At 44.4% G+C, this 144,179-nt stretch overlaps 4 protein-coding genes across 6 annotated transcripts in view; 2 read left to right on the forward strand and 2 right to left on the reverse strand.

The window, feature by feature from the left end:
- Positions 1-5,902, forward strand: part of DIP2B (disco interacting protein 2 homolog B) — a 213,420-nt gene extending 207,518 nt beyond the window's left edge. For all 3 annotated transcript variants that reach the window (XM_040425899.1, XM_040425901.1, XM_040425902.1), the window contains 4 exons: positions 255-329; positions 1,658-1,832; positions 1,935-2,058; positions 3,909-5,902. In XM_040425899.1, coding sequence (XP_040281833.1) covers positions 255-329; positions 1,658-1,832; positions 1,935-2,058; positions 3,909-4,161 — 627 coding nt within the window. In that variant the 3' untranslated portion in view covers positions 4,162-5,902. The remainder of the gene's footprint in view (positions 1-254; positions 330-1,657; positions 1,833-1,934; positions 2,059-3,908) is intronic.
- A 37,658-nt stretch (positions 5,903-43,560) lies between these two features.
- Positions 43,561-67,484, forward strand: ATF1 (activating transcription factor 1). The gene is made up of 8 exons (XM_040425903.1): positions 43,561-43,853; positions 56,608-56,709; positions 58,883-59,005; positions 59,139-59,239; positions 62,632-62,741; positions 62,894-63,070; positions 63,159-63,318; positions 66,523-67,484. The coding sequence occupies exons 2-8, from the start codon at positions 56,614-56,616 to the stop codon at positions 66,665-66,667; spliced, it is 912 nt and encodes a 303-aa protein (XP_040281837.1). The 5' UTR covers positions 43,561-43,853; positions 56,608-56,613; the 3' UTR covers positions 66,668-67,484.
- Positions 67,365-115,989, reverse strand: LOC120993939 (transmembrane protease serine 12-like). The gene is made up of 6 exons (XM_040422400.1): positions 115,890-115,989; positions 114,969-115,164; positions 108,932-109,197; positions 103,832-103,974; positions 70,794-70,937; positions 67,365-67,391 (listed from the first exon to the last, which is right to left on the reverse strand). Exons 1-6 carry the CDS (start codon positions 115,987-115,989, stop codon positions 67,365-67,367), a joined length of 876 nt encoding a protein of 291 aa, XP_040278334.1.
- Positions 115,990-129,180: 13,191 nt separating this feature from the next.
- LOC120993839 (methyltransferase-like protein 7A) lies at positions 129,181-137,363 on the reverse strand. Its single transcript, XM_040422307.1, has 2 exons — positions 136,844-137,363; positions 129,181-129,515 (listed from the first exon to the last, which is right to left on the reverse strand). The coding sequence occupies exons 1-2, from the start codon at positions 137,339-137,341 to the stop codon at positions 129,279-129,281; spliced, it is 735 nt and encodes a 244-aa protein (XP_040278241.1). The 5' UTR covers positions 137,342-137,363; the 3' UTR covers positions 129,181-129,278.
- Positions 137,364-144,179: the final 6,816 nt, after the last annotated feature.

Consider the following 144,179-nt stretch of genomic DNA (forward strand, 5'->3'; position numbering starts at 1 on the left):
CACCACTGATGGATTGCAGGGTGGTATGTAACCATGGAAACGAGCAGTGTATAATGTGATAGAAAAATGAATCCAGCCAGCAAAGGAAGCAATATGGATAATCACAGTACATTAGTACGTGGCTTGTATTAACTTTCTCTACATGATAAATGCCACTTACTGAAGTGAGATGACCCCTTGAATCTGCCTTCACACTTTCTATGTTAGTTCAGTATTTATGACATTGGACATTCAATATTTTTCATTTTTTTTAGATTTTACCTGGAGTCACAGTGATTATTGTTAATCCTGAGACCAAAGGACCCCTGGGAGATTCTCATCTTGGTGAGGTAGGTGCACTCTGTAAAATTGGGTGACATTTTGGGGAGAATTATTCATATAAGGTATTTCATCATATACAGTTTTTACTATTGTATTTAACTATAGTATTTTATTACTGATTAGTGATCAATGTACGTGGAAATTCTTCAACTTCTGAGTACACTTTGTTCAGTTCTTCACCATTTTCAAAATATGTGTTTGCTGTCGGTGAATGTGAACACTCCTGTTTACATTCAGAGCCTGCAAACCTGTACATAACTAGTCCTGCTCTCGGAGTAGAAGTGACGACTGACATGTCCAGCTCACAGAGCATTGCCTAGTCTGTGCAATTGTATCCACACCTCAGGTGAGAGCAGGACTAGATCTGAATGTACAGTGGGTGATGGGGAGTAATGTAGTAAGATGGGAGAAGGATTTGGGGACCAATATCCCAGATGAAGAGGTTAGAAGTAGTTAATAAAAGGTAAGATTACTTAGATCTGTTTTTTTCCGGACTGCAAATTGCAGATCTGCAAAACACGTACACTGGCCATGTGCAGTCCACATTTTGCAGATCAGAATGTCCTCTCCGTGGTAGAAATGCTTATTCTTGTCTGCAAATACGGACAAGAATAGGACATGTCCTACCTTTTTTGCCGTTCCACGGAACGGATATGCGTGTGCTGTTCGCATGTTTTGTGGCCCCATTGAAATGAATGGGTCCACATGCGATCTGCAGACTTGAGGAACGGATGCAGACGGAAAAATACAGTCGTGTCAATGGGCCCTAAATGGGGGGAGATACAACAATAGATGCGTAGAGTTTATGGCATACAATCTGAGGTTATACACAGGAATGTCCTGTTACAGAGGCCGGTAACGAGCGCTGATCAATGATTTACAAGTCAAATGATGCTGGTTTAAAGTACCTTTCACGCAGGCTAACGCCTAATGAACCGGGGATGAATGATCATTACTATGATCGTTCATCCCCTATTCAGTGTGTATTTTGACAGCAGCACATCTGTTTAAACAGGGAGATGTGCTGCCAACAAGCAACGATTTTAGGTGCCGCATGAAAGGTGTCACCATCCAACAAACAATCATTTGATTGGTCTTGATCTGCAGCTCCTTTACACGCGCCTGTTATCAGGATTGCTGATAATTGGCTCAATCCCCAACCCATGTAGAAGGGCCCTAAGTTCACAGGGTGAATGCCATACATTATGTCTGGAAATGTAGCTTTTGGAGTAAAATGCAAGAGCTATTAGTCCAGTTGAGAATGCCGGGCAATCTACTATTATGTGACTGCAATGTGATATTTCCGACTACTGAGTGTACATTCTTCTCGTCATAGATATGGGTGAATAGTCCACACACGGCCAGTGGATACTACACTATATATGACAGTGAAACTCTGCAGGCTGATCACTTTAACACCAAACTCAGCTTTGGAGACACCCAGACACTTTGGGCAAAAACTGGATACCTTGGCTTTGTCCGTAGAACAGAACTGACGGATGCGAGTGGAGGTACGGCATGTGACAGTAGTCTTGTGTCAGCAGTCTTCATTTTGTTTTTCTTGTACTATAATTTCTAGTTTTGCTCATTCTTCTGGTCCGTCTTGGTTTTAGAACGGCATGATGCCTTATTTGTTGTTGGAGCACTGGATGAAACACTGGAGCTGCGGGGACTGCGCTACCATCCTATTGACATTGAGACCTCAGTGTCACGCACGCACCGAAGCATTGCTGAGTGGTACGTATGATGTAGATGGATTGCTATAGGACATAAGGAGGCAGATACGAATAGTACAGAAACTTTATAAAGGAAGATGATAAACTATGCAAATGGCATTTATAGAGCTCCTGAGTTACATCCTATATTGTATTTGGCCTTCTGTTATTGACTACAGAAACTAGTAGGTATCAGCTATGTTCCTTAGGTGTTTTGTACATGAGATTAGTGTATAGTTCTTCGTGTAACTTTGCACTTCTAAAACGGACACAGCAAGGTTTATGCATCATTTGCATAGGAAGAGCACAGCACTCCAGTGTTAGGTGCAGAGGTGGACTAGGAACTTAAAGTGGCCCTGAAAAAATCTAAAAGTGCCCCTATGTTGTAGGTGAGTTAAAAATAATAAAATTCAGAGGAACACAAGTAGGCAGCGGCTGCACAAAACACTGTCCCAGAAACTGTTCCCTCTGTGGTGTCCATAAACAGCGGCGACATTCTGCCCTCCTTCTCCTCCAGTTGTCTCTAACTAAGATATTGAGCAGATTGCTAAGGAGGTGAGTTGCGGGCCACAACACCAAGCCAGCCCTACCTTCAGCTTGCTTCCTGGGTTTACCCTAGTAATAACCCCTATATTGCCCCCAGTACTATGCTGGCCAAGAAAAGGAAAAAGTCCTGTTCCAAGTCGCCGTCTCTGGTGCAGGCTAGTAGCCTTTTCCAGCTTTTGTCCCTGCCTCACATGGTGATCTGCGGCCTATGAGGGTGAACAGCAGGGCAGGAAGCCATGGGTTTCCATACCTCGTGGCAGTATTCAACTGTATTACCTTCCTGAGGACAGCCATAGAATTGAATTCAGTAGGGCAGAGGTTGTAATGTCTGGGTCCCAACACAGACCTTCCTGGGACACTCAGATTGCAAGGTGGGATCAACAAAAATGTGGCCATAAGGAAAGTGTATGGTGCTATAGGTTTGCAACGTCCGTCACTTTAGGAAAGCCCTTATGGACACATTTCTATTGATCTCACCTTGCAATCCAGTTCTGAGGAAGGTCTGTGGATTGTGTATAATCAATCACTTCTCTGGAGCATAGCTTTGTACAGACACTAAATAAGCAAGGGGTGTTGGGAAATCTCAGCTACTTTTTAGAAATCTGATATGCAGCTCTGCATGACTATGTACTAACCTACTTGGGTTGTGATTAAAGGGAACCTGTTACCGGGATTTTGTGTATAGAGCGGAGGACATGGGTTGCTAGATGGCCGCTAGCACATCCGCAATACCCAGTCCCCATAGCTCTGTGTGCTTTTATTGTGTAAAAAAACGATTTGATACATATGCAAATTAACCTGAGATGAGTCCTGTCCCTGAGATGAGTCCAGCGTGAAGGAGCCCAGCACCGTCCCGCATCCTCAGAATCTCCTCCTTGCTCCCTGACGCCAGAAAGCTAGAGCGCAGTAATCTCGCGTTGTGCGAGCTAGCGCATGCGCAGTTCCTTCCCTGAGGCTGATGCCAGCACAGGGAAGGAACACTATGATGACACGCACATCGCGAGATTACTGCGCTCTAGCTTTCTGACGTTGGGGAGCAAGGAGGAGATTCTGAGGATGCGGGGCGGTGCTGGGCTCCTTCACGCTGGACTCATCTCAGGGACAGGACTCATATCAGGTTAATTTGCATATGTATCAAATCGGTTTTTTTACACAATAAAAGCACATAGAGCTATGAGGACTGGGTATTGCGGATGTGCTAGCGGCCATCTAGCAACCCATGTCCTCAGCTCTATACACAAAATCCCAGTGACGGGTTCCCTTTAAGTAGTTAATTTACAAAGTTGCTAAACATTTCTTCTTTGATGTTTTTTCCTCTGAAAACAGTGCTGTGTTCACATGGACCAACCTGTTGGTGGTGGTTGTTGAGCTCTGTGGTTCTGAACAAGAAGCTCTGGACCTTGTTCCTCTTGTGACCAACGTTGTGCTGGAAGAACATTACTTGATTGTGGGAGTGGTGGTGGTGGTAGATCCTGGAGTTATTCCCATCAACTCTCGAGGGGAGAAACAACGGATGCATCTACGGGACAGTTTCTTAGCGGATCATCTAGATCCGATCTATGTTGCATACAACATGTAAAGACTTTACCTTAACCACTCAAGACGTTCCACCGGGTTATTATTTTTGTCAAAATTTCATGTAAAAATTCCAGTGCTTGATAATAGTTTTAAAACGTGTGTTATCTTTTTAGCATAACCTCTAGTAGATCAGGGCCTGCATTATATTACGAAAGGGAACACTGTGCTACGGTAGTATTAAAAAGCGAGTCACTGGACGTTAACTGTATCTTAGCTACAGAACTGTTGGTGCGGGTACGGCATTTGTGGTGCCAGCACATAGTGGGCACCCTGCATGTAGTACGTTTACCTAGTTCTTCAGTGGAGAGTTATTTAATTTTGAAAGGATTTTTTTTTTAAATCCTTCCTATTTGCAGCGGTAGCTTTGTTTTGTCTTAACTAAATTAAAATTCGGTAGTAAAACTGCTTCTTCATAATGGTGCCATGAGTGCCCTGCTTCAGTAGCACAGAGCTGACAGTCTGCTGAGCCTAGATGCCACCAGAGTGGGGCACTCAAAAAAAAATAAAAAGAGACTGTGTAGGATTTAGATTTTCCATTTAGGTAGGTCTTAAATGTAAAATATTCTGCCTATATTTTAAATATGTAAATATTAATATAACAATTCTCAACATTCAGATCCGCTTGTGGTAAATATGGAGGTGATGTTGAATTGTTCTGTTGCAGTCGCAGAGGGTTTAGCATTTTTAATAGTTTTTTAGAGCGCAGGGGGCATGCCAGCTGTAGCTTACCAGCCGAACGACCAGGCTAGCCCTTGTTCACACGCTGCAGTGAAGCTCACGTTTGCCCGTTTCTGTTATAGACAATGCAAGTGATAGAACGATTGTCCTGATCCATACAGAAGTATTTTGTTGCCTACAAATATGTCGTTAATTATATGCTGAATGTTTTAATGAATTTGTCTTTAGGAAATTTGCTAACTTACTCAACTGTATTGCCAGCAGGTAGAAAACAGAACTTAATATCGATGCACTTTTACATTACTGCCTTCTTTCCATTGCGGCAAGAGAGTATTCTCTTCAATGGCTGAATAACGTCTGTGATCTGGAGTGAATTCGTTCATACCCAGCTTCTCATATACTCCACAGTCATATACGCGCTCTGCTCCCAAGACCATTCTCAGTGGTGAAACGTCATTTAGCTTGGAACTGTCTGTCGCCTTGACTGCACATCATGCTGGCGACTAGAACAGTAGTTTTTTTCTAGTTATGCTGTGGTGACTACTGCTTGTAAAGTTATTGTCTGCTGTCATCAATGGTTACACATGTATTTCGTATTCTACTCACTTGCCAGAAAGCAGTATCCAAGCTTAGGAGTAGCACCTAGCACGTTCAAGTGATTCCAAGTCTAACAGTACAGTAGATCTACTGGGCCACATGGCGCATCGACCTACGTGATCGGCAGCAAGGCATGCAGCCTCTGAGCAGGGTATGTCGTGAGGACTTCCCCTTGGCACCTTAACCTGGGCATATATGTAATCATTGACCACACATGTTGTTAGCACACTGTAAAGCATTACTCCATACAGCAGTATGTTCTCCCATACAAATGTCTGTGACTTGGTCATATTTACTAGGTTATAACTAATGTCCTGGTCCCCAACAAGGGTGTCACATTTCTCCAGTAAGCGTAAGGCCAACATTTTACTGCGCATGCTCTGTCTCTCTGATCATTAGGTATTTTCTTTTATATGATTATTACATACAGTTACGTTTTTGGATGTGATTAGTGAATTGGGCCACAAAAAAAAAGCTGTGAATCATAAACCATACTACATATGTAAAGAAGTCCTGTCATGTTTGAACATGGGGTTGTCTAGGATTTGAGAAACATGGCTGCTCTCTTCCAGAAATAGCACCACAACTGCCTAGGAGTTGTATCTTGGCTTTTCCCTAGTGTATGGGGCTGAGCTGTAATACCAGAGGCAACCTAAGGACAAGTATAGAGCTATCTTAAGGAGAAAACAGCCATGTTTTTTCTAATTCTGAGTACCCCTTTAAACCATACCTATAGTTATATTGTAGAAAAGGGGAGAATATATGAAACTTTGTCATCTTATTAGGGGATCCTCATCACCTTCCAGCAGTCTGCAGATCCCCTTTCCCTGCCGGCAAGATCTCTCACTCACCAAAAGCTGGTCTTCAGTAAGTGATATGTATGGGGGGTCTCTAGACAGATGCCAGGGAAAACAAAGATACGGCATTTGAAATCAAATAGCTCAGGAGATCCAGGGTGATCTCACAGGATTGATAGAAGCCATTAGATTTGGTTTTCTTGAACATGACAGACCTTCCTTATCTCTCCAAAGATGAGAGCACCTGGTTTTATTCTGATGCATGATTGCGAGCAATAACCCATGTATTAGTCTCCATACTCGAGTCATGCATTCCAATGGCGAATATTTTTTTTATATTGTGAGAGTCATTCCACTCATTAGGTATAAACCAAAGTCTTAACGAATCACTGTGGTGTTCGATCATTGGTGATCAGGTAGATGATCAAGGCTGCCCACAGATATTAGATTTTTGTCAGATCCTAGCTGCAATCTAATTATTAAGACTGGACCTTCCATTGACATTAGGGAAAAAGAAAACCACGCAGTGAATTGTTTTATCAGAGATAAGTGGCATCAATAGTGTCTGGCACCCGCTCGTCTTGCATGCACATTCATATGGGCCAGACATACACGTTAGGGGTGTCTTTTATGTCTATGGTCAGCTAAATGATAAAACATCACAAATGCATTGTTAGAATTTCACAGAGGCCACAACCCAAATGCCATTCATGCGAATGAAACCATTTGCTTTGCCAACATGGTAACGACACTGATCTACATTATAATCACACACACACACATGTGAAAGAGAGGAGGGGGCCTTGTTTGCACATAGCTAAGGACCTAAGGAGTGAATGTACATGAAAACTTGAGGACCACGTAAGGTGGAATGATTTGCACAAGCTCAAAGATTTTTATAAAATATATTTGAAAGTTCCACAGCTCATCTATTTTTCTTATCACCACATACTGTAATCTCTGGGGGGGTTGGTAGGGGAAGGAGTCCTATTTTAGGCAGCATTTAGGATGCAGGTTTTTAACAGTTGAACATATTACTTTTTCTGTACATCATGCCGAGGATACATTCTCCTCCTGACTGTTTTTAGGCACCAATAAATTCTCTGTTGTCTTTAGTAAATTATTGTATTTCACCGTCATACTATTGTAGCAGGTTCGTCAGCTCTGACATCATTGGATTTTCCTTTTTTGTGTTTTATAGTAAATTACAGATAAATACTCCAGTGGGTTACAGTGTTTCAAAACTACCTTGTAAATAAATGGAGCATAGCAATTATTTCGATTATTACAATATACACGGATGTGGTTTGATTCTTATCTCCTGTTTTATATGTTGTTGCTTACACGTACACACAGGTCTTTTTATATCCTGGATAGGTTATGACTGGACCAGACCTTACTGATATCTACATGTAGCAAAGAATGCAATTTAAAATTTTAGGACACCTTCGGGCAATGTTTTTTATTATTGTATTTTACTCATTTTGGATTTAAAAACATTTTTCAACTGGTCTTTATTAAAAATAAAATCTGCCATTTTTGAGATAGAGGGGTTAAAATCATGCTTGCAGTCTGTCTCCTCAGCTGACAGTTCATGTAAAGCCTTATCTCTGATCTCCTGACCTTTAGAAATACTCATTATAGCTAAACTCTTATCAAACTGATAAAAATATGTCTTAAGGTCCCTTTAGACGGACGATACAGCAGGTGATTATTGGGAAGGATGTGTTCCTTCCCAGCAATCGCCTGCTCGTCAGCTGAGGAGACCGATGCATTTACATGCAGCAATCTCCTCCACGGTTTTTGTATCCGCACAAATGATCTATTATCCGATGAACAAGGATTTTTCTCGTTCATCGGGTAATCTGCGGCACCTTTACACCGGAAATGAGTGTTCCTATGAACACTCGTTAGCAATTATCTGGCGCATTCTCCGTGTAAAGGGTTTATTAAGTCAAGAGATCAGAAATAAGGCTTCACATGAGCCATCAGCTGAAAGGACTGAGAAGTTTCTCTGTAAACAGACTGATTTTTAACCCCTGAATCTCAAACTGCTGAAAATATTTAACAAAGACCAATTGAAAAAATTATTTTTAGCCCAAAATGAGTCAAATACAATCATAAAAAAAAGAATAATAATCTGAATGTGCCTTTATCCATATGGATACAATTTAGCTTCTGTACAGTGTAAATTATCTAGCAATCTTTCTGCTACTTTGTCTCACTCCAGGCAAGCAACTGGTAGCCATACACATTAGCGAAATTTTGGTGGGACCACCTGACCAAGATACATGTATAAATGTTTGCCCACTGTTTGTTCTGCATGTCTGGGGAGAAAAAATGATCAGGCATGTTGAATTTCAATGTGCTCATTCCTTCCTTTTCAAGGGAGATACGCCGCCACCTGAGGTGTCTGATGGAGGCTTACTTCCCCTTTCCACATGCTCAGTAGTGATAAAGGAATTAATTTGCATGAATTGAATTTGTTCAAAATCAGCCTCATTGTGCAGCGACACGCTGGCCCTGATGCTCAAGAGACTTTCCGTGGATTGGCAGTGCCAGACATCTCGCTTAGCCCTGTCACTCCAGCGCCTGTGCCGTTGCTCCATGTAGAGGCGCAATCGCAGAGGTGATGATCAGGTAGAAGCACTAGAGCAGGGATCAGCAACCTCTGGCACTCCAGCTGTTCTTACAACTCCCAGAATCCTCTTTTTACTTCTATGGGACTTACAAGAACAGCCAAGAAAGTGTGCATGCTGAGTGTTGTAGTTTCCCAGCACCTGGAGTACAGAAAGTTGCTGAGAGCCTCTGCACTTGTGCTGCTACTCGGAGCAAGATTGACAGGACCAAGCAAGATGTCTGCCCCTGTCAATCCAGCCCCTCGAAGCCGATATTTGAACGAATTTGATTCATTCATCTCTAATGCTTAGCAAAACATGCAGGTATATGGGGAGTTGATTAGGAATAGTTGTCTCGTTCAGCCGATGGCTGGTTAAAGTGTATGGCCACCTGTAGTGCAGGCATTCAGACATATTTCAGTAATAGACGGCCTCCCAAGAGATTTGTTATCATAGGGTTTCATTGGCATGTTTATAGACGGGGACGTTTATTACAACTCATGCGTTCCGGAAACTGGTTTAATTGGGAAGTGCAGAGCATTAGTACATGTACACAACTCAACAATTCATTTCAACAGAGGGTGGCTGAGCACGTGCGGCCAACTCTCCACTGCAACCAGGAACCAGATTGGGGTGATATCTGGCGAAAGCAAAATCTTATAACGTCACGTGCAGTTTGGAATACATGCTAGCTTTATGAGGGGAGAGCACAAACATACTACAACAGATAGCAACCAGTCGAGGGAGAGTTAAGCAATATTCATCTCTGAGTCGCATAAAACCAGATATACAGTATGGTTATCTGGAAGTCTATATATGACTTAATTAGATCTGTACCAGATTGCCAGGGGCCACGTACAGGATAAACCACGGCTGCGATGTTGATATGTGGCCATGGCCAGCTTGAGAGGGAGCTCAGGGAAAAGAAGTAAACAACACAAAAATAACACTTCATTCCAGGCAACCCCTTTAACATGTCTGCAGCCAGCTATAGCCATATGTCTCTGATTGTTATGATTTGCCTGTGTAGTTCCTTGTATATTACAGAAGTCCATTTCTTGGATATTCCTGATTTTAGTCACTGACATATGTTTTTTTTAGTGTTTTTTTTTTTTTTTTTTTTTTAACTGTTACAATCACTATGAACCATATTTGGAGGGGTTGCTATTGGACATGCTATAATGTTACATTGTGTATGAACAGGGTCATCCATTCAATATTTTTTCATTAAATGTAACACTTGTTTACATATTAAAAAAAAGACAAGCAAACTTGAACCTTTTTGTATCCTTGCAATGTGTGCGCCGCATGGTTTTACCACTTGGAACATTTCCATTACTCTTTGCTTTAGCTTTATGGATGTCATATTGTCTTTATACAAATCCTGTGTAAATAAAACTAGTTTGTGCTTTATCTGATTTCACCGGATATCAAGCAAAGTTCTGTTATACTGTTTGTTCTGAGAGTTAGAAAGCTCTAAACCAAATAGACTTCCGTTTGGATTTAAACAGAAAAAGGTTCTGGTTACCATAATTGTTTAACATGTCTACAAAATATTGATATAAAATATGTAATTCTGTTCTACAAGTTTGTGAACCCTTAAGAATTTATTTTTTATATTCCTGCATAAATTTTATCTAAAACTACATTAGATTTTTACACAAGTCCTAAAAGTAGATAAAGGTAACCGAATAAAACATATGAGTCAAAAATATTAGAGAAAAATGTCTAAACTATCAAAAGTATGTGAACCTTTAGGATCGGCCAATAATTTGAAGGTGAATTTGGAGTCAGATGTTTTCAATCAATGAGATGACAATCGGGTGTCAGTGGGCGACCTGTTTTATTTGAAGGACAGGGATCTATTAATGACTGATCTTCACAACACGTTTGTGAAAGTGTATCATGGCATAAACAAAGAAGATTTCTGAAGACCTCAGAAGAAGATATATTGATGCACATCAGGCTGTAACAGGTTACAAAAATTTCTAAACCGTTTGGACACTAATCCTCAGTCATATTGTGTACAAATGGAGGAAATTCAAGACCATTGTTACCCTCCCCAGTAGGGGTTGACCAACAAAGATCACCCCAAGAGCATGGCGTGTAATAGTCTACTGTATCAGTGTTCCTCAACTCCAGTCCTCAGGGCACACCTACTGGACATGATTTGAGAATATCCTAAAGAACGAATACGTGTGGTAAGTCCTGATGCACCAACACTAATTATATCACCTGCTCAATACTAAGAAAATCCTGAAAACATGACCGGCAGATGGGCCCTGAGGACTGGAGTTGAGGGACCCTGCACTAGATCACAAAGGAATCTAAGGTACAGTAACCTCTAAGCTAATAAAGTCCCTACTTTCATTAGTTAATGTTCATGAGTCCACCCTCAGGAGGAGAGTGAACAACAATGGTGTGCATGGCAGGATTGCTCTCCAAAAAAAAAAAAAGAGCTGCCCATCAGCAGCTATTTTGTGCATGGATGAAATCAATATAAAACTTTTTAGTTTAAATGAAAAGCATTATATTTGGAGAATTCCAGTGTAAAAAAAAATCATCCCGCCTGTGAAACACGTGGTGGTAGCATCATGTCTTGCTGTATCTTGGACAGGATAGCTTTATTGATGGAACAATGAATTCTGAATACCTGCAAATAAGAAATGGACCAATGCAGTAAGACAATGATCCTAAGCACACAAAGAATGGTTAAAGAAGAATAAAGTTTTGGAATGCTGAAGGCAAAGGGGGACATTTATCAAGCTATTTACACCACTATTGTGGCCTTAAAAGTCACAATTTATGTTGCACACCATTTTTGCGATATAACCTTCGACTTTTCCTCCTCTGCACTTTTCTGAAGTGGCGATAAAAAGAGTGTGTGGTGAGATCGGGAAGGGTGTGGCCAGCACCTTTATCTTCATTCGCGTCAGTTTTTTGACGTGAATGAAGATAGAAATCTAAGGCAGCTAGGAGGCTGCCGTCTGTCGCACAGCCTAAAAGAGAATATGCCAAATCTATGCAGAGGCCTGTGCCACAGCATAACTTTGGCACATCCTCCGGCTGCACAGGGGAAATAGAGGCAGGTAATGAAAATATTTGTCTTGATAAATCGAGACCCCCAAAGTGAAATACATTGTCAGGACTGCGGTGCATGCGCACAGGAGTCCTCTCCATTATGTTAGAACAGCGTAGCAGTCTGGACTGTGAATTTCAGTGCAGCTTTGAGTGCTGACTGCGAGGGAACCATGAAAATAAAAACCATCAATCTGGACTCCTTATCTATAGTACTACTTGTGCATTACTGTAGATAATAGTCCAAAATCAGGGTGACATACTCCCTTTAAAGGGATTCTGTCATGAGATTTTAGCCCTATAAGCTAAACATATGCCCATGTCCGTACTAATAACATGAATCCTACACTGGCCTTATTAAACCTGCTTGTGGCTCTATTAGCCCAAAAAACTAGTTTTTATAACCGGTCAATCGCCTACCTAAGGTGCCCAAGGGGACGTCAGTTAATACAGGGTGCCCGGCCGTCTGGTGCCCAGCGCCGCCCTCCCTGTCTACAGTGACGCCTTCCTCACCGCCGCTAGATCCGGCGCTTGTGCACTATGCTCAGCCTGATGTGCCGCGGACTCCTGGCAGCGGCTTCGTTGAGCGAAGTGCGCATGCGCTTGGCCCGGGCCAAGCGCATGCGCACTTCGCTCAACGAAGCCGCTGCCAGGAGTCCACGGCGCATCAGGCTGAGCATACACTGCGTGCAGAATTATTAGGCAAATGAGTATTTTGACCACATCATCCTCTTTATGCATGTTGTCTTACTCCAAGCTGTATAGGCTCGAAAGCCTACTACCAATTAAGCATATTAGGTGATGTGCATCTCTGTAATGAGAAGGGGTGTGGTCTAATGACATCAACACCCTATATTAGGTGTGCATAATTATTAGGCAACTTCCTTTCCTTTGGCAAAAGGGGTCAAAAGAAGGACTTGACAGGCTCAGAAAAGTCAAAAATAGTGAGATATCTTGCAGAGGGATGCAGCACTCTTAAAATTGCAAAGCTTCTGAAGCGTGATCATCGAACAATCAAGCGTTTCATTCAAAATAGTCAACAGGGTCGCAAGAAGCGTGTGGAAAAACCAAGGCGCAAAATAACTGCCCATGAACTGAGAAAAGTCAAGCGTGCAGCTGCAAAGATGCCACTTGCCACCAGTTTGGCCATATTTCAGAGCTGCAACATCACTGGAGTGCCCAAAAGCACAAGGTGTGCAATACTCAGAGACATGGCCAAGGTAAGAAAGGCTGAAAGACGACCACCACTGAACAAGACACACAAGCTGAAACGTCAAGACTGGGCCAAGAAATATCTCAAGACTGATTTTTCTAAGGTTTTATGGACTGATGAAATGAGAGTGAGTCTTGATGGGCCAGATGGATGGGCCCGTGGCTGGATTGGTAAAGGGCAGAGAGCTCCAGTCCGACTCAGACGCCAGCAAGGTGGAGGTGGAGTACTGGTTTGGGCTGGTATCATCAAAGATGAGCTTGTGGGGCCTTTTCGGGTTGAGGATGGAGTCAAGCTCAACTCCCAGTCCTACTGCCAGTTTCTGGAAGACACCTTCTTCAAGCAGTGGTACAGGAAGAAGTCTGCATCCTTCAAGAAAAACATGATTTTCATGCAGGACAATGCTCCATCACACGCGTCCAAGTACTCCACAGCGTGGCTGGCAAGAAAGGGTATAAAAGAAGAAAATCTAATGACATGGCCTCCTTGTTCACCTGATCTGAACCCTATTGAGAACCTGTGGTCCATCATCAAATGTGAGATTTACAAGGAGGGAAAACAGTACACCTCTCTGAACAGTGTCTGGGAGGCTGTGGTTGCTTCTGCACGCAATGTTGATGGTGAACAGATCAAAACACTCACAGAATCCATGGATGGCAGGCTTTTGAGTGTCCTTGCAAAGAAAGGTGGCTATATTGGTCACTGATTTGTTTTTGTTTTGTTTTTGAATGTCAGAAATGTATATTTGTGAATGTTGAGATGTTATATTGGTTTCACTGGTAAAAATAAATAATTGAAATGGGTATATAGTTGTTTTTTGTTAAGTTGCCTAATAATTATGCACAGTAATAGTCACCTGCACACACAGATATCCCCCTAAAATAGCTAAAACTAAAAACAAACTAAAAACTACTTCCAAAAATATTCAGCTTTGATATTAATGAGTTTTTTGGGTTCATTGAGAACATGGTTGTTGTTCAATAATAAAATGAATCCTCAAAAAATACAACTTGCCTAATAATTCTGCACTCCCTGTAGTGCGCAGGCGCCGCTGTGGTGAGGAAGCCGTCACTGTAGACAGGGAGGGCGGCGCTGGGCACCAGACGGCCGGGCACCCTGTATTAACTGACGTCCCCTTGGGCACCTTAAGTAAGCGATTGACCGGTTATAAAAAACTGTTTTTTGGGCTAATAGAGCTTCTTTTCTCCTTCTTTGTTAATGGAGCCACAAGCAGGTTTAATAAGGCCAGTTTAGGATTCATGTTATTAGTACGGACATGGGCATATGTTTAGCTGATAGGGCTAAAATCTCATGACAGAATCCCTTTAAAGAAAAATTACTTTGATATGAAAACATTATAGTTACATATGATAGTGGTTACCGTATCATAAAGTTGCAATCTTCATTCCTTCACTCATTTTCAGACTCCCATATATTCAGTTTGCAGCCTAGTACCTCAGAACCAAAGCAGAGTTCGGTTTCAAGTTTTAAAGTGGTTTTCCACTTTAAAAATCAACTACCGAAGTTATTCAATGAAGTCACGTGCGACTTACTTCAGCTCATTGGAGCCCATACATTCTAATACTGTACGGAGACGAATCTCCGTACAGTATTATACTGAGGTTTTGAATGAAGTGACTTCGCTCAACACTAGTCATAACTATTGTAATCCCAGAAAACCTCTTATTCTACTGTGTTGTGACCAGTTCCATGAATCCTTGACATTGTGCTGTAGAATGTGATGCAGGAACGCAGAATTTGCGATATGCTTAGGAATGTGAACCATCCTGGTAATGTAACTCCCTGCGGTTGCAGATCACAAAACTCCTATTGTGTACAGGTAGGGAGAAGTGTGGGCATTGAGGAAGCTTCACTTTACAACAGGGCTCTTCTCTTAAATATAGCTTTTGTTTCTTCAGTGTATATTCCCCACACTATCTGCATTGTAAATCGCATTCTTTGGCTTTGCTTCCTAAACGGCAACATCTGAATTTGGACTAAGGTCTCTTTCACATGAGCGATATGTAATGTCTCAGGATCGGTTCAGGAAAAAGCTGATGTTTTTCACGCAAGTTGAATCAGTTTTGTCTGCGAATGGCGTCCAGTGCGTTTTTCCATCTGGATTGTATGTATTTTTCACGCTTGTGAAGAAAAGCTGAATAACAATCTACGTCTCCTAGCACCCATCAGTGAAAGACACATTGCATCTGGATGCCTTTCATATTTCACAAAAGCCCCATTCACTTCTATGGAGCCAGGACTGCATGACAAACGCAAAATATAGAACATGTGATTTTTTTATGAACGCAAAGATGATTAGTGAACCCATTGAAATGGATGGGTCAGGATGCTTTGTGTTCATTCATCGCATCCGGACGGAAAACTCGCTCCTGTGAAAGAAGCCTAAGGGTCGCTGTGTCAGTTCCTGCTTCCCTGAAATATAGTGTGTAAGGCATTGTTCACACATCAGTTATTTCCATCAGTTTTTGTGAGACAAAACCAGGAGTGGAGGCTACTCCGAGATAAGGCTACTTTCACACTCACGTTTTGGCTTTCTGTTTGTGAAATCCGTTCAGGGCTCTCACAAGCGATCCAAAATGGATCTGTTTTGCCCTAATGCATTCTGAATGGAAAAGGATCCGCTCAGAATGCCTCAGTTTGACTCCGATCAGTCTCCATTCAGCTCTGGCGGCAGACACCAAAACGCTGCTTGCAGCCTTTTGCTGTCCGCTTGACGAAACCGAGCCAAACGGATCCGTCCTCGCACACAATGTAAGTCAATGGGGACAGATCCGTTTTCTCTTGCACAATAGAAAACGAATCCGTCTCCCATTGACTTTCAATGGAGTTCATGACAGATCCGTCTTGCCTATGTTAGAGATAATACAAACGGATCCGTTCATGACGGATGCATGCGGTTCTATTGTTGTAACGGGTCCGTTTTTGCTGATCCATGACGGATCCGCCCAAAACACGAGTGTGAAAGTAGCCTAAGGTATAATGAAAAGATCTGTGCCTGTTCTGTGTTTTTGACCCGCACCTGGTTTTGGCGCACAATAACTGATGGAAATAACTGATAAAAAAACAGATGTGTGAACAAGGCCTTAAGTCCAGGACAAGCGAACTGTTTCAGTGGATGAGGCATGGTGATGTGTTTGGTCACATGCCATTTTATAGACCAGAGCACTATCTGGATGGGACATGAGAATGGCTGAACTAGAGGGGTTCAGTTTCAGTAATCAATAAAACTGAAACATGGACTTGTGAGCCACAGGCAAATAAATCCACCTTCCACTTGAATCTTTGGAGGGCTGCCTCTTCTCTTCTTTATGCCTTAGGGTAGGTTCACATGGAGTTTTTTTGGAGGAGGTTTTGAGGCAGATTTTCTTTTGAAGCTTTTCAGCTAAAGTCAGAAATGGATCCAGCAGGAAGTAGTAGTAGAGGTCCTTCTTTTATATTTCCAGTTCCCTTTGAATCCACTTCTGGCTTTGGCTAAAAAACCTGCAGGAAAATTTGCCTCAAAACGTCCTCCAAAAAAAACTACTATTACCCTGCCTGATTTTTGAGCCGATTATCGGGAACACTAATAACAACTGATCCAAATAATTGTGATTTTCAGTCAACAAATGGGTGAACGCTCGTTTGTCAGTGATTGTATCTTTCATGTAGAATAAAGGAAGCTTTAGGACTGGCAGCACCTCGCCCTGTGAAATGGAGATGTACAGCCCATAATCAATACAGCTGAATGGAGGAGGGGTGCCTGCCGCAGCAAATGTGCGCCAATCAATGCGTTTATCATGCTCATCCTTCCTAAATATCAGGCAGTGCTATACAGCCTTTAGCCACATGTCAGGACGTGTGAATAGGTTCTTCATATACCCAAAAAGGAGTGTCATGGGACACTGGAATGAGAATATATCTTTATTAAAAACATCATAAAAGTTTATGCAGAAATATTCAAAATATGCTGATTTGTAGGAAGAAATTTCTACACTGATGGGGTTATATTTACTCTGCTCCTTTTACCACTAAACAGCTCCAATTCAACAAGGCATGGACTTCACAAGACCTCTAAAAGTGTCCTGTGATATCTGGCCCCAAGATGTTAGCACATGGCATATTGATAGGCTACTATGACGTATGTCAGATAGCTGTGGGTCCCGCTCCTAGCTCCAGAAATGGGCCCTAAAATAAACTGAGAGATCTGGCTCTGCTATTTTTGGAGGTCACATGGTGTTGATGTGCTTGTGCTGCTTGCTCTCCATTCACGGTTATGTAACTTCAGAAAATCTCCAAGCGTGCTCGCTTCGCTATTTTCAGAAGTCCTTTAGCAGTTAGTAGACCGTACGCTGCACACACATGCTGTGCTCGCTGTTCACTTTGAGGCCCTGTGTATAGAGATAGGAGTGGGTTTCAGAGGTGGGATCGGCGTCCATCTGACATTTATGGCATATCCTATTGATCTGCCATAACATCCCAGATGGGGTTATCCCTTTAAGTCCTGTAAGTTGTGATGTGGGGTCTCCATACATTGAACTTTTCCAGCAGATCCTGAAGATGCTCAATCAAATAGAGAACTTAGGAATTTGGGGGCTAACACTTTGCACATATTGTTACGTTGCTCAAACCATTACTGAACATTTGTATAGTCCGGCAGGGGCCACTGTCATTAGGGAACACTGTTACCATGAATGGCTGTACTTGGTCTGTAGCAATGTATAAGTACATGTCAAAGTAATATCCACAGGAAGACCAGGGTATCCCTGAAGAACACTGCCCAGAGCATCACCCCCACCAGCTTATCTTCTTCCCATAGTGCATCCTGATGCAATCTCTTCCCCAGGTAAGTGACACACGCGTCTATATAATGTAAAAAAAAATAATTCATCAAACAAGGATAGGTCATCAGTGGGGGTCAGACACCCCCATTGATCAATTGCTACCAGGAGCTGTGGCCACCAGAGCGAACTCTTTGAAAGGCAAATGGATCACTTCTGGTCACCCTAATGTTCCTTTAACTTCAGGCTGACCCATACTATCTCCAGGTGTAGAGTAAACTATATACTATAAATCACATGGCCGATACACATATACAGTGCCTTGCAAAAGTATTCACCCCCTTCACTTTTTTCGTATTTTGGTGCCTCATTACCTGGAATTAATGTGGATTGTTTGATGATTTGCATCGTTTATTTTACAGAACATGCCCACAACTTTGAATATTTTTTTTTTTTTTTTTGTGAAGCAAACAACAAATAGGACAAAATAACTGAAAAAGTCAATGTGCATAACTATTCACCCCCCTAAAGTCAATACTTTGTAGAGCCACCTTTTTCGGCAATCACAACTCCAAGTCGCTTTGGATAAGTCTCTATGAGCTTGCCACATCTTACCACTGGGATTTTTGCCCATTCCTCCTTGCAAAACTGCTCCAGCTCCTTCAAGTTGAATGTTTGCGCTTGTGAACAGCAATCTTACTAGGCCATTCCAACACAGTTACATGTTTCCCCGTTAACCACTCAAGTGTTGCTTTAGCAGTGTGTTTGGGGTCATTGTCCTGCTGGAAGGGGAACCTCCGTCCGAGCCTCAAATCACGCACAGAATGGTACAGGTTTTGCTCAAGAATATCCCTGTATTTAGCACCATCCATCTTTCCCTCGACTCTGACCAATTTCCCAGTCTTGGCTGCTGAAAAACATCCCCACAGCATGATGCTGCCACCACCATGTTTCAATGTGGGGATGGTGTTCTTTGGGTGATGTGATGTGTTGGGTTTGCGCCAAACATAGCATTTTCTTTGATGGCCGAAAAGTAAAATTTTAGTCTCATCAGACCAGAGCACCTTCCTCCATACATTTTGGGAGTCTCCCACATGCCTTTTCGCAAACTCACAACATGCCTTTTTTTTAGCTGAAAGTAATGGCTTTCTTCTGGCCATTCTGCCATAAAGCCAAACTCTATGGAGCGTATGGCTTATTGTCATCCTATGTACAGATACTCCAGTCTCTGCTGTAGAACTCTGCAGATCCTAGAGGGTTACCTTAGGTCTCTGTGCTGCCTCTCTGATTAATGCCCTCCTTGCCGATCCGTGAGTTTTGGTGGGTGGCCGTCTCTTGGCAGGTTTACTGTTGTGCCATGTTCTTTCCATTTGGTTATGATAGATTTGATGATGCTCCTGGGGATCATCAAAGATTTGGATATTTTTTATAACCTAACCCTGACTTGTACTTCTCAACAACATTGTCCCTTACTTGTTTGGAGAGTTCCTTGGTCTTCATGGCAGTTTTTGGTTAGTGATGCCTCTTGCTTAGGTGTTGCAGCCTCTGGGGCCTTTCAAAAAAAGGTGTGTATATGTAATTACAGATCATGTGACACTTAGGTGCACACAGGTGGACTTCATTTAATTTAATTATGTGACTTCTGAAGGTAATTGGTTGCATCAGAGCTTTTTATGGGTTTCCTAAAACAAAGGAGCAGGCGCACATACCAATTTTCTCTTTTCTATTTTAAAACAATAGTTTTATTTATATATTTTTCTTATTTCACTTCACCAACTTAGATTATTGTGTTCTGATCCATTACATCAAATTCAGATTAACAAAAACATTGAACTTAAGTCTGTAATGTATTAAAATACGAAAAACCGGAATTAGACTTACCGGTAATTCAGTTTTCATGAATTCACCATGATGGCACACATGAGAGATTGACCCCTGACCTCTGTAGGGGCAGGAACAGAGAAAGGTTAAATTTACCCCTCCCACCACCACACACCAGTGAGTTCCAGATTACAGTGCTCCGACCACTATAAGTGTAACATGCATAAAAAAAATATTATATATATATATATATATATATATATATATATATACACTGCTCAAAAAAAAAAGGGAACACTTAAACAACACAATGTAACTCCAAGTCAATCACACTTCTGTGAAATCAAACTGTCCACTTAGGAAGCAACACTGAGTGACAATCAATTTCACATGCTGTTGTGCAAATGGGATAGACAACAGGTGGAAATTATAGGCAATTAGCAAGACACCCCCAATAAAGGAGTGGTTTTGCAGGTGGTGATCCCAGACCACTTCTCAGTTCCTATGCTTCCTGGCTGATGTTTTGGTCACTTTTGAATGCTGGCGGTGCTTTCACTCTAGTGGTAGCATGAGACGGAGTCTACAACCCACACAAGTGGCTCAGGTAGTGCAGCTTATCCAGGATGGCACATCAATGCGAGCTGTGGCAAGAAGGTTTGCTGTGTCTGTCAGCATAGTGTCCAGAGCATGGAAGCGCTACCAGGAGACAGGCCAGTACATCAGGAGATGTGGAGGAGGCCGTAGGAGGGCAACAACCCAGCAGCAGGACCGCTACCTCCGCCTTTGTGCAAGGAGGAACAGGAGGAGCACTGCCAGAGCCCTGCAAAATGATCTCCAGCAGTCCACAAATGTGCATGTCTCTGCTCAAACGGTCAGAAACAGACTCCATGAGGGTGATATGAGGGCCCGACGTCCACAGGTGGGGGTTGTGCTTACAGCCCAACACCGTGCAGGACGTTTGGCATTTGCCAGAGAACACCAAGATTGGCAAATTCGCCACTGGCGCCCTGTGCTCTTCACAGATGAAAGCAGGTTCACACTGAGCACATGTGACAGACGTGACAGAGTCTGGAGACGCCGTGGAAAACGTTCTGCTGCCTGCAACATCCTCCAGCATGACCGGTTTGGCATTGGGTCAGTAATGGTGTGGGGTGGCATTTCTTTGGAGGGCCCCACAGCCCTCCGTGTGCTCGCCAGAGGTAGCCTGACTGCCATTAGGTACGGAGATGAGATCCTCAGACTCCTTGTGAGACCATATGCTGGTGCGGTTGGCCCTGGGTTCCTCCTAATGCAAGACAATGCTAGACCTCATGTGGCTGGAGTGTGTCAGCAGTTCCTGCAAGACGAAGGCATTGATGCTATGGACTGGCCCGCCCGTTCCTCAGACCTGAATCCAATTGAGCACATCTGGGACATCATGTCTCGCTCTATCCACCAACGTCACGTTGCACCACAGACTGTCCAGGAGTTGGCAGATGCTTTAGTCCAGGTCTGGGAGGAGATGCCTCAGGAGACCGTCCGCCACCTCATCAGGAGCATGCACAGGCGTTGTAGGGAGGTCATATAGGCACGTGGAGGCCACACACACTACTGAGCCTCATTTTGACTTGTTTTAAGGACATTACATTAAAGTTGGATCAGCCTGTAGTGTGTTTTTCCACTTTAATTTTGAGTGTGACTCGAAATCCAGACCTCCATGGGTTAAAAAATTTGATTTCCATTTTTTTATTTTTGTGTGATTTTGTTGTCAGCACATTCAACTATGTAAAGAACAAAGTATTTCATAAGAATATTTAATTAACTCAGATCTAGGATGTGTTATTTTTGTGTTCCCTTTATTTTTTTGAGCAGTGTATATATATATATTTTTTATTTTTTTTTGTTTGTTTTTGTTTTTCCTCGTACCTAATTTTTTTTTTTGGGGGGGTGGGTTATTGTGCAGTCATGGTGGATTCATGGAAACTGAATTACCGGTAAGTCTAATTCCGGTTTTCCATTTCACCACCATGACGGCATACATGAGAGACTTACCAGATTACTAACATTAAGGGGGGGCTATGGCTTGTAAAACTTTACGCCCAAATGGAAGATCTGAGAATCTGGATAAGTCCAATCTATAGTGTCTTACAAAAGTATTCATACTAGACCAAGTGGCTGCTCTGCATATCTGTTCCAGAGAAGCCCCTGCTCTTTCTGCATATGAAGAAGAAATTGCCCTGGTAGAATGGGCTTTAATTCCTATGGGGCAACTAATACCCTGGATTTTGTAACAGTCTGAAATTGTCAGTTTGATCCACCTAGCGATGGTTGCTTTTGATACTGCTTTGCCCTTATTTTTCCCTCGGAATAGAACAAGTAAATTATCCACTTGGCGTAGATCCCTGCTGTTCTCTAGGTATTTGAGGACAGTTCTTCTGACATCCAGGGAGTGGAATTGCTCCCCCCCCCCCAGGATTTTTAGGGTTTGTACAGAAGGAAGGTAATACTATTTCTTGGTCTCTATGGAAATCGGTTACTACTTTGGGTAAAAACCCTGGATCTAGTCTGAGGGTTATCCTGTCTTCTTGTATAGTGAGGTATGGTTCACGAATTGAAAGGACCTGGATTTCGCTTAACCTCTTAGCTGATGATATGGCTATCAGAAAAAAATGTTTTCTGTGAAAGATTTTTAAAGCGCTATCCTCCAATGGTTCAAATGGAGCCCCTGTAAGTCCTTTGAGAACAGTATTCAAGTCCCAGGATGGCATCCGGGGTCTGAAGGACTTAGTCTAAATGTGGATCTAATAAATTTCCAGATACATCTATGACTGGCCAGTTCAATGTCAAAGAAGGCACTTAGGGCTGAAATCTGAACCTTCAGGGTAGACTGTCTGAGGCCCAGCTCTAGACCCCTTTGAAGAAAGTCTAGGATCTTCTGGATATTGGGCTCTGAATGATTAGATGTCTCCTCTCCAGTCCAGGTACAGAATTTTCTCCATATTGTGGAGGTAAATAGAAGCGGTTACTTTTTTTTCTACTTGCCTTGAGTGTAGATATTACCTTCTCAGAAAGGCCTTTGCGTCTTAGGATGTCGGATTCAGGATCCATGCCGTTAGCTTGAAGAGCTCCAGATGTGGATGTGAGATCGGGCCCTGGAACAAGGTATCCTTCCTGAGTGGAAGAATTAATAGTTCCTGTGGAGATAGTTTCATTAGTATGGAGAACCAACTTCTCTTGGGCCAAAACAGGGTTATTAAGATTAGCCTTGCCGACTCTTGCATGGCTTTCTGTAGAACCCCGGGTATTAGCTGGAATGGGGGAAAGGCATAAGGCTACTTTCACACTAGCGTTCGGGGCTCCGCTTGTGAGTTCCGTTTGAAGGCTCTCACAAGCGGCCCCGAACGGATCCGTCCAGTCCTAATGCATTCTGAGTGGAGGCGGATCCGCTCAGAATGCATCAGTCTGGCAGCGTTTGTCCTCCGCTCCGCTCAGCAGACGGACACCTGAACGCTGCTTGCAGCGTTCGGGTGTCCGCCTGGCCGTGCGGAGGCGAACGGATCCGTCCAGTCTTACAATGTAAGTCAATGGGGACGGATCCGTTTGAAGTTGACACAGTATGGCTCAATTTTCAAACGGATCCGTCCCCCATTGACTTTCAATGTAAAGTCTGAACGGATCCGTTTGCATTATCATGAACAAAAAAAAAAAAAAATTTTTTTTTTTTTTTTGTTCATGGTAATGCAAACGGATCCGTTCTGAACGGATCCAAGCGTTTGCATTATAGGTGCGGATCCGTCTGTGCAGACACCAGACGGATCCGCACCAAACGCAGGTGTGAAAGTAGCCTAAGCGAGGTCCTAATTCCAGTTTTGGGAAAACGCATCTATTGCCCAAGGATTGTCCCTTGGGTTCAGGGAGCAAAATAATGGGACTTTTGAGTTTAGTTTGGATGCGAATAAGTCTATAGATGGGTGACCCCACTTTTCTACCAACTGGTTGAATATCTTGATGTTTAAGGACCATTCTCCCTGATCTATGGTGGTCCTGCTCAGGAAATCTGTTATCAAGTTCTGTTCTCCTTTTAGGTGAATGGCTGAGAAAGATTTTACTTTCTTCACTGCCCAGGAGAATATTTTTGCTGATAGATTCTTTAGTTTTACTGATCTTGTACCACCCTAATGTTTTAGGTAGGATCCTGTTGTAACGTTGTCTGAGAAGATCTTTATGTGGTTGTTCTCTATTTCTGCCAAGGCTGATTTTCAATGTCTCCCATACTGCTCTGAGTTCTCGATAGTTTGAGGATCGCATTGCTATTTCTGTAGCCCAGATTCCCTGATAGAAGTTTGTGTTGACCTTTGCTCCCAATCCCGAGCCGCTTGCGTCAGTGTGGATAATTATTGCTGGTGTTTTCAGCCATTCTACACCTTTCCTTAGATTTTTTTTAATCCAACCACCAGAGTGTGGAGCTTTTCACATGTCCTGGGATCCGAATCCTTTGGTCTAGTGATGTTTGGTGCTTGTCCCACTTCTTCAGAAGCCAAGCTTGGAGGGTTCTGTAGTGGACCTGACACCATGGAACTGCATCAATACAGGCTGTCATCTGCCCTAAGAGACTCATTGTCTCCCTGATAGAAAAAAATCTCCTTTTAAAAAGAACTCTGACAGCTTTTTGTATAGTTCCTATCCTTTATACTGTAAGGAAGGAATTTTGTTTTGTGGAATCTGAAAGAACTCCCAGAAATTTTACCCTTGTTTTTGGTAATAGACAAGACTTGTTTAAGTTTATTATCCATCCTAGATTTTTTAAAAGATCGCAAAACCTGTCTCGATCTGTTTTTATCTGCTGTTCCAAGTCTGATATGATTAGGAAGTCGTCTAAATAGCGGACGATTGTAAGACCTTGAGTTTTTAAAAAGGCAATAATTTCTACTATTAACTTGGTAAATACCCTGGGGGCAGATGATATCCCGAAGGGGAGGGCGACAAATTGAAAATGGGCTAGGTTCCCCATGGGATCTTTTATGGCAAACCTTAGGTATTTTTGAGACTGGGTTCGGATCGGGACATGGTAGTACGCGTCCTTTAGGTCGATTGTACACATCAGGGCGTTTCTTTTTATTAGAAGGATGGTGGAGCTCAGGGATTCCATTTTGAATTTCCTGTAGATAACATACTTGTTTAGATCCCTTAAATTTATTATCATCCAATAAACACCCCCAGTTTGTTTGTTTTTACAAGGAACAGGTTTAAGTAGAGGCCCTGACCTTGTTGAGATGGGGAGACCAGAATTACTACTCCCAATTTTTGAAGGTCCTGAATCCCTTCCCAAATTTATTTTAACTGTGCCAGATGATGAGAGATTCTGAATCTTTCTGAAGGGGGGGGGGGGGGAGAAAACTCTATCCTGTAACCGTCCTTTATTATGTTTAAATCCCAAGGATTTGAAGTTACAGATTTCCACTGAGGGTAAAAGCTCTTTAGTCTTCCCTCTATCCTGACGTCATTGTCGCTGTTTTTGTTTTGGGGATTAAGGAGATATCCTCTACCCAGTCCCCCTTTTGCATAGCTCCAGCGGCCAGTTTTGCCTTTTTCCCGAAAGGGTTTTCCTTGGTTAAACTGGGGACGAAAGGGTAATTTCCTTTTAGTCTGCTTTTCTTAATGGAAACCTTTTTTCTTATCGGTAGCCTTTTCTAGGATCGTGTCCAGGACGGGGCCAAATACATACTCCCCAGAAAAGGCTATTAAACACAATTTCATTTTGGATGCTATATCTCCCGTCCAGGATTTCTTCAAAAGGGCTCTTCTAGCGTCCTTGGATAAAGCCGCGTCTTTAGCTGAAAACCTGGATAGTTTCTGCTGAGGCATCCGCTAAGAAGCCTGTAGCTGATTGCAATAAGGGAATTGAATCTAATATCTGTTCCCGAGATGTTTTATTAATTAGATGTTTCACTAGTTCATTCAACCAGAGGTACATCGACCTAGCCACCGAGGTTGCCGTGATATTCGTCTTAAGGCTATAAACTGCTGATTCCCAAGACTTTCTCAAAAGGCTATTCGCTTTCCTTTCCATGGTGTCTTTTAATTGGGAAGAGTCTTCAAAAGGTAGCGAGGTTTTTTTATTTACCTTTGCTACCTGGATGTCAATTCTAGGTATTTCATCAAATACTTTAGATTCGGTGGGATCGAATAATAACCTACTCTTAAATTCTCTAGAAATACCTAAATTCTTTTTTGGGGAAATCCCACTCATCCATAATCATCTCTTTAATGTGTTTGTTTATGGGAAACACTCTAAAGCGTTTAGTTTTTAATCCCCCCAAACATTTCCTCTTGAACTGAGTGAGGTTTTTGGACATCTTCTACTCCCATAGTGCCTCTAACCGCCTTTAAAAGATCATTCATTTCCGCCATGGAAAAAAAGAATATTTTCATGCAGCTTCTGCCAACACCTGCATACAGAGCATTGGTAAGGAGAGGAGAAAAAGGCCCCATTCCAGCTGCTGACTGTTTCAGGCGCACTGAGGCGCGGATCCTGCTGAACTCTATTAAAGAACAGCGAATCTGAGCTCAATAAACCCACAGTCGTCCATAGTGAGGTAACCACCAGCTGCATTACACACTTCATCCGGGTTAGGAGCAAGCCAGGGGACCTCCCCATAAGAGGTAACAACACGGCCACTTATAGGGTAGGAAGGATGAGGATAAACCCAACGATTGAACCCAGGCCAGCAGAGAACCCACCTATAGGCTTTTTTTTTTTTTGTGAGGTAACCACCAGCTGCATTACCCACTTCATCAGGGATAGGAGCAAGCCAGGGAACCTCCACATAAGAGGTACTGGCACAGCCACTTATAGGGTAGGAAGGATGAGGATGAACCCAACGATCGAACCCAGGCCATCAGAAAATCCACCTTTAGGGACTCCGCCAGGTGGGTTCCGGGCTGCTAAGGGACCTCTGCCCCGAGAGGTGTTAGCAAGGCTATTAGAGAACTGGAAGGAGAGGCCTGACACCCCCTGATCCGGGCCGGTAACAGCTTTCCCCGGCTGAAATCGGGTAATCTGTTACCTTGCGCTAATTGACCGAAGCCTCAAGCAGGCTTCAGAGTCAATTAGATGTATATATCAATACAGGCCACTAGGTGGCAGCCTTGTATTGATATAGTGCAAATGAAGTCTTCAATGATGGCTATTTAGCCATCACTGAATACTATGGGCAATCGATTGATTGCCAGTTATTGTCATCCAAGATGACTTAAAAAAAGTAACAAAAAGTTTACAAATATAAATAAAAAAAAAAGTTCAAATCACCCCCCTTTTCTTAAAATTAAAATACTTAACCAATAAAAAAAACAAACATCATGGGCATCACTGCGTGCGAAAATGCCCATACTATTAAAATATAATAATATTAATGGCATACGGCAAATGGCGTAGCGGGGAAAAAAAAGCCAATTTGCATTTTTTGTCACTTCAACTACCCAATAATTTTTTTATAAAAAGTGATCAAAAAGTCGCACACACTTACAATTGGTATCACTGAAAAGAACAGATCATCCCACAAAAAAATTAGCCCTCACACAGCCCCGTACACATAGCTACAAAAAAGTTATAGGGGTCAGAATATGGTTATGAAAAAAAAAAACATTTCCTCAAAGGTTTAAAAAAAAAAAAAAATTCTCAGTATTAAAACGCAAGAAAAATTACTCAAGTGTGGTATCGTTTAACCGCATAGTGTACAGTGTAAAAAAAAAAAAAACCTTTATCAGAATTGCATTTTTTCCCCAATTCTACCCCATTTGGATTTTTTTTTCCCGCTCCCTACTACATGGTATGCAACCGTAAATGGTGCCATTAGAAAGTACAACTTGTCCCGCAAAAAATAAGCCCTCATAAGGCTATGTGAATGGAAAAATAAAAAAGTTGGGACTATGGGAATGGGGGGAGTGAAAAATGAAAACGCAAAAATGGAAAATCCCAGGGTCCTTAAGGGGTTAAAAGGGAAAAAACTTGCTGTCTTAGTGCTAAGTCTCTTACAGAATTTGGAACCAGATTTGAAATTTTTAATCTTTCCGGTGGGGGAGAGATAAACTCTAGACGAAACCCTTCTTTTATAATACCAATAATCCAAAGGCTTGCCGGGATTTTTCCCAAGCCCGAGAAAAGAGAGAAAAGTCTTCCCCCATGGGACAGTAACTGTCATTGTTGACCAGCCTCGGGCCCTGAAGTGGACTGGGTATTAAAGAAGAATCCCTTATCCTTCCTACCTCTGTTTTCTTTCCAATTATTCAGCTTTTTTTCTGTTCTATTGAAAAGGTTTCTGCTTCTGCGAAAAAACTGTTGTCTTTTAGGGGGTCTGGAAACAGGAAAGCCTTTCTTGTTGTCAGAGGCCTTTTCTAAAAGGTCGTCCAAAACCAACCCAAAAAGGAAATCTCCCTGGCATGGAATAGAGCAAAGCTTATTTTTTGAACCCGTGTCACCAGACCACCCCTTAAGTCAAATGGCCCTCCTAGCAGAATTAGATAGAGCTGCTGATCTGGCATTTAATCTTGATGCATCCGCAGAAGCATCCGAAATAAGGTCCACCGCTTTAAAGATGGTAGGAAACACCCCTAGAAACTGGTCTCTGGAGGTTTTATTCTGGATATGGGATTCTAACTCTTGTAGCCATAACTTGAAATACCTGGCAGTAGAGGTAGTGGCAATATTTGGTTTAAATGCCTGCGTAAAGGCCTCCCATACTTTTTAAGGTATACTTCTGCCCGTCTATCCATCGGATCTTTCAAGGCATCGAGGTCCTGAAAAGGCAAAGCAGACCTTTTAGAAATCTTGGCGATTGGGGCGTCCAATTTAGGAGGCCTATCCCAGCAGGAAGACTCACCCTCATCAAAAGGATACTTTCTTTTAACATTTCTAGGGATAAAAACATTCTTGTCAGGTTTTTTCCACTCTTTCTGAATTAAATATTTTATTTATATTCCTCTGGATCAACTTGCAGGATAACAGGCCGAACTGGATGGACAAATGTCTTTTTTCGGCCTTATGTACTATGTTACTATATGTTACTATATTTTCGTTTAATGGAAAGACTCTTGATCTTTTGTGCCCCAGGTCACCAAACATTATATCTTGAATAGATTTTTGTTCCCTAGATTCATCCACCTTCATAGTGGCTCTAATAGCCTTTAGCAAAGAATCCGTATCCTCGGGGGGAAAATAAAGGTCTACCCGTGGTTTCTTCATCTGAGGAAGAGCTTGAATCTTCTAGGATTTCTCCTTGCTCATTCTCGTCTGAAGACTCGGAATCGGATACTATATTAGCGACCCTGCTTGCCCGAGGCTGAGGAAGGGAGGGACTTTTTAAACATTTTAATTGAATTGGAAACTTCAGATTTGACAATATCTTTGATACTCTGAAATAGTGATGGGGATTCCTCCTCTACCACCTTGTTCACACAATGCTGACATAACTTAGACCATGAGGGAGCGAGTTTTTTCTTGCATACAGCACTCTCTCTTCATTTAGATTTAGTGGTAGCTTTCCTAGGGCCCTCTTTGATATTCTAAAAAAAATAAGAGAATGAGCCCCTATTAGACACTGAAAGAAGAAATAAAAGGTGGGGATTGCCCCCCTTACCCCACCAGGAATACCGGTCTGGCGCCATGTTCCTCCTGGATATCAGTGCGCTGACTACCCTCTACCTCCATGGTACCAGACAGGGATAGAGAGTTTTCCATAAGTGGATCCACAGATGCTTGCAGGCTGGCTGAGATCCCTTCTGACTGCGTGCTGAAGGGTTTTAATTACCCTAGGTCGGGTCCCTGCCAGCGTTTCCCATGCAGCCCTTGCAGCAGAGGATGTCCCTTCCCTTACTTCCGGAACGCTCCTTCACTGTAGCACATGCGTTCACACGCAGAGCACGACGAGAACACTTTAAGCCCCACCTCCTGCCTCTGTAAGTTGCTCCAGGCCGGGAGGAAGGCAAAGGAAGGGCCCCGGACCTCCTGAACACCGCCAGGAAGATCCAGCATCACCTCATGGTGATGCTGGGACTGCCCAGGAACACCGGCCTGACAGAACACATCCAGGACCCAGAAGGATTGGCCCTGACTTAGCAGGCAGCTCTTAGTCGAGTCTTATGCCGCACGGGTAACCCCTATAAATGTTGCACCCTCAGGGGGCTCCTGCAGCCTGATCCTAGCTCTCCACATAGAAGTCCTATCCATAGGACAGGAAACAGGAACTGGTGGTATAGGCGCAGAGCCCCTCCTTAAGAGCTCTCCACGATAGTTCCTGTTTCCTGTCCTGGATGGAGGCGGTCTCTCAAGGGTGCTGTCATGGGCGGTAAGGGGAAAAGCGGGCGTGGCGGCGGCAGGCCAGTCTCATTTACTATTTTCTACGCCTGTTTTTATGACTCATTCACACCAGTGTTTTGGTCAGTGATTTTCTTCAGTGATTTTGGACCAAGACTAGAAGTGCAGATCTTTCCCTTACACCTCATTCTGTGTAGGCTTCACCCCTGAGTTTGGCTCACAATCACTGATGGAAATCACTGACCAAAACACTGATGTGTGAAAGAGGACTTTAGGCGTAGAAAATGGTCTAAATGTAAGACATTTACAAAGCTGTTTATATTTAGAATCTGCCCTAGGTGCCCAAAGTTATGTAGAGGCAGGTACCTCTTTATAACTTCGGCGGATCCACCGCCAGCACAGGGGCTTTTATTAAGACTTAATAAATTAGGTCTTAATAAAGTGTGCCCCAAAGTTTTCTCCCACAAGTCTGCACTAAATACTCCACAATGAGAATTTTAGAAACTCTTGCAAATTTATTAAAAAGGAAAAAACCACTTTTTTGCAAGGACATAAGTATTCAGACCCTTTACTTTGACACTTGAAAATTTAGCACAGTGGGTCACATAATTTTTAAATGGAACACGTTTGGAATAACTAGGACTCTTCTTAGAGTTGTCTGTCCCACCAAACTAAGTAATCTGGGGAGAAGAGCCTTATTAACCACCTCCGGACCGCTGTACGCACAGACGCGTCCTGGAGGTGGTTGTTTCATTCCGAGTGGACGCGCCGGCGTGTCCTCTCGCGAGACGCGAGATTTCGGTCACAGCCGGCCCGCGAATGCGCATCGCGGGCCGGCAAATGTTCGAGGAGAATTGCATCAGCAACCTGCCAGCCAATGATCGTCGCTGGCAGGTTGCTGATTTTTAAAAAATCGAATCACAAGCCATATAACAGATCATATTAGTAAATATGATCTGTTATATGGCTTGTCTGCTCCTGTGCTGGTTCTTTTCGTCGGTTGGATCCAGCACAGGAGCAGACTGAACTGTGAGTACACCAAACACTACACCTTAGCCCCAGATCACCCCCCTGCACCCCAACTAACCCTTTGATCACCCCTTTGATCGCCCCTGTCAATCACTAGTGAAAGGGAAAAAAGTGATCAGTGTAAACTGTCACTTTTTTTTTTTACTGGTATTGGCTGTTAGGTTTTAGGGATAGTTTAGGCCCCTTGGTTAGGTAGTTAGCGTCAGTTAGCGCCCCACCCCACCGCAGTCACTTTTATTCGCTGATTAGCGTATCGCTAATCAGCATTTGTACTTTTATAGTATCTGTAAGTGATCAAAACTGATCACGGTCAGATCTATAATAGTATTAGTGTCACTTTAGTTCGCCCTCCACCCAAAACGCAGTGTTTGCCCGATCAGGCCTGATCGGTCGCCCACACGTGCGTTCACCCACGCCGCCCCACCGCAGTGACAAAAAATTATTATTTTTTGATCACTGCACATTCACTTTACACGCCACTGCGGCGATAAAAAAATCAGTTTTGATATTTTTTTATCAACCGCAGCGGCCTCCGGTACTTCGCCTAGCCTCCCCTTTGTAAGACAGGTTTGCTTTTTTTTCTTGGGTAGTCTCAGGGAATACCCCTAAATTTAGTAGTCCAAAATGTCAAACGGGGTATTCTTCTGAAGAGGCCTACAGGATTCTGACCTAGTCGGATGAGGAGTGGGAACCCTCATCTGACGAATCTAGCGGGTCAGAATATGAACCTGTGGAAAGCAGTGGCTCTCTGACCCAAAGTTCGGACGAGGAGGTGGAGGTCCCTGGCAACACCAGGCGTACCCGGCCCTGTGTCGCTAGACCACAGGTTACGCAGGATCCGCTTCAAGAGCAGCAGAGTGGGGCTGTCGCTGCCGGATCACGTGGTGAGGCATACACCAGCAGCGCAGCCCTTCCTGGACCTAGTACCAGCACTGCCGTACAACCTGGTGAAGTAGCGAGCACCAGAAGGGCAGTTGAAGCTGGTACGGTGGCACGTGCAGTAGTTAGCCCGTCGCAGCCACCGCGCAGACAGGCCCGTAGAGCCCCTAGAATCCCTGAGGTGCTGGCAAACCCTGATTGGCAGTCACCAACTTCAGCCGCACCTGTAGTTCCCCCTTTCACCGCCCAGTCTGGAGTTCGGGTTGAGACGGCTCAAATCGGTTCGGCCCTGGGATTTTTTGAGCTGTTCTTGACTGCGGAGCTCTTGGACTTAGTCGTGGCAGAGGACAAACCGGTATGCCACACAATTTATAACCGCAAACCCGGAAAGCTATTATGCCCAGCCTTTCCGGTGGAAACCAGTCCAAGTTTCCGAACTTAAAATTTTTCTGGGCCTTCTCCTCAACATGGGCCTGACAAAAAAGCATGAATTGCGTTCATATTGGTCCACAAACCCAATTCATCACATGCCCATGTTCTCTGCTGCTATGTCCAGGACACGATTTGAGACCATCCTGCGTTTTCTGCATTTTAGCGACAACACCACCTCCCGTCCCAGAGGCCACCCAGCTTTTGACCGGCTCCACAAAATTCGGCCCCTCATAGACCATTTCAACCAGAAATTTGCAGATTTGTATACCCCTGAGCAAAACATCTGCGTAGACGAGTCCCTAATTCATTTTACCGGGCGCCTTGGCTTCAAACAATACATCCCAAGCAAGCGTGCCCGGTATGGGGTCAAATTGTATAAGCTCTGTGAAAGGGCCACAGGCTATACCCACAAATTTCGGATCTATGAGGGAAAAGATCAGACCCTGGAGCCGGTCGGTTGCCCTGACTACCTGGGGAGCAGTGGGAAGACAGTCTGGGACTTGGTGTCACCCTTATTCGGCAAGGGGTACCATCTTTATGTGGACAATTTTTACACAAGTGTGGCCCTCTTTAGGCATTTGTTTCTAGAACGGATTTGTGCCTGTGGCACCGCGCGAACTAGTCGCGTGGGCTTCCCCCAACGGCTTGTAACCACCCGTCTTGCAAGGGGGGAGAGGGCTGCCTTGTGTAACGAAGAACTGCTTGCGGTGAAATGGAGAGACAAGCGTGACGTTTACATGCTCTCCTCCATTCACGCAGACACGACAATCCAAATTGAAAGGGCAACCCGTGTCATTGAAAAGCCCCCTCTCAGTCCACGACTATAAATGCGCTCATGGGAGGGCGTGGACTTCAATGACCAGATGTTGGCTCCCTATTTAGTTTCCCGCAGAAACCAGACACTGGTATAAGAAGGTGTCTGTATATTTAATTCAATTGGCGCTGTATAATAGTTTTGTTCTCTACAGTAAGGCTGGGAGAACAGGATCCTTCCTCAAATTCCAGGAAGAGATCATCGCGAACCTCCTTTACCCAGGAGGTTCCGTGGCCCCATCCACCAGTGTAGTTAGCCGTCTACACGAGCGACATTTCCCCAGTGTCGTTGTGGTACCTCAACCCAACCGCCACCCCGAAAAAAATGTCGTGTCTGTAGCAGGAGTGGAATAAGGCGTGACACCCGCTATTTCTGTCCTGACTGCCCTGACCACCCTGCCCTATGCTTAGGTGAGTGTTTCCGGAAAGTACCACACACAGGTACACCTAGCATAGGGATTGCATCTCACAGGACAGGCACACAGGGCTATTAGGGCCCTTTACTCACAGCTGCTGCAAACCTCTCCTTTCACCTGGGATAAAGTGCATAACGTACTTCGCCACATCTTTGGGCGATTTGCGCTTTGCACATTGTCCCATGGGGAAGGAGAGGTTTGTTCTATAAAGGTAAAAAAAACGAAACAAAAAAAAAATTACCGGTAAGTAAAAAAAGTTTAAAAAAAGTTAATATGTTCTGTTCTAAAGTTAATAAAGTTATTGCGTTGCGGCCTGGCTTTTTCTTTTTTGTTTTGTTTTTTTTACCTTTCAGGTGGACCAACTGATCGACTAGCTGCAGCACTGATGTGCATTCTGACAGAAGCATTGCGCTGCTGTCAGATTACACGTAAGTCGGTGTATGCGGCGCTGCAAGACGAGATTTCTCCTCTGCAGTAAAAGATACGTTTGCCGAGGCATATGAGCTGAGGAGGTGGCGGTGTTCATATACTTTGGCAAACACTTTGTATATATAAAAAAAAAAATCCCGGCAATGATTTATTCATCCACATCGATTGATGTGAATGGAGAAATCGGGTTTGCCAGGGCATACGAGCTAAGTGGGTATGGATGTTGGGCGGAGCTCCTATGTCCTGGCAGACGCCTTTCCCCTCCTTTTTCTTTTTTGGCAGAGATTTTTTCATCCACATTGATCGATGCAAATGAAGAAATCTGTGCCGTTCATTTTTTTCTTTCAGCCCAGAGGCTGAACGGAAAAAAAAATATCTCATTACCTGTATGCTCAATATAAGGAGAATAGCAGAAACTCCTAATGCTGGGCATACATGTAATGATTGCGGAGACCCTCAAATGCCAGGGCAGTACAAACACCCCACAAATAACACCATTTTGGAAAGTAGACACCCCAAGGTATTCGCTGAGGGGCATATTGAGTCCATGAAAGATTGAAATTTTTGTCCCAAGTTAGCGGAAAGGGAGACTTTGTGAGAACAAAATCAAAAAAAATCAATTTCCGCTAACTTGTGCCAAAAAATTTTTTTTTCTATGAACTCGCCATGCCCCTCATTGAATACCTTGGGGTGTCTTCTTTCCAAAATGGGGTCACATGTGGGGTATTTATACTGCCCTGGCATTTTAGGGGCCCCAAAGTGTGAGAAGAAGTCTGGTATCCAAATGTCTAAAAATGCCCTCCTAAAAGGAATTTGGGCACCTTTGCCCACCTAGGCTGCAAAAAGTGTCACACATCTGGTATCTCTGTATTCAGGAGAAGTTGAGGAATGTGTTTTGGGGTGTCATTTTACATATACCCATGCTGGGTGAGAGAAATATCTTGGCAAAAGACAACTTTTCCCATTTTTTTATACAAAGTTGGCATTTGACCAAGATATTTATCTCACCCAGCATGGGTATATGTAAAAGACACCCCAAAACACATTCCTCAACTTCTCCCTGAATACAGAGATACCAGATGTGTGACACTTTTTTGCAGCCTAGGTGGGCAAAGGGGCCCATATTACAAAGAGCACCTTTCGGATTTCACAGGTCATTTTTTACAAAATTTGATTTCAAACTCCTTACCACACATTTGGGCCCCTAGAATGCCAGGGCAGTATAACTACCCCACAAGTGACCCCATTTTGGAAAGAAGACACCCCAAGGTATTCCGTGAGGGGCATGGCGAGTTCCTAGAATTTTTTATTTTTTGTCACAAGTTAGTGGAAAATTATGATTTTATTTTTTTTTTCATACAAAGTCTCATATTCCACTAACTTGTGACAAAAAATAAAAACTTCCATGAACTCACTATGCCCATCAGCGAATACCTTGGGGTCTCTTCTTTCCAAAATGGGGTCACTTGTGGGGTAGTTATACTGCCCTGGCATTCTAGGGGCCCAAATGTGTGGTAAGGAGTTTGAAATCAAATTCTGTAAAAAATGACCTGTGAAATCCGAAAGGTGCTCTTTGGAATATGGGCCCCTTTGCCCACCTAGGCTGCAAAAAAGTGTCACACATCTGGTATCTCTGTATTCAGGAGAAGTTGAGGAATGTGTTTTGGGGTGTCTTTTTACATATACCCATGCTGGGTGAGATAAATATCTTGGTCAAATGCCAACTTTGTATAAAAAAATGGGAAAAGTTGTCTTTTGCCAAGATATTTCTCTCACCCAGCATGGGTATATGTAAAAAGACACCCCAAAACACATTCCCCCCCTTCTCCTGAGTACGGAGATACCAGATGTGTGACACTTTTTTGCAGCCTAGGTGGGCAAAGGGGCCCATATTCCAAAGAGCACCTTTCGGATTTCACAGGTCATTTTTTACAGAATTTGATTTCAAACTCCTTACCACACATTTGGGCCCCTAGAATGCCAGGGCAGTATAACTACCCCACAAGTGACCCCATTTTGGAAAGAAGAGACCCCAAGGTATTTCGTGATGGGCATAGTGAGTTCATAGAACTTTTTATTTTTTGTCACAAGTTAGTGGAATATGAGACTTTGTAAGAAAAAAAAAAAAAATCATCATTTTCCGCTAGCTTGTGACAAAAAAATAAAAAGTTCTATGAACTCACTATGCCCATCAGCGAATACCTTAGGGTGTGTACTTTCAGAAATGGGTCATTTGTGGGGTGTTTGTACTGTCTGGGCATTGTAGAACCTCAGGAAACATGACAGGTGCTCAGAAAGTCAGAGCTGCTTCAAAAAGCGGAAATTCACATTTTTGTACCATAGTTTGTAAACGCTATAACTTTTACCCAAACCATTTTTTTTTTTACCCAAACATTTTTTTTTTATCAAAGACATGTAGAACAATAAATTTAGAGCAAAATTTATATATGGATGTCGTTTTTTTTTGCAAAATTTTACAACTGAAAGTGAAAAATGTCATTTTTTTGCAAAAAATCGTTAAATTTCGATTAATAACAAAAAAATGAAAAAATGTCAGCAGCAATGAAATACCACCAAATGAAAGCTCTATTAGTGAGAAGAAAAGGAGGTAGAATTCATTTGGGTGGTAAGTTGCATGACCGAGCAATAAACGGTGAAAGTAGTGTAGGTCAGAAGTGTAAAAAGTGGCCTGGTCTTTCAGGGTGTTTAAGCACTGGGGGCCTGAGGTGGTTAAAGAGGACCTTTCACCTGTATAAACTATGTGAACTGAGTATGCTGCCATATAGAGCGGCGCCCGGGATCCTCACTGCACTTACTATTATCCCCGGGCGCCGCTCCGTTCTCACGTTATAGGCTCCGGTACCTTTGCTCCTTAAGTTATAGTAGGCGGGTCTTCCCTTGTCCTCGTGTGGTGTCTCCTTCTCCTAGGCTGCAAGCGCTGGCCAATCGCAGCTCACAGCCTGGGAGAAAAAAACCTACCAGGCTGTGAGCTGTGCGCTGCGATTGGCCAGCGCTGCAGCCTAGGAGAAGGAGACGCCCACAGGACAAGGGAAGACCCGCCTACTATAACTTAAGGAGCAAAGGTACCGGAGCCTATAACGGGAGAACGGAGCGGCACCCAGGGATAATAGTAAGTGCAGTGAGATCCCCGGGCGCCGCTCTATATGGCAGCATACTCAGTTCACATAGTTTATACAAGTGAAAGGTCCTCTTTAAGAGAGGTGACCAAGAACCCAATGGTCACTATGGCTCCAAAGATCCCGTGTGAAGATGGAAGAAACTTCCAGAAGATCAACCATCACTGGAGCATTCTACCAATATGAGCTTTATGGCAAAATGACCAGAAAGAAGCCTCAACTCAGTAAAGACACATGAAAGCTATTATAAGACACATGAAAGCTATTATAGCTTGCTGCTTTTTTCAAGTGCTGATTTTTATAAGTGCATTGGAGATATTCAGGAGATAATCTGGAGGTGGATACAATCTAAACAAGTAAGATTTGTTTGTTTATAATCTTTCCCCTCTTTACAATGGCAGACCTGGTTCTGTGCAGGAATTGTTGTGCTTTTACTTCAGGTTCCACTCTTCAGAGGTTTGGATGCTGTCTGATCTGTAGACAGCTCTCCATAATGCAGCGGGACATTGCATTTTTGAAATCTGAGATTTGTAAATTAACCGTTAAACAAACTCAGGCTGAGAACGTTGCAATGCCACTGCCACAGAGGCCCCCTAGAAATGGAAGATGGGTTACTGCAGGTTCTGGTAGACTGAGAGTTGTTGATAGAAGACATGTCCCACAGTCTGTGGCTCTCCATAATTCATTTGCAGCACTTTCAGAGTGCAAGAGCAACATGGAGGATGGCTCAAGCACAGTGGGTGAGAAACAATCATCCCCCATGCCTAAAGTATGTAAGACTGCAGCCAAAGACAAAAAGGATAAGGTGAGGACTGATAGCAAGAAGCTGTTGGTGGGCTTTCTACCATAGGAGGTGTGAAGTTTGAGGAAAATGGTTTTGTGAGATGTCTCCCTGGTGCTACCGCTAGCAGGGATAGACGACAGATCCTTAATATTGTTAGGCAAGCAAAGCAGGAAAGGGAGGTGGATGTTATTGTCCATCTTGGGACAAATGATCTGGCTTGCAATGAGGTTTCAAAGGTAAAGGAAGCTTTTCACACACTTGGAAATGATATACGGGAGGTTGCATCAACTGTTTCATTCTCTGCCGTTTTGCCTGTGCATAATCTTCAGCATGACAGGAAGATGCACATTAAGGAATTCAATGTATGGCTTGGTGAATGGTGTCTGAACTAAGGGTTTGGCTTTGTGTCTCATGTTAGCTCTCGTTGGAATGGAAAAGAACTGTACAAGAAAGATGGTTTGCATCTTTCTCTCAAGGTAACAAATGTCCTCAGTGAACAGTTCCAAGTATTTGCTAAGGAGCATTTAAACTAGTAAAGGGGGGCAAAAGAGTGATAACCCAGCAGTCCGATTGCCTGCCCCCCCCCCCCGTAGCACAAAGGTTAAGAAATGACAAGCTCAGAGTCTTCTCTACAAATGCTCGCAGTTTAGGGAATAAGATCAATGAACTTGAGGCTATAATGGCATCTGAGAATATAGATGTAGTGGCTGTTACTGAGAAGTGGTTCAATGAGAGTAATAACTGGGATATAACAATACCAGGGTTCTCTCTATACAGGAAAGACAGAGAAGGCAAGAAGGGGGAGGGGTGGCCCTGTATGTGAAAGATAGTATGAAATCTAATTTGATACAAGTTAGTGAGACCAAATTAGAGTCAGTTTGGGTTACCGTGCAGCTTGATAATCATAAGGTAACTCGTGTAGGTGTGATATATAGACCACCTAGCCAAGTCAAAGAATTAGATGATCTACTAGTTGAGGAAATAGCTAAAATGACATTGAAGGGGGAAGTTATCATTATGGGAGACTTTAATCTTCCTGATGTAAACTGGAAAACCAAAATAGCTAGTTCTGCCAGGAGTACAGATATTCTAAATTCCCTACTGGGATTATCTCTACAGCAAGTAGTTGAGGAGCCAACCCGGAAGGAGGCCATTTTAGATTTAGTATTAACAAATGGGAATTTGGTATCTGATATTACTGTAGGGGAAAGCTTGGGATCTAGTGATCACCAGTCAGTGTGGTTTACTATAAGTACAGTGACTGAGTCACACCACACAAAAACAAAAGTTTTAGATTTTAGAAAAACTGGCTTTTCTAAAATTAGATTAGTGGTATAAGAGTCCCTATCAGATTGGAACAGTTTCAATGGAGTCCAGGAGAAATGGGACTACTTAAAAGTGGCACTATTGAAGGCAACAGATAATTGCATTAGGCTTGTCAGTAAAAGCAAAAAAAGGAAGAGACCACTGTGGTACTTAGCAGAAGTGGCCAAAATCATAAAAAACAAAAAGATAGCATTTAATAATTATTAGGGGTGCACCGAAAATATCGGCCGAAAATGTACCTAATCCATTTCGGCCGATATTGTTACATATCGGCCGAAAATATGGGGTGTGGGATTTGTCACCCACCATCTGCGGGCGGGCGGTTTACTGCATCTTTATTTTACCTTACAATCGTGACGCTCCAGTAAGAACTCTGCAGGCAGAGCGGAGGGCGGCGTAACGTCACTTACTCACGTGACGCGCCTGCTCCGCCTCCTTCATTCATAAAGTGGGCGGAGCAGGTGCGTCACGTGAGTAAGTGACGTTACGCCGCCCTCCGCTCTGCCTGCAGAGTTGTTACTGGAGCGTCACGATTGTAAGGTAAAATAAAGATGCAGTGAGTGATGCTGTGAGCAGCAGGGCCGGGGCTGTTATGGGTAGGGGGATCGGTCTATGGCACTGCTATGGGGAGGGGGGATCTGTGCACTGTTATGGGAAAAGGGATCTGTGCACTGTTATGCCCATAACAGTGCACATATCCCCCCCCTCCATAACAGCGCCACCCACAGATCCCCCTCTCCATAACAGCGCCACCCACAGATCCCCCTCTCCATAACAGCGCCACCCACAGATCCCCCTCTCCATAACAGAGCCACCCACAGATCCCCCTCTTCATAACAGAGCCACCCACAGATCCCCCTCTCCATAACAGCGCCACCCACAGATCCCCCTCTCCATAACAGCGCCACCCACAGATCCCCCTCTCCATAACAGCGCCACCCACAGATCCCCCTCTCCATAACAGCGCCACCCACAGATCCCCCTCTCCATAACAGCGCCACCCACAGATCCCCCTCTCCATAACAGCGCCACCCACAGATCCCCCTCTCCATAACAGAGCCACCCACAGATCCCCCTCTCCATAACAGAGCCACCCACAGATCCCCCTCTCCATAACAGCGCCACCCACAGATCCCCCCTCTCCATAACAGCGCCACCCCACAGATCCCCCTCTCCATAACAGCGCCACCCACAGATCCCCCTCTCCATAACAGCGCCACCCACAGATCCCCCTCTCCATAACAGAGCCACCCACAGATCCCCCTCTCCATAACAGCGCCACCCACAGATCCCCCTCTCCATAACAGCGCCAATCATTAAAATAAAAGTATTTTAAAAGTATTTGGGCAAAAAGGCAGTTTCGGTTTCGGTTTTCGGTCAAGGGCATCCTGAATTTTCGGTTTCGGACCAGAATTTTCATTTCGGTGCTCCCCTAATAATTATATATAAAAAAAACAAAACGAGGATAACAGGAAAATGTATAAGATTAGGCAGAGAGAGGCCAAACAAGTTATAAGAGCTTCTAAAGCACAGGCAGAAGAGAAATTATCTCAGTCAGGGAAAAAAGGCGATAAGACATTCTTCAGATACATAAATGAAAAAAGGAAACTAAAACAAGGAATTACAAAATTGAAAACAAAAGGAGGAAGGTATATGGAAGAAGATAAAGAACTAGCTGACTGCCTCAATGAATACTTCTGTTCAGTTTTTACAAAGGAAAATGAAGGAAAAGGACCTGTTAGGAAAGAAGACTAATGAATCTTTTGATGCATGTGTCTTTACAGAGGAAGAGGTTCTAAGTCAGCTGTCTAAAATTAATACAAATAAATCACAGGGGCCTGATGGGATACAGATGCTTAGTAGGTGGTCAATTGAGGGTTAAAAAATAATTAACTCACCTTCTCCTCTTGATCGCGTAGCTGCCGGTCTCTTCTTACTTCTTTAATCATGAGCTGCCGGCTAAAGGACCTGTGGTGACATCACAGCCGGCAGCTACGCGATCAAGAGGAGAAGGTGAGTTAATTATTTTTTTACCCTCAATTGACCATCTACTAAACATTCTGTATTAAAGAATGCTATTATTTTCCCTTATAACCATGTTATAAGGGAAAATAATACAGTGAATAGACTGTCATCTTAGCAACCATGCGTGAAAATCGCACTGCATCCGCACTTGATTGCGGATGCTTGCGATTTTCACTCAGCCCAATTCACTTCTATGGGGCCTGCGTTGCATGATAAACGCACAATATAGAGCATGCCGCGATTTTCACGCAACGCATAAGTGATGCGTGAAAATCACAGCTCATGTGAACAGTCCCATAGAAGTGAATGGGTCTGGATTCAGTGCGGGTGCAATGTGTTCACCTCACGCATTGCACCCGCGCGGAAATCTCGCCGTGTGAACTCATCCCTAAGGTCTTTCCGACTGTGAGAAACAAGATTCTCTGGTCTGATGAAACCAAGAATGACTTTTTTGGCCTCAATTCTAAGCATCATTTCTGGAGGAAACCAGGGACTGCTCATCGCCTGCCCAATATTATCCCTACAGTGAAGCATGGTGGGCGCAGCATCATGCTGTGGGGGTGTTTTCAGCGGCAGGAAAGGGACACTAGTCAGGGGTGAGGGGAAGCCATATTGTTAATAAAAACCTGATCCAGAGTGCTCAGGGCCTCAGGCTGGGCCGAATGTTCACCTTCCAACAAGATAATGAGGGACATTTATCAAGAGTGGGGTTCCCATATGCCAGTCTTGATCCCTGAGTGCCAGAGTGAGCTGCGCCTAGGGTTATCAAAGATTAAACTTTTTTAACAGACCTCTTCAGAGTGGCTGGACCCATGGTGGGGTTCATACTTACCTGGATTCCAGCTGCATCCCACCACAGCCGGCTCGGCAGGTCCTAGGTCTCTGGGAATGAACATCCCGACCACATAATCACGGTGAGGAGGGCTGTTAAAAGTTTAGTCTTAGATTACCCCTTTAAGAGGCATCTGTCGCATCTCTTGCAAACCATGCGCCAGAAAGTGAAGTCTACACCGCGTAGACTTCAGCTATAACTTACGCCACTTTCTAGCATGTTCTAGTAACTCAGGCGGGTCGTGTGAAGCCCCGGCCCTCTCACTAAGGCTCATCCTTTTTCTAATCACTTTAGAAAAGTGTTGAGAAGGTCAAAAAGTTGCAAAATATAGTGCAAATATAGTGTGCGCCATTATTTGCTATGTTTTTTACACCACAATAGTGGCATAAACACTTTAGTAAATGCCCCTCAATGACGTACACAGCCAAGAGAGGCCTGGGGACAACTCTGGGATTGTCCATGGGTGGTCCAGCCAGAGGTCTGAGTTGAATTCAATTGAACATCTCAATGGAGAGACCTGAAAATGGCTGTCCACCTACAGTCCCCATCTAACCTGACAGAGCTTGGGAGGATCTGCAGAGGAGATTGGCAGAAAATACCAAAATCCAGGTGTGCAAACCTTGTGGCATCATACCCAAGAAGTCTGGGGGCAACCAAGTCCGGAGTAAAGGATCTGAATACTTGTGTCAATGCGAGGTCTTAGTTTTACCTTTTCAATAAATTAACAAAGATTTCGGACTTTCTGTTATCACCTTCTATTTATGGGGGATCGGGTGCAGGATAGCACAAGACAGTAATAATAACATGAAAAAAGTGAAAGGGTCTGAAGACTTTCCAAATGTATTGTATAATCCGGCATGGAGAGCATTATAATGGCTGATACTACATATACTCCGGCATGCAGAGCATTATAATGGCTGATACTACATGTACTCATTATAGTGGCTGATACCACATATACTCCGGCATGCAGAGCATTATAGTGGCTGATACTACATGTACTCCGGCATGCAGAGTATTATAGTGACTGATACTACACATAATACTCCAGCATGCAGAGTATTATAGTGACTGATACTACACATGCTCCAGCAGGCAGAGTATTATAATGGCAGTACACCGGCGGGTCAGCTCTGCTCGGGCACGCTGTGAGTCACAATGACTCGGTGTCACGTAATGTGTTGTACACAGCGTGTGATGTCAGCCTGACTGGAAGAGGCAATCCCACAATGCTCGTCTGTCTGCAGCTCCCCCTCCCGCCAGAACAATGAGATCACCGCTGACTGAGAGCCATACCTGGGAACGTACCATAGTTACAATTAGGAGGGGGGAAACCTGCTCAGCGTACAGTAACAGACTACACAGCATCTACCCTCCACCCCCCTACAACCCATTCATCCGGGCTCCCAAGCGGAAGAGGAATTACCTCCCGCCTTCTCCTAGCAGCACGTCACCATGGCAGTGACGTCACTCCTTACGCTGACGTCAAGCAAAGGCCTACCGGACGTCGTACTAGGTGTACCCCCTGCGCGGATGAGGGCGCTCTGTCCCGCCTGGACTCGGCCCCGCTGGGTTTGGCAGTTTCTCGGTTCCGTGTGTGGGACTTTGTGAGGTTCTTCCTGTGACGGGATCCGAAGAGGAGGCGGCTCCCCTGGGGACCCGAGACGTTCACCCCGGTGATTGGCTGGAGCGGCTCCCTGAGCTGTGAGTTCAGAGGACGCAGGTAATTAAAGCAAAACAGCCGCCTGGACGGAGGAGGAGCGGAGAGCACCTGGCCGGGGGACGGGGAGCCGGCCGGAGGCTTCCTGGGGCTCGGCGCCCCCTCCGGAGCACTTCTCCGCCCGCTCTCCATGTGCTGGCGGTGCAGCAGAGCTGGCTTTGTGCTCACTGATCAGGGCCAGGTGTGCTGCAGGAGCCTTTAACCCTTTGGTGGCGGCAGGACCTGTGCAGCACTCCCTGCGGATAATAAAAAGTTCTTTGGCGTCCACTTTATTAATATTTTATTGCCCCTTTCCCCCCCATTGGTCAGTAGTGGTATTACCAGGTAGCGGGGTGTCCCACCAGTGCTGGACTATGGCCTTACTGCCTGATCAGCGGGGGTCTGACTGCCAGCCCCCTCCCCCTAAACTTCTGACCTGAACTCCATTCACTTGAGATCTCAGAGTTACTATCCTGGTGATATCAGAGTTCTGATCGTTATGGCAGAACTTCGCATCTTTGAATGGTTGATTTCAGTTTCCCTGAGGGCGGACGCTCCGTGTGTGCGGTGGAAAGGCCCCGTTCACATTCACAACAGCATCCGATCCACATTTTGTTGCAGATCTGATGCCGACCCATTCATTCCAATAGGGGCGCGAAAGATGCGCCGTCCACCGGCATGCCAAAAGGACGGAATATGCCATATTCACGTCCGTTTTGCAGATAAGGGTAGGGCATTTCTACAGGAGTAAAAAAATAAAATAAATGCGCCATGCTTGTGGACCGCAAAACACATTGGGGCGTTACATTGATCTCCAGAGAACGGAGGTGGGGACATCCAGGCTGAGGGATCACGTGTTCTAGGTACAGCGGGGGGCTAGGATATCCTCTCGTATGCCCCCACCGATACGGTCGTTAATAACTTGACATATTTGTTTTAGCCCCAGCTTTTCTTTCGGGGGACGGGTACACGGGCAGATCTCCCGCGTAGCACCCCTGATTATGTGCCGATTTGTCCTGATTCTTCGGCAGATTTCATCCTAGGCTTTGCAAAGGGTGACATCCGCGGAGGAAATCTGCGTTATTTAAAGGGGTCGTCCAGTTTCTTGATTTTATCTATCCGCAGGACAGGTCATCAGTATGAGATTGGTGGGGGTCTGCAGCCCCGCGATCAGCTGTTTGAAGAGGGGCACCCGCGCCGCAGAGTCCTTCCAGCTTTTCCTGCTCACTTGAATGGGATGAACGGCTGTAATTACCCTGCACAGCTACCCCTGTGTTGTGGATGGAGGTCTTGGGACGATCCCTTTAATCACTAGGCCTTCTGAGGGAATCGCCAGTATTTTAACAAGTGGCACTCTCCGTTTCTTTTATGTGGCTGTCGGCCGTGGCTTGCTCGCTCCCCACACATCCTCCAGGGTAGCTGTGCTTCTCTGTAACAGGCATTTCAGTTATTACATTTAAATTTTATGTCAATCTGAAGTTTAGAAGACATTGGCAATTGCATAAATAACAATACCCTGATATACGGGTACATTATAAGATAGTAAGTGGAGTCCGTGCGGCAGGAGCGAGGCCGGGATTTACAGCCATCTATGTTGATATTTTTATTTTTTTTTACAAGCAAGAATATAGACGTTTGGGAGTTGCGAGAGGACCGGTCACCTCTCCCGACATGCCATGTCAGGAGCTACTTGCATTCCCAATGAAATAACAATTGTGGGTCATCATTTCTTATATCTCTCTTGTGCTGCCTCTCTGTTATTCCTACTAGAAGTTTATGAGGGAATTGCCAGCAGTCTGCAGTGTAGGTCCAGATGGGTGTTACCATTCGGGGGTGTCCCTGCACAGTCTGACACTGATTGGACTTTATTGCAGACTGCTAGCAATTCATAAACTTCTAGAAGGAATAATAGAGGAATGGCACAACATAGCCATATAAATAGATGCTCATTGGGAGACCAGACAACGTGGAGCAAGACAAAAAAATACTTTTTTTACTTGTGATTTGTAGTGTCTTTTTTCGTGGGAAATCCAGTCATTGTGGGGAATTCCTGCCTATGAGTAGATTAGTCATCTATAGAAAGAGAAGAGACAACGATGGCATCTCCCGTCCCCACTGCCCCACGCTAGGAGACATCTGGTGGATTTTCCGTGGCGTTGCACTGGGGAGCTGTGAGTTTCTGCTGATGTAGCAGGAAAGTGATGATCTGACATTGTGGTCACATTGAGTCATCGTCTGACTGTACGGCATGCTGCCAGTGGAAGGTTCCTTGTAAGTCTTGTGAGCCCCAATCACACCACGGTGATGAACGGCGTCACACGGGCGTTTTTAGAAATAATTGAAGTCCATGGGGCTGTCAAAATAGGACGTGTTCTTAATTTTTTTTGGCCATACGGACCCCATTGAAATTAATAGGACAGTTTTTAAAGGGGTTTTCCAAGATATAACTGATGACCTATTCTCTGGATAGGTCATCAGTATCTGATCGGTGGGGATCTGACCCCCGGGACCCCTGCCCATCAGCTGTTTGAGAAGGCAGTGGAGGTCGCAGTAGGGCCATGGCCAGTGACGACACGTTCATCAGTCACATGGCCCAGGAGCAGCTTAGCCCCACAAAAGTGAATGAGGCTGAGCGTGACACCAAGTACAGCCGCTATACAATGTATGGCGCTATGCTCACAGGAGCGCCGGTGCCTTCTCAAACAGCTGATCGGCGGGGGTCCCGGGTATCAAATACTGATGACCTATCCAGAAGATAGCATGTCCCCAATATACCTGTCCTATAGGGCTGTGTCCTTTAATTGTGTTTAAAAAAGGATTTTATAGATATGTAAATCAGCCTGGTAAGGAGCCCAAGGGGCTGTACTAACCTTCTTGGAGCCCAGCCAAGCCCCCTTGTGAAGGAGCCCTGCGCCCGCCGAATCTCCTCCTCACAGTTAGATTGCCGTAATCTCGTGATGTGCAGTGCCGGTATAGTGTTCCTTCCCTGTGCTGGCATCAGCCTCGGGGAAGGAACTGCGGATCGCGAGATTACAGCAATCTAACTGTGAAGAAAGGAGGAGATTCGGAGGACGCAGGCGGTGCTGGGCTCCTTCACAGGGGGCGTGGCTGGGCTCCAAGAAGGTTAGTACAGCCCCTTGGGCTCCTTAGGCCTCTTTCACACTTGCGTTTTCCGGATCCGTCGTGTACTCCATTTGCCGGAGGTGCCCGTCGGATCCGTAACACCGCAAGTGAACTGAAAGCATTTGAAGACTGATCCGTCTTCAAAATGCGTTCAGTGTTACTATGGCAGCCAGGACGCTATTAAAGTCTTGGTTGCCATAGTAGTAGTGGGGAGCTGGGGAGCAGTATACTTACCGTCCATGCGCGTGGGGCGCCCTGACGTCACTCTGAAGCGCCCCGGGAGCCGCACGGATGGTAAGTATACTGCTCCCCCGCTCCTCACTACACTTTACCATGGTAAACAGGACCTTAGCGTCCCGGCAGCCATGGTAACCATTCAGAAAAAGCTAAACGTCGGATCCGGTAATGCGCCGAAACGACGTTTAGCTTAAGGCCGGATCCGGATTAATGCCTTTCAATAGGCATTAATATCGGATCCGGCCTTGCGGCAAGTGTTCAGAATTTTTGACTGGAGCAAAAAGCACAGCATGCTGCGGTATTTTCTCCGGCCAAAAAACGTTCGGTTCCGGAACTGAAGACATCCTGATGCATCCTGAACGGATTTCTCTCCATTCAGAATGCATGGGGATAATCCTGATCAGGATTCTTCCGGCATAGAGCCCCGACGACGGAACTCTATGCCGGAACACAACAACACAAGTGTGAAAGAGCCCAGGCTGATTTATATCTATAAAATCATTTTTTAAACACAATAAAAGGACACAGCTTTATGGGACAGGTATATTGCGGACATGCTAGCGGCGATCTAGCCGTGCATGTCCGCAGCTCTATAAGCTAAAACGAGGTGACAGAATCCCTTTAAAGTGATTAAGTAGTTAAAGGGGTTATCCAAGTAATGGGGGGGGGGGGGGACATTATAAAACTCATCAGGACTTACATATACATTAGTTAAGATTGATTTCTTTAAAAAAGAAAACTCCTACTTACACCTTTGCATGGTTCTGTTATTCTTGCTTTGTTTACAAGCTGTGGGGGCGTGTAACAACAATGACTGAGCTCTGCCTCATGAATATTTGTGGGCGTGAATAATCAGCCTTTCCCCGCCCCCTGCACTGCACAACCTTGCATACAAACAGTCACATGATCATCTTCTAGCTCACACAGGCATAAGATCTGCACTACATACATCACACCTCTTAGGTCCCATTCACACCAGCGCTATTTATTTCGTTCTTCTCATCTAATGGAGCAGAATAAGGGAAGTGCTGGATCAGGCACGTAAGGCTGGGTTTTGTCATATGCTCAACATACACAACAGATGCCATACTGTGACATCCATCACCATGGAGCTCCATTGTGTAAAAAAAAAAAAAGTACTCTTTTTGAGGACTCTGCAGGATGTGAAAGTGTAGTGTACCACGTTTTTCTATCCTGCAAATCCAGCAAAAAAAAAACATGTAGGCTAACGTATCTTTTTTAATTTTATTTTTTATTTTACAGATATACATATCATTTATTTACCGATCTATAGCACTATATGCACATTTATATTACATCGGTAAATATATATTCATATACATATATATACAGGGGTGTGGAAATCCTACAGCAGTTTCGAACCTGCAGTTTCGGGCGCCGAGCAGGTAGTTTGTTCAGTAGCTTAGCCCTGCTGCGGGCAAGTAGCAGGGCTGAGATGGCTTTGTTTACCGGAGCAGTGGACGCAGTGGAGAGGCGTTCCCATGGTGATGGGGATGCTTGAAGTTAAAATATAACATCGGATTGAAGAAAACTCAGATCCGATGGTATATTCTAAACCCGAGGTGTTCCCATGGTGATGGGGATGCACCTCTGACGGCGCTGCCATCCGCGGCACCTGAGGCGTTAATTGCGCGGACGGCGGCTCCCTGTCAGAGGTTGGGTGCGAGAATGTTTCTACAATGTTTGCATTGGTGGGCAGTGCGCCCCCTCCCCGGTAAAATCATTGGTGGGCATGAGGGACAAGTAGATCGAGCCCCTGCTTTAGCCCTGATTATAGATGGTGTGTGTGCGTGTATATATGTATAAAAAGCGCCATTCATTCCATAGCGCTGTACATATGAGAAGAGGTATACATACATAATACAGACAATTGCACTAATCATAAACAAGACGAGTTAATATATATAGCAAATAACGAGGCAGCACTTCCAGCTTTTGGTGACAGGGTGACGACCCCAAAACTTTATTCCCATAAAGTTTTGGGGTAGTCACCCTGTCACCAAAAGCTGGAAGTGCTGCCTCGTTATTTGCTAAGTACGTATCGTGGAGGAGAAGCCTACCTCTTTGAGGAATTGCACCCAGTGCATGTGGTCTGACTGTGCTGCTGCGATATTTGTTTTATATATATATATATATATATATGTTTCCTTGTTGAGGGGAGTTGGGTTGTTTCGATACCAAAACTTTGAAAAAAAGTATTGCGATAATCGATACCACACGAAATAAATAAAACACTAAAAAAGCCACGTGCATTCCGCATTTTATGGAAAGTCCGGCCCATAGTAGAACAGTCCTATCCTATTTTTTGGGGAGACAAGGTGACAAAAAAAAAATGGCGAATCGCGCGGTTTTTATTTATTTTTTTTCTGTTACGGCGCTCACCGCGTTGGACATTTTTGAAATATTTTAATTTTTTGGACGTGATATGTTTATTTATTTATTGTTTATATATTTTATATGTAAAATTGGGAAAGGGGGTGATTTATACTTAATATTTTTGTGTGTTTTTTTATTTTTGTGTTTTAATTTTTTTACAGTTTATTTAATAACTATTTCCCCCCCTTAGGGGCTAGAACCTGGGATATTTTAATCCCTTGTCTATTCACCCTAATAGAGCTCTATTAGGGTGAAAATAACTTCACGCTCTCCCTGCTGCCCTGTGCATAGTGCACATGGCAGCCAGGGCTTCAGTAGCATCCTGGCTGCCATGGCAACCGATCAGAGCCACTGCACCACCAATGAGGAGAGGAGGGGGCACACTGCGCCACCAATGATTTTAATACTGGGGGGGGGTTGAGGGGAGGGGACGAACTGCGCCACCAATTATTTTAATACTGGGGGGAGTCTTTGGTCCCGCTAAAAGGGCGATTTATAATACTGGGGCCACAAAAGGGGCAATTTACATTGTCTATACTGGGGGGCACTATGGGGACCATTATATATACTGATGGTATTGCAGGGTTTGGGATAAAAAAAAATATATATATATATATATATATATATATATATATATATATATATATATATATATATATATATATATATATATATATTATAATTCATCAATTTTTAACAGCCAACAAAAACTGATGCAAAACAGCCAGAAAATTGCTGCACACACTAATGCAAAATGGCCATGAAAAACTGACAAAAGTCTTGGGGCGCCTTCACGTCACTCCTACAGGAGTTAAATCCATAGGCATTGCTAAAACCGCTTTTGGGAAGGCTTCCTACAAGATTTTGGAGTGTGCCTGTGGGAATTTTTGCCCATTCATCTAGAAGAACATTTGTGAGGTCAGATATTGATGTTGGAGGAGCGGATGTGGCTTGTAGTCTCTGTCCTAGGTCATCCCAAAGGTGTTGGATGGGGTTAAGGTCGGGGCTTTGTTCGGCCAGTCAGGGTCTTCCACACCAAACTCGCCCAACCCTGCTTTTACGGACCTTGCTCTGTGCACTGGCGTAGTGTAGGGAGGAGCGAAACCTGTTTTATGGTCCATGGTAGCGGAATCCAGAACGGAATTCTTAGATAACCCGAACTTGAAACACAAGTTCGCTCAACACTAGTGTAGAGTCATTCTGGAGCAGAAAAGGGCCTTTCCCAAACTGTCCCCACAAAGTTGGAAGCATATAGTTCTCCAAAGCGTCTTGATATGGTGAAGTGTTAAGATTTCCCCTCACTGAAACTTCGGGGCCTAGACCAACCCCTGAAATACAACCCATAGCATTATCCCTGCTCCACGGAGCTTTACAGTTGGCACAGTGCAGTCAGGCAGGTCACCTTCTCCTGGCATTTGCCACACCCAGACTCGACGATCATACTGCCAGAAACCCATGCCATGAAGCTCCCGGCACAGGTTTTGCCCGAGGAGGTTTGGACTCTAGAGTTGTGGAGTCAGCAGAGCGTTGGTGTCTTTTATGTGCTACGCACCTCAGCAGTCGATGACCCCACTATTTACATGGTCTCCACTTTGATTTGCGGTGGTTCCTAAATGCTTCCACTTTGTAGTAATACCACTGATTGTGGAATATCTAGAAGGGAAGAAATTTCATGATGACCACACTGGAATTCAGTGAGCTCTTTAGAATGAGCCATTCTTCCACAAATGTTTGTAAAGGCAGACAGCATGGCTAGAGGCTGGATGTTATACACCTGTGGCAATGGGACTGAATGGAACACCTGAATTAAATGATTAAGAGGTGTTACTTTTAGCCATATAGTGTATATATAGCTTCCCAGTGTAGACCATCTTCTAAGCTAAACAGCCTGGACTCCAGCCTGATACACTGCAGCAATCACAGGAGAGAGAGTTTTGGCAGTGTCTTGATCAGAATGAGTGTGGGTCCCAGAGCTTAGATTGCATATCCTAGGAATGACGTGGGAATATCCCTTTATATGTTGTAAATGGTGATACCGGCTGACAAACCTGTGAGCTACATACCACTTACTCACTGACATGTATTACTTGTCATCAGGAGAGTAGCTAAAGGCTCATGGGCCCTGGTGCCAGAGTTCAGCTTGGGCCCCCCTTCCCTCAGTGCTTTGTGGCCAGGGAAGCACGTAGACTTTATGCTGCATGAGGCAAAAATTTTAACTGTGCGCGTGTCGTCGTCGTCGTCCCCCCCCCCCCATGCCAAATTCTTGACCTAACTAGTGTTGAGCGAACTTGTGTTTTAAGTTCGGCGTCTTAAGTTCGGGTTATTGAAGAATCATGTTATGGATTCCGCTACCACGGACCATAACGGAATTTAGAATCCATAACGTGATTCTTCGATAACCTGAACTTTAGACGCCAAACTTAAAACACAAGTTCGCTCAACACTGGACCTAACCCCTTCCCTTCAGCCTGAGGTGTAATCTGACCAGCTGTCACTTTCTATAATAGCGGTGTCATCTTATGTGGCACAAGGGTCTTTGGGCCCCCTCAGGCTCCATGGCCCGGTAGTGACTGCTATCACCAGAAAAGACCTCTCCAAGCCCCGGACTACATGGGGAATTTTTAGCATCACCCCTGCTTGATCAAGTGACGGCTGCAGTCTATCAGGTGGCATACAGCTGGGTTCGGGTTTTAACCCTCCACTGGGTTTTCCGTCATAGGTGTACCTTGGAATCCCTGAAAACTGTATTCATTTGTATAGCGCTTCAGATCCATTACCCTCAGCAAGGCGATCTAACTCCAGAGGATTCTTCTTCAGACTCGCTTTGATCTGTTTTCTGTATTTTTGCAGTGTAAAATGCAGTATGAGCTCAGCCTTAAAGGGGTTGTCCCATTACAAATGCTTATCCCCTTCCAACTGGATAGGAAATAAATGTCTAATTGTGGAGAAACATAAAGATCAAGTGCTCGGCTGTCTCCAGCAGTCCCATAGACTTGCATGGAGCAGCAGCATGCAGGTGTGATCAACACTACATTCGAGTGGGAAACAAAAAATAAGTAGGCATACCATAAAAAGGTGCAATCCGTGTAAGGCTGGGTTCACATCACGTTTTTCACATCCATTTAACATATACATAAAAGCATACATTAAACGGAAGCCTCAGACTGATGCCATACAGTGGCATCCGTTCACCATAGAGTTCCATTGTTAAAAATATATACATATACACACTTTTTTACCATTGTAAAAAGAAAAGTGTACTTTCTTTTACTGGACTCTGCCGGATACAAGGACGTGGTGTGCTGTGTTTGTGTGTATACATCAGACAGAGGCATAAAACGTGATGTGAACCCTCCCTAAGGGCTCATGCACACAAACAGGTGCCATATGGCCGATGCAGACTGATACAGCCCCGTTCAACTTCAATGGGTCCGTGATCTGTCTGCACAGCAAAAAAATAGAGCATGTTCTATTTTTTTTGCGCGGACCGAAATGCTAAAGAAGCACTCATTAGTCCTTCCGCTCCATATCTTCCAAATTGCGGACCCATTCAAGTGAACGGGTCTGCATCTGTGATATGGTGTGCAAATGTTTGCAGGCCGCAATACGGCCTCAGCCAGCACATGTTTGTGTGCACGAGCCCACAGCCTGATAACATAACCATCTACTGATTTATACATGACATCAAAGCATCATAAATTAGACAAATCTAACGGCAGCGCAGAGGGGGGAGACCAACACCGGGGTAAAAAGCCGTTCTTAGTAAATGTGTCCCACACTGCATCCCAGCTTGCTGCATATGGTGCTGTGTAGCTGCAGACCCCTGTCCACCACCAAAAGTTCCCTATAGTGATCACTTGAAGTGGCATTTATCATGTAAAGAAAGTTAATACAAACCACGTACTAATGTACTGTGATTGTCCATATTGCTTCCTTTGCTGGCTGGATTAATTTTTCTATCACATTATACACTGCTCGTTTCCATGGTTACAGACCACCCTGCAATCCATCAGTGGTGGTCGTGCTTGCACAATATAGGAAAAAGCACCAGCCTATGTGTGCTCCCATGGTCCCGACCACCAGCGAGGCTGACTCTTTCTCCTATAGTGTGCAAGCACAACCACCACTTATGGATTGCAGGGTGGTCTGTAACCATGGAAACAAGCAGTGTATAATGTGATGGAAAAATGAATGAAGCCAGCAAAGGAAGCAATATGGACAATCACAATACATTAGCAAGTGCCTTGTATTAATTCCTCTACATGATAAATGCTACTTACTGAAGTCAGACAACCCCTTTAAGCATCCAAACTCAACCTCGGAGCCGTGGAAGAAGCTGATCCAGTCTCCTGTGGACAAACGGCTGCGTTATTTACTTGGGAAGGAGATGGCACGTGGGAAGATGTGGGAGGTGGTGTGATGCTTCGGGCAATGTTCTGCTTGGAAACCTTGGTTTATGGCATTCCTTCCTATATTTTGGCCGGTTACACTTACCTAAATATTGTTGCAGGTAACATTATTTCCTAATCTCAATGGCCTCTTGCCGCGTTACAGAAATGTTCTAGATTAGAGATTGGTCGAGCATATGTGGAATGTGCTGGACGATTTATGGAGACTCCACCCTTGTAACTTACAGCTTGGACTTTCTTTAGACATCATGTGGAGTCCATAACGTGATGGGTCAGAGCTGTTTTGGCCAACATGAAGGGGATCTACACTAAAAAACCCAGAGGAAGCTGCATTACTGCACGCCTTTTTCTTCCATGTGTGAAACCATCATTTTACGTAATATATGTAGCAATAAGTAAAACCAGAATCCTGGCGATATGTCACTGAATGAAGAAATAAACGTCTCCAGCGAAGCCATTTTACCACGATTATAGGAAGCATATATATATATATATATATACAGTGATGGCTAACCTCTGGCAGTCCAGCTGTGGTGAAACTACAACTCCCAGCATGCTCCATTCATTTCCATGGCGTTCTGAGAACAGCCAAGCAAGTGTGCATCTTGGGAGTTGTAGTTTTGCCACAGACGGAGTGCCAGAGGTTAGCCATTACAGATGTATAATAATAAGAAAACTGCATGACTAGCAATTCCCTAACGTTGTGCTGTAGCCGAGTACAGCGCTATGGAATGAATTGCGCTTTAATAATAAATATGTGTTTATGCTCTTTGTACTTCTAGAATGCTTTTGAATGAGACAGTTTTTTGTCATTTAAAAAAAATATATATATATTTCTTTTTTTTTACAACTGTGAAAATCACACAAAAAGGCAACAAAGTTGTGAAGAAAAGCCTCTTGTGAAATTGCACTTCTACTTTTACATGGACATTCGTGTGAAGGCAGAGCACTGACCTGCTGCTGTGGTCTCTATATCCAAGTGCACTCTCCAGGGCTCGTGAATTTTCTGTTAAGTGCAACCGTAGAACCCCTCTCAGACCGGAAAGCAATGGTCAGGGGGCTAGGCAAGGTGCAAAAGTAAAAAAAAAAAAGACTCGCTTGCTTAGAGCGCACTGGATCCAGCATCAATCTTCCGCTTCTAGTTCCCACTGGATGGGTAGTGTGTGATGTCTACAATCGATGGTCTCGGCGGTGACCTGTGCAGGATTGGCACGTGACTACGGCGTTTCCCAGACATCAAGAGGAATGGCAGGACCAATCGTGGATGCTCTGACCTGCAACACACATCCACATGAGCGCCCATGGGGCAGCATAAAGTAGTGACCCACATCAGGGACATCAAACCTTTTTACGATGCTACCGTGGTGTAGAAAAAAGTTGCAAATGACAGCTCACACCATATTTTCGACTTTGCACTTCTCATGACACTTTTCCAAAAATGGCAAAAAAAAAAGGTGGTTCTTAGCAGAAGGGGGAGGGGCCTCCACAGCCAAATAATTAGTATAATTTACCCCCAAAAAGTGGGGTGATAGCTGGTGTAGAATAGAACTTCTGGCGCACAGACTGCCTAGAAATGCACCAAATTTATTAGGAGGCTTGTGCCGACAAACCTTGTACTAAGGCTGGCATTTTCTGTACCAGTCTTACTGCATCTACCCCATTGATTTCAGTGGTCTGTCATGTATGAGCTAAGAGTGGTTGCTGAGAACCAGCAGTATAATCATAGTGGCGGCTGTTCTCTCCTTAGTCTTCTCCCTACGATAAAAATGGCCACCATGTGTAGGTGGGCCAGGAGAGCAGGACTCTTCTCAGGCAGCTGTGACTCCCAGCGCGGCCTCTGACAATTAGACACCAGGTTCTCAGCCACCACTTACTTTTATCTAGAGAGGAGTTCATTGATTCGGATTGATTTTGTCCCATCAGCAGGACTTCTGCAATACCAAGCACAGCCAATATCAAATGGTCGGCGCTGTGCTTGGTGAGCTGCAAGGAGGCTACGGCGCTCATTGGAGCTTCGTTGAGCGCCGTAGCTTCCTCAAATGGCTGATTGGTGGGGGTTGCTAGGAGTCAGACCCCTGCTGATCCTGAAGACAGGCTATCAACAAGAAAATCCCGGAGAACCCCTTTAAATGAATAAAATGGTGGTCACTATGGAATAAGTGACATTAAAGGGGTTGTGGAAAGTTTAAAGGTTATGCCCTCCCCACAGGATAGGGGATAACTATCTGATTGGTAGGGGTTTGACTGCTGGGACCATGCCTATCCCATCTGGTGTAGCGGGGGGCACATGTGCTGTACTGAGATGTCTTTACCAGTCCCATAGAGAATGAATGGGTTAGCAGCCCACATTCTCGACCTGTTCTTCATTTACATGGGGGAATGGGACTCCGTTCTTGGGTTCGGTGGGGTCCCTGCAGTCAGGCTGCCACCAGTCAGATAGGTATCCCCTAGCCTGACAATAGGGACAACTTTTAAACGTGGCATGAGCAGTTGAATGGGATCAGACGGTCATTGATCACTCCTCATACTTTTGATTTTAATTTGGAATAGAATAGGACATGTGTTGTCGGTAGCTTTTTCTTTAACAATCATGTCTTGTCTCTCTGCTACAGCTTATTATGGAAGAGGTTTCTAAGAAAACGGACAATTCAGAGACCGTACATACCATTTCTTTCCCAGCTTCAGCTTTCCAGACATCACATCTGGCTCAACAGGTAAGATCCTCCTCGATAGGTCATCAGTATCTGATCGGTGGTGGTCTAATCCCCGACGCTCCTGCCGATCAGCTGTTTAAAGAGGCTGCTGTGCTCTGGAGAGTTCTGCAGATTCTTTCTGGGCCAGTGACGTCACGTTCATCGGTCACATGGCCTAGTTGCAGCTCAGTCCCATTCAAGTGAATGGGCCTGGGCTGCAATACCAAGCACAGCTGCCACGCACTGCACGGTGCTATGAGGAGGCTGCTGAGCTCACTGGAGTGCCGTGGCCTCTTCAAACAGTTTGATGGGGGTGTTGGGTGTCTGACCCCCACTGATCAGATCGGTTCAGTGCATGAATGTTAAGTTCCAACAGGCGAATGGTTGGGGGGGACAACTTTTAACCTCATAACGACTGCCCACTATCTTGATGGCAAACAGTACAGGACCTCAGTCTTCGGCGATGTCATTTGGCATTGTTGTAGTTGAGAGAAGGGTGGGAGGTAATTGTTACCCCTTGAGACTCCATTCTCTTGTGCTAAGAACCAGCTGTAAATAACAGCCTGGGTTTTTAGAACAGACGCGTGATTATAGTGACCCCATCAAAGACCAGGAGGGAGCCAGCGATCTGACATAAAATCCCACTATGGGTTTAATATTTTATGCTCTAAATTGTATAATAAAACATTAAAAAAAAATGCCTGAGGGTTCTTCCAGGTAACAGTATAGCAGTAGTAATAAGTCAGAGTAACTGGACTTGCAAGAAAACAAAAACTCAACTTATTGAACTTTATTTAGTGTGAAATACATTTTAGGCTACTTTCACACCTGCGTTCAGGTGTCCGCTCGTGAGCTCCGTTTGAAGGAGCTCACGAGCGGTACTGAACGCAGCCGTCCAGCCCTGATGTATTCTCAATGGAGGCGGATCCACTGAGAATGCATCCGCCTGCCAGCGCTCAGCCTCCGCTCCGCTCAGTGAGCGGACACCTGAACGCTGCTTGCAGCGTTCGGGTGTCCGCCTGGCCGTGCGGAGGCGAGCGGATCCGTCCAGACTTATAATGGAAGTCAATGGGGACGGATCCGTTTGAAGATGACACAGTATGGCTCAATTTTCAAACGGATCCGTCCCCCATTGACTTTCAATGTAAAGTCTGAACGGATCCGTTTGCATTATCATGAAAAAAAAAAAAAAAAAAAAAAAAAAAAATTTTTATTTTTTATTTTTTTTTTGTTCATGGTTATGCAAACGGATCCGTTCTGAACGGATGCAAGCGTTTGCATTATAGGAGCAGATCCGTCTGTGCAGACACCAGACGGACCCGCTCTGAACGCAAGTGTGAAAGTAGCCTTATTGTGTACACATAAAATAAGAAAAACATCCCATATGTATCGACATGACTGTAGTATCCTCAAGAATTTATGTATGAAGTTTTAGTTTGAAACACCAACTGTATAAAAATTTAACGAAAAAACAGCCAAACTCATCTTTTCCCTATATTTTAGCAGCCCAAAAGATTATTTAAATTACACTTTAATTTATATTTACCCCCGAATAACGCTAAAATATAACATTTGTCCCACATAAAACAAGGCCTCGGGCAGCCAAGTCAATGAAAAAATAAAAAAGTTATGGCTTCTTGAATGCAGACTTGAAAAAAAATGCTTGTCATGAAGGCCTTTTCATGGCCAGGAAGGGGTTAAAGGGAATCGGTCAGTGGGAATTCACTGGTAAACCGGGTACAGTTCCTTGCAGGGCTGGTTCAGCTGACTGCAATGATACATTTCAATTAGGGATTCGTTACTCCATTCTGGATTGTTTGTTTTAATCCATATGCAAATAGAGATGTGGGAGGGGCTGGCAAAGGAAGCAGGAGGAGCAAGGGTGCACAGTGGATTGGTCCCCCGATGCACTTAACTGCTCATTTGCATATGGATTAAAGGTACTTTTTCTCAGAGAAAAAAAAAGTAGCGGATCAGTAATTGAAAGGTATTACATTCAGCTGAGCTAGGCCTACAGTGAATATCTGTGAAATTCCTGGTGGCAGAGTAAGATCTCAGGCAATTATGTGGACAGCTGCGTTGACCACTATTTGAATTCATCAAATATTAGTATTTTTTCTTTACTACAAAATTTTATCATGAATGGTTCTCACAAATATTTTCACATTTTGGCATATTGCATTTTCTTTTTCAGATGGCTCTAAGAGGTACCCCCCTGACGGTTGTGCTGCCTGGAGAACAGCAGATCCAGGTACAAGGTGTTATCCAGACTGCTCAGTCCTCCGTCATCCACTCTCCTCAAGTTGCTGCATCACAGGTAGCTCGCTGACAGGACTCCTCCTCACTGCATCTTATGTGTTTTGACGGTCGTTGACTTGTTTGGTAGCAAATTGTCCAGATATTGAGACATAAGTAAGCCATGTTTTATTTTTTTTAATTTTTTTTTGTAGGCATCGTCACTATCAGATAGTGAAGACTCTCAGGACTCATCTGACAGCATTGACTCCTCAAAAAAAGCCCGTGGCATTTTAGCTCGTCGACCTTCCTATAGGTAAGTGAAAGTAGCAGGCTAAGGATACATGTACACAACCATATGTATTTTGCTGTCTGCAAATACGGATACGTTCCATCCACTTTATTTTTTTTTGGGTGGCCCCATTGGTTTCCGTATTTGAATCATCCGTGGTGTGCATGAGGCCTAAGAAATATATCTTAAAGGGAACCTGTCACCGGGATTTTGTGTATAGAGCTGAGGACATGGGTTGCTAGATGGCCGCTAGCACATCCGCAATACCCAGTCCCCATAGCTCTGTGTGCTTTTATTGTGTAAAAAAACCGATTTGATACTTATGTAAATTAACCTGAGATGAGTCCTGTACATGAGATGAGTCACGTACAGGACTCATCTCAGGTTAATTTACATATGTATCAAATCGGGTTTTTTTTACACAATAAAAGCACACAGAGCTATGGGGACTGGGCATTGCGGATGTGCTAGTGGCCATCTAGCAACCCATGTCCTTAGCTCTATACCCAAAATCCAGGTGACAGGTTCCCTTTAACTCATGTGATGTAGACACTTTCAACACTTCCTATATTGCTTCTGATTCCTTTAACCCTTTTGGCATACTCAAAACTTGGTAATTTTTTATACTTTATTTCCAAACATATCATCTTACAGAAATGGTCAAAATGTTAATATACAAAATAATACACCCCCTTCTCCTACCTCCAGATAGCAGCATAGAAAAGGGGAAGCACAAAACCAAAATCTGCGCAACCCCGAATTTTCCTAAACTGAATTCTCTACTTCATCTTCAAATAAATTTTTGTTGGAAGATTTTGTTACACTGAATAGGTGACATATTTAGATCCTCCTTCAAAAAAGATGATTTTGTTCCTCTAGCAGTTGCATTCATTTTAACAGCTGATCGGCAGTGGTCCTGGATGTTGCACCCCTGCAGATCTGATGACCTATCCTGAAGATAAGTTGTAAACATCTTCTCCTGGATAACGCCTTTAAAATGATCCTTTCCATCTTTGTATATCAAAACTATCAAATTTGCTATTTTGTCATATCCCATAGGCATTTTCAAACAATTCCAAATGCTCACTTAAAGGGGTACTTCTGTAAGAAATGTGTATTATTTATAATTTTTTAAACTCTGCATTAATCGAATTTCTTTATTTTTTTTATTCTTGTTTTATTTTTTATTTTATTTTTTCATTTTGGCAGTACTATACCATTGAAAATTAAATGCAAGATATTGTAATTCTGTATCGGTCAGCACGGAGAGGTATTACTCCTATAGAGCTGGTTGATCCGTTGTTATTTTCCAATACTTGTTAGTAAAACAGTAGGTGTAGGATTTGGATGGCAGTATGACAGCCCAATTCAGTTCTCTAGATAAAAATGTCCACAGAAGAGCATTGCCTTTTAAGGCCTATTGCACACGACCGTATGGCTTTTTCAGTGTTTTGCGATCCGTTTTTCACGGATCCGTTGTTCCGTTTTTTGTTTCCGTTGTGTTTCCGTTTCTGTTCCGTTTTTCCGTTCCGTTTTTCCGTATGGCAAATACAGTATACAGTAATTTCATAGAAAAAATTGGGCTGGGCATAACATTTTCAATAGATGGATCCGCAAAAAACGGAACGGATACGGAAGACATACGGATGCACTTCCGTATGCATTCCGTTTTTTTGCGGACCCATAGACTTTAATGGAGCCACGGAACGTGATTTGCGGCCAAATATAGGACATGTTCTATGTTAAAACGGAACGGAAAAACGGAAACGGAATGCATACGGAACACATTCCGTTTTTTTTTGCGGACCCATTGAAATCAATGGTTCCGTATACGGACCGTATACGGAACGCAAAAAACGGCCAGTAAACGGGAAAAAAAAACGTCCGTGTGCAATAGGCCTAACAGTGTAAGGTGTGGTGTTCTAATTGAGTCACTCACCCCCCTTAGGGCTTATGCACACGACCGTATCTATTTTTTGGTCTGCAAAATACGGATGACATCGTGTTTTTTTTTTGGCAGATCTATTGTAACAATGCCTGTCCTTGTCCACAAAACTGACAAGAATAGGATATGTTCTTTTTTTTTTTTGCGGAACGGACATACAAACACGAAGTGCACATAGAGTAATTTCAGTTTTTTTTTTTTTTCAAGCCCCATTGAAATTAATGGTTCCGTACACAGACTTGTAAAAAAAAACCAGAAGAAAAATAAGTTTGTGTGCATGAGCCCTTACTCTGTGCAGTCGGAGTGAGAAAGTTAAGCAAGTCTGTCTGCGTGCTGTCCGAACAAAGAAGGAAGTTAAAGAATCAGGAAAGGAAGTAGAACACGTGGAGGGACCTCAAAAGGTTATGTAAACCGTCTATTGAACGGATTAGTGTCGCATTGCGCCTCGCAAGGTGTTGCAACCCCACAGTTGCGAAAAAAATCCATCACTGCAGAATTTCTTGGAATTCTGGCAACTTGCGATGGCTGCATTACTGCACAACGATCATTGCTCGCACTACGTCATGACGAGGATCTCTGAGTAGCCTCAGCCTTAGGGCTCATGCACATGACCTTTTTGCGGGTCAGATGCAGAACCATTCTCTTCAGTGGGGCCACAAAAGATGCTGTCTGCACCCGTGTGTCTGTTCCATGGCCCTGCAAAAATATATAACACGTCCTATTCTTCTCCGCATTACGGACAAGGATAGGACTGTTCTATTAGGGGTCGGCCGTTCCGTTCCGCAAAAGGCACACGACCGGTATCCAGAATTGCCAATCCCTGAAGCCTGCAACTTAAAGCTAAGGGGAGCAGAAAACACTGCATCATAGGGTAAAGCATGTAAAATGATTCATTGTGGCTTGTTTTCCTGCACTATAAAGTCTTTTATTTCACACAGGCCAGTTATCTGGAATAAATGTGTAAATGTTTCGCCAATCGCCCAATGAGCGAGCATCAGCTGAAAGCGTCATTGATGTGACCCTCAAGATCTTCATTTCTAGGCTGCAGGTTATGCTGTGAAAACAGGGATCTGCTGCCCAGAAATCATCAACCTGTACGGAGACGGAAGCAATTGCTTGTCCCTGTACAGAGGAGATGATTGCTGCATGCAAATGCAGCTCTCACCCCTCTCATTATCAGGAACTAATGTTTTTTTACGATAATTGACTGGTCAGTCGGCCTGTGTAAAAAGTGCCTTAAGGATATGCCTTCTTTGATGCATACAGGCTTACATTAGGCTCTGTCAACATGTCTATGTGGCAGAACCTCTCGTAATAAGTCAGTATGTCTGTTGGTCAATTGATCTGGTATAGTCATGTAGCTTGAGTTACATCTGAATAGAGCCTTCTCATTACCCACTCGCATTACTTTCAGTGAACCCTCTTTTCTAATTATTATCTATGGTTGTAATACTGCTGATATTTTCTCAAGGCAAATCTTGAAAGATCTCTCTTCTGAAGACACTGGAAAACGAAATGAAGAGGCTGCTGGAGTATCTGCTGCAACCACCACCATATACCAGACCAGCACTGGACAGTATGGTGAGTCCCACTATGGTGCTTTAGTGTCGCATCTAAAAATTCCAATGTATGATATAGAAATAATTGGTAATATTTTATATGCATGCTATTGGCCCTATTATTACGACTTGCAATGTGATTTTTATTTATATTTCACTTGGTTTCCCCTCTAGTAACCATTGGTCCTAATGGAACCTTCCAGCTCGCTACGGCGGCAGATGGGTTACAAGGCTTACAGACATTGGCAATGGCCAATGCTGGTAACCAGCAGGGCACAACTATACTTCAGTATGCACAAACATCGGATGGCCAGCAGATCCTTGTTCCCGGCAACCAAGTGGTTGTACAGAGTAAGTATTTGGAGATTGAATTTTATATCCAGCTGAATTCTGACTGCATTATCCACACGCATGTTTGTGAATTACCTGTGTGTTTCAGCTGCAGCAGGAGATATGCAGACCTATCAGATCCGTACCACTTCAACCACCACCTCACTACCACAGACTGTGGTTATGTCCTCACCCGTTACGCTGACTTGTCCCCCAACGAAGTCAGACGACCCACAACTGAAGCGTGAAATAAGATTAATGAAAAACAGGTAAGAAAAGGCATCCAATACTGTGTGAATTAAAACCGTTTGATCTTTCATCCTTGTGCTGGCTGCAAACTGATGCATTCCTTTTTATGGAGCCACGCACATCCATATTTTTTGTGGATCTTTGACTGTTACACATACCATACCGGAGCCGGACGCTCGGCCTCACTCTCAGCGGGGGCTGCGCTGCTCTATTTTCTCCACTCGAGCTCTTCTTACTTTCTTTGCTCCTGATGAGCTAGTAATAATCTGATGAAACGCGTCGAGCTTTGATAGAAATGAAACCCGTACAAAATAGGATTGTACTGCAAATATTCCTGAAGTCCTCTTTCACACCATGCATATGTATCAAATTGTTTTTTTTTTTACACAATAAAAGCAGACAGAGCTATGGGGACTGGGTATTGTGGATGTGCTAGCGGCCATCTAGCAACCCATGTCCTCAGCTCTATACCCAAAATACCGCTAACAGGTTCCTTTTAAGATGTATAGGCTTGGATTTAATTTTTGTAGGATTTTACAATTTTTTGGTATTATGTATGGATGGTATCAGAGCGTTACACGCTGGGAGAGGGAGGGCTATTGAAGGGATTAAGAACAGCCGTGTTTGAGGCTAAGCAGACGCCCCCCGACTGACGAACCTCAAGCAGCAAAACCTGGGTCGGGCAGCGTGGAGAGTTTAGATTTGTGACATGCTGATTACAAGTGTTACTTTGTGAGTACAATAAACCTGTTTATGGGACATATATGTGAAAGTGCTTCACTATTGTGCGACCCCCTTGGCTTTTATAGGTTTTGGATGAGGGGAGGAATATTTATGTGTACTTGGATCTGATGTATAACCGCATGGTGTGAAAGAAGACTTCAGGAATATTTGCAGTACAATCCTATTTTGTACGAGTTTAATTTCTATCAAAGCTCGACGCGTTTCACCAGATTATTACTAGCTCATCAGGAGCAAAGTTTGGACTTCAAGTGAACTTGACCCACATCACTATATTAGGATCTGCAGCGCAAGGAGTCCAGGCAACGTATCAGAGACTTTTTCTTTTTCTTTCTGGGTTTTGATAGAAATTATACAGATTTTTGAGCCTTACAATATGAGTATTCGCATTAATAAATAGTAATAATAACTGCAAACTGAGTGCCACGAGTTGGCCCTATCTAGGGGGACTGTTATTGACCCCTGCCTTAGAATTGTGGTATAGTGAACCGATTGATCGCCCGTATTGAGTGATCATCACTGATGTTCTATGCACAATTCCTTTGCCCCCCCCCCCCAGAGCGTCTGACTCTAAAATAAATAAGGGGAATATTAGTTTTTTTTACCCCTGTCATTGACTACTTGGTATTACTGTTTTTGACTACTATGAGGGGTTGGATGATTGTTCTTACTGATTTATCCTCCCTCAATTAATACGCAGTACTTTTTGGAGGCAATGCCTGTGATGTTGAAGGCACCCTGCCCATTTTGTGAGTTTTAAATGACCTTCAATAAAGAGTTATTTTCTTTTTAGTATCCTTTCATGCAGTAACTTTTTTATTTAGATACATATTTTCTAAGAACATATTCTTCAGTGGCTTTACCTTTTTAGATCTGAAATATAGAATGCAAGCTGTGATGTGTCTTCTAGATCTGATGGAGGGCTTTTAACCCCAAAACATGTTATGTTTGGACACTTCATCATTATAGAGATTGTCCAATGTCATGATATTGAGGACCTGTGAACAGGATAGGTGATCGGCTGTTTGAAGGGGCTGTGGTGCTTATGGAAGTGCTGCGTCCGCTTCAGTGTTTACCGGGACACCATCTGGACTGTGGAGGTAGTACAGCTTCCTCTCCCATTTAACGGAAAGGGCCAAACAGTTGTGATTACTCCAGACAGCGCTCATATAAAGTTTGAAGAGGACACATCACTCGCGTAATCATCGTGGCTCTTTCAAACAGCTAATCAGTGGGGATGTCAGGAGTTGGATCCCCATCTGTCTGATATTGATGACATTTCCTGAGTATAGGTCATCAATAGCTGTAACATGGACACCCCCTTTATTAAAAGCCTTCTGAACAACATCTTACATCCTGTATGTCTTTCTGACTGTATTCTGAATATTCAGGAGGGTAGCATGTTATGCGGGGGTTTTATTTTTTTTCCCCCTCCAGTTCGAGCATTTTGCAGCAGGTAGGTGGCCACAGTTTGAAGACCACTGATCTGCTGGATATGGAAAAAATAAGCAGTGCTTACTAAATCCAGTCATGGCGAAAGCCACACCAGAGATCTGCAGATTTACAGCATGATCCATTGTGTACAGACTCCATGTTTGGATTCAGCCTAAGCCTCTTTCACATGGGCCATACAATAGTGTCAGGGTCGGTTCAGTGAAAAACTGATGGTTTTGCAAGTTGAATCAGTTTGGTCTGCAGTTGCGTTCAGTGTTAGTTATCGCTGTAATTTTTCACACACACCTGAAAAGAAATTTAAAGGGGTTATCCAACCCCAAATTGCCTGGGCCATCTCACACAGATTGTACTTGCCTCGCTCCCTGGAACACGCATCGCTCCTGATGCCCACACGGCCACAGCTCCATCTCCTCCTCGCGTGGGGTCAAAACATACAGCCTGCTATTGGCTGTCCCACCACTAGGTTTGCACCTGGTATCGAATTATCGATACCCACTCAATACTTTTGTACCGGCATCGATTCGATACCAGACTGCGCAGCCTAGTGCTCTCAGCATGCGACATGTTCCCTCAGCAGCACAGTGCGCCCCCCTCTCTCTCAAAACCCCCAACGTGGGTGCTGAGGAGCCAGGTAAGTACAATCTGTGTGAGGGGCCCGGGCATTTATGGGGCTGGATAACCCCTTTAAGACTTGCACACCATCTCCTATCAACTATCTTAGATGCCATGCATGTGTTGTCAGTTTTTTTTTCTTCACTGTCCTGTGTGAAAACCGGATGGATAGAATGTGCTGTGAATTATTTTTTTCCCTGAGCGGACAGATGCTCAGTGAAAAACAATCCTCGTGCACCTACCTATTGAAATGAATGGGTCTAGGTTCGGTCCGGATGCTGTCCATGTGCAAAACAGAACACGTCAGGATAGAAGGCTTGCTTGTGTGAAATTAGCTTTAGGACGTCCAACTGGTTTTTAATTTTAGGATTGTGTTAAAGTATTTTATTTAATTTTACCTGTCTATTTGCTTTCAGGGAGGCAGCCAGAGAATGCCGGAGAAAGAAGAAAGAATACGTCAAATGCTTGGAAAACAGAGTCGCTGTTCTTGAAAATCAAAACAAAACTTTAATTGAAGAGTTAAAGACTTTAAAAGATTTGTACTGCCATAAAGCAGTGTAAATCACTTTGGCTATCTGTACACACATTTTAGATGAGTTTTTTGTTTTTTGTTTTTTTTCTTTTATACCAAAATTTTCTAAATTTTACAAGAGGCCACAGACGACGCCTTTTTTACCTAGTTTTCACACTATTAAAGAGATAATGAGATACAACATGCCTCCCTATGATAATGGTGTGATCATTTGCTGAACGTTACTTGTAAGCAGAATATACCAAACCAGCCTTTAGGAAGGATCACATTAGCGCTCAGGCTGTGGCTCTCTAAACATTTGACTAAAAGTCTAAGCCAGTAACTGGCACATCATGTTGGGACTCCGAGTCCTAGATTTGAAAGCCATGGTCGTTCCAGGCTGTACTGGTGATAACGCAGAGAACAGAGATTTCACAATGGAACATATTTTCATATGTAAGTTTTTTTTGTTTTTGTTTTTTTTTATCAATTCCAGGTATATTTTTATGTAATTTGTATGTACATATTTTACCTCCTTTCACTTACTTCCAATTACAGGTTAAGGCTTAATTTTGCTCAGAAAAAAAAAATTATAATTTTTACAGTAAAATGCTTATTTCAGCAGGTAATAGTGTAATTATGTTGTTTGTGGTGTTTACTTTATAATATATCCATCAGGGTCTAAAGGGGAATTTCTGACTTTTACTCCTAATTTCCTAGCCGGAACATGCTAAGAATTGATCCAGTTTACTGAAGGTTAGTTATGGAGATGGCCTGGAAGAAAAAGACAAGGTTATGAAATGTGTTCTGATAATTGGCTATTAGGTGTGACTCACATTTCTACAAATAAATGATGTGCGATGTTTACTTCATGTCTACGTGCTTATGTCTAAATAATTTTTATTTTTTTCGTAAAAAAAAAAAAAAAAAAAAGGTTCAGGAAATGGCCTCATTTAATGGTTGGTCATTGGTCACCCTTTGATTCACAGTCAGGACTCAATATGCTGGACTGTATTTCAAATGTAGAGGTCCTAACTGTTCCTATGGGGAAAACCCATTCATGTCCATAATGCAGTGGTCTCTGGATATGCTTTTGTGAATGAGGTTGAAGTGACACCAAGGTTAAAGGTTGTCCAGTTTATTGTAAATAAAGCTCATTGAAACAGACACTCTGTTTTAAGATGCTGTTTGCATTGATCCCATTCTCAAGAGGAGACCAGACCTCTTTTTGGACGTTTTGTAAAAACATCAGATTTAGGGCTCGTGCACACAAATGTATTTTCCTTCCGTGCCCGTTCAGGTTTTTTTGCGGACTGTATGTGGAACCATTCATTTAAATTGGTCCCCCCCCCCCCCCCCCCAAAAATAACGGAAGTTATTTTGTGTGCATTCCGTTTCCGTATGTTCGTATTTCCGTTCCGCAAAAAAAATAGAACACGTCCTATTGTCTGCATTACGGACAGGGATAATACTGTTCTATTAGGGGCCAGCAGTTCCGTTCTTCAAAATACAGAATGCACATGGACATCATTCGTATTTTTTGCGGACCGCAAAATACGGTTGTGTGCATGAGCCCTTATGATGCTGTTTTTCGTAAGTGTTCATTTCAATAAACTTTATTTATGGTGAAGCTGATGACAACTTTAAGTCAGAAAACAACGCTGTTCCACTATAAGTGCAAGAATAAATAATAACAAAAAAAGCCATTCTGTAACTGTTGTAATGTTACATTTTTCCCTCTTTTTTTCATGTGTAAAACTTTATTTAAAAGAAAAACTGTGAAATGAGAAGTCAAATATCTTCTTTGTAAACATCTCGGCTATGGAGTAGCACTTTAGCAATAAAATCTGATACCGATGTAATGTGTTCGGGTATATTTCTCCAATTCTGTTAACCAGGGTAAGTATACCGAAGCCTTCCTCCTGTAATGAGTATGCTTCTTAAAAGGGTTGTCCAGTTGCAAGAGGAAACCTCAGAGGATCGACCTGTAATAAAGAATAGATGACAGATCCCACTCCAGTTCTCCTGGCTAGGCTGTGTTTTACTGGCTTCAGCGGTGACAACACATGACTGCTGCAGCCAACCACTAGCTTCTTCAGTGCACCACCAGTGATTGACTCCAGTGGTTAGCTGTTGTCAACGTGTGGTCACTTCTGCAGCCAAGAAAACAGAGACCAGCTGGGAGAACTGGAGAAGCGGAGCAGGAGCTGCCATGTATCTTTATTACAGCTTAATCGCCCGAGTTGTCAGGTTTCCTCTTAGAACTTTTACATGTTACTTAAATGCAGAGTAACCATGTGATAGCTCAGAGCATAATGGGGAGGTTGTTGGGTAGCACCAAATATCTTTACATCGGGTAGATAGTTCCATTTTTCTTACACGGGGTTCCCAATTCTTTGGTTTTCTGTCATTCTTAAAAAATTGGAAAACCAAGTATAAAATATATTGTCAAAATTCCTTGCTGGTCACCAACAACTACTGACCAATGGCTGCTGACTTTCATAATGCCCATTCTCCAATGGCATGTAATGTCCCATGTGAAAAGCATCCAGATAAGGATCCATTCACACGTCCACAAAATGGGTCCGCATCCGTTCCACAATTTTGAGGAACGAGTGCAGACCCATTCATTTTCAATGGGGCCGGAATGTGCTATCCGCATTTGCAGATCCGCACTTCAGCATCTGTGCTTCCGTTTCCGCAAAAAAAAATAGAACATGTCCTATTCTTGTCCGCAATTGCGGACAAGATTAGGCATTTTCTATTATAGTGCCGGCAATGTGCGGTCCGCAAATCGCGGAATGCACATTGCCAGTGTCCGTGTTTTGCCGATCCGCACATCAGTTATTTCGATCAGTTATTGTGAGCCAAAATCAGGTGCGGGTCAAAAAAACAGAATAGGTGCAAATGAAATCATTACATCTGATCTCTGAGGAGGCTGGTTTTGGTTTTGGATCACAATAACTGATGGAAATAACTGACCAAATAACTGAACTGTGAACTTAGCCTAAATGCAAAGCCATGTGATGCGGATACTTCACTGTGACCAGTTGTTTCAGGAGACAGGAAGGGAACTGCAAAGAATTTGGAGTGAGGATAATACAGCTTAGTGTGTGTGTGTGTGTGTGTGTGTGTGTATGTGTGTATATATATATATATATATATATATTTAGTACAGACCAAAAGTTTGGACACACCTTCTCATTCAAAGAGTTTTCTTTATTTTCATACTATGAAGGCATCAAAACTATGAATTAAAATTGCTGAACGGATGCGGACCCATTTTCGGACGTGTGAATGGAACCTAAAAGTTGTAATGCGATTAGGCTGAGCCAGCCCTACCAAGTATTGTGCCTACTGATGACCGATGCCCTTTAATAAAGCTGGCAAGCCATTTGATTTCACTTTATTGTAAAGATTTCAGCTATATGAACATTCAGAGATAAAAGGGCTACAGAGTAAGATTTCACATTGAACCGAACTGAGCAGCTTGCAGTATGTGAGCACATGCAGGTGGTAGATGACAAATGGGGCACATTTTTTCATTAAAGATTTTATTTCAAATCGTTTTTTATTAAATATCAGCTTTTTTTTTATTTTCAAAATAAAACAAACCATAAGGAACAGAGTGCTTCTCAGTATTGAAGCGAGAGTGGTTCCATGACGTTAACTTGGTCAGGAAGAAAAGCCATTACACAAAAACAGTAAGTGTGAGTGACCTACATCAGCCCCTGTTAGGGATAGATAGGGAGGGGGACAGCATACCTCCAGTACTAAAAGGCCAATCACATGTCCTCCAGGTCCAGAAACAAGGACCTGTGTCTCCTCCAAAAATATAAAAAGAACAAAGGATGTAAAGTAAAAGGTGCAATGTCACTCTGCAAAATTGTGCAATATTGGAATAGTGAGTATGGTAAATGGTCCCAAAAGTGTCATTAACTTTGAAGTAAAAAACACAAACCTGTCTTGGTGGTGGTATGGGGCCCATGACCCTTATTGCCTAGGGTCCAGATGATGATCAGCTCGCCCATGCTGTTAATTATTTTACATAAAAGTTGTAATAAAGGCTAACGTTCCAACTGCATTTATAACACAAGTCTTAACAGCGCTGGCAAGAACTCTTGTATCGTGGATCCCGCCATCTATACGGTTTGTGACTTTCTCCATCTGTATTACCGTCCAGTTGGCATAATTTTCTACTCTTGTATAGACTCCAGGATAATGGGCTTTAGCACAGCCAATGCCAAAGCTTGTGATTCCTAACTGGTAGAAGCTTGATCTCTCTGCTATATAACAGACAAAGGGTCCTCCGCTATCTCCCTAGAACATGATGGTACAGTATGTTATTAAATATCCAAGACACTTCATATATGTGCAAGTAACCATCCACAGTATTGCTGGGCATACACATTTAATAGGTGTTGGCTGAATGTTTGGGTGACGGCTATCTCTCCTCTTCCCATACACGTTTGTGTATGTTATGGGAGAGCGGAAAAAGCCGCTGCCAGACACTTCAGGCGGTGGTTTATCTCACTAGAGAATAAAAGGATCAAGTATCTCCAAGAGTTGTGAGCTCACCGCACACAGTGTGTTGGCCGAAGTACCTGCTGTTCTTGGCGGGTTCAGCCTGCTGAAAAACTGTGGTGTCCTCTACTTAGCTGGGAGCAGGGCTAGCAGTTGGCCCAGCTCTCTGTGCCTGCGCTGATGCTCCTACATGCAGGCTCGGGCTCCTTTACTGCCTCCTGCTGCAAGTGCGGGCAGCAGGTATGTTAACTGTTGTATATGCCCTGTGTGGGCGCTTCCTTCCCTTCTGGCACGGTTGCAGCTATGTAGTCTCTGCCATCCTCCTTCCAGCTCCGAGCGGAGCTTGCTCTCCGGCTCAGAGTCCTGTACTGTTTGTTAATGTGTGCATGGGCATGTCTCCAACTTTTGGGCAAGCGCATGCCCTCGGTCTTCCCCAGCCTATGGGTGGTCTGCAATGTGCATTTAAAGGTGTCCCTTGTTGTCTCCATGACACCATATCCTGAGACTGACTTTCTCTGATTGGACAGGAAAAACAGGTTTAAATCCCACCCCTCCCCTCAATCACCAGTGTTTTTCCTCTCCTACCAGGAGAGGTGCATGGAGGCTCTTTGGGCCCCCATGTTAATCATAATGCAGACCGAGGTCGGATCCGGAGTGTGGCTCTCCCTTCTTTTTTGGGGCCTGTGCGAAGATCCCCCTGCAGCTGTCCAGGTGGATTACATGCAGAGGGGAAGGAAGATGGTCCTGTGGCCTTTTATCTTTCCTGTGACCTGCGTCGCCCGGAGATGACGTCCGGCTACGCCCCCAGCGTCTGACGTCACGTGCTAGCGGCCGGAGGGAGCGTCACGTGCCAGCGGCCGGAGGGTTACAGATGTGTGCCCTCATCATGCCGGGCTCTGGAGCCGAGCCTGCAACAAATCCAAAAGATGTAAGTAGCCTGGTATCGGGCTCATGGTGTATCACCCCTATACCCTGGTTAGCTGATCCTTCTCTCCCTTATACTTTTCAGGGAGAAAAGGATTCTGCTTCAGCATCTAAAAAGACAAGAAAATGTGGAATATGTTATAAGCGTTTACCCAGTACAGGAGCTAAACCCTTATATAAAGAATGTACTTCTAATGTGGTAAAAGCTGAATCCTCTAGTTTCCTGAAAGATATCAGGACATTAGTTAAAGAAGTTCAGTCCGTACTAGCTTCTTGGGATTCAGCCCCCCCCCCCCTAAAAACCTTCAAATAATCCGTGATAGTCGCAATTCGGTGTCTGACTCAGATTCTGATGTTTTGGAAGGCTTGGACTTTGAAGCATATGAAAAAACATGCATCTTCAAGATAATGAATATAAATGTTTCTTATTTAATCCAGATGACATTGATGAGCTTATAAAAGCTATTAGGCACCTCCATCTGTATTGTGGCTCTAAGTCTGTGCAAGAAGAGATATTTGGGGGTTGGGGGAAAAAAGTCTGCATTCTCAGTTCCAGATAATATTTAAAAATAAAGTCAGAATGGGAAAAGCCAGATAAAGGATCTTTCATTCCTAGGGGGTATCAAGAGGCGTTATCCTTTTAACGATGAGAATTGCGCCGATTGGGAATCCATTCCCAGAGTGGACGCACTTGTGGCAAAGGCAGCAAAACATACCTGTCATTTGAAGAGTCAGCGCAACTAAAAGACGCCATAGATAGAAAAACCTGGGAGCCTACGGCAGCTCTTAAGCCAGGGGTAGCTTCTACTTGTGTAGCTAGAACCCCTAATCTGTGGCTGGAGCAATTGGAGATTCATCTAACCAATAAAACTCCAAGAGATCAGATTATAGAGAGCATTCTGTTACTAAAAATGGCAACTGGTTTCTTAGCAGATGCTGCTTGCGTAAAACTTTCAGCACGCACTGCAGTTTTATCTAACACAGCCAGACGGGTTTTATTGCTCAAGGCACGGGAAGGGGATATATTACATCCAAAAACAAGCTCATTTCCCTTCCCTTTCACGGCCAATACGTTTTAGACCAGATCTAGACAAGATCTTAGCCACCAATAGGAAGAAAGGCTTTCGAGAAGAGAGATCTAAATCAAAAAGACAGAATTTTCGTGGCCGTCAGTACCAAACGGAACAAAGGAAAGCTAAGAGAAAAACGGGGAGGTGGAGTTGTGCAAAAGGGGGGTAGGGGAAAAAAAATTTCCTTTTCAACCATAAGGCCCCTTGCAGACGAGCGTGTCTGGATGCGTCCCGGTGCATTGCGGCAAACCCGCGCGAGTAGGTACGCAATTGCAGTCAGTTTTGACTGCGATTGCGTTCCGATGTTCAGTTTTTATCGCGCGGGTGCAATGTGTTTTGCACATGCGTGATAAAAAACCGACTGTGGTACCCAGACCCGAACTTCTTCACAGAAGTTCAGGTTTGGGTTAGTTGTAGTGTAGATTGTATTATTTCCCCTTATAACATGGTTATAAGGGAAAATAATAGCATTCTGAATACAGAATGCATAGTACAGAAGGGCTGGAGGGGTTAAAAAATTTTTTAACTCCCCTTAATCCACTTGTTCGCGCAGCCGGCATCTCTTCTGTCTTCTTTTGTGAGGAATAGGACCTTTTGATGATGTCACTACGCTCATCACATGGTCAGTCACATGATCCATCACCATGGTGATGGATCATGTGACGGACCATGTGATGAATGTAGTGACGTCATCAAAGGTCCTATTCCTTACAAAAGAAGACAGAAGAGATGTCGGTTGCGCGAACAAGTGGATTAAGAACAGCAGTAAAATTAATAAAAAGGAGAGCGGTAATGGCCTCAATCGATTTGAGGGATGTTTATTACCATATCCTGATACACAAAGCATCAATGTAATTCCTAAGATTTGCAATCCAGACGAGGGGTCACATTCAGCATTATCTATTTGTGTGTCACCCTTTTGGAATTTCTTCAGCGCCAAGAATCTTTACCAAGATCATGGCGGTGGTGGTAGCAGCACTAAGACAAGAAGCAATCGGTGTCCTCCAGTATATGGATGATCTTTTAGTGATAGCAGACAGCAAAGGTCTATTAGAAAACCATTTACAGATCGTTCTAAACCACCTCCAATCGTTAGGGTGGATCATCAATTGGGAGAAAACAAACCTTTACCCAAGCAGCCGGAAAATGTTTCTAGGGATATCTTTGGATTCCGTTTCTCAGAGAGCATTCCTTTCATCCCTCAAAATAGGAAAATTGCAAAACCAGATACGAGAATTGAAAAAGAGATTGTGCTCTATCAGGACAGCAATGAAGATTCTAGGAGGTCTCTCATCATGTATCCCGGCAGAAGCTTGGGCTCAATTTCATTTAAGACCACTTCAGAAACTCATTCTATCCAGGTGGAACAGGTCATAAGTGACCCTAGACCAACAGATTTTTCTAGACGGAAATGTAAAAAACTCTCTAAAGTGGTGGCTCATAGACAGCAACCTAAAGAAGGGATCATACTGGAACCAGGAACGACCCCTCGTAATCACGAAACCTACCAGGGCAAACAGGAAACCTACCAGGGCAAATGGCCAAACCTCATAAGACCACAATCCTCCAAACTTCAGCGAACTAGAAGCAATTTGGGAAGCTCTGAAGAAAACATCACATTTATCGAAAGACAATCATGTTCTAATTTATTCGGACAATTCAAGAGCAGTATCCTTCATTCAGCAACAGGAAGGGATGAGACACCATCTGCTTCAAAGTTTAGCAAACCAAATATTTTCTTGGGCGGAACAAAATATAATCTCTATCTCGGCAGTTCACCTAAAGAGATCTTTAAATATAAAAGCAGATTACCTGAGCTGTCATGTTCTGGACCCGGGGAATGGACATTATGCCCAGAAGCATTTCAGCTGATAATAGAAAAGTGAGGCAAGCCATCAATAGATATTTTTGCCTCCCAGAAAAATCATCAAATAAATCAGTTTTTCTCTCCCAACCGCGGTGGATGCCTTCAATCAGGACTGGACATCTCGCCTAGTTTACGCATTCCTGCCCATTCCCCTAATTCCCAAGTCCTTCAGAAGTTTCAGAGAGAAAGATGTACCTTGATTTTGGTAGCACCCTTCTGTCCCAAGAGGAGCTGGTTTGCACTACTAAAGTCGCTCAGCATAGAACCCCCCCCCCCCCCTTTTATATTACCTCTGAGATCGGTTATATCAGGGTCCCATTCTCCACCCAAATTTGAAAATCCTAAAGATGTCGAATCCATCCTCTTAAAATTGGGGTTATCTAATAAGGTGGTTTCCATCTTACTCCTTAGCAGTAAACAGAATACAAATAAGGCGTATTTTAAAGTCTTGAGGAAATTCGCCTCTTGGTGTGGAAATTCGATCAGATCCTATATTTTCTTCAGGACAGATTAGACCTGGGGATTTCTCCTAATACCCTTTAGGGTTCAGGTTTCAGCAGTGGGGGCTTTATACAATACTAGTCTGGCAGAGTTTCCCTGGATAGCCAGGTTCCTGAAAGCAGCAGACAGGCTTAGACCAACAATCAGGAATATGATAGCCCCTTGGAACCTTTATACAGTTTTGTCAGGGTTAACTTCTGGCACCTTTGAACCATTAGAATATATTTCCATAAAATGACTCACCTTAAAAAAACATTTTTCTAGTATTTATAACATCAGCGAGAGGAGTCTGTGAACTCCAGGCCTTGTCTATTCAAAATCCTTTCCTTAGTATTTTTCAGGACAAATTAGTATTTAAGTTAGATCCCAGTTTTTTGCCAAACTTTCCATAGATCGCAAGATATAGTAGTACCCTCATTTTGTGCCAACCCCAAAAATGATCAAGAGGCTATTTTTCATACCTTAGACATCAGACGAGCAGTACTAAGGTATCTAGAAGCGACAAAGGATTGGAGAATTAACAAGAATCTTTTTGTCCAATTTTGCGGGCCAAATCAAGATAAAAGAGTGGCGAAAAGTTCTATTTCCCACTGGATAAGAACAGCTATTTCAGAAGCCTATAAATTGGAAGGGAAGGAAGCCCCTTCTTCACTTAGAGCACACTCTACAAGATGAATTGCTGCTTCTTGGGCTGAAAGATCGTCAGCTTCTCTACAACAGATTTGTAGGGTGGCAACCTGGAAAAGAATACATACCTTTACCAAGCATTACAAGCTAGACATTTTTTCTAGCAAAGACATGGCCTTTGGACGTTAAGTCCTTTGTGCTATTGTCCCCCCCTAATATATTCTTTGTTATTTCTCAGGATGTAGTGCCATGGAGACGACTAGGGAAATGAGTATTACACTCACCGGTAATCCGGTTTCCTGGAAGTCTCCATGACACCACATACTTCCCACCCATTTATTTTAGTACATAGATTGATTTTTATTTTTTGTTACTTATTGTCCCTTTATCCTGGTTATGTTTAAAATACACTGGTGATGGAGGGGAGGGTTGGGATTTAAACCTCTGTGTTTTTCCTGTCCTATCAAAGGAAGTCAGTCTCAGGATGTGGTGTCATGGAGACTTACCGGTAATCCGGTTTCCGGGAAGTGTAATACTCATTTAAAGTTGTCTCCGTCAAATATGAGGCGCCTGAGCAATTTTTCCTATCTAGTCTAGCTTTCTGTTTAAGCTAAGGTGTTCTACTGTTTCTTGTCAAACTGTCTACTGAACTTTGCCTGATTGTCGCCTGCCTTCATACCCTGCCTACGCTGGGTGTATTGTGTCACCTTGAGGCCAGTGGGTCCACACTCAGGTTCCAATTCCCCTCTGAGGTAGCACCTGGTACACCCCTCGGGAAAGTCTCTCCTCAGATCAGAGGTATCGCATGAAGAACGAGGGGTGCGCTCAGACATCGCCCTCAGAGAGAGTCGGACTTGTGGGACAGCGGGTTCTCACCCGCTGGTCATAACAGCAGTGTACAATTCTTCAGCTTCTGAATAAAAGCAAAAGAAAATCTCATTCACTGACCGCAAACAGGGAAAACCTTTCACCTACACAGTGATTAATAGGGTATTCCCAACTTTCACATTTGTGGCAGATCCCCAAAATACCACAAATGCCTGTGAAGAATGGGGGGCATTTTAAAGAGGAGAATGAATGGGGAGTGGTGTACTGATGACACAGAAACAGTCAAACAACTATTCTTCCCATGGATGTGGTGCAAGCAATGGCCATGCCAGGCAGGTTGGGGGACCCGCATACTCCACATAAATGGGACTAGGGTTGTTGCGGGTATCGAAATTTTGATACCCAATCGATACTTTTGTCCCGGTATCGATACGATACCGGGATTTCCATTTTTTCAATACTGGGCTGCGCTGCTGCGCGGTCTAGTATCTCTGAACATGAGCGCGCTGCTGTCAGCGCGCTCATGTTCCCTCAGCGCAGGGGAGAAGGAAGCAGTCTCTCCCTCCCCCCTGTGCTGCCACTGCCACCAATGAACGGAGAGAGGGGCGGGCGCACTGATTTTAATACTGGGGGGGGTTGAGAGGGGCCGGGCGCACTGTGCCACCAATGATTTTAATAAGGGGGAAGGGGCGCACGGCGCCACCAATGATAATTAGCCCTTAATACAGGAGGCGGGTACTGGCAGGTCAGCGGCAGTTAACCCCTCAGGTGCCGCTCTGTGTAGGAAAAGTCGTATCATTGGTGGCGCAGTGCTCTCTCCGTTCATTGGTGGTAGCGGCAGTGGCAGCACAGGGGGAGGGACAGCCCAGGAATAATGGTAAGTGCTGGGACATCTCTGGGCGCCGCTCTGTGTAGCCTAATACTGAAAGTCTGGACCCAGGAAAAGTAGTCTTTAACACATAATACAGGAGGCGGGTGCCAGCAGCAGAATCGCATTGCCGGCACCCGGCCTCTGACAGGGAGCTGCGATCAGCGGCAGTTAACCCCTCAGGTGCGGCACCTGAGGGGTTTACTGCCGCTGATCTGCCAGTACCCGCCTCCTGTATTAAGGGCTAATTATCATTGGTGGCGCAGTGCGCCCCTTTCCCCCCCACCCCCCCCCCCCATTAAAATTATTGGTGGCACAGTGTGCCGGCCCCTCTCAACCCCCCCAGTATTAAAATCATTGGTGGCAGTGGCCACAGGGTCCTCTCCCCTCCCCCTCATTGGTGTCAGTGGCAGCTTCTGATCGGAGCCCCAGCAGTGTAATCCTGGGGCTCCGATCGGTTATCATGGCAGCCTGGACGCTACTGAAGCCCTGGCTGCCATGGTAACATCCCTGATGCTGTGTGCACAGAGCAGCAGGGAGAGTGTGAGGTCCTATTCACCCTGATAGAGATCTATCAGAGTGAATAGGACAAGGGATGAAAAAAATCCCAGGTTCTAGCCCCTAAAGGGGGGAAATAGTTATTAAATAAAAAGTGTAAAAAAAAAAATAATGTAAAAAACCCCCCACCAAAAGTATGAATCACCCCTTTACCCAATTTCACATATAAAATGTATAAATAATAAATAAACATATTACATATCGCCACGTCAGAAAAGTCCAAACTATTAAAATATTTAAAAAAATCTATGCAGTGAACGCCGGAACAGAAAAAAATTTGTAAAAACTGTGCGATTCGCCATTTTTTAAAATGCGGAATGCACGTGCCTTTTTTGGTTTATTTTTTTCGCGTGGTATCTAGTATCGCAATACTTTTTCATGGTATCGAAACCGAATCAAAAATTTGGTATCGCAACAACTCTAAATGGGACGTGCATCTATCTGATATTTATGGCATTTTCTGTGATCCATTTTATTTTTCTTACTGGTCCACAACATAAAATGTGAACTTCGTATTTTAGACTTTGTTCACACTTAAAACAAACACTAGACGACTCTCCTAAATCAAAGAAGGGAGAAAAAAAATAATATATATATATTATATAGAGAGCTTGAAATATAGTAATAAAGAGCAGGTGCTCTAAGCATATATTTCTAAAAAATATTTTTATACTAAAATAATTTTTTTATAAATATATCATTTTAAACACAAATAAATCAAACATTCCCCAGAAGAAAAAAAGAAATAAACATAATACACTAATCCAGTTAATATATAAACTGCAGGCCCTGCAGTTATAAATAATGTGGATCCACACTATAAATTTTAAAATAGCAGAGGAGCTATTTGGAACTATCACACATCATTGTACATCATAGGCTACTTTCACACTAGCGTTTTTTGAGGATCCGTCATGGATCAGCAAAAACGCTTCCGTTACAATAATACAACCACATGCATCCGTCATGAACGGATCTGGTTGTATTATGTCTTCTATAGTCATGACGGATCCGTCTTGAACACCATTGAAAGTCAATGGGGGACGGATCCGTTTTCTATTGTGCCAGATTGTGTCAGAGAAAACGGATCCATCCCCATTGACTTAAATTGTGTGCCAGGACGGATCCGTTTGGCTCCGCTTCAGCGGCAGCGTTTTGGGTGTCCACCTCCAGAGCGGAATAGAGACTAAACGGAGGCAACCTGATGCATTCTGAGTGGATCCTTTTCCATTCAGAATGCATTAGGGCAAAACTGATCCATTTTGAACCGTTTTTGCGCCTGAACGGATCTCACAAACGAGATGCCAAAACGCAAGTGTGAAAGTAGACATATTCTGTTCTAAATATAGCATTTTATGTTTACTCAGTTTTTATTAAGTATTTAAAATTATAACAATTATAACATATTAAGGCCATCTAGAACATGAACCATCCAGACTTAGGATCTCGCAGGATCCAAATTGCAGTATAACAGACACATACCAGGGCTGTTCATATTGCAAACAAACATGTATCCATGTGAATATATATGTTGAGTCAAACGTTTGTGGGTATCACACATTGATATCTGTAAAAGGTGTAAAAGTATAAACAAGGCTGACTTCTGTTCTCAGTGTTCTTTGAATCAACGCTTCTATACAGAAACTCAAATTATTAGGCCATTAAATAAAATTAAACAAATAAAATAAATGGGAAAGAACAAAATGTAAAGGATGTAGAAGGGAAACAGGGGGGAAAGTTATGTGTGGAGAAATCCTAGGGGCAGGCCTAAGCTTGGTATGCCGAGAAGGGTCACATCATACTCCTAAATTCTGGGGATTCCAAGAACGTGAGTAAAGAATGACATCTACTGTATTCATAAATATCTCTGACTTTTCCTGCTGATCTTCTATCAGCTCTTCCATGTGTATAATGTACCGTAGTTCCTTGGTCCATTCACATATTGTGGGTGAAAACCTGGAAAACCAGAATACTTAGCGTACAGTGCCTTGCAAAACTATTCACCCCCCATGACTTTTTTCGTATTTTGGTGCCTCACAACTTGGAATTAACATGGATTGTTTGAGGATTTGCATCATTCAATTTACAGAACATGCCCACAACTTTGAAGATGTTTTTTTTATTTTTTTTTATTGTGAAGCAAACAACAAATAGGACAAATAACAGAAAAAGTCAATGTGCATAACTATTCACCCCCCCTAAAGTCAATACTTTGTAGAGCCACCTTTTGCGGCAATCACAGCTCCAAGTCGCTTTGGATAAGTTTCTATGAGCTTGCCACATCTTACCACTGGGATTTTTGCCCATTCCTCCTTGCAAAACTGCCCCAGCTCCTTCAAGTTGGATGGTTTGCGCTTGTGAACAGCAATCTTTAAGTCTGACCCCAGATTTTCTATTGGATTGAGATCTGGGCTTTGACTAGGCCATTCCAACATATTTACATGTTTCCTCTTAAACCAGTCAAGTGTTGCTTTAGCAGTGTGTTTGGGGTCATTGTCCTGCTGGAAGGTGAACCTCCGTCCGAGCCTCAGATCACGCACAGAGTGGTACAGGTTTTATCCCTGTATTTAGCACCATCCATCTTTCCCTCAACTCTGACCAGTTTCTCAGTCCCGGCTGCTGAAAAACATCCCCACATCATGATGCTGCCACCACCATGTCTCACTGTGGGGATGGTGTTCTTTGGGTGATGTGATGTGTTAGGTTTGCGCCAGACATAGCGTTTTCTTTGATGGCCGAAAAGTTCAATTTTATTTAAAAAAAACCATATTATTGATTTCCAAATAGGCAATACAGAAAAGGTCAAATTCACTGTTGTACAATTTCAGAGTTTGTATCTATTTGACAGAAAACTTGAACACTCATTACACATTGGAGACATATACACTCACCTAAAGAATTATTAGGAACACCATACTAATACAGTGTTGGACCCCCTTTTGCCTTCAGAACTGCCTTAATTCTACGTGGCATTGATTCAACAAGGTGCTGATAGCATTCTTTAGAAATGTTGGCCCATATTGATAGGATAGCATCTTGCAGTTGATGGAGATTTGAGGGATGCACATCCAGGGCACGAAGCTCCCGTTCCACCACATCCCAAAGATGCTCTATTGGGTTGAGATCTGGTGACTGTGGGGGCCATTTTAGTACAGTGAACTCATTGTCATGTTCAAGAAACCAATTTGAAATGATTCAAGCTTTGTGACATGGTGCATTATCCTGCTGGAAGTAGCCATCAGAGGATGGATACATGTTCTCAGGGCCGTTTGAAGGAATTTGGGGGCCCCAAGCAAAATAGACATGGAGGCCCCCCCCTCCACACTATACGCACGCAAAGCCTACAGGAACCACAGTATAGCCATACAGTTTAAGTTCACCCACACTTATATAAATAAAAAAGGAGGTTTACAGTGCAAATACTGCTGTTGCATTTAATGTGCATGAAATTTGAACATTTTCAACAAATGAACATTTGCAAAAAACACCACTGTACCATACAATCCAATATACATTAAAAAAGTGCACAATAACTAAATCCAACATACTTAAAACACACACATTAACATTTTTCAGTTCTTACAAACATGTGCAAATGATCTAAAACTGCTGTTTGCGAACCTTGTTATCTGCAAAGGCAATCACAATGTCCTCCATGTCCAAAGACTGGCGAACATCACGCTCAATTGATGTAAGTGCCAGTTTTTACTTCCCCCTCCCCCTCCCTGTGTCCTACTTACTCTCCCCCTCCCTGTTTTTTTTTTTTTTTTACTCCCTACCCTACCTTAGATAAGTTCCTAAGTTAATTCAGTCCTCCGGCTCCTTCCCTGGACCCTGTAGTGTAGCCGTGCTCCTCGCTCTCTACCTCCAGTCCTGGCTGTCACTCAGTGCGGCCGGGAACCGCGTGGTACAGGTCAGGAGATTCAGTTTCCTGTTCCCGGCCGCGGCCGGACTAAAAGGAAGTGAGCACTCAGTGTACACTTCCTGTCAGTCCGGCCGGGAACAGGAAACTGAATCCCCTGCTCCTGTACCGCGCGGTACCCGGCCGGACTGAGTGACAGCGAGGAGGTAGAGGAGGAGAGCTCAGCCACGCTACAGAGCAGCAGTCAGCAGAGGAGGAACTCGGGAGGTAACCAGGAGTGCTGCAGCCGCCTGAGGCTCTCTATAGAGCGCTCAGGTGGCTGCAGCCTTAAAGGAAGCAAAACAAGCACCGGCTCTGCTTGGGGCCCCGGGCCAGCTCGGGGCCCCAAGCAATTGCTTGTTTTGCCTGTCTGTTAGCGACGGGCCTGCATGTTCTCATTCTGTTTACGCCAAATTCAGACTCTACCATTTGAATGTCTCAACACAAATCGAGACTCATCAGACCAGGCAACATTTTTCCAGTCTTCAACAGTCCAATTTTGGTGAGCTCGTGTAAATTGTAGCCTCTTTTTCCTATTTGTAGTGGAGATGAGTGGTACCCGGTGGGGTCTTCTGCTGTTGTAGCCCATCCGCCTCAAGGTTGTGCGTGTTGTGGCTTCACAAATGCTTTGCTGCATACCTCGGTTGTAACGTGGTTATTTCAGTCAACGTTGCTCTTCTATCAGCTTGAATCAGTCGGCCCATTCTCCTCTGACCTCTAGCATCCACAAGGCATTTTTGCCCACAGGACTGCCGCATACTGGATGTTTTTCCCTTTTCACACCATTCTTTGTAAACCCTAGAAATGGTTGTGCGTGAAAATCCCAGTAACTGAGCAGATTGTGAAATACTCAGACCGCCACGTCTGGCACCAACAACCATGCCACGCTCAAAATTGCTTAAATCACCTTTCTTTCCCATTCTGACATTCAGTTTGGAGTTCAGGAGATTGTCTTGACCAGGACCACACCCCTAAATGCATTGAAGCAACTGCCATGTGATTGGTTGACTAGATAATTGCATTAATGAGAAATAGAACAGGTGTTCCTAATAATTCTTTAGGTGAGTGTATGTCGACAAACAATTCAAATCTGCGTTGTACAAATTGAAAGTAATAGCGCAACTTTTCTGTATTTGTAACAATCTTACTTAGATAAAAGCTTTGGTGCCTATAACTAACCGGTTAAACAATAACTACCATTGCAGCTTAGTATCAAGGGGAAGTAAACTGGTTAGGTCTGAATTCCATTACAGTGTACTCAGGGGAGGCTTCTATATGTCTTCCAGGGGCCCCAAATGCTTTCAAAATAGTGGTGGGTGTTGGATTCCCAGTGAGCTAACTGTTCCAGTCCATATATCTGATCGCATTTAATTAACCACTGTGATATCTCTGGGGAAGACGTTTCCTTCCAATTTGCAGCAATAAGCAATCTTGCTGCTGCTAAGAGGTGTTGGCAAAGACGCTCCTCTCGTTTGTTATAGGAAGTTAGTGGCATCATTCCCAAGAGGCAAAACTGTGGCGCTTGTTGTGTTGTTTTTTTCCTTAGTTTGGTCAATATTTCACAAATTCTGGACCAAAAAGGGATTATTAATGGGCAGGTTCACCAAATGTGCATAAAGGTGCCAGTCTCTTGGAGACATCTCCAGCAGAGTACTGAGGACGATGGGAACATCTTGTGCAATTTCTCAGGGGTATAATACCATCTGGTAAGGATCTCGTAATAGTTTTCCTGTAGACTGGTACATCTGGAGACCTTGGATGTGCGCGCTAGTAAGGATTTTGCTTCTGTGAATGTTAGATTTAAGTCTTTTTCCAAGTTGGTAATAAACAGGGGTTTCTGCGTTGTATCTGCAGGGAGGAGTGAGGAATATAGTTTCGATATTTTCTTTAGGGGGTCTTTACTGTCCTTACTGTTTCGCTTGGGGTGTGAGATTTGTAGGAGATGTAGCCTATGAAAACCTGTCAGATTTAGATACAGCTGATCTTCAGTGTTTAACTCGGAATCAGTGCAGTCCTGACTCAATAGATCCCAGATAGCTATTACATTGTTTTTACAATTATCTGTTAATGTGGATCTAAAATCTGAAGTGGAGTCCCACATTACATCCCTAATTTGGAGGAGGGGTGTTAGGGGGTTTGTAAGCAAATTATTAGCTAATTCCTTATGCCACAGTTTCACGGTACTAACCGTCAGAGGGTTTAAAATAGCTCTAAATAGTTCCAGCTTATGATTTTTAGCCAAAGTTAGCGATCGCAGTTAACATAGCTTGCTCGGTAGAAATATTGAATCTATCTGGTGGGTTACGTATCCATTCCAAGACTCTTAGACTTTGAACCGCTCTATAATATATATGGCAGTCTGGAACTCCCATACCTCCCTCTTTATTTGCTTCAATCACTCGAGAATGTGGAAGTCTAGGTCTGATCCCACTCCAAAGGAAATGAGTAAGTATCTTCTTCATTTGTGCAAAAATGAATTGGGGAGGGGTATAGGTAGTGCCTGCAGGTAGTATAATATTTTTGGAAGGATGATGGTTTTTATTAAAACTCTGTGCCCAAACCAGGAGGTAAATGAGACCTCCCACGTTTTTAGCAGAGTATCTATAGTGTGTGGCAAGTTTTTATAATTTTCCTGATACAGTTTAGAGGGTTGGGTAGTAAGATTGATCCCTAAAAAGGGAATACTGCCCATAGTCCATTTGAATGGTGTACTTCTCTCAAGGGTTTTCTGTATTTGTGGATCTAGGGTAATATTCAGTACATGTGACTTGGATAGATTTACTTTAAAGTTAGAGAATGTACCAAATTGGTCCAACACTGCATGTATCGCAGGGAAGGCCTCTACGGGGTTGGAGCTAATTAAGAGAAGGTCGTCTGCAAACGCAGCTTTGGTGTGTATTTCTTTGTCAATCTTAATGCCCTGTATTCTCTGGTCCAAACGAAACGCCTGGAGAAGTGGTTCCATAGAGAGGGCAAACAAGAGCGGGGACAGCGGGCACCCCTGTCTTGTTCCATTTCCTATTGTAAAAGATGGTGAAAGTGTGCCGTTCACTAGAACTCGAGCCATTGCCATTACCGCTCTAATGTACTCCTCAGGAATCCGAAAACTGAGCAAGGCTTTCTCCATATATTTCCAATCTACTCTGTCAAAAGCCTTTTCAGCATATGTGCCAAGTAGGGCCATGGGTGTAGATGTGTTGTGAGCAAATTATCAGATTAATAATCCTACTCGTGTTCATCCTACTTCTTGACCACTTATAAATCCTACCTGCTCTGCGTTTATCAGCCTGGGTAGGAGAGGTTGAATCCTCAAGGCTAGTACTTTTGCTAACAACTTCAAGTCATTGTTAAGTAATGAAATTAGCCAATAATTTGAGCATAAGGACGGATCTTTGCCCTCTTTTGGTATTATAGTGATTTGTGCTGCTAACATTTGTGGGTGTAGTGGTTTCCCTTCTCTGATCAGGCTACAAACTTGTAGTAGCTTGGTGTTAGTTCACACCATGCAATGTCAATGGAACAAAATCTTCACCTGGTTAGCAGTTTTCCACCCGCAGTCCACAGCAGGCTTTAGGGGCCTGTTTCCCGGCATGCGGCTATCAGCCCTTTAGCACGGCACAAATTCACAGGTCCCAAAACATAGACTGCAACAGCACCCTGCAAATCAGATAAAGTACAATAATGCCATAGTCACAAGAATTATAGTGCTAATGCTATGCTTATTTATAAAGTGAGATGCTTGGCAAATGCATTAGCCTGTCTGCCCCATAGGCTGATTTTAATTAGTTTCAGTATAAAGCTGTGGCCTGCTCTCACTAGAGATCGCCTTGACGTACGGCAGACGGGCTCAGATGGTTTTGTACAAAATGCATTTGCCAAGCATCTCACTTTATAAATAAGCGTAGCATTAGCACTATAATTCTTGTGACTATGGCATTATTGTACTTTATCTGATTTGCAGAGTGCTGTTGCATTGTCTTATTTTCTCTAGGTCTTTGCCATGGCAGCGTGCACCTACGCACTGGGAGGTGCTGACTAACCCCATTTTCTTTGCAGATTTACAATGCTGGAGATGTGGCACTCCAGCGAGTCGTGCACTCCTGATTAGCCTGTCTGCCCCATAGGCTGATTTTAATTAGTTTCAGTATAAAGCTGTGGCCTGCTCTCACTACATTCACTGGAAGCTGTCTAGCACAAGGAAAGGTATAGAGTGGGCTCGGCATGCATGTTGGTACCTGCATCCCTTGTAATGGAGGCCATTATGGCACCAAAAATGGTAAAAGGCAGAGTGGACCCAGCATGCATGTGGATCCAACACTTCCAGAACTTTATGGCGGCCATTATGGCGCATAACAGGTAGTATTTAGTGTTAGGACCCGTCTTACAGAGATCGCCTTGACGTACGGCAGACGGGCTCAGATGGTTTTGTACAAAATGCATTTGCCAAGCATCTCACTTTATAAATAAGCGTAGCATTAGCACTATAATTCTTGTGACTATGGCATTATTGTACTTTATCTGATTTTCAGGGTGCTAATGCATTGTCTTATTTTCTCTAAGCCTTTTTTTTCTTGGCAGCCTCCGCCAAGGGTACCTGCCAGTACCCTTTGGTGAGGTCCAACACAGAAAAATACCGGGCTTGGCCCAACTTCTCAATAAGCTCATCCACTCGGGGCATGGGATATGCGTCAAACTTGGACACATCATTCAGTTTGCGGAAGTAGTTACAGAAGCGCAATGTCCCGTCCGGCTTGGGTATTAAGACTATCAGACTGGCCCATTCACTTTTTGACTCCTCGATGACACCTAGCTGGAGCATTAGCTGCACTTCCTCTGCGATGGCTTGTCGCCGAGCCTTGGGTACCCGGTATGGTTTTAACCGGACTTTTGCCTGAGGCTTAGTGATAATGTCATGTTGGACTATGGAAGTGCATCCAGGGAGGTCCGAGAACACATCCGTGTTCCGACTAATGAACTCCCTGGCTTCCTGAGCCTGTTTAGAGGAGAGGCTGTCAGCAATTTTCACTGTGGCAGCCGCTTCCCTTGCTTCAGACAGAGGGGCAGAAACCGCTTCCCTTAGGAACCCTGGTCGTGGGCTGTCTTCCGTACAGGTTTCCCTATCTTTCCAGGGTTTGAGCAGATTCACATGGTACACCTGCTCCAGCTTTCGCCTCCCTGGCTGGTGTACCTTGTAATCTACCTCTCCAATTTTTCCAAGCACCTCATAGGGCCCCTGCCACCTAGCTAGGGACTTACTGTCTAAGGTTGGTACCAGAACCAATACCCGATCACCCGGGTTAAAGGTCCGGACCCAAGCCTGCCGATTATAGATCCTACTCTGGGCTCGCTGCGCTGCCTCCATATGCTCCCTAACCAGAGGTAAAACTGTTTCCATCCATCCTTGCATCTGGGTGATGTACTCAACAACACTTCTGTGCAGTGTGGGTTGTTGTTCCCACGCCTCTTTGGCCACGTCCAACAGACCGCGAGGGTGTCTGCCGTATAGCACTGCGAACATGAGATAGGGCAGAAGAAGGTCCCAGTCCCTCCCATCCTTAGAGGCCACTCTTTTTAGCATATTTTTTAATGTTTGATTAAACCTCTCTACCAGGCCATCCATTTGCGAATGATACACGGACGTCCGTAACTGTTTTACGTGGAGCAAGTTACAGAGTTTCCTCATGACCTTGGACATAAACGGGGTCCCTTGGTCAGTCAGAACCTCCTTAGGCAGACCCATTTGAGAAAACATCTCCATTAACTCCTTAGCTATGAGTTTGGCTGATGTATGTCGCAGTGGCACCGCCTCCGGGTACCGAGTGGAGTAGTCGAGGACAACCAAGATGTGTTGGTGTCCTCTAGCAGACTTCGGTACCGGGCCTATGAGATCCATAGCAATTCGCTCGAATGGGACCTCGATAATCGGGAGGGGTACCAGGGGACTACAGAAATGTGGCTGGGGGCTCGTTATCTGGCAGGTTGGGCAAGACTTAAAATATTCTTCTACCTCTCTGAACACACTGGCCCAGTAAAACCGCTGTAGAATCCGGTCCTGCGTTTTTTGCATTCCCATATGACCCCCGAGAACATGCTGGTGGGCTAACTCTCTAACATGAGTTTGTGATAAGCCTGGGGCACCACCAACTGTTCAATGGATTCACCTCACAGCTGGTTTATTCGATACAACATCTCTTGATGAACCACAAAATGGGGAAACACCGACTCTTCCCCCAGTTGTTATGGTTCCCCATCTATTATTAATACATTTTCACAGGCTCGGGATAGGGTTGGGTCCCGATGTTGTGCAGTACCAAAATTATCCCCGGAGACATTGAGGTCGGCTAGCTCCGGACCTGGCGGCAAGTCCTCCATGTCTCCCACCATCACACTTAGCGGGGTTGTCTCCCCCTCTTCCACCGAAGTCGAAGTGGCGGTCATTCCTACCGCTGGCCCTTTGGACTCAGGTTCCCAGGGTTCTGGTCTCTCCCCTGCGGGTAGTCTCTCCCAATTATTAGTTCATACGGTAATTTTGTGGCGACGGCCACCTTATGAGTCCACCTGCTGGCCACCATTGATATAGAGACCAGGGCGGTGGGATAGTCCTTCAAGTCCCCATGAATGCACACAACGCCGACCTTCGGCCAGTATACTAGACGGGCCGCATCAGGGCAGCTCTTACCCGGGACACCAGGCTCCCTGAATCCAGCAGTGCCACCGCCAGAGTGTTCCCCACTTCCACCTGGCACAGGTGGCTATTGTCTACAGTCTCTGAGGTACCTGTGGCACACAGCTTCCTGGCATACAATGAGTGGCGGTAGCCATAGTTGGTATCCATGGGTTCACCCCGATGGGGACAGTCGGCCCTTGTGTGTCCAGGCTCGTGACACCGCCAGCAAACCACCAGGGCTGGGTCTGCAGGGGATACGTCCTGGGCGGGTTTGGCTGGCACCGGTCACCGGGTCTGGGGTGGAGATTTCCGGGGTTTGACTGGCCTCCTCCCAAAAGAACCCCCCCTGCAGATTTCTGGTGGCCTCGTAGCGCTCCACCAGGTCGACCATCTCTAAGGCATTACCAGGAGACACCTGGCTGATCCAGTGCTGGAGAGGGTACGGCAAAGCCCTCCAAAACACATCCGCCAACAGACGGTCCAGCATAGCAGTGGGAGTCAATATGTAAGGCTGCAGCCATTTCTGAAACCGGTGTAGCAGGTCATAATATTGTGGTCTGGCGGGTTCAGCCGAGTTAAATTCCCATTGATGCACCCGCTGAGCCCGGACCAATACATTCACCCCCAGTCTCACCAGGATCTCACCTTTCATGATCGGGTAGTCGGCCGCTTGATCATCGGGGAGATCAAAAAAACACATGCTGGGGGTCCAGACGCCAGGAACGGAGCGACGACCTCAGCCCACTGGTCTCGGGGTAACTTCTCCCTCACGGCGACCTTTTCGAACATCGCCATATAGGTCTTCACGTCATCCGAGGGGGACATCTTACGGATCGCCGCACGGACAGCTTTCCGGGCATCGTGGACGTTCTGGGACGCTCCGGCCGCTTGCAACACCATTACATGTTGTAATAGCAGCTAGTTAGTTTCCTGCTGCTGCTTGTTAGCCTCCCGCTGCTAGAAGTTAGCCTCCACGAGGGCTTTCACGACCGCCTCCATTTTATCCGGAGACATGGGTCGTAACCTTGCCGGCTTAATATAGAACATGCACTTGTGCCCGGGAAAAACAAAAAAACTTTTCGGCCTTCAGGACTGCCTCACTGCGTTTGCACGCATTCTCCACCAATTGTGGGGTTTTGCTCTGGTAGACAGGCTAGCGGACGCAGTATAGAGGCAATCACAAAGTTTTTAAATTAAACAGTTTGGTGTTTATTCACACATAAGGAAAAACAAAATGACCGTTCACCTTGGTGTTAGTTCACACCATGCAATGTCCATAGAACAAAATCTTCACCTGGTTAGCAGTTTTCTACCCGCAGTCCACAGCAGGCTTTAGGGGCCTGTTTCCCGGCATGCAGTTCTTAGCCCTTTAGCACGGCACAAATTCACAGGTCCCAAAACACAGAGACTCGCCAGCTTCTCGGTCAGATGGAGGATAAACCACACCCAGCTGAGACTGCTGGCTGGGTTTTATATAGGCCAAAAAAGACCCAGCCTGGAGCATGGGGATCAGCCAACCACCCAGCACTTTGGCTACTCCCAGTAAGAGCCGGCCCGGATCGGCTTTACAGCCATACTAACAGCAAACATTGTCAGTCAGTACTAGCTGCCGCTGACACTTAAAACTACCGCCTCTTACCTCACCGAGGCCAGGAATCTCGGTGACACATGCCTTCAATCAATGACAGCCCCTTGCGCCTTCCTACAGTATATATGAATGGACCTTTCTTTTTTTCAGTTGTAAGAGCATAAATTTGGAAGCTTTGTTGCCATGCGCGTAGTGGTGGAATTTAGCTGAAAGATATATTTTGGCTGTTTTTTTATTAAGTAAGTTCTTTAACTGGGATCTATGGAGGTCTAATTGGCTTAGCAAGTCTGGTGTTTGTTGTCTTTTGTGTATAGATTCCAGTTTTTGTATCTGGGCTTGTAGATTTAAGACTTCTGCCTCTCTTCTCTTTTTGTGATACGCTCCTAGTGATATGAAATGTCCCCTAACTACCGCTTTGTGTGCCTCCCATACCACATTTGAAGGAGTGCTATGAGACTCATTAATTTCGAAATATTCTTCAATTATTCTCTCTATACGTTTTACATTTTCAGGATTATGTAGGAGAATCTCATCCAGTCTCCATATCATTTCCCTTTTGGGGACAGTTCCTAGAGAAAATTGTAGATAGACAGGGGCATGGTCTGATAGTACTATTGACCCAATTGATGCTTTCCTACAGTGAGATAAGAGTGAGGGGGACACGAAGATATAGTCTAACCTCTTATACGTGGAGTGTGCTGGCGAGTAAAATGTAAAGTTTTTCTCGCCTGGGTGTAATGATCTTCAACTGTCCACCAAGCCAGCCCCGGCGATACTATTGCGGATATGTCTAAGTGCGATCTGCGGCTGGGAGGAGGTACCCGAAGATGTGTCTATTTCGGGGAAGAGTGCAACATTAAGATCTCCTGACAGTACAATTAGACTATCTGCAAATCTGTGGAATGCATCTAGGGTTGCTCTTAACCATTTTGCTTGCGAGGAGTTGGGCGCATATATGTTGCCAAATGTGTACAATTGGGATGGCAGAGTCCCTTTGATGAAGACATATCTGCCTTCCCTATCCTCAAGTGTTGAACGCACCGTCCAAGGGAGTTTTCTATGAATCGCAATGCTCACACCTCTTGAGGCTGAGTCTGGATTTGTACTGTGATACCAGTGACTATACAGGGAGTGCAGAATTATTAGGCAAGTTGTATTTTTGAGGATTAATTTTATTATTGAACAACAACCATGTTCTCAATGAACCCAAAAGACTCATTAATATCAAAGCTGAATATTTTTGGAAGTAGTTTTTAGTTTGTTTTTAGTTTTAGCTATTTTAGGGGGATATCTGTGTGTGCAGGTGACTATTACTGTGCATAATTATTAGGCAACTTAACAAAAAACAAATATATACCCATTTCAATTATTTATTTTTACCAGTGAAACCAATATAACATCTCAACATTCACAAATATACATTTCTGACATTCAAAAACAAAACAAATCAGTGACCAATATAGCCACCTTTCTTTGCAAGGACACTCAAAAGCCTGCCATCCATGGATTCTGTCAGTGTTTTGATCTGTTCACCATCAACATTGCGTGCAGCAGCAACCACAGCCTCCCAGACACTGTTCAGAGAGGTGTACTGTTTTCCCTCCTTGTAAATCTCACATTTGATGATGGACCACAGGTTCTCAATGGGGTTCAGATCAGGTGAACAAGGAGGCCATGTCATTAGATTTTCTTCTTTTATACCCTTTCTTGCCAGCCACGCTGTGGAGTACTTGGACGCGTGTGATGGAGCATTGTCCTGCATGAAAATCATGTTTTTCTTGAAGGATGCAGACTTCTTCCTGTACCACTGCTTGAAGAAGGTGTCTTCCAGAAACTGGCAGTAGGACTTGGAGTTGAGCTTGACTCCATCCTCAACCCGAAAAGGCCCCACAAGCTCATCTTTGATGATACCAGCCCAAACCAGTACTCCACCTTGCTGGCGTCTGAGGCGGACTGGAGCTCTCTGCCCTTTACCAATCCAGCCACGGGCCCATCAAGACTCACTCTCATTTCATCAGTCCATAAAACCTTAGAAAAATCAGTCTTGAGATATTTCTTGGCCCAGTCTTGACGTTTCAGCTTGTGTGTCTTGTTCAGTGGTGGTCGTCTTTCAGCCTTTCTTACCTTGGCCATGTCTGTGAGTATTGCACACCTTGTGCTTTTGGGCACTCCAGTGATGTTGCAGCTCTGAAATATGGCCAAACTGGTGGCAAGTGGCATCTTGGCAGCTGCACGCTTGACTTTTCTCAGTTCATGGGCAGTTATTTTGCGCCTTGGTTTTTCCACACGCTTCTTGCGACCCTGTTGACTATTTTGAATGAAACGCTTGATTGTTCGATGATCACGCTTCAGAAGCTTTGCAATTTTAAGAGTGCTTCATCCCTCTGCAAGATATCTCACTATTTTTGACTTTTCTGAGCCTGTCAAGTCCTTCTTTTGACCCATTTTGCCAAAGGAAAGGAAGTTGCCTAATAATTATGCACACCTAATATAGGGTGTTGATGTCATTAGACCACACCCCTTCTCATTACAGAGATGCACATCACCTAATATGCTTAATTGGTAGTAGGCTTTCGAGCCTATACAGCTTGGAGTAAGACAACATGCATAAAGAGGATGATGTGGTCAAAATACTCATTTGCCTAATAATTCTGCACGCAGTGTATAAGATGTCCCAAACGTGGAACATGTTTTGCCCGAAAGTGGGTCTCCCGTAGAAACAAGACATCCACCTTTTGCTTGTTTAGCATATTACATATTTGGCTCCTTTTGACAGGTGTGTTCAGACTTCGCACATTGAATAATCTATAATATGTGGATGCGATCTTAAATACATGTAATGGATAAGAAAATAATTCCTCAGCCTACTGCCTCTCAGTTCACCTCCCGTTCCAACGACTTTCCCTTTCTCAGCTGGTACACAAACGGTTAATGAACATCTGGAATGATATTTAAACAAACATCTCCTGCCTTTTGCACATTTCTTGTGAGTAATACTGACAACTGTATGCTTCTGGCAGTGGAGTGACTTTGCATATACATTGAAAATAACAGTAAGCAAACCAGAACTAAAACTAAACTGTGCCCCTGTCAGGGGCTGTGTCTCAACCACAACATTGTGGATAATTTTTGTGGGCGTAGACTGCCACCTAGAGGATCCAGTGTGAGGAGCGGGCTGCTTGCTATGCATGGACATACCCCGTTTAAATAGTTGAGTAAACTTCCTAAATAAGTTGGGATATAAGAAAATAGATGTAAGAGGACAGGAAAGGAGGAAAGAGTTCGAGCAGGGATAGCTCTGACTAACTTTGTGATTTCTAAGCCAGTATCTCACCCTTCCTGGGACTCAATATGTTGTAAATATGTGGACGACATAAATAAAGTCCTAAGCAGGTTCCAGGGAGAACTTTTGTGGTGTTAGTCTTCCTGATTTTCTTTTTTGCCTCTGTTGTCTCCCTGTTCACACCGGCATCCAAGGTGTAATCATTGGTAGAGCTGGAAGTTCTGTTAGTTCTTGCACTGGGTTCCAGTCAGCAATTTGCAGATCAGTAATGCCTAGGTGTTCATACAACCTCTTAAGGTCCGCGTGTGCTCTCACCACCATTTTTCTCTCTGGCGTGTTCACCAGAAAGCCGAAAGGAAATAACCACCGATAGACAATCCTTCTGTCTCTCAGCACGTCCAAAAGTGGTTTTAATGCCCTTCTTTTCTTTAATGTCATTGCGTACATTACTTGTGCAGATGACCTGGCTGCTTTAAGGATCTTTTCCTTAGTTTGGAAGCTTGAAAGCTTGCATATTATGTCCCTCAGCTGTTCTGTGGGACTTGGCGGGGGTCTCAGTGCACGATGTGCTCTTGATTTCCGACGTTATGTCTGCATCCAGGAGATCTGCAAAAAAGTCTTGCAGCACTTGCACAATGGCGCCCGCTTGTATGCTTTCAGGGAAGCCTTTCAGTCTCAAGTTATTTCGCCTACCGCGATTATCTTGATCTTCTAGCTGGTTATATAAGAAGTTTAGATGATCATGTGTATGATCCATGTTGTGTGACATTGTTGTTTCAAAATCCACCATAGCTGCCTGCGCGGTTTCAACTGCTTCCACTCTTTCTCCAAGCTGCTTCAAGTCATGTCTGAAGTCCTTGAGCTCATTCACAAGAGGATCCAGTGCTTCAGCTAGGAGTTGCCGCATAAAAGCCCTGGAGACGGGCTATTGGTCCTGCGAGGTAGGTGCAGCCGCTTCGCTTCCAGCTTCTTCCTCTGAGTCTGTGGTCTCGCGGGTTCGCGCCGTCTGAGCACGGCGCCATCTTGTCCTTATTTCTGAGGTACGGCGCGCTCGTTTTCTTCACAAACCTGTCTAAATATCCTTGTCCTGACGCCGATTTTATTGCTCTTGGTGTGTCTCTGGGCTTTTCTTTAGTTGGTTTGCCCATGATTGCTAGATCTTCAGGTTTAATAATGCCCGCTCCCTGGGGATCCTCAGCAGAGCTCACACAGCAGTATTCATGCAGACCAGAGCACCTTTCTCCATACATTTTGGGAGTCTTCCACATGCTTTTTTGCAAACTCACAACATGCCTTTTTGTTTTTAGCTGAAAGAAATGGCTTTTTTCTGTAATGGTACAATAGTTAAGGTAGTGGGACTCCTACACTCATAAAACCTATGCACTAAGTGAAAGGGCTCACAACATGCCTTTTTGTTTTTAGCTGAAAGAAATGGCTTTTTTCTGGCCACTCTGCCATAAAGCCTAACTCTATGGAGCGTACGGCTTATTGCTGTCCTATGTACAGATACTCCAGTCTCTGCTGTGGAACTCTGCAGATCCTCCAGGGTTACCTTAGGTCTCTAAGCTGCCTCTCTGATTAATGCCCTCCTTGCCCGGTCCGTGAGTTTTGGTGGGCGGCCGTCTCTTGGCAGGTTTGCTGTTGTGCCATGTTCATTTCATTTGGTTATGATACATTTGATGGTGCTCCTGGGGATCATCAAAGATTTGGATATTTTTTATAACCTAACCCTGACTTGTACTTCTCAACAACATTGCCCCTTACTTGTTTGGAGAGTTCCTTGGTCTTCATGGCAGTGTTTGGTTAGTGATGCCTCTTTCTTAGGTGTTGCAGCCTCTGGGGACTTTCAAAAAAGGTGTGTATATGTAATGACAGATCATGTGACACTTAGATTGCACACAGGTGGACATCATTTCACTAGTGATGATCGAGCACCAAAGTGCTCAGGTGCACGGGTATAATGGAAGTCAATGGGAGAACCCGAGCATTAAACCAGGCACCCCCTGCTCTGAAGAGGGAAGGGTGCCTGGTTCATAGGAAAAGGTCAGAAATTTATGGAAACACCACCGAAATGGTTCGGGAACAGCATGGGGAGGATGTCTCAATGCATCTTGGACTCCCAGGTCACGGCTGGGAACCATGTTGTCCGAGTAGTACGCCACTTTTACAGACTGACAATAATACGCACAAAACCGAAAAAAATATATATATATTTTAGAGGAAAAATTGTTAAGAAACATTCTTTCCTGTATATTTACTTGTATATAAAGTGCAAGTGCTGCCAAAAATTACAAGGAAGAGGTACTCCGATACAACCTGTATATCACATAATGGAGGGCCTCATTCACATTGTGGTACAATAGTTAAGGTAGTGGGACTCCTACACTCATAAAACCTATGCACTAAGTGAAAGGGCTGCCAAAAATTACAAGGAACCGGCATTCCAAAACACCCTTTGTTACACATAAAGGAGGGCATCATACACACCCTTGAAAAATTATGATTGATGGCCTGCTGGTGACCCTCAAAAACATTTGGAGCAGAACTGCTGATCTGACCATCTAAAACATTAGGGGCGAGGGCCTGCTGCCGCATTGGTGACTCTACATAACTTCTGGGCGATTGCATGTCCCCGACAGGGCGACGATCCATTTGAATGTCTGCCCTATCAACTTTCGATGTTCTTTTCTGAGCCTACCATGGTGATCACGGGTAACTGGCAATCAGGGTTCGATGCTGGAGAGGGAGCCTGAGAAAGGGCTACCACATCCAAGGGAGGTCAATAGCTGAAATCTGACTGGCTGTTGTTGCCTTGCCCCTTTTTTTTCCTAATTGTGAACTACCCAGAGAGGGTGGATCAAGTTATTAAAGCACAAGGATCCAAGGAAGGCAGCAGGCACGCAGCAATTACCCACTCCCGACTCGAGGAGGTAGTGACGATAAATAAGAATACAGCACTCCTAAGCGGCCCTGTTATTGGAATGAGTACACTTTTCATTAACGAGGATCTATTGGAGGGCAAGTTTGATGCCAGCACCCAACTTGCTCCCGGCCTCCACAACGTTCACCCAGTGTGCCATCATGGTGAGGATTGTGTTGACCAGACTCTTGGCTACTGAGACTGGATTTGTAGGTAAGGGCCTGCTGCCGCTTTATTGACTCTAGATAACTTCTAGGCGATCGCATTTCCCCATGACTGCGACGTTCCATTCTGATGTCTGCCCTATCAACTTTGGAGCAATTTTTCAACAAGGACCTTCTGATATAGCACCGTTTTGCTTGTCCTCTCCACCAGAGGAATGAGAGATGAGAAGTTCTCTTTGTAGCGGGGGTCGAGAAGGGTGAACAACCAGTAATCCGTGTTGTCTAAAATGAGTATAATGCGCGGGTCGCGGAAAAGGTAGCCTAACATGAAGTCAGCCATGTGTGCCAGAGTACCAACAGGCAAGACTTCGCTATCGTCATCAGAAGGTGAGCTGACCCTGTAAAAGATTGTAGGTGAGGGCCTGCAGGTGAGCTGACCCTGTAAAACATTATATGAGAGGGCCTGCAGTTGAGCTGACCCTGTAAAAGATTTTAGGTGAGGGACTGCAGGTGACCTGACCCTGTAAAAATTATATGCGAGGGCCTGCAGTTGAGCTGACACTGTAAAAAATTATATGCGAGGGCATTATATGCGAAGAATAAGCATGTTGATATGATGGAAGAGGAGGAGGAAGAGGATGAGAAAAGGAAGATTTAACCATATACCCTTTTTTGTGGTGGAAGGGGTGCATGGGAATACAGTGTATTCAGTACATTAAACAACACATTTAAAGTGCCTTTGTTCATCCACTTTCCTCTGGTGGAGTCGAGAAGTCTGGGGCAATCCAGGCCGTGTTCATTTTTATAAGAGTCAACCTGTCAGCATTTTGAGTTGACAGGCGGATACGCTTATCTGTTATAATGCCACCAGCAGCACTAAATACCCACTCAGAGAAAACGCTGGCGGTAGGGCAGGCCAGCACCTCCAAGGCGTAGAGCGCCAGTTCGTGCCACGTGTCCAGCTTGGCGACCCCAGTAGTTGTAAGGCACTGAAGGAACACTGAGGACACTGACACGGTCTGCTACATACTGCTTCATCATCTTCCAAAACTTTTCCCTCCTTGTGACACTAGGCCACGCATCAGGATGAGGGTGTTGGCGGGGTGTCATGAAACTGTCCCAGGCTTTGGAGAGTGTTGCCCTGCCTCTGTTGGAACTGCTGTGTGTTCCCCTTGTCTCCCCATCTCCATTGGCAAAGCAAGTACGGACTCTGCCGCCAGCGTTGTCAGATGGAAATTTTGGAGCAATTTTTCAACAAGGACCTTCTGGCATTGCACTGTTTTGGTCGTCCTCTCCACCTGAGGAATGAGAGATGAGAAGTTCTCTTTGTAGCGGGGGTCGAGAAGGGTGAACAACCAGTAATCTGTGTTGTCTAAAATGCGTATAATGCGCGGGTCGCGGGAAAGGCAGCCTAACATGAAGTCAGCCATGTGTGCCAGAGTACCAACAGGCAAGACTTTGCTGTCATCATCCTCTTCCTCCTCTTCTGCCCACCCACGCTGAACAGATGGAATTAAACTTCCACGGGTACTACTCTCTGTAGCGGAGGCAACCGTCTCCTGCTCCTCCTCCTCCTCTTCATCGTTCAATTCGCGCTGAGAAGACGGATGGAGGGTGGTCTGGCTATCACCCTGTGTAATGTCTTCTTCCCCCATTTCCACCTATTCCACATGCAAAGCGTCGTCCTTAATTGTGAGCAGCGAGCGTTTGAGTAGACACAGAAGTGGGATGGTGACGCTGATAATAGCGTTATCGCCGCTCACCATCTGTGTTGATTCCTCAAAGTTTCTAAAAACCTCACAGAGGTCAGACATCCATGCCCACTCCTCGCTTCTGATTAGCGGAAGCTGACTGGAAAGGCGACGACCATGTTGAAGCTGGTATTCCACTACTGCCCTCTGCTGCTCACAAAGCCTGGCCAACATGTGGAACGTGGAGTTCCAGCGCGTGCTTACGTCACACAACATCCGGTGAGCTGGCAATTTAAACCACTGCTGCAGCATTGACAGACCGGCTGAAGCTGTCGATGACTTGCGGAAATGTGCACACACGCGGCGCACCTTCACCAGTAGCTCAGGCAAATTGGAGTAGGTTTTGAGAAACCGCTAAACCACTAAGTTTAAGACGTGGGCTAGGCATGGGATGTGTGTGAGCTTGCAGAGCTCCAAAGCCGCCACCAAGTTACGGCCATTATCACACACAACCATGCCTGTAGGTTGAGTGGCGAGAGCGACAGCTCAGTCTGGTCTCTTATCCCCTGCCACAGCTTTGCGGGGGTGTGCTGTTTGCCCCCTAAGCATATCGGCTTCAGCACGGCCTGCTGATGCTTTCCCACTGCAGTGCTACACTTCTTTTAGCTACCGGCTGATGGCTGACTGGTGCTGCACGTGGATAATTCCGAGGTGGAAGTGGAGGAGGAGGCGGAGGAGGAGAAGTGGGGGTTGGAGCTACTAACGTAGGTGCTGGCGGAAACCCTGATGGAATTAGGGCCCACAATCCTCGGCGTCGGTAGCACCTGTGCCATCCCAGGATACTACTCACTCCCGGCCTCCACAATGTTCACCCAGTGTGCCGTCAGGGAAATGTAGCGTCCCTGGCCAAATGCACTTGTCCATGTGTCCGTGGTTAAGTGGACCTTCCCAGTAACTGTGTTGGTCAGGGCACGTGTGACGTTTCAGGACACATGTTGGTGTAAGGCGGGCATGGCACACCTTGAAAAATAGTGGCAGCTAGGGACATAGTACCGCGGGACGGCTGCCGACAGGCTGCGGAAGGCCTCAGTGTCCACAAGCCTAAATGGCAGCATTTCCAGGGCTGGTAATTTTGAAAGGTGCGCATTTAGTGCTATGGCCTGTGGGTGGATGGCTGGGTATTTGCACTTGCGTTCAAATGCCTGGGGTAAGGACATTTGGATGCTGCGCTGGGACACAGATTGTGGAACCAGGCATTCGTCCCACTTATTACGGTGCTTGGATGCCATGTGGCGGATCATGCTGGTGGTGGTGAGGTTGCTAGTGTTCACGCCCCAGCTCATTTTGGTGTGGCACAGGTTGCAAACCACTATTCCTTTGTTGTCCGCACTTTACTCAAAAAAACGCGATACTGCGGAACACCTACCCCTTGGCAAGGGAGATTTACGCAAGGGGGTGCTCCGTGGAACAGTTGTGGGCCTGTTTGGTGTGGCCCACCTTCTCCCTTTTGCCACCCCACTGCCTCTTCCAGCCTTCTCCCTTTTGCCACCACCACCTCCTCTTCCACTTTCTCACTCTGATCATGCTCTTGATTTGTTGACCTAACCACAACCTCAGTAAATTGACAACTGTGTCTCATCCTCTTCATCAACCTCTTGAGACAGTAATTGCGGTTGACTCATTGGCAACTGTGTCTCATCATCATCAACCTCATTAAACACTAATTGCTGTTCCCCACCGTCATGTTCTTGGGAGGTTGGGAATCAGGGCACAAGATCTCATGTCCCTCTTCAAGCGTGCTTGGCGAGATGGCCAAATCAAGTAATGTCGATGAAAAGAGTTCCTCAGAATTTCTGAGTGTGGGATCACTTGTTTGGCCAGACTCTCCATGGTGGGAGGAAGGAGGATCAGGGAGAGGATTCTGTTGACCAGACTCTTGGCTACTGAGACTGGACTTGGTGGAAGACAGGGTGGTGCTTAACTGACTGGAAGCATTATCTGCTGCAATCCAACCGACCACCTGGTCGCACTGGTCTGACTTCAAGAGTTTTGTCCTGCGACGCCCTGCAAACTGGGACATGAAGCTAGGTATCGTGGATGATTGTTTTTCTTGTGCTCTGGCAGCAGGCACAGTTTCAATGCGCCCAGGGCCACGGCCTCTGCGTGAACCATCAGCATCACGGCCACTTCCCCGTCCCTTACTGCTCGCCTTGCGCATATTAAATGTTATATGCACGCTTGACACACAAGATGTGGCACGGATGTCACAGTTCACAGCAAACACAGTATATGGAAAAAGTATGGAAAAAGGAAAATAGATTTCAGTTATATTTCTCCAATCTCTGGCCCTGACACACAGAAGGTATTGAACAGATGTCACTAGTCACTGCAGACACCCTCTATATGAAAATTATTTAAAATTATCCAAAAAAATATAGTATTTTTCAGTTATATTTCTCCAATCTCTATCCCTGACACACAGAAGGTATTGGACAGATGTCACTAGTCACTGCAGACACCCTCTACATGAAAATTAATTAAAATGATGCACAAAATATAGTATATTTCAGTTTGATGAAAATTACTGAAAATTAAGGAAAAAATATATTAATTTTAACTTATATTTCTCCAATCTCTGGCCCTGACACACAGAAGGTATTAAACAGATGTCACTGCAGACACCCTCTATATGAAAATTATTTAAAATGTGTCAAATTTTGTTTTTGTATTTTTCAGTTATATTTCTCCAATCTCTAACCCTGACACACAGAAGGTATTGGACACATGTCTCTAGTCACTGCAGATACCCTCTATATGAAAAGTATTGAAAATGCTGGGGGGAAAAAATTGTACTGTAGCTATAAAATACTGACAGCCTGCCATAACACACAATAGTCCTTAAAAGGACTTTTGGGTCTTTGAAACGTTTTTCTAGTGAATTGATTGCGATCAGACTCCCTACACTCTGTCCCTTCCGAAGTGCAGCTCTCCCTGACTACAAATGAGCCGAACATGCGTCATCGGGTGCTATATAGCGCCCAATGACGTGTTTCGGCCAGCCAATCACTGTAATGCCAACATGGCTACTGCCATTACAGTGAGGGCAGTACTTACCTGCACGTTTATTGGCTGCATAGCAGGGAGGAGACTCGAGCATGTGCCGAGCATAGCGCATACGCACTTGCCAATTTTCTGTTTTCTATTTCTAAACAATAGTTTTATTTATATACAGTAGTTTTCTCATTTCACTTCACCAACTTAGACTATTGTGTTCGGATTCATCACATAAAATTCAGATTAACAAAACATTGAACTTAAGGCTGTAATGTAACAAAACAAAAAAAGTCAAGGGGGGGTGAATACTTTTGCAAGGCACTGTATATCTGTAAAATTTGGTCCCAGAAAGAACGAATTGCCGGACAGCTCCACCATATGTGTAATGGAGAACCCCTATCCTTCTCACATCTCCAGCACAGCTCTGAAACTGAGCGAAACATATGATTTAGCATGGTTGGACAGTAATACCATCTAGAGATAATTTTGTAATTCTTTTCTTTAACCTGCGCCGCCAACGATATTCCATGGGAGAATGTACACATCTTCCTCCGTGAATTGGACCTGCAAGTCAGATTCCCATCTGTTGAAGAATGGGGCCCTATCACCGCTTCGTAGATCTAAGAGAACCCTGTACAATGTGGACAAGATACCCCTTCCATCCCCTGCGTGTAGATAAACTTTATTAAAATTTGACAGAGAATCCGTCACATTGTTTGAGAGGGTAGCTCTAAATAAATATTGCATTTTAAATACCACATTCTGTGCCCAAAATACTGCATCTAAAATACCACATTCTGATGATGTAACTATACAAAGAAGACAGCACTTTATATATAATAGAACATCAACAAATACTGCAGCTTGTGAACACAAATATATCTCAATATTATAGATACAATACGGACTTTGTTGAATTAATATGCTATATATTCCTCTGCTATTTAAAAAATGTATAGTGTAGATCCACATCATTTATAACTGCAGGGCCCGCAGTTTAGGTTACTTTCACACTGGCGTTTTAGCTTTCCGTTTGTTAAAGGAAACCTGTCACCAGGATTTTGTGTATAGAGCTGAGGACATGGGTTGCTAGATGGCCGCTAGCACATCTGCAATATCCAGTCCCCACAGCTCTCTGCGCTTTTATTGTGTTAAAAAACCGTTTTGATCAATATGCAAATGAACCTGATATGTGTCCTGTGTCCGGAGATGAGTCCAGCGGAAAGGAGCCCAGCACCGCCCCGCGTCCTCCGAATCTCCTCCTTGCTGGCTGACGTCATAGAGCTGGAGCGCCGAAATCTCGCGATGCGTGAGCTAGTGTTGGCATCTGTTGGCATCATGTTCATTCCCTGAACGAACTACGCATGCGCTAGCTCGCGCATAGGGAGATTTCGGCGCTACAGCTCTGTGACGTCAGCCAGCAAGAAGGAGATTCGGAGGACGCGGGGCGGTGCTGGGCTCCTTTCCGCTGGACTCATCTCCGGACACAGGACACATATCAGGTTCATTTGCATATTGATCAAAACGTTTTTTTAACACAATAAAAGCGCAGAAAGCTATGGGGACTGGGTATTGCAGATGTGCTAGCGGCCATCTAGCAGCTCATGTCCCCAACTCTATGCACAAAATCCTGGTGACAGGTTCCATTTAAATCCGTTCAGGGCTCTCACAAGCGGTCCAAAACGGATCAGTTTTGCCCTAATGCATTCTGAATGGAAAAGGATCAGCTCAGAATGCATCTGTTTGCCTCCTTTTCTTCTCCATTCCGCTTGCAGCGTTTTGGTGTCCGTCTGACAAAACTGAGACAATCTGGCACAATAGAAAACGGATCCGTCCTCCATTGACTTTCAATGGTGTTCAAGACTGATCCGTCTTGGCTATGTTAAAGATAATATGAACGAATCTGTTCTGAACGGATGCAGACGTTTATATTATCTGAACGGATCCGCACCAAACGCGAGTGTGAAAGTAGCCTGGATTAGTGTATTATGTTTATTTATTTCTATTTTATTTTATTTTAGTATTAAAATATTTTTTTAAAATATATGCTTCGTACATCTCTTCACACTTGTCTAATATTTGCAATATTGTATTTGCAATGATAAAAACGTCAACTAAAATAAGTAACCTGCATCTATTTTTTACTTTATTTTTCTGTATCCATTCTCGTTCTTCTTACCTGACATGTGTCGACTCCCCCATCCTCAAAGCCAGCACAAATCATGTTGTCAGTAAGAAGCCCATTGTACCATCCGCTACTGTTACATAGTGAAGTGGGAATCAAATCTATTTCTGCCTCCTGTAAAATATCTGATCTTCCACCTGCAAGTGGAACACAATGTACTTGGAATGAAATTGAATGCAACCTTCTAATAGCTACCTTTACCTGAATGCAGTGGCAGTCGATCCACTGATTTCATTGCTCCCCCCCCTTCCTAATCTCCTACCCCACCCCCATTCTCGAGACATGTTGTGGAGGGCACGCAATGTCAAAGTTGTGGTCGCTGGTGCTGGTTCCAAACTGGGAGTGATGGGGGTTTGGACTAGAAAAACATAAAACTGTGGAGTATGTGGAGTGGCTATGGCCAGATAAAGGGAGCCGATGTTGTTGGGGGACATGACAGGTTATCCTTTTTAAATGGATTATGCCATGATTAATCTAAAAAATATGAAAACCAGACATCATACAGTACATGACAATCTCTTTCTAACAAAGCTAGAACCAGCCCTGTACCTCACATGGACCAGAGGTCTCCCCATTCATTGCTCCACTTGCTCGTGTTCTGATTTTAACTGAGGGCGTGTGACCACCTCAGTAAAGTGGACAAGAAATAAGGAAAATAGTAAACAGCAGGTGGCGCTATACAGATGTATTTTATTGAATAGCTCACTGGCTATACAAAATTTTTAATTACATGCAATTACAAAAGTATTTAGATCCAGGGGCTGGTTAAAAAAATTAAAAATATGTTTCTTGACACAACCCCTTAAAAGGCTCCCAAGCCATCTGGCTGGGGAGCAACAAACAACCCGCGGTTGGCACCCAGGTAGGAGGGCGCTAAGGCTGGTTCATTAGGGTACTTTTTTTATGTGTAGTAGATGTGTAGCTTTCTGCATGTGTTTTGCTAGCTTTGTGTTTTTCTATCCTCAGAACACAGCGCTCAAAGAGCAGTGAGACCCCAACGCAGGAAGCTCCAATCCTGCATTCATGCTGATGCCATGGAAACCCATGATGGCTTAATGACGTCACAGGCTTCCAGCAGTCTGATGGTGGAAAGAAGCATGCTGGGAGGACATGATGTCCTCCTCTGTACACAGATTAATGCTAATAGCAAATGGATGGCCAGTAGCTATTAAATTAATCTGCATACAGAGGAATGCTGGGGTAACAGAGATCATGTTATCCCTGCATCCTCCTAACTAAAGAAAAAAAAAAGTAAAAATAAAAAATGTTTAAATAATTTAAAAAGATAAAAAAAAGGTCTATGAAATAAAAAAACAACTCTAACACCACCCAAGGAAGCACTTTAAAGGACATCATGGACGCATACATTAATTCATCCATATTACAGGATATATGTCAATTAAATGCACACAATCCCTGATATTTTTTTGGTCTCTCTAGCCCCGCCAATATTTCCTCTAAGGGCTCTTTCACACCTGCGTTCTTGTCTTCCGGCATAGAGTTCCGTCGTCGGGGCTCTATGCCGGAAGAATCCTGATCAGGATTATCCTAATGCATTCTGAATGGAGAGTAATCCGTTCAGGATGCATCAGGATGTCTTCAGTTCCGGTACGGAACGTTTGTTGGCCGGAGAAAATACCGCAGCATGCTGCGCTTTTTGCTCCGGCCAAAAATCCGGAACACTTGCCGCAAGGCCGGATCCGGAATTAAGGAATCCGCATTCCGGATCCGGAATGCCCATTGGAAGGCATTGATCCGGATCCGGCCTTAAGCTAAACGTCGTTTCGGCGCATTGCCGGAGCCGACATTTAGCTTTTTCAGAGTGGTTACCATGGCTGCCGGGATGCTAAAGTCCTGACAGCCATGGTAAGTGTAGTGGGGAGCGGGGGAGCAGTGTACTTACCGTCCGTGCGGCTCCCCGGGCGCTCCAGAGTGACGTCAGGGCGCCCCAAGCGCATGGATCACGTGATCCATGTGATCACGTCATCCATGCGCATGGGGCGCTCTGACGTCATTCTGGAGCGCCCCGGGAGCCGCACGGACTGTAAGTATACCGCTCCCCCGCTCCCCGCTCCTACTATGGCAACCAGGACCTTAATAGCGTCCTGGGTGCCATAGTAACACTGAAAGCATTTGGAAGACGGTTCCGTCTTCAAATGCTTTCAGTACACTTGCGTTTTTCCGGATCCGGCAGGCACCTCCGGCAACGGAAGTGCATGCCGGATCCCAACAACGCAAGTGTGAAAGAGGCCTTACATTTACAAAAAATGAAATATTTTGTAGGCAGGACGTTTCTGTCCATTTACATAAAGGTGGAAGGCACACTAGAAAAAAACCAGAGACCTTTGTTCTCAGGAGTTACTGTAACGCCCCCGAGTGGCATTACCGCTCCTGCACCCTGCTTCTGTCTGTAAATGCATTAATAGTGTCATTTTATATCTTTATTTCCAGTCCCCCACCTATTTTGCATTTCCTCTTATGCATTTAGGTTTGTTCATGTAATAATCAGGTTTACCAGCGAGTGGCGGCATACCTGGCAGTGCTACTTTACAGAGGGTGGAACCTGGCTTTCCAGCTCTCTTAGACTCTCATCCAAGGAGAGAGTAGGAGTTAGTTAGGAGTCAGTCCTGGTACTCCAGACTGTAGGGAAAACAGCAGACACTGCTGGGACTGAGCTCTCCCTCTAAGTCAGCCAGTACAATAAGTTCCTATGATTAAAGTGAGAGACAGACTGAGAACAACAGCATTAAGCAGAAAGGAAAGTATTCCTACTCAATACAGCTGACCTAGCAGAGCTGAGAGAGTACACTACAGATTCAGCAGAGAGAAGTGTGTTGCAGAGAGAGGATTTGCCTGCCACTTCATGCCTAAACCTGCTGGTAACCAAGATAACATTTGTAAGCTGTATGGATTACCATTTATGCCAAGTAAAAGCAATTGTTCAATGTTCTGCACTCCCTTTATTCTACTTAATCATCATCCAAGTTCACCTACCCCTTTTTGCACTGCTTCGGACCACATCACGTCTGGGATCCAAAGATATCCAGGTAGGAACACTGTGATACGTGTATATAACATCTACAGAGACCGTAGCTTATCCCTGCACCACTCTGCCAATCTTAACCTGGGTACCAACACTACCATCTGCAAAGGGGACTCCAAGTCCTTGCTGCTTAACGGCAGCTGGCATCACGATTACTTGCTCTATAAGAGGGACATATTTTGTAGAAACCTCCCAAGGGGCGAGGGATACCCCAGGCGTGGCCAGTGGGCCCATTGCATTAAGACAATGATGTAGGAGAGCAAAGTGCACATAATTGTACCCTTATATACCGAGAGGGCAGAATAATTTGGAGATATGTAACTGGTTAGTTAATCTAATTATGTTAAATTACAAAGGAAATAATTTAGAAAACTAACATTTTATCCGGATTTCCCATTTTCTGCTACATAAATCATGAAAACATCTGGTTCAGTCTTGGCAACAAATCCAACAGATTCTACAATTTATGTACTGGGCAGTCGTACGTGCCGCAGCTGCCTTTTGTTAACCAATGAAGAGCGCACTGTTTAGTATGTCTGCATTGTTAATGGCTGTGTGGTAATGAAGGTGCCAAGCGGCCACTAACAATGCAGACCAACTTAGGTCACTTTCACACTTGCGCTAGCAGGGTCCGGCAGGCTCTTCCGGCAGGGGAACGGCCTGCCGGATCTGTACTAACGCTAGCCCATGTGTGTCGCCGGAAGTCCGCTCCTGCCCCATTCACTATAATGGGGATGGGCCGGAGGTCCGGCCGCAGCACGGCAAGCATGCTGCATTTTTTGTCCAGCCGTCTCTCGGCACGTTTGCCGTGCTGCAGCCGCATCTCCCTCACATCCCTAGTATAGTGAATGAGGCCGAAGCAGACTTCCGGCGTCAATATACAACCGGTCACAAGACCGAAAATCCCTGTAGGGGCACTACTTATTGTAAACTAAAAGGTATAAACTTTATTAAATCAATTAAAATATGGTCTCTGGTAAACAATAACCCCACAATACATTAAAACTCTCAGGTACGGTGCTGGTTTCTAAGTTGCTTTTTCTAATCCCCTCAACAATGTTGCAAGAGGGGGGGGGCGTGAGTGGCTACACCCCGTGTTTGTTGACGGTCCCTGTTTCTATTGGCCGCAGCAAAGGGGGTGTGACGTAAGTGGAATGAGTCCGTCGGTGCATGGTGATTACGTAGTGATCGCATCATACCAGTGCGTCCCCACCCGGCTCACCTCCATGCGCCTCATGGCCACGCCTCATGCGCGTCATCAATGTGCGCTCCGCTTAGCTGGCCTTTGTGGGAGGGGTCGCAGATGTTACCTCACATAGTAAACAATCACAAAGAATAAAAGAAGGTAGATATTCTTTATGAAAAAGAGGGGGGGGGGGGGAGGGAAGAGGCGGGCCACATTTACCCACCATTTATTATGCTTGTCTGCACAGTAAACTCCCTCTTTTAGATTATATTTGTAAGCTATGCAATATAATGAAGCCATACATTCCTATGCAAAATGGATAACATTACATACAATCAGTCCCACCATGCACCATTTCAGTATTAAAAAACTCCACCTATAGGTACTCCTCATTAGTAGGGTATGAGTTGATTTATCCTTTGACCATTAATATGTATTTAGTTTTATTTATATTTATTATTATAATTATAATTAATGGCGATCATATTGCAATTCACAGATTTTATAGAATGCAAAGCCGGCACAGGCCCAAGGATTTATATGAAAGCGGAATATGAAAAGCCTTCAAGACTTCCGGCGTCACACATGAGCTAGTGTTAGTATGGATCCGGCAGGCTGTTCCCCTGCCGGACCCTGCTAGCACAATTATAAAAGTAACCTTAGACAGTGCACTTCATTAGTTAACAAGAGCCAGCTGCAGTCCGTACTGTCGTACCCTTACAGGTGATGTAGGATTCAGGGTCACATCACAGTTTATACCTGAGACATAGATTTTGTGTACATTTATGCTATTACACATTAAAGTATAATGCAATTTATGATCTAAACCGATAAACTGAATTTCAATCTAATTTCATCAGATTACCTCTAATGGAAGTTGTCCCCCAGCCGGTTATAAAGCACGTTGCCAATGGGTCTACCTGCAGTGTCCGTGTTGCCAAGCAGACTGGTAGGACAAAATCTGTATATTTCACTGGATTTGCTAATTCCAACAGAGTGACATCACCATCCAAAGTGTTAGCGTCAAAGTTTCGGTAAATCATAATGTTTTTGATTCCAGATGTCTGCTTTGTGCTCTCTGGATTTACAATATCATTTAATCCAAAAACTGCTCTCCAAACCCTGCGATTACTGAGAAGAAAGGAATATGGTATTACTAACAATTCAAGTGTATTCTGAGATCCCCTGCATACAGAGAGAGAGTCCCTTTAAACACTCCATCCGCAAACACAGCCTGAGACATATACAGTACAGACCAAAAGTTTGGACACACCTTCTCATTCAAAGAGTTTTCTTTATTTTCATGACTATGAAGGCATCAAAACTATGAATTAACACATGTGGAATTATATACATAACAAAAGTGTGAAAACAACTGAAAATATGTCATATTCTAGGTTCTTCAAAGTAGCCACCTTTTGCTTAGATTACTGCTTTGCACACTCTTGGCATTCTCTTGATGAGCTTCAAGAGGTAGTCCCCTGAAATGTTTTTCCAACAGTCTTGAAGGAGTTCCCAGAGATGCTTAGCACTTGTTGGCCCTTTTGCCTTCACTCTGCGGTCCAGCTCACCCCAAACCATCTCGATTGGGTTCAGGTACGGTGACTGTGGAGGCCAGGTCATCTGGCGCAGCACCCCATCACTCTCCTTCATGGTCAAATAGCCCTTACTTTCAAAGTTTTCCCAATTTTTCGGCTGACTGACTGACCTTCATTTCTTAAAGTAATGATGGCCACTCGTTTTTCTTTACTTAGCTGCTTTTTTCTTGCCATAATACAAATTCTAACAGTCTATTCAGTAGGACTATCAGCTGTGTATCCACCTGACTTCTCCTCAACGCAACTGATGGTCCAAACCCCATTTATAAGGCAAGAAATCCCACTTATTAAACCTGACAGGGCACACCTGTGAAGTGAAAACCATTTCAGGGGACTACCTCTTGAAGCTCATCAAGAGAATGCCAAGAGTGTGCAAAGCAGTAATCAAAGCAAAAGGTGGCTACTTTGAAGAACCTAGAATATTACATATTTTCAGTTGTTTCATACTTGTTTGTTATGTATATAATTCCACATGTGTTAATTCATAGTTTTGATGCCTTCAGTGTGAATCTACAATTTTCATAGTCATGAAAATAAAGAAAACTCTTTGAAGTGTGTCCAAACCTTTGGTCTGTACTGTAGTTATATCTGTTTCCATCATTAGGGTAAGATTTGTTGCAGAAGTGTTTTGCCGATAGGAGCAAGACAACAGGTTCGGATACTCTTTACTGAACTTCAGCTACACTTCAAAGAAAGGTTCATAATTTGATTTTATTAAATACTAGCAGGATGACCCGGCGAAGTAAACATTTAATGTTTATGAGTGAGGATAAAGGGGTTGTCTCACTTCAGCAAATAGCATTTAGGGTCCATTCACACATCCGTAGTGCATTGTGGATCCACAATACACCCGGCCGGCACCCCATAGAAATGCCTATTCTTGTCCGCAATTGCGGACAAGAATAGGACATGTTCTATTTTTTTCCGGAGCCGCAGACCGGAAGATCGGCGGCGCGCTCTGGAAATGCGGATGCGGACAGCACACTGTGTGCTGTCCGCATCCATTTCTACCCCATAGAGAATGAATGGGTCCGCACCCGTTCCGCAATTTGCGGAACGGATGCGGACCCATTATTATGGACATGTGAATGGAGCCTTATTATGTAGAGAAAGTTAATACAAGGCACTTACTAATGTATTGTAATTGTCCATATTGCCTCCTTTGCTGTCTGGATTTATTTTCCCATCACATTATACAATGCTCGTTTGCAAGGTTACAACCACCCTACAATCCATCAGTGGTGGCCGTGCTTGTACACTATAGGAAAAAGCACCAACCTATGTGTGCTCCAGCGGTCTCAGCCACCAGAGAGGCCGGCACTTTTTCCTATAGTGTGTAAGCACGACCACCACTGCTGGATTGCAGAATGGTTGTAACCACTGAAACGAGCAGCGTATAATGTGATGGAAAAATATATCCAGCCAGTGAAGGAAGCGATATGGACAATCACAATACATTAGTAAGTGACTTATTAACTTTCTGTACATGATAAATGCCACTTGCTGAAGTGATAAAACCCTTTTAAATTATATCCACAGAGTTCCCCATAACACTGACCTCTACAGCACCTCTCCCCCTTAATAATGAGCTCCACAGCAGCCCACCCCCTTAACTTTGACCTTCACAGCAGCCCACCCCGTTTAAAGTGACCTCCACAGAGGCCTGCTCCCTTAACAAATGACCTCTGCAGCACTTCACCCTCTTAACAGTGAACTCCACAGCGGCTCGCCCCTTTAAAAGTGACCTCCACAGAACCCCGAACCCTTAACTGTGACCTACACTGTTCCCTGCCCCTTTACACTGACCTACACAGTGGCCCGCCCCTTAATTAAAATCACAATGCCCCACCCCCTTAAAGGTAACCTCTACAACGCCCAGTCCCTTTAACAGTGACCTTCACAGAGCTCACCCCCTTAACAGTGACCTCTTCAGCACCTCACCTCCTTAACATTGACCTCCACAGTACCCTGTTAACTTAACTATGACCTCCACAGTGCCCATCCCCTTAACAGTGACCTCTACAGCACCTCGTCCCCTTAACAGTGACATCCACAGTGGCCAGCACCCTTTACAGTGACCCTTCACAGCAGTCTGCCCCCTTAACAGTGACCCCTCCCACAGCAGCACCCCGTTAACAGTGAGCTCCACAGCATTCTGCCCCTGTAACAGTGAGCTCCTCAGCGCCTGCCCGTTAATAGTGACCCCCCCCCACAGTGCCCTGCACAGCAGCCAGCCCCCTTAACATTGACCTGCACAGGGCCCCTCCCCTTTAAGAGTGCCCCCTTACAATGTGACATCCATAGCACTTTGCCTCTTAACAGTGACCTCTAGAGCACCATGCCCCCTTAACAGTGACCTCTAACAGTGAAAAAAAATTAGTCGTTATGGAAACCTGGTGTAAGTATGTATGTCATGACTGAAGGACCTGCGAGTTTCTATTGGATAATAAGGGTCATGTGACTGTGTGAATGGCAGTTAGAATGTGAGTGAAGCTGCCAGCTCCTATTGGCTAATTTTTTGGGAATATCTCAGGAACCTTTCCAGACACCCGATGTACCTATGTGCCAAATTTGGTGCAGATCGGTCCAGTCGTTTGACCGCGCATAAAGAACAGACAGACAGACATAAATTCATTTTTATATACTGTATATAAGAGATAATAAGTAATATATACATATAGCGATATAATGTCCTTCTTTTATATTTTCCAGTATTGAGATCCGTCATAGGGTCTCAATACCAGAAAAAAACGCTTCCGTTTGTCCCCATTTATTGTCAATGGGGACAAAACGTAACTGAACAGATTGGAATGCTCCAAAATGCATTACGTTCCGTTCTTATACCGGAGAGCAAAACGCAGCATGCTGCGGTTTGATTTCCGTCCTGGGATGCGGATCCGTCCCCTATTGACTTTCAATGGAGTTCATGACGGATCAGTTTTGGCTAGGTTAAAGATATTACAACCGGATCCGTTCATAACGGATGCAGATGGTTGTATTATAAGAAAGGCTATTTTCACACTGGCGTTTTGGCTTTCCGTTTTTGAGATCCGTTCAGGGCTCTCACAAGCGGTCCAAAACGGATCAGTTTTGCTCTAATGCATTCTGAATGGAAAAGGATCCACTCAGAATGCATCAGTATGCCTCCGTTGCGTCTCCATTCCGCTTTGGAGGCGGACACCAAAACGCTGCTTGCAGCGTCTTGGTGTCTGTCTGACGAAACTGAGCCAAACGGATCCGTCCTGACACACAATGTAAGTCAATCGGGACAGATCCGTTTTCTATGGCACAATAGAAAACGGATCCGTCCTGTATTGACTTTCAATGGTGTTCAAGACGGTCTTGGCTATGTTAAAGATAATACAAACAGATCAGTTCTGAACGGATGCAGTCGGTTGTATTATCTGAACGGATCCGTCTGTGCAGATCCATGACGGATCCGCACCAAACGCGAGTGTGAAAGTAGCCAAATGTAAGCGTTTTTGCTGAACCCTGCCAAATCCAGCAAAAACTAGTCTGAAAATAGCCTAAGCTGAAATACGCCTAATCCGTTGCGCCACTATCTGTGACTTCGCCCCGCTCATGCCAGTTCTAAAATTGTGGCCGTGGCCTGTTTTAGGCATAGAAAAAGGTCCAAATGTAAAGACAGCTCAGTATTGCAATATGCCCTATGTGCCTAGGACGCCAAAGCAACTTATCCTGTAGAGGGAACATTTCAAATGGTATCTCAGTATATTCAGTATAACTTTTATTTCCTTCATTTAAATCTCTGCTCATTCAGGTTTGAAGGGGGAGGTCCTATCAGTGATTGACAGCTATCTCTGTATTCACGGTCATAGAGGGAAGGCTGTCAATCACTGATAGGACCGCCTCCTTGACTTCAAAGCCCAGAATGAGCAGAGATTTAAATGAAGAAAATACAGGTTTTACTGAAATTTTTCCCCATAAAACTATATATCAATCTGCTCAGCTCCTCCTGCTCTATAAGGCCCCTTTCACACGAGCGAGTTTTCCGGGCGGGTGCGATGCGTGACGTGAACGCATAGCACCCGCACTGAATCCTGACCCATTCATTTCAATGGGTCTGTGTACATGAGCGGGTTTTTTTCACGCATCAGTTCTGCGTTGCGTGAAAACGCAGCATGTTCTATATTCTGCATTTTTCACGCAGCCCTGGCCCCATAGAAGTGAATGGGGCTTCAGTGAAAAACGCATTGCATCCGCAAGCAAGTGCGGATGCAATGCGTTTTTCACTGATAGTTGCTAAGAGATGTTGTTTTTTTATCACGTGCATTGCACCCGCGTGGAAAAAACTGAACAACTGAACGCAATCGCAGACAAAACTGACTGAACTTGCTTGCAAAATGGTGCGACTTTCACTGAACGCATCCGGAGCCGATCCGTATCGTTCGTGTGAAAGAGGCCTAACATGTTGCCTGCAGATTAATTTGCATTTTCATGGTGACAGGTTCCAGTTAAGAATTCACATCTGCGTTAGTAATTCCATTTTATCTGTTCCTTCGTGGGATCCCAAAAAAAAGGAATTCAAGCTGAGATATCAGTCTCATAACAAAAAATAGTATGTAAACTGCGACACGGTGTCTGAAAAGAGTCACCAAGACAGATTTGAACAGAGCTTAAAATTGGTTTAGGACTAAATCAATGTATTTAGATGATATAGGAAAGTGCAATTAGAAAATGCAAACTATATCTCAGACTAAGGGCTCGTGCACTCCGCAAAAAACGGATCCGCCAAAAAAAGGATCACGTCCGTGTGCATTCAGTATTTTGTAGAACAGAACAGCCAGCCCCTAATAGAACTGTACTATCCTTGTCCGTAATGCGGACAATAATAGAACATGTTCTGTTTTTTTTGCGGAACAGAAATACGGACAAAACGTAATGCAAACGGAGTAACTTCAGTTTTTTTTGCAGATCCATTGAAATTAATAGTTCCACATATGGTCCGCAAAAAAAACACAAAAAACTAACGGACACGGAAAGAAAATACGGCCGTTGCCCGTATTGTGGCCCGCAATCAGCGGGCACCGGCTGTGTGCTCACCACCTCACAGATACAGAACCATTCACTTGAATGGATCCGCAATCCGGAGGTGTGGAACTTGTTCTATTTTTTTGCGGTGCGGACAAATCACGGACCCATTCAAGTTGAATGGGTCTGGATCCGTTGCTGCAGCCACACGGATAGTGCCCGTGCATTGGGGACCACAAATTGCGGTCCCCAATGCACGGAACGGCCATGTGCAAGAGGCCTAACACAAAGCAATAACATGATAATACCTACCGTCTTCCTATGAAGCAATGGGCAGCGGTCATCACCCACTGCTTGTGAATAAGGGATCCACCACACACGTGTTTATAGCCATGTCCAAAAATGAAATATTGCAGGCTAACCTGCCATGGCCAGGCCCCTGGAAGTGCATCATGACCACCTATAATGCGGGATCCAAGCGTATCGACCAGAGGACGTTGCCCACAAACTAAAAAGGATAGAAAGTTAGCAGAAAAGCATGACCAGATTAAGAAGTCCGCTGTACAAGGTGCAGTTCTTCCAAATGTATTTCAAATATTCTACCAAATGGTGTATAGCAGCGCAAGCAAAGCCTAGAAGACCAGATAGCTGTGCAAATTATTGGAACGGCGGGTTTACACAGGGCGAGGAGCAGCCGACTATCAGGAAGGAAGCGTTCCTTCCTGACAACTGGCTGCTTGTTCAGTTGGGGTGAAGCGCTGCATTTACAGCGATCACCTCCACAGTATGAGAACGAGGGATCGATATTGCGGTTGCTCATCCTCATACAGAATCATTGTTTCTGGACAGCAGATCACTGTTAAGGCTCCATTCACACGTCCGCAAATGGGTCTGCATTCGTTCCGCAATTTTGCGGAACGGGTGCGGACCCATTCATTTTCTATGGGGACGGAATGGATGCGGACAGCACACAGTGTGCTGTCCGCATCCGCATTTGCGGAGCACGGCAGCGATCTTCGGGTCCACAGCTCCGCAAAAGATAGAACATGTCCTATTCTTGTCCGCAGCTTGCGGACAAGAATAGGCATTTCTATAGGGGTGCCGGGCGGGTGTGTTGCGGATCCGCAATTTGCGGGTCCGCAATGCACCACGGACGTGTGAATGGAGCCTTAGACAGCATGATCTGCTGCATGGGAACGATAATTTACTTGCCTACACAAACGACAGTTTTACCCGATGAATGAGTGTTTCGCAGGCTCGGCAGGTGATCGGCTGCAACTTTACCCTGGCAGATTGTCAGGAACAACCTTCCCAGGAACCCGCTATGAGGCATCGCTGCTCCAGAAGAAGGCGAAACAAAACCAGGCTGATGCCGAACAATAAGTTAGAGCTGATTAATTACAACAGACAGCAGTTGGCGCTTGTTTAAAGTGTCTTTTAGGCTGGGTTCACACCTGAGCGTTTTACAGTGCGTTCCTACGCGCTGTAAAACGCTCAACAGGCAAAAACCAATGTTTCCCTATGGGCATGGTTCTCACCTGAGAGTTTTACAGCGCGTATGAACGCGCTGTAAAACGCCCTACGCCCCAAGAAGTACAGGAGCTTCTTTGGGGCGTATTGTTGCGCGTATTGTGGTAGTTTTTCATTGGATTAATCACACAAACACGTGTACTACGCACGTTTCCAAAATACAAAAACGCCCCAAAATACGCCTCAAAAAGCGCTTATCGAATATGCTCAGGTGTGAACCCAGCCTCACACAGCCAGACTTAAAGTGAAAGGGAGATGAACAATCATTATTCTGGTTATTTGTCCCCATTCACTTTGCACATTGTCAGCAGCATATCCTGTGCTACATGAACGGTGCGACTAACAAGAATCTTTCTTATTTGTTGGTTGATCAGTGGCACAGTTACACAGGCCAATTATTAGGAATTATTAGGAATAGAAACGTTTTATCCGATCCTCACCCATTGTATATTCAGCTACTGCCCCGCTTCCTGCTGACCTCCCGATACAGCAGGAAATGGCTGTGAATGTCACTCAGCCAATCACTGGCTGAGGTGGGTCACTGCTGCGGCCAGTGGCTGGCTGATGGATATTGACAGTCATATCCTGCCATGTCAGCTCTAGCTTCATTGCCTCACTGCACAGGCACCACAACTTCCAGAGAAGAGCTCTCCCGCTGTGCGGTGCATGTGCAGTGAAGCCTTGACCCCAGGGCTCTACACCCAAAAGTCACTGGGCATGTGCTGGAAATGCAACCAGAGCCTGCGCAGGATCTGAGGAGGTCGGATGATGTCATTTCCTGAGCTAGGGAACGTCAATCAAGCGGCTGAGGGCGTGGTGGGTTTGGCATGGGAAGCTTGACTTTAAGGATGAAAGCGCCGGCCTCCTTGACTTGAAGCAGTATGGCGAGAACAAGGATTAAAGTTGATTTTCTGCAGATTTACAAGTTAGAGAACAATAGTCACTTCTGGTGCACCATGAGCATATTGCAAAAGTACTGTCACTTCTGGTGCACCATGAGCATATTGCAAAAGTACTGTGGGCAGTTGATATGACATGAGCTGTCAAGTTCCCTTGAAACTGTGTAGCTGGATATGCCTGCATACAGGTTCGGACTGGCCCACCAGAGTAGCAGAGGATCCTCTGGTGGGCCCAGACTCTGATCCCAAAGTGGGCCCAAGGAACCCCAGTCCAACACTGCCTGCATACTCTGGAGAAAGATGGCATAGTGAAGGCATGCTGCCTTTTTATGACATGCTTGTTTAAAGGGAACCTGTCATTGGCTTGTAATGACAGACTCGCTGATTTCAGTGGTCTGTCACTTCTGGGATGGCAGCCAGTACTTTTGCATAGGAAAGACACCTGTCAGTCACTGTCCAGAGGCAGAGGATGGGGGGAGAGTGAGACTCATCGGCTTCATCTCTCTCTCAGTACTGACTGCCAACATACAAGTGACAGACCAGTATCACTACACCATGCAGCCCTCAGTGAGGACATCTGTCGACAGATTTTTACCCATGACACTGGCTGACCGGTTCCATGTGCACTTGGCAGCTGAAGGCATCTGTGTTGGTCCCATGTTCATATGTGCCCGCATTGCTGAGAAAAATAATGTTTTAATATATGTGTAACGCCCGAGAGTGGAATTACCACTTCTGCACCCTGCTACTATCTCTAATGGGCTAACAAACCATTATCTTATGTATTTTGTTCAGGTTCTATACACTGTGCATTTCTAATGTTTGTAACTGTTATGTTCCCATGTAATGTGCCTGGTTCACCAGCAGGTGGCAGCAAACACGGCAGAGCTGTACTTTGAGAGAGTGGAGCTTTCCATACCATTCAAACCCCCCTTTGTGGGGGAGTGGGCTCGTCCCACTTCCTGCAGGAAGGGTGGGGACCAGTGAGAGTTAGTCTAGCTTAACCTCTGCTAGGGAAAGGTGGCAGGGCACGTCTCTGCTGGATGTGCCCAAGCCAGCCAGAGCACCCTAAGCTCTGCTGGCCATGGAGGTCAAAGCTTAAGAGCCTCAGAAGCATAGTTCCCTGGCATAACTTAAGAGTCAGACTACAGAGAGAAGGTGCAGCAGACAGAAGAATTTGAGTTATACAGTCAGCCTGTCAGTACAGTAGAGCCAGAGAGAAACAGATGTAGTAGAGTCGAGTTTGCCTGCCAGTTTTAATGCTAAAGCCTGCTGGGACCAAGACAAAGCTTGTAGATTGTTTCTGATGAACGTTTACCAAAGTAAATCTGCTGTTCAACTACATACAAGGTCTGGACTCAATCTTTCTTTCAAATTCCTCAATTATTCCCCCTGTTTGTTGCTTCGGAGCCAAGGCCTGGGGTCCAGCCATATCCAAGTGGGAGCACCGTGACACACATAAAGGGACATTTTGGGCCTCACTACACCACTCGGCATTCCTACACCTGGGTCACATTACATAGAGGGCCCTAGGTGGAGGCGCCCGTTGCATATGTAAATGAGCCTCTAGGAGCAATGGGGGCACTACCATTACACCTAGAAGCTCTGCACTTTGACCGACAGGGCCAAACGTTATGCTGTTTAGTTGCAGAGAGAGTAGAGCCTCTATGAGTAATGGTAAAGCCCCCGTTGCTCCTAAAGTCTCATTTGAATATATTATACCTTCATTTTTCTTAGTAATGCGGGCACATATGAACATGGGACTAAGGCCTCTTTCACACAAGCGTGTCCGGATAAGGTCCGGATGCTTTGCGGCAAACCTGTGCGAGTAGGTTCCCAATTGCAGTCAGTTTTGACTGTGATTGCGTTCCGTTGTTCAGTTTTTATCGCGCGGGTGCAATGCGTTTTGCACGCGCGTGATAAAAAACTGAATGTGGTACCCAGACCTGAACTTCTTCACAGAAGTTCAGGTTTGGGTTCAAGATTGTGTAGATTGTATTATTTTCCCTTATAACATTGTTATAAGGGAAAATAATAGCATTCTGAATACAGAATGCTTAGTACAATAGGGCTGGAGGGGTTTAAAAAAATAAAAAAATAATTTAACTCACTTTAATCCACTTGTTCGCGCAGCCGGCATCTCTTCTGTCTTCTTCTTTGAGGAATAGGACCTTTAATGACGTCACTGTGCTCATCACATGATCTTTTACCATGGTGATGGATCATGTGATGGACCATGTGATGAGCGTAGTGACATCATCAAAGTTCCTTTTCCTTACAGATGAAGATAGAAGAGAAGCCGGGCTGCGCGAACAAGTGGATTAAGGTGAGTTAAATTTTTTTAATTTTTTTTTAACCCCCTCCTGCCCTATATCACTATGCATTCTGTATTCAGAATGCTATTATTTTCCCTTATAACCATGTTATAAGGGAAAATAAAAATGATCGGGTCCCCATCCCGATCGTCTCCTAGCAACCGTGCGTGAAAATCGCACCGCATCCGCACTTGCTTGCGGATGCTTGCGATTTTCACGCAGCCCCATTCACTTCTATGGGGCCTGCGTTGCGTGAAAAACGCACAAAATAGAGCTTGCTGCGATTTTCACGCTTTGCACCCGCGCGCAAAAACTCGCCCGTGTGAAAGGGGCCTAACACAGACGCCTTCAGCTGCCAAGTGCACATGGAACAGGTCAGCCAGTTTCATAGGTACAAATCTGCTGACAGATGCCCTTTAAAAAAGTTTATTGTATGAAAAATAAATCTTTGAAACCAAGTGTTGCCAACAGTTTGCGGCCTGATCCTCTGTTTAGCTCTAGCACCAAGATCGGAAGATCCCCTTGCATGTAAAACTGGACCCTGCATGGAGATCCGGGGTGATGAAGCACAGACCTGCTAGAACTGCAGCACTGAATATAGATATATATAAAGGGTGGCCCACGAATGAGTAGCCCACCTCCAGAGATAGTATGAAAAGATGAACCAGCAAGTGTATTTTTTTTTTAATTACCCACAAGTTACAAAAGATGCTGAAAGTGGTCCCCGTTCACATCTGTGCATCTTTGGGCACCTCAGATTATGTTGGCTGATACTGTCTTCAGCAGTGATGCTGCGGATAGTGTTTGTGATGTTTTCCTTGAGTTCATCCAGGGGATGGGGATTGTTAGCGGACACTTTTGGGGTAATTTATCAAACTGGTGTAAAGTAGAACTGGCTTAGTTGCCTGTAGCAACCAATCAGATTCCACCTTTTATTTTCCAATGGAACTTTGAAAAATGAAAGGTGGAATCTTATTGGTTGCTATGGGCAACTAAGCCAGTTCTACTTTACAGCAGTTTGATAAATTACCCCATTTCTGTTTTAAATCCCCCCCCCCCAGATAAAAATCGCATGTGGACAAGTCTGGGGAACGTGGTGGCCATAACCCCTTGCTCACAGTTCGCTCCTCCGTACACAGTTCATGAACCGGTGCCAGTGAGTCCTGTGAGGTGCGGCATGTTGCCCCATCTTGTTGGAAAAAGCAGGACATTTTTCCTCCTGGTGTTAGTTGGTTGTAGAAATGTTCAGAGATGTCCAGGTAAATTGCAGTATTCACAGTTGATTTGATGAAAATTTGGCCCTCTATCGTGTTTCTGACAATTTTCTGGTCGTAAAGTGGTGTTTCATGAGTCCGATGGGGATTTACAGCGGACCAGTATCTGGTATTCTGGGAACTTACATGACCTGATAAATGAAACCAAGCTTCATCCGTCATGCAGTACAGCAATGGGTCCAAATGTCTGTCAGCAATTCTAGCAGCCAAGTCCAGTAACTTATACGTCCTTCAGGTCCTGCACAGACATTATTCGGTACAGGTTTAGGGATGGCAGCACTCTCTGACATCAACTTGCTGAGACAGACTTCGAGTTTATTTTTGGGGGCTACTTGCAATCTGCTGCTAGATTTCATGTACAACTTCTGCCGTCCTGATCGATGGAGGCCTCAGTTTCTTCATGTTTGCAGCAGAGCCAGTTTGATGCCATTTCTGAACCAGACTCTAAGGCCCCTTCCAGACGAGCGTGTACGGATTAGGTCCAGATGCGTTGCGAATGCGTTCAGTGAAAAATGTGCGATTTCTCAGGCAAAGTCATTCAGTTTTGCCTGTGATCGCGTTCAGTTGTTCAGTTTATATCGCCGGGTGCAATGCGTTTTGCACGCGCGTGATAAAAAACGGAATGTATATAAACAACATCTCTTAGCAACCATCCGTGAAAAATGCATTGCATCCGCACTTGCTTTCATGTTCCAGCTCCATTCACTTCTATGGGGCCAGCGTTGCGTGAAAATCGCAGAATATAGGACATGCTGCTATTTTCACGCAACGCACAAGTGATGCGTGAAAACCAACGCACATGTACACAGCCCAATTGAAATGAATGGGTCCGGGTTTCGTGCGGGCGCAATGCGTTCGCATCACGCATTGCACCCGCGCGGAATACTCGCTCGTCTGCAAAGGGCCAAAGTACAACGTTTAGCTGGTGGTTTTGTTCTTGGGTATTTGTCGGCAAAGTTCTCTTGCATTTCCTTAATCGATCTGCTTCGCACATAGCCTTCTACAATCAGAATTCAAACTGAATAATAAATCAGTCTTAGTTGCCCATAGCAACCAATCAGAGGTCAGCTTTCAGTTCCTACAGGGCTCTGAAAATATAAAAGCTGAGCTCTGATTGGTTGCTAAGGACAACTATTAGGTAGTTTGATTTGGAGATATTGGAGAGGGGCTACTTTTTGGTGGGCCACCCTGTATAATATTACTGGCTGATTCATGGGGGCAGTATTCCAAACCTAGCATCGAACTGAAAATAATACATACAGTATATACAATATGTACAAGTAACTAAGCTGATTCAGGTTAATGACTTCCAGTGGGTGAACATTTCCACACCTACCTTCAGTCTCATTTCCCAGCACTACTGCAACCCACAACAATGGATACACTCTGCTCAGGGCAGTGTCCATTTTGTCTCTACAATCTAGCAGGCGGCTACAATCTAGTGAGCGTCCAGCAGGCGGCGCTGCTCCACTGAAGTCATTCAGCCTGCTGGGCTGGAGCATGCAGACACAGAGGTAAAATCCGTAAAGACCATGCGCTCCTCAGCGCCCCCTGCTGTCAGTCCTCCTGTGTCACCCTTATTAATAAATGAGCGCTCATGAAGGACAGGACAGAGCTCATATCCACCTTGTCAATGATTGTGCACGAAAGACCCTTTGTATGCCAGCAACTAATGTAAATGGTTACACCAGTCAGCAAAAGCTGTAGACAAATAAAAGAAGCATCGGACTCGGCTTTGTAGGCCCCACCAGTAAAATTCGTTTTGCGGACCTGTTGGGGCAAAAACCCCAATGCCGGATGAGCGGTGGACTCCTAATTAGTTAATTATATGAGTACTCAGAGAGAATAACTGATACACACGCTCAATGCCATGTACCACGTTTCTCTAAACTTTATTGACAGAAAGCAGAGATTATAAGGCAAATAAGACATAATTAAGCATTTACATCATAACTCACAATCTGAAATAAGCATTTCTTGGCTATACGCCTGAAGCATCCCCTTAATCTTAAATGTGGGTGTTCGTCAAGGACTTATCCTTTTAATAATTGTACAAATTCCTTTTAGGTACAAAACTGGAGGGGCTACTAGCGAGGAGCGACCTTGAAGTCATGGTAGTCTCACACAGAGAAATTCACCGATTCTACACACAAAGGTGCTTATAACCTAAAATGGCTGTACCAGGCACAACGTGGGGTCTCAACCCTCACGGGACCTACCATACGGATACGTCCAAATATCCCCTGCTCGCACAGCAGCAGGACGCTGCAAGATGCTTGATTGTGGGGTCCCTGCAGCAACTTTGAGAAGGCAGGGATCTGGCAAAGGAGGACACTGGCTGTTCTCTACCGATAAGTCATCTCAGCCACATGAACGCGTCTATAATAATACACTGGGTATATGAACTGGTTGAGGTGCTGTACACTTATCTATATGTCGTGCAGTAAGTCTATTGATTTTATTTATTTTACACACTTATATAGAGCTGCTATATAAATGTGTAAAATAAATAAAATTAAATAAATAAATAGACATACCATCCCCATGTAATAAGTCTACTGTGTTATGTGCCACTTGCGCAGGGGGTGGAAGACAAGGGGCCCACCGGGGGATTCACCTGTACTCCTGTGGGCGAGTCCGAGGCTTAATAAAAGGGACCTTTGTGCACCTTCTAACAGGTGAACAGTAGATCTACCCTGTATTGTGTTTTGTGTATTAAAGGGGTCATCCAACCCCTATAATCAGTGCCAGCTCCAGGTTCACATGGGCCCTTGGGCATTTTGCACAACAGACACGGCAATGAAGCTGCATGTGTTATAGATGTTGCCAAATACAATAGACAGAACACGCTACAGAGCGGATATATGGGAATCAATCCTTATACCCCTACTTTTTAATCCCTCAGGTCTACTCAGTATTCAGTTTTTACTGTACACCCTCTAAAGAGAAACAGACATTGAATATGAAAATAAATTTCAATATGAACACTGATAGCACTATGCCCCTGTGCCCCCAATGCCCAATAAATATCAATATGATATTTTTATTTGGAGCACAGCAGGGCAGGCTGCAGCAGACTAGGGTTGTCATGATACCAAAATTTTGATTCGATTTCTATACCATAAAAAAGTATTGCGATACTCGATACCACGCAAAAAAAATAAAACACAAAAAAAGCAGCGTGTATTCCACATTTTATGGAACATCCGGCCCATAATCGAACATAATCCTATTTTTGGGGGGGACAAGTTGACAAAAAAAAATGGCGAATCGCACGGTTTTTATTTTATTTTTTTCTGCTATGGCGCTCACCGCATAGGAGATATTTTTGATATTTTAATAGTTGGGACTTTTGAGACATGGCGATATGTAATATGTTTATTTATTTATTGTTTATATATTTTTTATGTAAAATTGGGAAAGGGGATGATTTATACTTTTGGTGTTTTTCTTTAACTTATTATTATTATTTTTTTACTTATTTAATAACTATTTTTCCCCTTAGGGACTAGAACCTGGGATCTTTTTATCCCTTGTCCTATTCACCCTAACAGAGCTCTATGAGGGTGAATAGGACCTCACACTCTCCCTGCTGCACACAGCAGCAGGGAGATTACCATGGCAGCCAGGGCTTCAGTAGTGTCCTGGCTGCCATGGTAACCGATTGGAGCCCTAGGATTACACTGCTGGGGCTCCGATCACAAGCTGCCACTGCCACCAATGAGGAGGAGGGGAGGGGACTCTGTGGCCACTACCACCAATGATTTTAATACTGGAGGGGGGGGGGGGTTGGGGGGGCACACTGCGTCACCAATGATTTTAATACTGATGGTTTGGGGGGGCCACACTGCGCCACCAATGACTGGGGGGGGGGGCGAGGGCACACTACGCCACCAATGTTTTTAATACTGGGGTGGGGGGGGGGAGGGTGCACTGCACCACCAATTATAGGCAGGGCTGACGCCGGCCCTGCCTATAATGCCCCCCATATGCCCGGGCCCCTCACACAGATTGTACTTACCTCACTCCCCGGCACCGGCGTCGCTTCTGATGCCCGCACAGCCACCACTGCATCTCCCTGTCACGCTCATCAAAATATTCGGCAATGGGGGGCAGCCAATAGTAGGCCGCGACGGGAGTGAGCCTCCGTAGCATCGCGGGTGACAGTTAATTTAATATGATCCTCTATGCCAGAAATTGATGTAACAAAATTGCAAACCCAAAGTTTGCAACCTTATGAATGCGATTGTGCCTAAATTTGGGTGCAAGTTGCATTTCTACGCCACCCTTGCCACTTTCTGAAAAAGGGGAGTGGCAGGGGTGGGGCTGGAACATGGTGTGGCAGGTCCATTGGTTCACTGTCATTTACACCAGTTTACTGGCATAAATGAGGATTGAAATCCAGTCCAGCTTCACTTCACTTATTACACAGCTGTTTGTCTGCAGCTACCACTTGTCTACAATGGAAGCTGTATTTATCCCTATGCACTGAGCTCACCGTAGTGGTGGCTGCATGAAAATGCAGTGTTTTTACATCGGGAACAGAAAGAAAGAGTTCAGCTCAAGAACCCTCCTTTCCCACCCTCCATAACTGAAGGTATGCCACCAGACTAGAGCTTCTTAGGTTATGTTCACATGGCTATATTGTTATTTGGAAATATATGGAAAAATCAGATAGCTCACCTGATAGCTCAGAGAATAGATCATCAATATCTATAACATGGAAAACCCCTTTAAAAAGATCAGACCCATATCAGCCTTAGCTTAGACCCGCATCAGCCTCAGCTCAGACCCCATCAGCCTCAGTTCAGACCTCTATTAGCCTCAGCTCAGACCCCCATCAGCCTCAGTTCAGACCCCTATTAGCCTCGGTTCAGACCCCCATTAGCCTAAGCTCAGACCCCTTTCAGACCTCAGATCAGAAATTAAAAAACATAAATAAACTTACCTCTCCTGCTCTGAACGGAACTGCCACTCTGCAGATCCTCCCTGGTCTTCTTCTGGCCACTCTGCACTGTAACCTGACGTCGCACAGCATCAAGTCATCGTGCGCGCTTATGTGCACTACGTCCTGACAGCACACAGTGCAGAGCGGGACCTGGAAGGGTGAGTAGAGGCAGAGCATCGCTTCTCTCAGCGCTCCCCATGCTATAATAGAAGCGGTCATTGGCATTCACACTATAAGACAGATTGCCACTTTTCCTTCACTTTTGCGTCTTATAGTCCAAAAAATACGGTAATTGATAACTTTTAGCAGGAATAATAAAGAAATGGCACATCATAGAGTCATAATAATAGATGCTCCAGAATTGTTATTACATAAGGAATGCAAGTACTTACTAAAATAAATCTATCAGGATGCAAAGTGGCGAGGATGAGTAATCAGACAAAAAGCCACCCCATTCCAGCAAGGGAATAGACTTGCGATCATCAAGGGTGCCAGTGGATGGACCCCACCAATCAGACACTTATTGTCACGGTCCCTAAGGTGACTGGTGTCAGGAGATCAGAGAGACTGGCTGAGCGTGGAGGAATCTAACTGCCTCCTTGATTTCTCTTTATTCAGTGTTGATAGGGTTAAAGGGGTTATCCGAGTTATTTTTTTGTTCTTTCTATGTTCCTAACTAAGCAAATATAACAGCTTTCCAATTCACTCACTTTATCTCCAGTGGCTGGTTTCTCAGATTTCACTGAGGGTCACATGACCTGTGATGTCAGCTTCTCTTCCTGCTCTGATAAAGGTCGTTTACAAGCCTGTAAACGAAACGTCACTGTGCTGGCCACGCCCCCTTCTTCACTGCCGTCTACTCTCTGCTAGGATTCTTAACCCCTGCAGCTGCACAGCTCTGCAGGCAGTGAGGAGACGATTCTGGGCACATGATCTGACATACTAGAGAGAGCATTACACAAAAAGGTAGGGGGAAGATCCTATGTGTATTAGCAGTGTCATTATACAGGTGGGACATGTAGTCCTACACATACAACATGCTGCAGAGTCTCCCAGCACTCAGGGCAGCTCTTGTATTCACTCCCTTAGCAGTGTCATTATGCAGCTGGGACTTGTAGTTCTACACATAACATGCTGCTGAGTCTCCTAACAGGCAGACATATCACTCAGGGCAGCTCTTGTATTCACTCCCTTAGCAGTGTCATTATACCGCTGGGACTTGTAGTCCTACACATACAACATGCTGCAGAGTCTCCCAGCAGGCAGACATGTCACTCAAGGCAGCACTTGTATTCACTCCCTGACCCTTAGCAGAGCAGGGGGAGAGGCAGATATGTCACCCAGGGCAGCACTTGTATTCACTCCCTTAGCAGTGTCATTATACAGCTGGGACTTGTAGTCCTACACATACAACATGCTGCTGAGTCTCCCAGCAGGCAGACATGTCTCTCAGGGCAGCTCTTGTATCCACTCCCTTAGAAGTGTCATTATACAGCTGGGACTTGTAGTTCTACACATACAACATGGTGCAGAGTCTCCCAGCAGGCAGACATGTCACTCAGGGCAGCACTTGTATTCACTCCCTTAGCAGTGTCATTATACAGCTGGGACTTGTAGTCCTACACATACAACATGCTGCAGAGTCTCCCATCAGGCAGACATGTCTCTCAGGGCAGCACTTGTATTCACTCCCTTAGCAGTGTCATTATGCAGCTGGGACTTGTAGTCCTACACATACAACATGCTGCTGAGTCTCCCAGCAGGCAGACATGTCTCTCAGGGCAGCTCTTCTATCCACTCCCTTAGAAGTGTCATTATACAGCTGGGACTTGTAGTTCTACACATACAACATGCTGCTGAGTCTCCGAGCAGGACGACATGTCTCTCAGGGCAGCTCTTGTATCCACTCCCTTAGAAGTGTCATTATACAGCTGGGACTTGTAGTTCTACACATACAACATGCTGCAGAGTCTCCCAGCAGGCCGACATGTCACTCAGGGCAGCTCTTGTATCCACTCCCTTAGCAGTGTCATTATACAGCTGGGACTTGTAGTCCTACACATACAACATGCTGCAGAGTCTCCCAGCAGGCAGACATGTCTCTCAGGGCAGCTCTTGTATCCACTCCCTTAGAAGTGTCATTATACAGCTGGGACTTGTAGTTCTACACATACAACATGCTGCAGAGTCTCCCAGCAGGCAGACATGTCACTCAGGGCAGCTCTTGTATCCACTCCCTTAGCAGTGTCATTATGCAGCTGGGACTTGTAGTCCTACACATACAACATGCTGCAGAGTCTCCCATCAGGCAGACATGTCCTAAGGGCAACACTTGTATTCACTCCCTTAGCAGTGTCATTATACAGCTGGGACTTGTAGTTCTACACATACAACATGCTGCTGAGTCTCCCAGCAGGCAGACATGTCACTCAGGGCAGCACTTATATTCACTCCCTTAGCAGTGTCATTATGCAGCTGGGACTTGTAGTCCTACACATACAACATGCTGCAGAGTCTCCCAGCAGGCAGACATGTCACTCAGGGCAGCTCTTGTATCCACTCCCTTAGCAGTGCAGGGGGAGGGGCAGAGATTGTTTTTATTGCATGTAAACAAAGGGCCAGAAAAGAACCAGGGAAATGAGGAAATTTTTTTATTTTTTTTGCATAAAACTTGCTTAGCTCAGTTATATATCAGATTTTCAGTGCTATATTATTTTTTTTCATAACTCGGACAACCCCTTTAATGACCACTTCCCTTTTCTCAGCTGTTGCTCAGTGGTCCACCCTTTATAGTCTGACCCCACCCTTCTGACTATGCGGTAGATAGCTTCATTTGGGTTTGGCTGAGCTGGTGTGAGGTCGTCTCTGGTTTTCCTGTTCTTCCATCTCTACAGAAGTTAAGTGTCACGTTTGTTTGTATTTGTTATATTCCCTGTTTTTGTATCTGGGCCTGAGACAGAGACTTCCATTCGTCCATCTGGGGAGGAATGGGTTGTCTCTGGTCCTAAACTTATTCCAGGGCCTTATAGGCAAATCAGGGCCTAGGTATACTGCTTATGAATTTTCCTACCTTCAAGGTCAATTCATATTGATAGGTAGTCAGGGCCCGGATTTGGGTTGTTTAGGAGGTGACCTGTTTCTTCCCTAGTTTCCAGGCCCACTTACTGTTCCCCTTCCCTCCTGTGTTCAGTGTGGAGTTCCCCCCACACACTGATCGTGACAACAGCGCAGAGATTTTGCTGGTGATTTTTTTAAACCCAGGCCTGTAACCATGAAGAGAGGGTATCCAGTACATCTAGGCAGTCTAGTGCAGTGAGATTATGGAGCTCTCTGTCAGAGGAGGTTGTGATTTTAATGAACAAGTTCAAAGAGCGTCTGAGTGCCTTTCTTGAATGCCCCTCTGGATCAACACTGTAGGATTACAGGGAGGACTTGGTAAACCTGTGTATATGTAATTATGTAGAAGATGTCAGCTTAGTAGATAAATCAGGAAACCAGAGATCAGGGCTACAGTGTGAGCCGTCGAATTTCACTCTGAATACATACAGGCTGCAGAAGCCAAACAATAGCACATTTTTATTCACAACCAATTACAGAAACTATTAGATTTTTTTTATAGCAAGCAAAATATAGATGGAAACACCTTTTAATCACATTTATTTTAATGCATAACCAAAAATATGGTCTCGAACTGGGCTCCATTTAAATGGTGCTAAAACATGTTTATATTTAACATCAGAAAATTTTGTTCTTTCCAGGTATTTCCATGTTTGCTTTGTAAGTTTACATCCATCTCCTATGTGTTTCCAAGTTGGATCTAAGATTATCTGGATAAAATATCTCCACGAGGAAGGATCTGCAGTTACATGCTCCAAGAAATAAAATGCTCCACCCTGTGAAAGTCAGAAAACAGTAACAAGATTAAAACTCATTTGCCAACAAGAGAAAGTCTTATGGCATCTGAATGTGATAAACTACTACAAGTGGGTTCAGGTAAAAACACAGGTGACACTTTGAAGGTTTGCACCCAGAACTGTGGAGTCAGACATATGAGGTTGGAGTCATTTTTACGTGGAGTTGGTAGAAATGTAATACCTTCAAAGTTGGCTTCAAAATAAAAATATTACATGATGTTGATGAAAACAATGAAAATTCTAATTTTAGCACAATTATACAGAATTAAATTTGTTATTACTAGTTATAAATGAGGCATTCATGAAGCAGTCAGCTGAAGTCAGTACAATAATGACTGCAGGCAACAGTGAACAGTGAAGCATGGGGAAGGTTCCTTTCAAGTTTGGGGTTCCATTTCAGCAAATGGAATTGGGAATTTGGTCAAGATTAACGGTATCCTCAATGCTGAGAAATACAGGCAGATCCATCATTCAGTACCATCAGGGATGTGTTTAATTGGCTCTAAATGTATTCTGCAGCAGGACATTAATCCCAAGCCAAATGACCCATAAGAACTATCTTCAGAGTTAAGAAGAACAAGGAGTCCTGGAAGTGATGATATGGCTCCTACAGAGCTCTGATCTTTATATCGCAAGGTCTGTTTGGGATTAACATGAAGAGACAGAAGGATTTGAGGAAGCCTACATCAACAGAAGATCTGTGGTTAGTTTTCCAAGATGTTTGGAACAATCATTGAAAAATTCTGGAGGCCACTGTGCTTTTGGGAACTCTGTCCAGCAGAATTTTTGTACCCTTCTCCAATTCTGTGCCTCCACACAATCCTGTCTCTGAGCACTACGTGCAGTTCTTTCCTCCACATGGCTTGGTTTTTGCTCTGATATAAATGTCAGCTTTGAGACCTTTATATAGACAGGGCTGTGTCTTTCCAAATCATGTCCAGTTAACTGAGTTTATGACATTCCAAATCATGTCCAGTTAACTGAGTTTATGACAGGTGGACTCCAATTAAAATGTAGAAACATCTCAAAGATGGTCAATAGAAATGGGAGGCCCGAAGAGCTAAATTTGAAGTGCCATAGCAAAGGTTCTGAATACTTATATCCATGTAAAATTTTAGTTTTTCCTTTGCAATAAATGTTAAATAAATTTCAAAAATTCTGTTTTCACTTTCTCATTATGGGGTACTGAGTGCAAATTGATTGCGGAAAACATTTATTAAATTTTTTTTAGCACAAGGTCAAAGCATAACAAAATGTAAAATAAAGTGAAAAGGTCTGAAGACTTTTTGAATGCATTGTATAATGATGATTAGGGATACATGGCCATTATACAGCATCATACACAGGGCTGTGGCATAGCGCCAACTGTCTAGCTAAGATGTGCCTGATGCAACGAGATTAGTCACTTACGAATGTAGTGCCTGTAGCTAGGATGGCTCTGTAAGCTGGTCTCACATACAGCCACGTGATCATACTCCTGGTGTTTATCTTCTGATTGTGGTATGTCCTATATTCTGAGTACATTGTTATCTCTGCTGGTTATATCTCCTCTCCCCCTGCCTGATGTATGGAGTATCACACATCACATGCCTCTTATCTTTATTGTTGCTCCTCTCGGTCTCTGTAGGATTTGTTTCAAATACTGGGCGGCAGATAATGCAGGGTCAGTAACAGAATAGCAGAGCGGACAGTGAGTAATTACAGCATTACCTTAAACTTTGTCAAAGAGGGGCATGCAGGCAGCTATATATCGAAATAATGTCTGTGAGAGAACTGTAGTCCTTCACATTGGTAATCCCACTGAGTAAGCCCTGGCAGCATCAAAACTAATGTACCACACAAGCTGTTCAAGATAATGAAAATGAAAAATAATTACTTCTGTAATGGGATCATGTCGTAGTAATTCAGACATACAAGTACCTGGAAAACCTCTTTGACAATTGTTTGTGGTAAAGCTTTATGTCAGCATGAATTTTAGATTCAGAAAGACTGTCTTGCCAATGTCAAATACTTAACAGGATGTCGGCATAAGTGTGCATGGAAAAGTATTGCTAGGAATGGAACATAATATCCAATAACAGGATAATTATGTTCTCCTCCTAATCACTATATTATTGTCTCTAGTTACTTAATATAGATAGCACTATGACTACACATCATACTGTTGAGATGGAGCTCTGTTATATTTTATTACACGTATTCTAGGTCACAGGCCAGAAAAACGTTCAAGGCTTATGCTGGTAAAGTATATCTGGGTTAAAAGGCACTGATCACATTTATAGGCTGAGTGAGGAGTGGCCGCTCTTTGAACTGTGAAAACATCTGAAAGGAAGATTGTTTCATGATATATTCAACACTCTGTGTATGAAGTCACCTAGATGTACTTAGCTACACTGCCAAATCTTATCTAATAGCCCCGTGTTAGTGAAATTAGGCTAAATTACAGAATGTGAAATAACTACAGTGCCTTGTTAAAGTATTCACAACTCCCCCACTTGACTTTTTTAGTGTTTTGTTACATTACAGCCTTAAGTTCAATGTTTTGTTAATCTGAATTTTATGTGATGGATCAGAACATAATAGTCTAGGTTGGTGAAGTGAAATTAGAAAAATATATAAATAAAACTATTGTTTAGAAATAGAAAACAGAAAATTGGCAAGTGTGTATGTATTCATCCCCTTTGTTAGGAAGCCCATAAAAGGCTCTGGTGCAACCAATTACCTTCATAAGTCACATAATTAGTGAAATGATGTCCACCTGTGTGCAATCTAAGTGTCACATGATCTGACATTACATATACACATATTTTTTGAAAGGCCCCAGAGGCTGCAACACCTAAGCAAGAGGCATCACTAATTAAACACTGCCATGAAGACCAAGAAACTATCCAAACAAGTAAGGGACAATGTTGCTGAGAAGTACAAGTCAGAGTTAGGTTCTAAAAAAATATCTAAATCTTTGATGATCCCCAGGAGCACCATCAGATCTATTATAACCAAATAGAAAGAACATGGCACAACAGCAAACCTGCCAGAAGATGGCCGCCCAGGAGGATCTGCAGAGTTCCACAGCAGAGACTGGAGTATCTGTACATAGGACGACAATAAGCCGTACGCTCCATAGATTTAGGCTTTATGGCAGAGTGGCCAGAAGAAAGTTATTACTATCAGCTAAAAACAAAAAGTTTGTCTGGCGCAAACCCAACACATCACGTCACCCAAAGAACACCATCCCCACAGTGAAATATGGTGGTGGCAGCATCATGCTGTGGGGAGTTTTTTCAGCAGTTGGGATTGGGAAACTGGTCAGAGTTGAGGGTAAGATGGATGGTGCTAAATACATGGATATTCTTGAGCAAAACCTATACCACTGTGTGGGGGATTTGAGGTTAGGACGGAGGTTGACCTTCCAGCAGGACAATGACCCCAAACACACTGTTAAAGCAACACTTGAGTGGTTTAAGGGAAAACATGTAAATGTGTTGGAATGGCCTAGTCAAAGCCCAGATCTCAAATCAATTGAAAATCTGTGGTCAGACTTAAAGAATGCTGTTCAAGCGCAAACCATCCAACTTGAAGGAGCTTCAGCAATTTTGCAAGGAGGAATGGGCAAAAATCCCAGTGGTAAGATGTGGCAAGCTCATAGCGACTTATCCAAACCGACTTGGAGCTGTGATTGCCGCAAATGGTGGCTCTACAAAGTATGGACTTTAGGGGGGTAAATAGTTATGCACATTGATTTTTTTTCTGTTATTTTGTCCTATTTGTTGCTTGCTTAACAATAAAAAACAAACATCTTCAAAGTTGTGGGCATGTTCTGTAAATTAAATGATGCAAATCCTCAAACAATCCATGTTAATTCCAGGTCGTGAGGCACCAAAACATGAAAAAAGTCAAGGGGGTAAATACTTTTGCAAGGAACTGTAAATGTAACAGAACCTTCTCAAAAGCCCAAACAAAAAAACAATTAAAAGGGTTGTCTAGGTCCAGAACTGAACCCGGACATATCCCCTTTTTCACCCAGGCAGCCCCTCTGATATGAGCATCTGAGCAATTCATGCATCAAAGCTCTCCCTTGCTCTGCGCTGAATCACATAGGGCAAGAGCTTTTCATTAGATCTGGTGACATACCGGGTCTCTGCTAGGCGGAAGCTTCCTGGTGACGACACCAGCACTAATGGGCAGGCTTTAGTGCCCCTCTAGCCTGTAAAATCCTCCAATGCTCATATCAGAGGGCCTGCCTGGGTGAAATTGGAACCCGGACTACACCTTTGACGGCTGTCTCATTTAGGCTCTCTTCACTCTACTGCATGTGGTTTCTGTCATGCTTTCCAGTAGTTCTGATAAAAAGAATAGCACAGTCTTTCCATCAAAAATATTGGAAAACCAACAGACACAATTAGAGTCAATGTTGCCAGTTAGTGTCTGTTTGGATCCAATGGAAAATGAATCCATCTCAGTGGTCAAGCGTGATACTAGTATAACAGAACCTTACTCTCCCATGGTCGTCTTTAACCCTTTCCCGCACCTGAGTGTAACTGTATGTCCAATGTGTGGGAGGGATGTATAGAGTGGGCTCACAAGGTTCCAGCTGTGTGATACAGGTAATACAGCTGACACCCAACCACAATGACTGGGATCAGAGACACCACGGTCAACGGTGCTTGTGGCATCCGAGCTATTAGACACAGGGAGGGGACTTACTCTGTCCTCTGTTCGGAGCCCCTACAGCAGAATCATAAGGCTCCGATTGGTTTCTATGACAGCCTGGGGCCTTGTGAAGACTCTCAGAACTGTCATCGAAATCTGCTTTCAAGCAGCTAGTAAAAATTCCATATAATGCAATAGTATTCTGTTGCCGTCTATAGTATGAGAGAGTTAAAAAATATTTTTTTAGAAAATAGAAAACACAAAATTCTCATCTCCCTTTCCCAATTTTATACATATATAAAAATAAATAAACATAATAGATATCGCTGATATCTGAAAATTTCGGAACTATTAAAATATAAAAATGTTTTTCCTGTGCGGTGAATGCTATAAGGGAAACAAAATAGCCATTTTGGTTACTTTGCCTCCCCCAAAATTAAATAAAAAGTGTTTAAAATGTCGTGGGTAATCCAAAAGACTACCAATACAAATGACAGCTCATCCTGCAAAAATCAAGCCCTCACACAGCTCTGTAGCCAAAAATATAAAAAATATATGAGTGTCAGAATATGGCAATGCAAAGCAAATAGTAGAACATAATAGTAAAACATAATAAAAGCAACGTAAATTTAGTATCGCTGTAATCGTATTGTCATGTCACTTTTAGTGCATAGTGAATTTTATGTAAACAAAACCTAAAAAACCAGGGCAGAATTGCGTTCTTTTTGAGTTTATCCAATGCTTCCGTTTTGTCCCCATTTATTATCAATTGGGACAAAACTGAACTGAAGGGAACCGAGTGCACCAAAATACATTCTGTTCCGTTTCATTGCATTCTTATGACGCACACAAAAGCGCTGCAAGCAGCGTTTTTCTGTCCGCGTGTGATGCTGAGCAAGATGGATCAGTTTTTTCTGACACAAAAGAAAGCGGATCCGTCCCCCAATGACTTACAGTGGTTCTAGAGACGGAACCGTCTTGGCTATTTTAGAGATAATACAACCGGATCCGTTCATAACGGATGTAGACGGTTGTATTATCATGACGGACACGTTTTTGCTGACCCATGACAGATCCAGCAAAAACGCAGATGTGAAAGTAGCCTTAGTTGCGTTTTTTTTCATTCAAAAGTTTTATTAGGTTTTATAGTATAACAATATAAAAGTATACAATTAAAGAAAACAAACAATGCCAGATTAGAACTATAAAGTACTGACAACATTATGCTTCGAGGAAGCAAGCCTATGTATATAATGCGTTATTTCAGCACTTTCTTATTATAACCAAGGAATTAAAGCACTGAAGATGATGCCAAGCATTAATGGTGAGTGAAATGACAATAAGATGGTATTTTATTCTTGCGTTTTAATACTGAAAAAAAAAATATTTAAACTTTGGAAATAATGAATTTCATTTTTGCATTGCTCTATTTTGACCCCCTTAACTTTTTTATTTTTATGTGTACGGAGCTGTATTAGGGCTAATTTTTGTAGGGTGATCTGTACTTTTCATTGATACCATTGTGGAGTGTGTATGACTTTTTGACCACTTTTTATTTGTGCATGCTCGTGCTCCCGGTTTTTATCCTCCGAGATGCCAAGGTCACATTTGACCATGGCACCTGAAAAGTTAAGTGTGTGTGATGAATGTTACCATTTAAAACAGCAGGCACTCAATGTTTATGACGCCCGCTGCACTCGCAAGCTGGCCCCCAGCTCTAAATACCTGACCGTCGATGGTGGTCAGGAACAGGTTTAAGAGACCAGTGCCTAGTGAGATGGTTCTCTTTACCTGGGAGATACTTCTGCACACTGATGTATCTAGGAAATCTAGGCAAAGATAAAGCAACCATCTCTACCACTGATGTTGTCATCATGACTCCCTGCCTAGTTATGTGGTAATACATCCCATATTGCCATTTGACTGGCAACCACTGAGATTGCAGTTGCGGCCATATTGCTTGTTACCCAGTTTTTCTAAATGCAAAAAGTTGGGAAATATCCATATTGTTCTCTACAGATTTAGGGCTCATTCCACGGCCGTTGTTCGGCCATTCCGTGCATTGCACATGCACCATCACCATTCAACTTGAATGGGTCCGTGATCCGTCTGCACCGCAAAAAAATTTAATATGTTCTATTTTTTTAAGGTGCAGAGGCACAGACAGAAACCTCACGGAAGCACTCCGTAGTGCTTCCGTGGGGTTCCGTGCCTCCGTTCTGCACTGACCATCTGGATTGCGGACTCATTCAAGTGAATGGGTCCGCATCTGTGATACGGGGTGCACAAGGCCGATGTCCGCATATTGCGGACCTGCTGTTTGCCGGCCACAATAGGGCTTGGCCGAACAACAGTCGTGCGCATGAGCCCTTAGGCTGAGTTCGCATCACCGTCCAGAAGAAGAGGAAAAAAACTGGATCCTGTAAAAAAAAAACTAATCCTGTTGCATCAGTGGGCATTAGTTTCAGCCATTTCCGCCTGAGAAAAAAAAGTCCTTCATGTCTTCTGGACGGATCAGAATGAAAAGCTAAACGGTGATGTGAACTCAGCCTTAACATTGATGTGTCATGTGTGCCAAGCGTACCTTAGTGTACTATTCAATCATTTTCAATCAAATAATTTAGTGTTTGTCAGATAATGCAAAAATATACACTCACAGGCCTCAGGACCCTATGAATTTCTGCCAGGATGGCATCAATATTCTCCACAGAGCAAAGTACCAATGTACAGATGACCACATCCATAGAACCGCTGGCTACTTGGTGCATATTCTCGCCTGGGGCAACCAGAAAATCCTGGAAATGGACATTCTCATTCTCAGCCAGACTCTTGCTTAAAAACGACTTGAAGTTAGGGTTAGGGTCCACACAGGTCACTTTGCATCCTGAAGGATAGAACTGGAAGTTTGCTCCTGTGCCACAGCCAAGCTCTAGTACTTTCAGATCTCCAGAAGGTCCTTTGAAATCATTCAGGTTGCTGAATAGTTCTTCCTTGTAGTTTCTCATGTATTTGTTGTATGTCCTGGTGACTCTCTCCAGAAGGTAAGGCATTGCCTTCTTAGCTATAGGACTCCACAGACCCAACACTGCAAGAATGTGTATGGGCAGTGCAATAATAGCAACACATAGCTGGAAGAATGCTATGTGTAGAGCCATGTTCAGTCACTGTCGCATGAAAGCAGCTTCTGCAGCTTGTATATGACGTGCAGAACAGTAAGCGGAGGGTGTGACTGGTGAATGGGCTTTCTACCTCCTCCTCCTCCTCCTCCTGCTGCTTCTAGGCCAAGGAGCAAAACATGTCATTGATTGTATTATATCACTGATAATTACTTTTCTTTAAGAAAAAAAGGAAGTAATTGATGATGCAAAGGTCCAAAGAGTAACAATAGTCATATATCCACAGATATCATCAGACATTATTAAGGAGTATTCCAGTGTTACATGTTTTTCCTTAGACGGCTTTTTGCTCCGGTCTTAGTTTCCCCCCTAGGCTGCCGTTAGATTCGTCGACTTTATGTTGAAGTGTGCACCTTGTCCTAAATTAGGCGCATCTGCGGCAGTCCTTACACCTGTCGTAAAAACTACGCTAGCACCTGGCTTGCGCAGTTTTTCACTAACATTTACGCATGTTTCCAGGCGTTTCCAGGGGCTGGTGGACACGGCGTAAAACCGGCCATGGGACTTAATATTGTCACACAGCCGGTTAGAAATGGGGACTCTTAAAATAGTCTCAAGTCTTAGTAAATGAGCACCTCTATGTTATCCCCATGTCTGAGGCCCTCAGGGTACAGCCACCCGGTCAGGTTTCTGCATGCAGTTTTAGAAGCCAAAATCAGGAAAGAGGGCATTTACACAACCATAAGGGTTTTATGATCCATAAAACATAGATACCGGCTGTGTGCACGGAGCATCATGGTACGAACCCATTTACTTCAATGGGTCTGTAGTTCACATGTTGCGATGACATATGGGACATGGCTTATCTTTTGCAGAGCAGCCGCATGGATAGGTAAGTACACAGTAGCCCTTCCATTTGTTTCCACATCTGTGCAGCCACGCCACAAAAGATAGAACATGTCCAATACTTTGCCACAGCATGTGGACCACAGACTCATTGAAGTCAACTGGGCACATTAGTGTCTGCAGCTGTTATTAGGCAAAAAAATAAATAAATGCTGTGTTAGACTGTCTTATTTTTTTAGTCGCACTTATACTACTGAAATTGCACCTGTTTTGGAGTCCTTTTCGCCTCATTCGCTTATTTATTAAACTAATTCAGAAATTTTCAAACCTATTTATGTAGGGGGTTAGTTGCGCTAAATTTCACCCAAAATGTTGCACTTTCATGGTGATGTCACGTGCACCTATTCTCCGCAACTCACCACTCAAAATTGACAAAGAAAAGTTTGCCAGCCCTGGAGTGGATTAGAAATTAGACTGTTATAAAAATTTGGAAACTTCTGAATTAGTCTAAAGAATCTAAATCGGCGAACAAGGTGCAAATACCTCTAAAACCGGCGCAATTGCAGTAGTAAACGTGACAGGCTACTTTCACACTCGCGTTTTGTGCGGATCCGTCAGATGATACAACCGTCTTCATCCGTTCAGAACGGATCCGCTTGTATTATCTTTAACATAGCCAAGACGGATCCGTCTTGAACACCATTAAAAGTCAATGGAGGACGGATCCGTTTTCTATTGTGCCAGATTGTGTCAGTGAAAACGGATCCGTCCCCATTGACTTACATTGTGTGCCAGGACGGATTCGCTTGGTTCAGTTTCATCAGACGGACACCAAAACGCTGCAAGCAGCGTTTTGGTGTCCGTCTCCAAAGCGGAATGGAGACTGAACTGATGCAAACTTATGCACATCGGATCTCACAAGTGGCAAGCCAAAACGCCAGTGTAAAAGTAGACAAAAAAAATAAGACAGTCTAGAACAGCGTTTTTACACCTAAAAACAGGTGCAGCACCAATAGTAAATGCGCTATATAGTGATACCTTTCACTTAGGGCTCATGCACACGAACGTATTTTCTTTCCGTGTCCGTTCCGTTTTTTTTTTTGTGGACCGTATGCGGAACCATTCATTTCAATGGGTCAGCAAAAAAAAAAAAACGGAAGTTACTCCTTGTGCATTCCGTTTCCGTTTGTCCGTATTTTCGTTCCGCAAAAAAATAGAACATGTCCTATTATTGTCCGCATTACGGACAAGGATAGTACTGTTCTATTAGGGGTCAGCTGTTTCTTTCCGCAAAATACGGAATGCACACGGATGTCATGCGTATTTTTTGCAGATCCTTTTTTTGAGGACCGCAAAATAAATATAGTCGTGTGCATGAGCCCTTAGAGATATGTTACTTTATTCTGGAGAAAATGAGCAGTTAAAGGGGTTGTGCAGGCAGTACATATTGATGATCTATCCTCAGGAGTCCTGTCAATCAAAGTGGAGAGGGCGCAGCAGTTGCAGAGAGAGCAGAGCCTCTAGGTGTAACAGCAACGCCCTCATTGCTCCTAGAGGCTCATTTGCATATAATAAAACATCCTTTTTCTCAGTTATGCGGGCACATATGAAAATACATGTCAGCCAGTTTCATAGATACAAATCTGCTGACAGATGCCCTTTATGATGATTTAGTCTTGGTATACAACATCCTTGTCTTCAAAATCCTGCTCTGAATTGCACAATATACATAAAGTGTTACCAACAAAGCCTTGTTACCAACAGTATGTATATTCTAAAGCAACGAAACACAACCTTCTGTCCATTAATGGGCACAGTCATTTAAAATATGTTGCATAAATTAATAGTACAAGCAAATAAGAGAAACTTTGCAGAGATGAACGAATTGATTCGATTGATTCAATTTGTCCCATCAGCAGGGTCTCTTCAAGTGTGCCCTTGCTCTTCTAATCGAAGCAGTGGCTCAGGCAGGAAATTTATAGGAGCGGGCTAAAAGTCCGGCCCTGTCAACCTAGGGCAGGTGGGTGCATCTTCATCTGTGGGGACAGCCTGTAAAATCCTGAAGTATGTCACTAAACTTCTGTATCCCTGCTACAATAATGTCAGGTGTATATGTGTATTTCCATCTAGTGTAATCTAACTGTGCATTGCCATGATATGTGTTTCCAGGTCTGTATTATATATTTGCTGTAATTTCAATGTACACCAGCAGGTGGCAGCAGTATGTAACAGGATCTTAGCCAGTTTAGTATTGCTAGATTGGAATAGTTCATTCCAACCTAGCTCCCCCCTCTTTGAGGAGGAGTGGAATGTTCCCACATCCTGCCTCATGGGGAGGAAGGAAAGTTCTAGTTAGTGTGTACCAGCCCCCTCCTTGGGGAAGGCTGTGTTAGTAGGAGCTCCCAGAAACAGGGATCCCAACCTAGGATCCAAGCCTCGGCTGAGGCCCAAGATCACTCTTCCCAGCCTGAGCCATCAGCCTCAGCTGGTTGACAAGAAAGCAGCCATCTACAGAACTATAGATCTCCAGGAAGAAGACATCATACCCTGCGAGCAGTCCTGTGAGTACAGATCCAAATACCAGGAGAAGCCAAATTCCTCCTCAGCTAGTCAGGCCCCTACTAAGCAGACCACAGACAGAGCAGAAGATAGATACCTGTAGGATCTACTAAGCATATGTATAAGAAGCAGAATAGATATAAATTCCTGCCACATATTGCCAATACCTGCTGGGATCCAAGACTATTGCTGTAACCGTATGGATCAAAGCTGCCAATCATTAAGTAAAGACAAGTTGGACCCTATTACCTGTTTGGATCTCTATTATTCCTCAATTACTCCTACTGACCACACTCAATTTTATTGCATGTGAGCCAGGATACAGGAGTCCAGCCGTACCAAGGTAGGAGACACCGTTGACACTACCATATCTTCTATACAGAGACATTATCCCCCTCTGGCATTCCTCACCTGGTACGTGAGCTATAACATCTTAAAGGCCCCTTTTGGTGTCACTGTGAACAGGATCGGATTGAATTGTGTGCCATCCCTGTCCAACAGAACCGGATCCAATTCTGTGTTAAAATGGATCCCATCGCATATTTCACAGTATTGCAAGAGCTGCAGTTTGTACAAAACCCTGAAAATTGACTTTATTGCCTTGTTGCTGTGCAAGAAAGCACCATGCGGTGCCCACGAGTACTCAGGGGGTTAATTCGCCATATTTGCAAGATGGCGCCGCCTCTCCATGCTTGTCGGAGGCGGGAAAAGACAAGAACGCCCTCTCAAGAGCGCGAAGATGTCGAATACGCCCCCCTGGAAGCGGGAAAACTAAAGACTGCCCACCATGAACTTTGTATTGTGAACCAAGGGAGTGCAGACTCCTCCCTCTGGGCTCCACCCTCACCTCCTGCATGCACCATGACGGAAAAGAAGATGACCACCAACCCGGAAACCAAGATGGCCGCCGATGCTGAGCCTGCTCCCGCGGAGGATGCCGCTGATACAGTCGCCCAGGCTTTGGACCAGCCTGCACCGCAGACGGTGATTGGACCCTGCGATGACCACCAGGAGGCACCGGAACCGGCCGCCCGGCCGCGACATCAGGTAGGAGCAGATGCACTCCCTGAGGCCCAGGCCCGGTCCGTACCTGCCCCTGCACCGTTCCCTGAGGGTCCCGATACCCCAAACAGGCCTAGGCCTGCTCTGCCAAGGACACTTACTGGTGCGGCGGAGGCGGCCGGAACTTCCACTCCGCCGCCCAGTGCTGCTACTACTGCCAGAGCGGGATGTTTCAATCCTGAGGTCCCCATAGTGAGCCCTGAAATCCCTGCGGCTCCAACTCTACAGGTGGGACAAATAAATAACTCTGTCCTGACTTTCAATCCCAAAGTGCAACCCAACATTCTGCCCTGGAAGCTGCCACAGGCACTCTCAGTTTGCCTACCAGAGCCTCTTCACCCGGAGGTTTTGTTCACCTCTGCACTGACAAGGGATCCCGGCTTGCAGCATGTCACAGCTGCATTCACCAGGCTGACTGCTCAGCCAATTCCTAAAGAGACCACAAGAGGGCAGTGGTGCACCACTACAGCTGCTAAGAGCACCCAGGTTAAGCAAGAACTTTTGTCTCCTCAAATATGGGATCCAGGAGGAAGATTTCCAGACTTTCCTGTAAGGAAAACTACCCACTGTAGCAATTAAACACTACCTTGGATTACAAGTGACTTATGGACTTTTTGTTCTTGTCCACAGTGAAGCACTTAAAGAAAAAGGACTCAAGTGATATTTGAGCGTATTATTACACTGATATTTGCATAATGTTTTTGCACTCGTTTTTCAAGTTTACTGTTATGTAACGTTCAAGTAACCTGCCCATTGTGTGTATTATCATTCCAGATGCCGCAATGTGAATTTATGCGCTGTTTACAATGATTGCACTTAACCATTGCACTTAACAAAAATGTAGCAACTTACTTAAAGTGTGCCTTTTTACAGCTCTTGTTCTCTCCCCCCTTCATACGGACTGTCTTCATAGGGACGCTGAATACTAATGGCCTACACCCGGTGATATATACCCATAGGTATCCAGGGTAGGACCAAGTGGTAAGTCCAGGCAGGTCCAGTTACTTTACAGGTACCCCTGCTGCTTCGGGAATCGTTAGAAGCCCTAGGCTGCTCCTTCCCGCTTGTTCTATGTTCCGGATTGTTCCCATCCGGAGGTGTCTCATTTCCAGGAGATCCATGGGAACGTACTGCCCTCTTCCTGTGACTTGCCAGAAGACACGGAAACGATAAATACCTCCCCTTCTGAGTGTTTGCCTAAGGTAAGAATAGGGGCCGAAGCAAAACATTCTTTCACAGCAGAAAAGGCCTGTAATGCCGCATCAGACCAGATAGAAACCCACCGCCGTTCGTGCCCAGCGCCGCCTTTCCGGACTTCTGCGCCACCTCCTAATCCTCTGTGCCGCCTCTCGCTCTCCCTCCCTCCCATCTCCTCCTGCTGTAAGATCTCGCGCATACAGGGGTTGAGCGAAGTGCCGGCGCATGCACACTTCGCTGTAAGAAGCCAAATGGAGAAGTCCGCACGGGCGCATCAGGCAGAGCCCTGTGCGCAAGCGCGAGATCTTACAGCAGAAGGAGGGGGAGGGAGGGAGAGCTAGAGGCGGCACAGAGGATTAGGAGGCGGTGCACAAGTCCGGAAAGGCGGCGCTGGGCGCGAACGGCGGTGGGTGCGGCGGGCATCTTGCACCCATTAACATCCCCTTGGGCACCTTAATTGTTTGACTGACATTTTTGTAAACATCCCTTGCCATCCATCCACAAAGGTTCTCAATTGGATTTAGATCAGGGGAACACGCAGGATGGGCCAAATTTTCCTGGAAGAAGTCCCTTGTCCTGCGGGCATTGTGTGCTGTAGCGTTGTCCTGTTGAAAAACCCAGTCATTACCACACATACGAGGGCCCTCAGTCATGAGGAATGCTCTCTGCAACATCTGGACATAGCCAGCGGCCGTTTGATGCCCCTGCACTTCCTGAAGCTCCATTGTTCCACTGAAGGAAAAAGCACCCCAGACCATTATGGTGCCCCCTCCACTGTGGCGTGTAGAAAACATCTCAGGTGGGATCTGCTTGTCATGCCAGTAACGTTGGAAACCATCAGGACCATCAAGGTTAAATTTTTTCTCATCAGAGAATAAAACTTTCTTCCACTTTTGAATGTCCCATGTTTGGTGCTCTCTTGCAAAGTCCAAACGAGCAGTTCTGTGGCGTTCAAGGAGACGAGGTCTTTGAAGACGTTTTTTGTTTTTGAAGCCCTTCAGTCTCAGATGCCGTCTGATGGTTATGGGGCTGCAGTCAGCACCAGTAAGGGCCTTAATTTGGATTGAGGATCGTCCAGTGTCTTGACGGACAGCCAATTGGATCCTCCGGCTCAGTGCTGATGACATTTTTTTGGGTCTTCCACTAGACTTTTTTGTTCCATAACCCTCAGGATCATTTAAGAATTTAAGAAATTCCAAATGACTGTCTTATT

This window comes from Bufo bufo, chromosome 3, assembly GCF_905171765.1.
Source record: "Bufo bufo chromosome 3, aBufBuf1.1, whole genome shotgun sequence".
NCBI classification, from domain to species: Eukaryota; Metazoa; Chordata; class Amphibia; order Anura; family Bufonidae; genus Bufo; species Bufo bufo.

Bases quoted from the DNA above. Each gene is read 5' to 3' on its own strand.
- LOC120993839 (XM_040422307.1), bottom strand. From the start codon at position 137,341: ATGGCTCTACACATAGCATTCTTCCAGCTATGTGTTGCTATTATTGCA. The intron at 129,516-136,843 runs GTGAGTGTATAT...TGACTTTCACAG, and splicing joins TTCATAGGGTCCTGAGGCCT to GGTGGAGCATTTTATTTCTT.
- ATF1 (XM_040425903.1), top strand. From the start codon at position 56,614: ATGGAAGAGGTTTCTAAGAAAACGGACAATTCAGAGACCGTACATACC. The intron at 59,240-62,631 runs GTAAGTGAAAGT...TATTTTCTCAAG, and splicing joins GCTCGTCGACCTTCCTATAG to GCAAATCTTGAAAGATCTCT. The intron at 63,071-63,158 runs GTAAGTATTTGG...TGTGTGTTTCAG, and splicing joins CAACCAAGTGGTTGTACAGA to CTGCAGCAGGAGATATGCAG.
- LOC120993939 (XM_040422400.1), bottom strand. From the start codon at position 115,989: ATGCCTCATAGCGGGTTCCTGGGAAGGTTGTTCCTGACAATCTGCCAG. The intron at 115,165-115,889 runs GTAAAACTGTCG...TATCCTTTTTAG, and splicing joins GCGAAACACTCATTCATCGG to TTTGTGGGCAACGTCCTCTG. The intron at 103,975-108,931 runs GTAATCTGATGA...TTCCACTTGCAG, and splicing joins GGGGACAACTTCCATTAGAG to GTGGAAGATCAGATATTTTA.